The 144,179-nt window shown below is 42.1% G+C and overlaps 2 protein-coding genes and 1 long non-coding RNA gene across 4 annotated transcripts; 1 reads left to right on the plus strand and 2 right to left on the minus strand.

Moving 5' to 3' along the window:
- Positions 1-9,656: 9,656 nt before the first annotated feature.
- SERF2 (small EDRK-rich factor 2) lies at positions 9,657-24,002 on the minus strand. Its single transcript, XM_075207847.1, has 3 exons — positions 23,874-24,002; positions 15,740-15,839; positions 9,657-10,133 (listed from the first exon to the last, which is right to left on the minus strand). The coding sequence occupies exons 1-3, from the start codon at positions 23,878-23,880 to the stop codon at positions 10,070-10,072; spliced, it is 171 nt and encodes a 56-aa protein (XP_075063948.1). The 5' UTR covers positions 23,881-24,002; the 3' UTR covers positions 9,657-10,069.
- A 46-nt stretch (positions 24,003-24,048) lies between these two features.
- On the plus strand, positions 24,049-86,364 carry LOC142151825 (uncharacterized). Its single transcript, XR_012691252.1, has 4 exons — positions 24,049-24,224; positions 34,047-34,210; positions 42,385-42,482; positions 86,225-86,364. It is a non-coding gene; the product is annotated as an uncharacterized LOC142151825 (long non-coding RNA).
- LOC142151822 (peptidyl-prolyl cis-trans isomerase FKBP8-like) lies at positions 41,432-102,376 on the minus strand. 2 transcript variants are annotated; one of them, XM_075207846.1, is made up of 9 exons: positions 102,252-102,373; positions 101,826-102,051; positions 73,308-73,477; positions 72,901-72,989; positions 64,892-65,109; positions 60,474-60,646; positions 57,378-57,455; positions 50,643-50,789; positions 41,432-42,649 (listed from the first exon to the last, which is right to left on the minus strand). In XM_075207846.1, the coding sequence occupies exons 2-9, from the start codon at positions 101,917-101,919 to the stop codon at positions 42,563-42,565; spliced, it is 1,056 nt and encodes a 351-aa protein (XP_075063947.1). In that variant the 5' UTR covers positions 101,920-102,051; positions 102,252-102,373; the 3' UTR covers positions 41,432-42,562. The 2 variants fall into 2 exon arrangements, with proteins under 2 accessions (XP_075063947.1, XP_075063946.1); XM_075207845.1 differs by having other exon boundaries at positions 101,826-102,376.
- Between the last annotated feature and the right edge of the window lie 41,803 nt (positions 102,377-144,179).

Below are 144,179 nucleotides of genomic sequence, written 5' to 3' on the forward strand. Positions count from 1 at the left end.
ACAATATGGGATAAGTTACGACGCCCCGCATGGCCCCTGCGCCAGGGCTCTCATTTGGAAGGTCGCGGGGATATTCTCTTGTCTAATCTAAACACAGAAACCTTCACAACAGCCCTTTTTTGTTTGTCTCATTGGTGACCCCCTCCCTGAGTGTACCATGCCTTTAGGAGATAGGAAGACGGGCGAAACGGATCCCTCTCAGAGCCTCAAGAAATTTGCATATACGGAGACAAAGACCCCGACCACCTCCTCTTTACATCACGAAGCTCACTCCGATTCTGACGACTCAGACTCCTCACCTTTGACTCGCAAGGATTTACAGTCCTTATTCCGGGAGGTTAAGGAGACAAGGAGATCGGTGCAGGCGGTCCAAACAGTAGTGCAAAAAGCTATTGGCTCACTAAGGGCGGAGGTCCAAGACCTCGGGAATAGGACGGACCATTTGGAAACTAAAATGGATGAAGCTGCCTCGTCTCAACGGGACACGTGACTGACATCCAACGATTACAGCAGGATATGCTCCACATGCAGGAACAACATGATGATCAAGAGAACAGGGCCCGACGTAATAACTTGCGTATCAGAGGTATCCCTGAAGAAGTGGATCAATCCCTCTTAAATCAATATCTTATAAAAGACTCTTTGCTGGCCTGACTCCTGCTACTCCAGAGGATCAGCTTCTTCTGGACAGGGCCCACAGAGCCCTTCGTCCTCGCCCTTTAAGATTCCTCCCAACCCCGTGATGTCATCCTCCGTTGTCACTATTATACCACCAAGGAAGCGATCCTGCAGGAATCTCGCAAGACTGACTCAATTTCGTTTGAGGATGCCTCTTTGCAAATTTTCCAGGACATTGCTCCGCTTACTCTTCTCAAGAGGCGTGAGTTGAAGCCGGTGACGTCTACTCTCAGGGACAACAATATTCGGTATCGATGGGGCTTTCCATTCCGCCTCTTGGTCTGGCATAACAACAAGCTTCATTCTGCTAGGTCTATGGCAGAAGCAGCCCAACTTCTCGAGGCTCTGGGTCTCCCGGCACCGGCCTCCCTCTCCCTTCCAGCGGCATTGGGACCGTTGCCCGGCCCTCAGGGTCCCACCTCCGCCGCTCGGAGGCTTCCAACTACTGAGTGGACGACGGTGTCAAGATCCTCTAAGTCATCGGCTGCTGTTCCACCGCCCTGATATATGTTGACAGTGTCTCTTTATTTCTTTTTGTCTCAGAAGCCACCCTGTATTATATACCTCCCCTCTACATGACTGACCGCTGGTTACCGGTCCCTCTCGTGTAGATTGGGAGGAATTGGGTGCTATTGAACCAAGTTGTTGGGTTTACTTGTTCTCTTACTAACTTTCTGTGTATTTGGTTAGATTATTGTATTGTTTTTTTAATATCTCAATATGTTAGTCACCTACTGCCCTTATCTCATTCTTTTTTTTCTTTGCCTGATCGGCCCTCTGGTTTTGGGTAGTAGTCTGACCTTCATCCCCCTCGACATTCCTTTTCTACAAAGCTTCCTATATTGCGTTTTAGACCCTGGCCGGGAGGTAATGTGGATGTCTACATCTCACGGCTGGAACTCCCAGGCCTTCTCATTGTCTGTATTCTTGACCACGCCTCCATAAGGGGCATGATGCCCTTGCCCGGCCCTCCCTTGCCATTGGCATTGCCCCTTACCTTTCCTGGCCGGCATCATGGACCAGGTGTGTCCCCGCACGCTGGCCCTGTCCACTACCCTACTTCCCTTTTTTTCCTTTCCTCTCCTTCCTACCCCTTTCTATCTCAGGCACTATTTCACAATCTTCATTTTTATTACAACTGTGTTAACTTGGAACTGTTCTTATTTTCTTTTGTAGCGCTGCTGGTCCTCGCTGGGGGACCTGAGGCGGCCCTGTCTTCACCTCCCGATGGCTCTTAAGATCTTCTCATTGAACGTTAAAGGTTTGAACAGCCCACAAAAGCGCACAACACTTTACCTCACACTCAAACAACATAGAGCAGATATAGTTTTTCTGCAAGAAACACATTTTACACGTCATTCACATCCAGAACTGAAGTCTAAACGGTACCCTTCTGCTTTTCATGCTTGTGATCCCAGACAGAAAAAACGGGGGGTGGCTACGCTCTTTGCATCCCACGTGACATTCGAGCTTTTGATATCTCACTCTGACCCTGAAGGTCGTTTTCTAATTCTAGTGGGTAAACTCAATAATACTTTATGCACCCTAGTTAATGTGTATGGCCCAAATCAAAACCAGAGCTCATTTCTTGTTGCCCTAGACTTCTTGCTCTCTCAGGTGCGCCAGGGAGAAGTGATTATGGCAGGGGACTTTAATGTTGTAGTAGATGAAACTATAGATAGATCGTCCACTTTGCTCCCTCCCACCAGTGGCTCGGAGTCCCGTAAATCGAAGGCCTTGGGGTCACTTCTTTCCCATCACCTCCTCTTTGACTCCTGGAAGCTCAGGGAACCCTCATCCCGTGATTATACATATTACTCCCCGGTTCATGGAACCTATTCACGAATAGACATGGTCTTCCTCAGCCACGATCTGTCATTGAAGCTCAGGGCGGCCCATATACATCCGATGGTTTGGTCCGATCACCCTCCCATATCTGCCGACCTCTCAGACATAGCATTTCGCCCTCGTCCTGCTACATGGCGTATTAATGATTCCATTCTCCATGATCAGCCACTTACCCTAGAGCTCCGGACCCTTCTTGAGGAGTATTTTCTCTTTAATGACCTCCCCGATACTTCCCCCATGACCCTCTGGGAAGCCCATAAGGCAGTAGTGCGGGGCCATCTTATTAGCATGGCCTCACGCCGGAAGAAGTTGGCCATTTCCAAGCGTGCGTCGTTAACCATTCAACTCCAGACTCTGGAGAGACAGCATAAATTATCCCCAGATGAGGAAGTACTGACCAAACTCCTAAAGGCGAGGTCTGATTTGAACCTCCTTCTCTCTGAATCCACTGCCGCGGCCCTGAAATGGCTGAAGCAGACGTTCTACGAGAAGGGAGATAAAGCAGATAGAATATTAGCTACCCGCCTGAGGGCTCAGAGATCTCAAAACAACGTCATGGCCCTAAAGACTTCTTCAGGCTCACCCATATACCGTCCTGATCAAATAGGACGTGAGTTCCAAAAATGTTATTCCTCATTGTATAACTTGGATGCACTAAATCCCGGGAGTGCTCCCCCTGTGGACACTATAGCAGCCTTTTTGAGGCAAGCAAATCTCCCTACCCTTTCTAGTAACCTATCTCAACAACTAAATGAGGAGATCACGTCAGAGGAGATACTAGCAGTCATCAAGGCCCAAAAAACCTCTAAGGCTCCGGGGCCTGATCGCTTCTCCGCAGCCTATTACAAAAGATTTTCCCAGACCCTGGTTCCCCACCTCCGCACCTTGTTCAATGCTGTCTTACATGGAGATCCCTTTCCTAAATCGATGTTAGAGGCGCGTATTGTAGTCATTCATAAGGAGGGGAAGGACCCCAGCGACTGTGCAAGTTATCGTCCCATTTCCCTCCTTAATGTTGACATTAAGATTTATGCAAAGATCCTGGCCACCCGCTTGAATGGAGTCCTTCCGGGTCTGGTCCACTATGATCAGGTGGGGTTCATCCCGGGTCGCCAGGCTAGGGATAATACCCGCCGTGCAATAGACCTGGTTCAAATCATTAACCAAAGACGTCTCCCGGCCATGATGCTCTCACTGGATGCCGAGAAGGCGTTCGATCGAATTTCTTGGGATTTTATGACCCTAGCTCTGAAGGCGTACGGCTTCTCGGCTGAATTTCTGACTGGGGTATCCGCCCTATATAACTCCCCCTCAGCTAGGGTCTTGGTTAACGGATCTTTATCTAACCCTCTCTCGCTCTCCAACGGGACGAGACAGGGTTGCCCCCTATCGCCCTTAATCTTTGCACTAGTGATAGAACCCTTGGCCGCAATGATCAGACAGTCGACGTCAATCTTGGGTGTGACAGTGGGGCCGCGGGAATTTAAGGTCTCTCTCTTCGCGGACGACATACTTCTCTCTCTGACGAATCCCCAGGAGTCTCTACCCGCCCTTATACAAACTTATAGATGAATATGGCCTGCTGTCTGGCTACAAAATCTATTTTGTTAAGTCAGAGACCATGCTACTTCATGCTTCCCCATCCCTTAGGAACAGTTTGCTGACTAACTTTGCACTACGCTGGCAGGTGAGTAAGATTAAATATCTTGGAGTTTATATCACCTCGACCTATGATAAATTGTATTGGGAAAACTTTCCCCCCCTTCTGTCAAAAATCAAACAGGACTTGGAGACTTGGAAGATAGATCATATCGTGGTTGGGGAGGATTATCGCTATTAAGATGAACTTGGTCCCGAAACTTTTATATCTTTTTCAAACCCTTCCGGTGAGGGTTCCTGACTCCGTGTTTAGAGATTTGCATTCCTCCTTCCTAAAGTTTATATGGCGTGCCAAGCCCCCTAGAATCTCAATAGCAGTGCTTAAAAAGCCTAGGGCTCGGGGAGGCAGGGGCTTTCCAGACATTAAATTTTATTATTTGGCATCCCATCTGTCCCAGGTGGCGGTAAGTTATGCCCCTTACCAGTCTATAGCGTGGGTGGACCTGGAGACCCACTATGTTGGGGTCCCCTCTATGGCATCACTCTGGGGCTTGGCCAATATAGATAGGCCACCAGCGGCCTCCTCTCTCCAATCCCTTAAATTCTGCTTATCCCTTTGGGACTCATGTCAGGTCAAATATAAATTGTCCTCTCTTGTCTCACCTCTGACTCCTCTTTGGGGCAACCCACACTTCTCTCCCGGTAATTCAACACAGCAATTTAAACATTGGATGAGGGCAGGAATAAGGGTGGTTTCGGATCTGGTGGTCAATCGAAATTGGGCCTCTATGTCGGAACTTCACCACAGGTTTGAACCGTTTCGTCCGCTTTTTTTTTAGTACTTCCAGGTCCGACACTTCGCCATGTCTATGCCCCCCCAGGAGGTCCTCCGGGCTCTTACCTCCTTTGAATATATGTGTCTACATTCCCCTCTCACTAAAGGGATGATCTCCTGGATCTATAATTAGCTCATAGACTACACTTTTGATACCCCAGGCAGACATGAGCGGGAATGGGAAAACGACCTAGGACCTCTTTCAGATGACTCATGCTGGGAGAAGATCAGGGAGGGGATTGCCAAGAGCTCGATCTGTACACTAATTAAGGAAACAGCCTACAAAGTGTATTATAGATGGTACTATACTCCTGATAAGCTATCTCGAATGTTTCCTACGGCCACTCTGAGCTGCTGGCGGGAATGTGGCCAGAGAGGTACGATGCTACATATATGGTGGACCTGCCCTCGCATAGTTCCTTTCTGGAACATGGTCCTTACTCTCATAAACTCTGTGTCAGAACAACAGATAAATAAGGACCCGTGGTCATTCCTTCTCTCTTGCCCTATACCTGATGAGAGTGGGCCTTCTAATAAGCTTATCTCCCATATCTTGGCAGCTGCTAAATCCCTAATAGCAAAACACTGGAAAGACCCTAGGGCTCCCTCTATGCAGGAGTTAAGGTCCCAAATAAGGCATGTCGCATGCATGGAGAGTATAACGTGCTACCTTCATAATAAATCAGACAATTTCAATATAGTATGGGCCCCGTGGTATTTACTAGAAAGCCGTAGCTGCTTATCCAATACGGCTTCCACTTCTGCAGCTGGAATATAGCTCTTGGGCCGCCTCCGGATCCCCCGGGCTGGATATGGTGCGCTGCTGGTGAGTAATATTTGTATGCCAGTTTCCTTTTTGGTAGTCTATATAAGTGTGTGGCTTAGCTTTTACTAGCAATGTCCCAAGTTTGCTTGCTTAGTTATTTGTTAGCTATATTGTTACAAAAACTTGTGCCTTCCTACCCCCCAACCTTTCTTTTTCTTTCCCCCCTCCCCACCGATATAAAAATATAAAACATAGAGGAGACATCTTGAATATTAATATTTTTATGTCAATCGTGTTGATTGTATCTTTTCCTGTTGTTTCCTCTTTAAATAAAGAGTTTAAAAAAAAAACAAAAAAACTGTTTCTAGTATGGAAGTCATCAGGTTTCAGAACTGTCCTGGATTGATGTATGCTCAAACACTTCATAAAAGAAAGACATTTCCAAACTGAGTCAGTCAACTCCATTCTCAGGGCAATAGAGGAAGGAGACTTCTTAACCTAAATAGATCTGCAGGATGCATATTTTCATATCCCGATTACGGTCCGCCACCATCAATATTTAAGGTTCTTTATCAGAGGTCGGCACCTTCAGTTCACCTGCCTCCCGTTTGGCCTCTCCATGTCTCCGAGAACCTTCACCAAGTGGCTGATGGTCTTATGGCAGCTTTCAAAAAGGCGAGAAAGGTTGTCTGGTATACACATTGCATTGGTTTTATTATTCCTATATTTGATCAACTGTCTCATAAGACTAAAGGAACATTCATCTAAAATGGAGTTCCACTTGTTAGTGAAATCAGGGTCATCTCTGAAAGGTGCTGCTTTGAACATTCGCAACCATCTAGGGATAATTTTCTCATCCAAATATCTTTGGAGGGTTATCTGGTCCCACCAGTGCCTAGTCTCTGCTATGCAGAAATATCCTAATTTATTGAAAAATGTATGCATCTCATTCCAATTAGGTGATTCTTCTAGATTGGAGGAAGGCAGCTGTTGGGCAAGACACTCCTGTCTTCTCTCCAATATATCTGCCACACACTGTAATGACATAATTGTATGCTGGACACAAACACAATTACAAAAAGTACCGTTGAATAAATTCTCTACTAATTAGTCCAGACGTTACAATAAAACAGAGGAAAAAAACAGACCATCAGTTGCTAGTAAAATTAATAGTGATATCGGATCAGAAAACCTTTATAATAAAACAGGATATATAGAGCTCCACCTGCAGCTCTCCACCTTAACAAGTACTGTAACTTGTTAAACAGATCAATAAACAAAATAAGTGGCAGTGCTGGTAAATCTTATGACATTTTATTAAAATCTATTTATATAAAATAATGAGCGCCCAGCGTGCCAATAAAGCACCTCAAAGCAATTGAATTACCGAGATAGACTAATATAAACACCCAATGTCCAATAATGCCATGTAGTAAAGGAGGATATCCAGTAAATATCCCCTAGGTCAGGCCTGTCCAACCTATGGCCCTCCAAGTGTTGTGAAACTACAAGTCCCAGCATGCCCTTCCAGCTATCAACTGGTTGTCTACCGGCAAAGCATGCTGGGGCTTGCAATTTCACAACACCTGGAGGGCCGCAGGTTGGACAGGCCTGCCCTAGGCACAAAGTAATGTAAATCCACCCACTCGCCAGCGTACCTCAGAGGAAATTAAGAAATTCCTTTTCTCACCCAGTTTGGATAGAAACCCTCCACCACATAAAATGGATCCTATTAAACTTCAAGGGTATATAAATACATACAACCCATATTTATAAACCCATTTTAATTGCAAACTGCCCACAATTAATTTATTTCATTAAGTTCGATGGATTCATTTAAGACACCCAAGAATAAAGTTTCAAGTGAAAAAATCTTCCCTTTTTTTGTAATAAAGCAAACCTACAGTCCTCTCGGGTGAGTTTTATCTGTTCAATCGCAGAAACTCACTATTATCACCTTCATGTACCGGACTCACATGGCTAGACACGCTATGGAAACCAACCTTCTTACAGATCTTTTTTTTTTGTGAGCCACTTCGAAGAAGCAATAAAAAAATACAAATCTCTCCAAGGGTTAGTTTTTTTCCTTGAAATACCTCTTCTGACAACTAATCTTGGATTTTTCTCAGTGTTTAATATTGTCATGTTGTAAAATCAAGATTTTTTTTTTTTTGAACAATTCTTTTAATCTCACTTGATTAAGAATTATATTGACTCAAAGACTGGAGTTTCTTTACAGTAAGCTTTCAAACTATTCTTGAGTGCATCCACCTTCCCTTTTTCTTTGAAGAAACAAAACCATCAGCTTTTTAAACTTCTGTAAGGGCCTGATCCAATAGTCCTTCTGGGTAACCCTGCATCTTGAAAGTCATTAATAAATCCCTTGTTTGTTCCTGAAATGTCTGTTTTGGTGCAATTCCTCCTCAATCTCAAGAGATGGTCCTTAGGAATATTATTCTTCCAGGCCCCATGGTGGGAACACTTATAATTTAGAAAGTTGTTACTATCAACATCCTTTTGTTACATTTTCAAAACAATACAATTACTTTCAATGGAGAGGGCAATATCCAAAAAGGTAATTTGACACATGTGAACAGCGCTTGTGAATTTTAAAACCATACAAATTATTATTAAGAAACTCAACAAAGGAGTGAGTAGAACAAAAGGACCCCTTCCCAAATAAAATCAATATCTGCCATAGAGCTCTAGGTTCACTCCATATGTATCACCCCAAATAAAATCCTCCTCAAATTGGCCCATATACAAGTTGGCAAGCTTGGGGCAAACCTAGTGCCGATGGCCGTCCCATGAGTTGAGAGAAAAAAAAATAGTTGCAAGACAAAATAAATTAAATAGACTGTAGGACAAACCCACACTGTGCCTCGCTGAGTCCATAATCTTTGTCCAGATACTTTTTTTTTTTTATATATAGCTGTAATACCCACTTCATGGGGTATGTTCGTATAAAGAGATTCTACATTGCAGGTCAAGAATAATTATTTTGCTATTGAATCGTAGAAACTAAATTTAGAAAGTGTGTTCTGTCTTTAATAAATGATCTTCGAGACATGATGTGGGTCTTTTAACAGTTTACAAAACAGGACAAATTTGAATGATGAGCTGGCAATCTGCAGTGGAGATTGAAGTTGGATGGCTACTTCCCCCTGAAAGTCCAGAAAATTTATAAAAAAAAAAAAAATGTGGAGGAAATGTATGAAATGGAGTGAAGATCAACTCAATGAATCGGGTCTTGTTCTTGCAGCACTATAGATCAAATAAGGCAACAATAACTGATGCTAAACCCCATAGTTACTGCAGGTAGTCCAAGGTCTACCCTGTGTTTGAGCTAGGGGTATTGGCAGATACCCTCAAGATAAGTTGGACCAATGATCCTCTATCCTGGGGTCCTTCTTACAACCAGAGAGCACCAGTGTGGAAACAGGAGTCAGAGACCATGTTGGATGAGGGTTGTCAGACCTGGCTAGAGATTATGGTTCCTGCTAGACTTGCTAAGAAGAGAAGACGCAGTTATCCATAGAACTAATCAAGCATCCAGTAAAGCTGAGTTTTTCCACAGTGTTTTGTGTCCACTGAAATCAGAGTGTTGCCTGGGTTGAATAGTCTGCCATGACAGACAGACTGGAGTTGTCTTATCTGCAAAGCAAATCAACAATTGTAGTGTTCCTCAGGTTATGAGTAACACTACATTGTTCTTTGACATTCATCTGAGAAAGCAGCTGTTCCCTAGTAAAACAGCAGGTTTGTAGCTTGGTTTTAACACTAAATGTAGGCAGACTATAGATTCAATTAATACAGATGGATTTACATATTTGTTGGTGTAGAATGGTAATAAGATCTACAAACAGTGTGTTACTATATATTTACATCTACCACTCTAAACACATTCCCATAAAGACAATAAAAAAAACCTTCACGGAAAAAAAGTAATTTTATTAAATATTTGACTGGGTACAGCGTGAATACAAAATGACAGATTACTTCAATCACGGTGAAGTGGTTGTTCAGTTTTGAACTTCATTAGGTATTTGATAAAGCTGACTCAACCAATGCTAGATCAGCATGCAGAGAAAGCTACAAGTTAAAAACAAGGGCCTGATCGTTGTGCAGGGTTGGGATAAAGTGGTATATTTATAATATGTACATGAGGCAGGAAAGACAAACAACTATGCTACTTGTTTATGATGAAAGGAAAAGGTTGGAGAGAATGCACAGCGAAAATACTTTGCATTGGGGGAAACAAAGCCATTTAACCAAATGTTTTTGTTCATGGACTGGGCAATGTATTAGGTCATCCTCCGCCAGCACACTGCCATCCACAGATGCTATTTCGGATCATCTTTTTTCTCAGTCGCCTTTTTCTGCTTTTCCTGCATTATTTGAGCATCTCTAGAAGGGTGGGGGAAAAAAATAAATAAAGTCAATAATAGTGCACAAACGGACACAAATAGGAAAGTATGTAATACATTACATTAGGAACCATCTGTTTTTTGGGTCCAAACAAGATTAAAAAAAAACAAAGTGGCCACCAATGTTAGAGTATATCACAGCTTTTATCGAGATCATATTAACCACTTGCCAACAGTGTGCTATACTAAAATGCAGCAGAGACCCCCTATCCCACATTTCCCATAGCTCAAAATCCACTCTCCTGAACAGCTTATTTGAGGCCCCGGTAACAAAGAACCCTTAGAAATGAAGGTCCTTGTGAGGATAACATAGTAGAAATTCCAACACATTTGCCTTTCCTCAGTTTAAAAAACAAAGACAAATTTGGTACATAGCTGCCATGGAAGAAGTCACCAATTATCTTCACATTAGGAGCCATATATTTAAAAAAGCAGACTGCTCCTCCTTTTCTGGCCCTTGAACTTACTCTGACACATGCAATCCATAACCCCCCCCCCCCCAACAGCATTCCCTCTTCTAAGCCCAACATTGTCAGACACCTCCCTCTACATCAGATCACCCCTCCCAAAAAAAAAAAAAAGTCCACCACCAATCTGAAATTTTTTAGTAGAGGTTGCCAAAACAAACTTTCTGCAATATATCTCAACTGGCAATTAATTGATTAAATATTGATTTTTCAATTTATTACATATTTTACTAATTGCGGCTTTTTTTATCCAGTTTATTTGAATCACAGGTGTTTATTAAATAAACCCCACAAAATTTGGACCGCTACGGTAACTCTTCCTCCCGAATCCAAACCAAAATGACTGTCTCATGTTGTGCGCTACGGTTAGGTTAAATCAACATTAGGGATCCCATTTTTTGGGGATGTTAAAAAACAAACAAAAAAAACACCCCAGGGTACTCTGTTCCATAGTGGAGATAAAAAAAAAATGAAGTTGATGTTCGATTACTGGTGTACCGCATACATAATTTACACATTGTTAAAAACCATACCAAAAAAGTGAACTAAACTGAGGCAATGGGATAAAACTTCCATACAGAAAATGAAAAACAGAAACTGATGGGAAGGGGATTCCCTTTAGAGAAACCAAATCAAACTTTCTAGAGAAGGAGAGAGGGAGACACAGAAAGATAGTCAATCATGGCAGATGCTCATGAAAAGTGCACATTTGGTAGTCTTAAATACAGACTGCCATATTACCATCTACTCAAAAACCATTGGATTACATAGCTGGGACCACTTTACAGATGAAGAAAAAGAACTTGATTCTGAGAACTGAAGTTTCAAATGCAATAATCAATGATCCAGAGACCTCAGTCTGCTACCATCATGAAAAGCTTCTGCTGCTAAGACATGAAGAATTTCAGAAAACATGCTGTAATCCTTTGTCTCACAAAAAAGGAGACCGAAAAAGCTTAAGTTATGTCACTGAAGTGGGTCAAAGAACATGGTGACTGTCAGCTGTTATTAAGCCAGGAAAGAAACTTTGCCCAAAATGCAGAATTCAACTGTCACACTGTAAAGAACAAACAGACAGATATGCAACAGAAGTTGAATCCCCGGTGGAGGGTGTAACTGAACCAGCAGAAACAGATAAGCTGAATGAAAGTATTACAAAGCTTGGTTGTTCACCGGTGAAATTGCACGGGGTAAAAAGATACCGGGAGACATACGCTAAAAGAAAGAATGGCTGTACTTGCCTGCTCTTTCAAGAGAAGCTTACTGAAATGTTGTCTCTTCCTAGCACATCACTAGAATCACCCCAGAAAGTAAGCAAATGGTCAGGTTGTGATGATTTATAGACATATATAAATTAAAGCAAAAGTGTGAAGAGGCACCATGACAAGAAGTAATAAAAATATTGACTCTGGCACCAAACAGCTGAACAATTAAGCAGACTGCAGACGAATGTCACAGAATACATGGTAAAACAATCAAGAAAACTTAAAGAAACCCATGGTACACTGGCAGAACCTGAAAAATATAGATGGAAAGCCCTTCCTATACACATTCTCACATGTGCCCTGGAAAGAAAGTTTGTTTCTGTAAAAATTTCAGGAGGAAAAAGGATTCACAAACAGAAAAGGCGACTCCTATTAAACTTGAGATCTTTATCTTGCTTTCAAAGACAGTTTTCCATACATTCAAGTTGGATTGTCTAAGTTTTGTTCCTTACAACCTACATGGTGTGTTAGTGTTGCGGCAAGAAGTATGCATTCTGTGTGTGTTTGCAAAACTCACCAAAACTTATTATTGGTTGCTGCTCTACCACTAAAGATGGGCTACAGAGACCTAACTGAAATCGTTGTTTGTTCTTCAGTCTCAAAAACTTGTATGCTTCATCGATGTGACAAATGCCCAGGTCTGGAAGCACTTCAGAAAATCGTTGAAAAAATTTCACGATAGTGACATGGATGAGGAGGACACAAATGTTTATAAGCAGTGGGTCCACACTGACCAAACTAAAAATTGGTTACAGTCACTAGTAATATCGAACGATTCCGTGAAGTTATTTGTAGTGCTGTTGATGATGTAACAGCCCATCTGTATACAGCAAAGTCGCAGGCTGAATTCCTACACCAGCTGAAGGAAACCATTCGCCCAGAAACTGAAGCTATTGTATTACTAGATTTTGCTGAAAATTATTAATTTGTGTGTCAGGATGCAAATCAAGGATTCCACTGGGACACTTCACAAGCAACACTCCACCCATTTGTTGTATATTTTAGGCAAGATGATTGTGACACTTTAAACTGTGTGAGCCTGTGCGTTATTAGCAATACCCATGACCATGTAGCCATAACTGTGCATGCCTTCATTACGGTAGTTATGAAACACTTAGCGAAACTATTACCAAAATTGGAGTATGTTTATTACTTTAGTGATGGTGCTAGTGCACAATACAAGAACTGTAAAGACATTTTGAATTTATGCTTCCATAAGGATGACTTCAACATTCAAGCAGAATAGAATTTTTTGCCACATCTCATGGTAAGAGTCCATGAGATGGCATTGGAGGGACAGTTAAATGTCTAGCCACACGCACCAGTCTGCAAGCAGTGGAAACCCATCACATCTTGACACCTCTGCACCTGTATAGCTGGGCAAATGAAAATGTACATGGTATACAGGTTTTTTTTTACGTGTCACAAAACGAAATACAAGATTGCAAAACCAAGCTGTATAGCTGTCTAGAAACAGCAAAAACTGTGGCAGGACCATGTTCTCATCACAGATTTCAGCCTATTAGTAATGAGCTACACATGTCGGTTGTTATCAGATGACAAAGACAGCGGGAACCGAAGTTAGTGTGACCACAGTCACAAAAAATGTAGGCAAAAATGATCTGGAACATACATAGTAGGAGTGTATGATAATATCTGGTATATTGGATATATCATTCAATGTAATGAGGAGGAACAAGATGTGCTGGTACACTTCATGAAACGAAACCAATCAACAAATGTGCTGTCCTGGCCCTCAAGAGATAAGTGTTTTATTCACGTCCCCTGTGTAACGGAAGTGCCTACTATCCAAGGAAGTACTAGAAGGCAGTATACACTGTCTGCTGACACTAAGGAAAATTACAGATCGTTACAACAAGTTCCAAACAAGGGAAAAATAATGAGATTGTTGACAACTTCAGTTATGGACTGGTTTCTTGTGTTAATTATGTATGCGGTACAACAGTAATCGATCATCAACTTCTTTATTTTTTTTCTCCACTATGAAACAGAGTACCCTTCTGATTTTTTGGTGTGGCAGAAATGTATACATTTTTTTAAACACCCCACAAAAATGGGATCCCTAATGTCGATTGAACCTAGCGTTTTAAATTCTATTTGAAAAACGTGTGTTTTTGCCGTAATGCAAAACATGAGGCAGATAAAGTAATTTGGTTTGGATTCAGGAGGAAGAGTTACCTAAGGGATCCAAATTTTGTGGCGATTCCTTAATAAACACCCGTGATACTTCAAATAAATTGGATAAAGAAGCCACGATTAGTAAATTTAATAAATTGAAAAATCAATATTTAATCAAATAATTGTCAAGACAGTCTAGACAGAAATAGTTGTTTAGACAACTAAAAATGTTTCATAGAAACCAGAGATGGGTGGTTGGCACCCATGGTTGAAATTACATGGAATGACCCAAGTGTGAGATGAGAATATGGTTTCCTCTCAACTATTCCTGTTCTCTCTCCCCCCCTTTCTTATCTAGCACATCTACTCGTCGCCTCTTTCTCCCTCTCCATTTTCAATAACAATTTGTCTTCATTGTTCTTACCATTATATTGATATTGTAGTTTATTGGCCTTTTTACCTGCTATTATAATGCATATTTTTTATTTTCAGCCATACAGAGAAAAAAATTAAATAAATAATAAAAGAAATTGTCTTTTAGCTTTACAGCACATAGCATTACTATTATTTATATATGGGTCATTTATCTAGCACTTGACACCACTAATGACCCTTTTCTCCTGCACTCTATTCACTCCATCCATGAGCTACTGTGACAGTTCTTGCTAGTTCATTTGCTACCCAACACCTACTTTAACATGTCAACCTCTGGCATATCCATCATACTACTACCTACCAGGATACCACAAGGCTCTGTCCTCAACTCTGCTTTTCCCACTGTACATGTTTCCATGGTGAACCAATTTGTTCACTCAGCCTCCGGTACCAACTTTACATTAATGACACCTAAGCCAACCTCTTCCCTTCTCTATCATCTTGTGTAACCAAACTTTCTCTATATACCTGAAGCTCATCATGTTCAAAACAGAGCTCATTTTCCCTCCTCCTAGAGTTACCACCTCCCATCAAATCTCCCTCACCATCAACAAAACCCACAATTTTCTCCTTTCTTCCAAGCCCACAGCCTTTGTGTCACCAAGAGCCCAATCTCTGCTTTACTCCTCACCTCCACTCAGTTCTGTCACCTTCACAAAATTACTATCAAGTACAAATATTATATTGGCTAACATGTATTAAAGTTATTCATTAATACATTCTTTAAGAGAAAGGTTCTTAACCTTTTTGCCTCAAAATATGTTTTAGGGCCCACCTTCATCTATTTGCTTTGTAGATGCACTTTTGCAAGTTGTACTAAATTCACTGCTCCTCCAGCTGCCCCCAAAGCTATTGATTTGTATCATACAGCAGTGTTCATTGCTCAATAACAAAGCTGCTCTTTCCCTGGATACAACAGTTTTCAATGCAGTGAATCCATGATATAAAAGGATATACTATACATATAGCTGAAAACAAAAGAACAGATAAGATGTAAACTTCTGCAAGGACAGTAATACTGTAATGTCACCATTTCATGCACTTAGCTCATGTAAAAACCTGAATGTCACCAATCCAACTGGGTGAAGCAGTTTCTGCATTATCCAAAACTTAATCTACAGAAGCCTATAGAATTTGTGCTAAAGTATACGTTTGACAATTGTGGTGGTTTCAATAGCAAATATCTTGGCCTAAAGAACCATGAGAGTGCACTGCAATAACACCGACATTTCTCTGACACACTGTACTAAGTTATGTAGATACATAGGATCTTAAGATACCTCTGCTTTCTTGCAGCAGTTGATAATCCATCTTCTGTTTTTTTTTTGTCCTGACCTTTCTTCAGGTTCTTTGCTCGGGCAAGTTCACGCTGGTTTCCACCTGTGAAATTATTGTGTTAATGTCAATGAACTTTTACAATATCGATTAGTACACTGCATTATAACAATTTTACACAATGTAGAAAATGGAGATCTGTGTAAAAACGTATCTGTCTGTACTAGCACTGCACTGTTACTTTTAAAATCTTTAAAAACAGATCCTTACATGGAGTCAATTTTGTGACAAGCAGCATCTTGATCAATAATAAACTGAACTATTAGAAGCAATTAACAGACTCTCCAACTAGGTAACTAATGGTCTGCTCTTGAACTGCACACTTAATTTACTATTGCAATTAACCAAGTAATTAAAATCGATAAAAGTAAAATTTATATTTTAACCTCAATTAATTAATTCAGTCTAGGAATAGCAAGTTGAGGAGCGTTGAATGTTTTACCAGGTGGAAGGGGTCATTAGAGAGTGAATAGATATAGTATAATTAAACAACTCAAATTATTTAAATAAAATAAAAAGAATTTATCATCAAGGAATGTTTTTGCTTTCATGCGTAGCTGTATTAATCTGAAAGATTTAGAATTATGAAACAAACTATGAAAGATTACCCTATTCTGTCTTTCACAAGTATCGTTGAAGTGACCCTTGCCTTGTATCCAAACTCTAGAGAGTCCTACTTTCTCACATATGTTGACAAATGCAAGGTGAAGTCAGCGTCTTGTTGCAACCCTTTCCATTATATATATTTTCCTTAAGGGTAGAATTCCACACTGACTATATGCAGCATACCTAGAGATGACTGTGCAGCCTAATATTTCTACAAGCATGTATAGTATTGGTGGATGTATCAAGTTTGGACCTGCAGCACAAGCTTCCCTTGGTATCCCATCTAGATCAAGCAGCTTCACGTAGCCCTGGTTAAGGAACTGTCTCTGTGCAGCCTGCTTCAAACATGAACCAGGACCCTTGTGTAGCAACAAAAACAGTGATTGTTCCTAGTGCTAATAAAGGTCTTAATTCAGAAACTGGAACCAACCATATAATGAATCCTTTGTTCTTGTGTCCCTCGATTCACCCAGTTATGGCTGTGCCTGCGTTCATACAGTGCCCTTTGAGAAAAGCAGCAAAGTAATGAAGCACTTGGATCTGAAGTGTTGCAGATAAAAATCAGTATGAATAAATGCTTCCTAGACGGTTATATACACACACACACACAAAAAAAACAACAAAAAAAACAAGCAGAAGCATGACTGTCTGGCTACTGCATATCAATGCACACGCCAAATACATGGACATTTGAAGAGATATAGCTCTGCCTAGTTGTTTGGTTATCTGGGCAAATCAGAAAATGCATATGGTGGAAAGAAGGAATCATCACTTGCAGATCCAACCTACTAACACTTTTGAACCACACAGTCTATTCCATTTTCCATTCTAAAAATGTTCAGTTTAACTTTATTTAGAACTGAAAAATATTGTACGAGTGAGTGGGGCAACATGTCACTTGTGGACTACTACGCTTTTGAACTACTGGAATTTGCAAAATGCATCCCAATAAAATAGGATGACCCCCATCTTCAGTACTTCAGACATGCTGAAGACAAATCAAGTCTTTTTGTGGGGAGAAAAGGATCGACGACCACCACAACATAGCAAACACCCCTGTAAATGCACCCACTCCACTACTTTCTTATTTATATTTCGTTTTGTGAGGCAAGATTACAACATATTTACATGTTATTGCAAAAGTAGTTACATATTTGTTGCTCAGCAAGAATTGACCACAATCTGCCCAACTCCTTTGAAACGCACAACCTTGGCACCCCTGCAGATGTTGTAATCTTGGCCAACAAATCTATGCATTTGTCACATAAGACTAGGTGCAGTTTTGGAAAATTAGGTACATGCCACATAAGCAATATATACAGAACATTAGCGCACCTCTCGTTTGGACAGTAGAGACAGACACTATACCAATTGAGTATCTCATGCACCCTTCAATGCTAATTGTTCAGAGGATCTGGGGCGGGTTGGTTGGAGAACCAATGTCCTTGGCCGACGACGAGATAGGGAATGCAGCCTCAATTCCAAACGGTGACCATCCATGGTTTATCCATCTACAACATACACCTATCAGTAGGTCCCCCTTGTGCCACCAAAACAGCTGTGATGGTGTCCTGTGGTATCAGGCACCAAGAGATCTGCAGCAGCGCCTTTAAGTAATGCGGTGGGGCCTCCATGGCTCTGACTTGTTTTTGTAGCACATCCCACAGATGCTTGATCAGATTGAGCGCTGTGAAATATGGAGGCCAAGTAAACACCTTAAACTCATGTTCCTCAAACCATTCCTGAACATTTTTTGCAGTGTGACAGGGCACATTATTCAGCTGAAAGATGCCATTGAGCAGGGAATACTATTGCCATGAAGGGTGTGGTCTGCAACAATGTTTAGGCAAGTGGTATGTGTCAAAGTAACATGCACATGAATGCCAGGACCCAAGGTTTCCAAAGTGAACGTTGTCAAGAGCATCACACTGCCTCTGCTGACTTGCCTTCTTCCCATGGTGCATAATGGCGCCCTCTCTTCCCTAAGTAAACCTCACACACACCCAGTCATCCTCATCATGTAAAACAAAACATGATTCATCAGACTAGGCTACCTGCTTTCAATGCTCCAAGGTCCAGTTATGGTGTTCACATGCCTATTTTATGTACTTTCGGTAGAGAACAGGGGGTCAACATGGGTACTCTAACCGTTCTGCAGCTACACAGCAAGCTGCAATGCACGGTGTGATCTGATAATCTTGTCTGAAGAGGTGAGTTTTCAGAGAACGCTTGAAAGCTTGTAGACCAGAGGAGAGTCTTATTGTGCGAGTGAGAGAATTCCATAGAGTGGGTGAAGCCCGGAAAAAGTCCTGTAACCGGGAATAGGAGGATGTAATGAGTGTGGAGGAGAGACGCAGATCTTGTGCAGAATGGAGTTGCCGAGTTGGGAGATATTTTGAGACAAGAGAGGAGATGTATGTTGGTGCAGCTTTGTTGATGGCCTTGAAGGTTATTAAAAGTATTTTATATTGGATTCGGTAGAAAACAGGTAACCAGTATAGAGACATACAGAGTGATTCAACAGAGGAATAACGATTTGCAAGGAAAATCAATTTTGCCGCTGCCTGCAAAATAGATTGTAGGGGTTTGAGTCTGTTTTGGGGAAGTCCAGTAAGGAAGGAATTGCAATAGTCAATGTGGAAGATAAGTGCATGAATTAAGGTTTTTGAAGTGTCTTGCGTGAGATATGTGCAAATTCTGGAAATGTTTTTTAGATGTATGCAACATGATTTAGATATAGAGTCAATGTGGGGAACAAAGGATATGTGTGAGTCAAGGATTACACCTAGGCAGCAAGCTTGTGAGGTGGGATTTATGGTCATGTTATCAACAGAGATAGAAATGTCAGGTATGCTCTTGTTGGTTGGTGGGAATATTATTAACTCTGTTTTAGAAAGATTAAGTTTGAGTTGGCGAGAGGACATCCAAGATGAAATGGCAGAAAGACAGTCAGTTACACGGGACAACACAGATGTCGAGAGATCAAGAGAGGATAGATAAATTTGGGCATCATCTGCATAGAGATGATACTGAAATCCAAAGGAACTTATTAGATTTCCAAGAGAAGTGGTATAGATAGAGAACAGCAGAGAACCTAGCACTGAGCCTTGTGGTACTCCAACTGATAGGGGAAGCAGAGCAGAGGTGGCCCCAGAGAAATTAACAGTGAACGAGCGATTAGAATGGTAGGATGAGAACCAGGGTAGGACAGTGTCTTGAAGACCTAGGGATTGCAGCGTTTGTATGAGAAGAGAGTGGTCAACGGTGTCAAATGCAGCCGAGAGATCCAGGAGAATTAGGAGAGAGTAATGGCGTTTAGTTTTAGCAGTGATCAGATCATTGACAACCTTAGTCAACGCAGTCTCTGGAGTGTTGAGAACGAAAGCCAGACAGAAGAGGATCCAACATGTTGTTTGGGGAAAGAAAGCATGTGAAGCGAGTGTAGGCAAGACTCTCTTAAAGCTTGGAGGGGCACGGGAGTTTAGAGATGGGACGGCAATCTGAGAGGGAGTTTGGGTCGGAATCTTGTTTTTTAGAATAGGAATAATCCCTTCATTTGTCAGTGGTTCCAACATTGTGGCTGATTGACTGTATACAGTCACTTTATCAACTCAAACTTTACACCTTTGACCATCACTGACATATTGCTCTGGTTTTCCTGAGCCCAATGTTGGGGTTTGACAGGTTGATGTAGAATAACCTACCTTAACAATATCTATAACCATAAAAACAAATGTTGACTGCACCGCTTGTTTCTATAATCTCAGATGGTTCTACGAAGTATCAATAATTCACTGCCTGTCAAATGGCAAGAAATTTATTCGTGTTTTACGCAGGCAATTTCATGCAGAAATTAGACTACAAGTATTGTGAGTTCCAGTAGGAAGTTGTAATAACCAGCAAAATTATTTAAATTTGTCACAGATTTTTGATTGGAGTTAACATTTAAGCACCACTTGACAGATCCTTACATTCCAAAAAGGAAAGTTAGAGACCACAATGCTGGGTGAAAAATAAAATGTATCGTGTATAAATATATTATGAATAAACAAAAAATTTGCTCATAAAAAGCTAGTCAGGAAGAAGAGGAGCATAAAGGGTGGCAGTAAACCAAAGAGAATGATGGCACAGAGTTGGTCAATTATAGTTATTCATGTATTCCCTTTCGAAATTCCCTGCAGATCTGTGATAGACTATATCAGATAAATAGCAGTTAACAGAACAGTTTATGGATGATAGGATCTAGTATACTATACTATGTGAGTATTTGCTTATATCTGGGAGCATGGGCTGGTATATAGTGGGAGCACTGGTTGGTATGTAGTCACTAGTATTGGTATACTCAGGGGGGGGTACCAGTTGGCATGTGAGGGCACTGTTGCAGGTATACTATGGAAACACAGGCTAGCATAAGGAGATATTGGTGCTGCTATTCTGTAATGGCACATGGTGGCAAGTACAGTGACCAGGGGGTAAATGTATAAAGGTGCGGGTTCTTCAACACCCGCGTGTTCAGCGATTAAATTTCAAGCGGCGCTGCATTGTAAAGGGAACTTCCCTTTACAATGCAGCGCTGCTTGAAATTTAATCGCCGAACACGCTGAGCACGCGGGTGTTGAAGAACCCGCACGTTCATACATTTACCCCCAGATCTGGTAATCTCTGGAGGCACACAACAAAGCTAGTTCTTTCAGGCCACTACTAACTCCCATAATGATTTACTTAATCTCTTATTTAGACTTGGCCATGAAATGTGCAGTTGTAGTAATGAGCCCAATCATTGTGTTAGGATGTAGGTTCGGGAAGTTAGTTCCTGAGAGATTTGTAAGAATAATCTACTTATTCCACCAATTGCTTTTTGGTTATATCAGTAGAACTACTAGGTATGTCATGAAGTTGTCCTATTACTCAACAACTACGTGCTAAACAGAGAAAGTGAGCTTTCAGCTTGTACAGGGAAATAACAAAGTCACGTCTTGCATACGCTTTACAAAATTAATCATTTTTGTTTAAGTTCCTTTCATAAAATTATCTTTAAAAGGACAATGTCTACATAAGCCAATGTTCATCCATCATGCAGATCTATTTGTGTCCAAAGTCTTTGGATAGGACTACATATAAGCCAGTGGTTCCCAAACTTTTGCAGTTCGCGGCACCCTTAGAGAGTCTCCAAATTTTTTCAAGGCACCCCTCCAAAATAATTATTGAGCAGTTCTGTTTTAGAAGTAGTTGGGTCAAAAAATTGTAATATGTATTTAGGTCAGGACAGAAATACTTATTTAGTTGTATGCAAAAATGCCCCCTCTGCATCCAGACACACTGCCCTCTCTCACACTGCCCCCTGTCACGCTGTCCCCCTCCTCTGCCCTCTCACGATGCCCCCTCTTCTCTGCCCTCTCTCACGATGTCCACCCTCCTCTGCCCTCTCTCACGATGTCCACCCTCCTCTGCCCTCACTTACGCTGTCCTCCTCTGCCCTCTCTCACGCTGTCCTCCTCCTCTGCCCTGTCACCCTCCTCTGCCCTATGTCACGCTGTCCCCCTCCTCTGCCCTCTCACGCTGTCCTCCTCTGCCCTCTCTCACGCTGTCCCCTCCTACGCTGTGTCCCCCTCCACTGCCCCTCTCACGCAGTGCCCCTCCTCTGCCTCGCTGAGCCCCTCCCCTGCCCCGCTGTCGCACTCCTCTGTCCTGATGTGCACCGCTGTCACCCTGCTCTGTCCTGCTGTGCCACGCTGTCACCCTGCTCTGTCCTGCTGTGCCCCGCTGTCACCCTCCTCTGTCCTGCTGTGCCCCGCTGTCACCCTCTCTGCCCCAGCTGTCACCCTCTCTGCCCCAGCTGTCACCCTCCCTCTCACTCCTCTGCCACGAGCCAGCCATAGAATAAAAAGAAATAACACAGAAACTTACCAATCTGTCGGGCGCCGGGACCCAGCAGCCTCCTCTCTCCCGCAGCAGCTTGTTACGGACGTCGATATTCAGTGACGGCTGCGGGAGAGAGGAGTCTGCTGGGTCCCGTCGCCCGACAGATTGGTAAGTTTCTGTGTTCTTTCTTTTTTTCAATGCTTGGCCCGCGGCACCCCAGTGACAGCGCCGCGGCACCCCTGGGAGCCGCGGCGCACAGTTTGGGAACCGCCGATATAAGCTATTACTGCATCATAACTAATTGTATGTACATAGATTTGTTATCACCACCTAGGTTAATGAAAACAAACAAACGTGCCTGAGAACATTATTCTGAAGGTGGAGTAAAATGTCCATACAAACAGGGAATTCAGACAGTCAGTACTGGCAGAAAATGCAGTCAATGTTTATTGTGTCAGCCACTGACCACAGTAATTGGACCCTTGTGGATGGACAAGCTTTGTTGCTGATCTGTTCTTGTATGGATAACTTTACTGTCCAAGATCTGCATCTGTTCAATGAAGACTACACTGTACCACTGAATGATAAATTAAAGAGAATTTGTGAATTGAAATTAGTTTAGATTTTCTCTCCCCCCCTTTAATAGTACACCCTTGTGTTTTATGGAAGCATAAATGGATACATAATCATGTATCATTTATGCACATTGCTACAGAATATGATGGCAGGGCCCTCTTCCCTCCGGTCTCCTCACCTGTTCTTCGGCTCCATGCTTATTGCAGCAGCCTGCCTGGAGTTTCTGAAGTATTGGTATTTTTGTTTATTGTTCTGTACTGTTTCACCCTGTATAGTCTACTGTTTGTACTGTGTACGGCGCTGTGGAAATCTTGTGGCGCCTAACAAATAAATGATAATAATAATTTAATAAATATAATTCAATATATACTTGCACATTTTTCCTTGGGCAACTTACATGATTTTCTAGACAGTTTTCCCTAACAAAACTAGAGTAGAGGCTACTTTACCTGTGGATTAGGACCCAAATCTACATTTAAGCAGGGGTCCCAAACCCCGCTATACAACATAACATGAGATAATATAGAAACCAATGTCAACATCTAGCATCAAGGCATATGACACTATGAAGAAATTAGTCCATATTCCAACCCTATTTTGCCAAAACCAACAAGTAAAACTCCAACGTAATCTGTGTGTCGCTGGCAGGCTGCAGTTGTAACTTTGTTGTAAGAGCCTGAAGGGTCCAGCAGTGTCTGTAACTCATTACAAAGGGCTGTGTCCCCTCCCTGAGGCTGAGACGTGGAGCGGCTGTATAATAACACTGTCTGACCGCCAGTCTGGACGATCACTAGATATAGACACTGCACCGATCATCCGGGTACCCGCTGCCCCCTATACGGCTGATGGATGGACAGATGGGGAGGGGGCGCAGCCCTCCAGCCATCCCCGGGTATCCCAGGCCCTGGTTGACGTGGCACTACAGAATGCAGCCTCCGGTCTACATAGCGGTCCTCCACGACCTCGCCCTTTATCTACAGCACATATAGAGTCTTCACCGACTGAGAATCCCCCCTCCACCCCCGGTATACTCACGGGTCATCGCTCCGGTTTCCCGTCACTCGCTCTCCTGTGAGGCACCAACTTCCTCCTCAGTTTGCTGCGGTTCACCGTCTGCCAAACACCTATTGGCTGTCAAGCATCACATGACCCGAAGCGATCGAGAGAAAAAAAAAAAAATCTCACAGAACTATTTCTAGCGTATTCCACAAACGGCACGCCCCTTTATCCCGCGGGGCGGGGTTTATTCGCGAAATCAGCCAATGGGAGACGTCGGCGCGTGCTCCTTCCACGCACACACATGGCTGCACGAGTACACATGAAACCTCAGGAATAATCTGTGTATTTATCTTGGTAAAGCGAAAAGGATCATGGGAAGCTAATATAGTATGTATAATCTCCATGACAGAAATTTTTATACAGGAAAAACATTTGTGCAAGGCAGGCTTAGAAAGTGTGTGACTTTCCAGCTGTTGTAGAACTATTAATCCTAACATTATTGTCCCATAGAACCCTGATTGAAAATATTGACAAGCTTACTACTATTACTTTATTTGTTTTGTTGTTTTGCTCAGTTTCCTTTACCTAGTAAAGAAAATAAAAGCACATAGTTGGTTTAGCTATTGTTGGTTTAGCTATTGTTGGTTTTAATGGAAATTGTACATTCATAACAGAATCACAATATGTTGTAAAGAGTACCACCGTGTATAGGTTAGGGGGTGGCAGCATGTGGGGCATTAAATAACTATCTGGTTCATCAGATTAACCTAATTGCATATATGAATAAAAAGCAACAAAAGAAATATATCATGACAATAAATGCATACATTTGAAAAGCTATAGAGGCATTTCATGTTTGAGTAGCAGTCAACGCTGAGCCATACATGCTGGTATTCTCTACACATATTTTAACCTCTTTTTGTTAATGAAAATACAAATTACATTAGAGCCAACGATAACCTTACTAGGCTGCTCCTTGTTTCTTTACAGATATTCAAACACTTGCACGGATTAGGGGGTAGATTTACCAAAATTTCTAAAAAGAAAAAGTTGAGGTGTTGCCTATAGCAACCAATCAGATTAATTTTCTAGAATTTAGATACACACTGGAGGTTTTTCAGCCAATCAGCCGACATACAACCGTTCAGTCACATACTGCGTTAGTGTGTATACTTACATGATGAACGACAGTCGTTCCAAATTACAGGTCGTCGTTTCATTTGGTTGCTCGTACTGTTTAATAATATTGTTCCAGTCACCTTCTGATCCAGCAGAGTGTATGCACTCACGGCTGCCTAGAGAGGGAGTATGCAGAGGAATACCTTCCAGTTGTCAAAGTGCACAAAAGCCGTCTCCAGCCATCAGTGCAGCGCAGAGGTCTGTATCCCAGCCGGCTAACGTGGTGGATGTGACTAAAACTGTGTTGCATTCAGAAGCAGGAGAAGCATGGCTCTAAAATGTATTTTTGTTCTTGCAAGACCTCATTATATAGCTTTATATAGCAGAAGGTCGTGGTCCTCAGTCAGGATAATGTGTCTCTGAACTTCGATGCATTCTATCTGCTGAGACTTGTCATATGGATTTATACTGCTGGGAATTAAGATATATTGATTTATTAATATGCTGGTAGCTATTGTCACTGTATCTGATAATGGAAGACCACCTCTTACAACTACAGTCACTGTCAGTTTCCTAGTCACAGTCGCAAGCTCTTCAGTAAAGCAGGCAAGAGCGAGAGAGATATATCAGAACTGGAGAAAGGGGAGCAGGATGTGCTGATTGACAGTCACAAGGGGAACCTGTTTGATTTCAGGCCGTTCACAGGGTCAGAGGTAGCAGTCACTCAGAAGGTACAGTTAGAAAGGGAACATGTTTGATGTCGAGCTGTTCACAGGGTCAGAGGCAGCAGTCACTGTGGAGGTGCCGTCAGATGGGGAACCTGTTTGATGTCAGGTTGTTCACAGGGACAGAGGCAGCAGTCACTCAGAAGGTACAGTTAGAAAGGGAACCTGCTTGATGTCAGGCTGTTCACAGGGTCAGAGGCAGCAGTCACTCAGAAGGTACAGTCAGAAGGGGAACCTGTTTGATGTCAGGCTGTTCACAGGGTCAGAGGCAGCAGTCACTGTGGAGGTGCAGTCAGAAGGGGAACCTGTTTGATGTCAGGTTGTTCACAGGGACAGAGGCAGCAGTCACTCAGAAGGTACAGTTAGAAAGGGAACCTGCTTGATGTCAGGCTGTTCACAGGGTCAGAGGCAGCAGTCACTCAGAAGGTACAGTCAGAAGGGGTACCTGTTTGATGTCAGGCCGTTCACAGGGTCAGAGGCAGCAGTCACTCAGAAGGTACAGTTAGAAAGGGAACCTGTTTGATGTCAGGCTGTTTACAGGGACAGAGGCAGCAGTCACTCAGAAGGTACAGTCCAAAGGGGAACCTGTTTGATGTCAGGCTGTTCATAGGGTCAGAGGCAGCAGTCACTGTGGAGGTGCAGTCAGAAGGGGAACCTGTTTGATGTCAGGCCGTTCACAGGGTCAGAGGCAGCAGTCACTCAGAAGGTACAGTTAGAAAGGGAACCTGTTTGATGTCAGGCTGTTCACAGGGTCAGAGGCAGCAGTCACTCACAAGGAACAGTCAGAAGGGGAACCTGTTTGATGTCAGGCTGTTCACAGGGTCAGAGGCAGCAGTCACTGTGGAGGTGCAGTCAGAAGGGGAACCTGTTTGATATCAGGCCGTTCACAGGGTCAGAGGCAGCAGTCACTCAGAAGGTACAGTCACAAGGGGAACCTGTTTGATGCCAGGCTGTTCACAGGGACAGAGGCAGCAGTCACTGTGGAGGTACAGTCAGAAGGGGAACCTGTTTGATGTCAGGTTGTTCACAGGGTCAGAGGCAGTAGTCACTGTGGAGGTACAGTCAGAAGGGGAACCTGTTTGATGTCAGGCTGTTCACTGTCAGAGGCAGCAGTCACTGTGGAGGTGCAGTCAGAAGGGGAACCTGTTTGATGTCAGGCTGTTCACAGGGTTAGAGGCAGCAGTCACTGTGGAGGTGCAGTCAGAAGGGGAACCTGTTTGATGTCAGGACGTTCACAGGGTCAGAGGCAGCAGTCACTCAGAAGGTACAGTTAGAAAGGGAACCTGTTTGATGTCAGGCTGTTTACAGGGTCAGAGGCAGCAGTCACTCAGAAGGAACAGTCAGAAGGGGAACCTGTTTGATGTCAGGTTGTTCACAGGGTCAGAGGCAGTAGTCACTGTGGAGGTACAGTCAGAAGGGGAACCTGTTTGAAGTCAGGCTGTTCACAGGGTCAGAGGCAGCAGTCACTGTGGAGGTGCAGTCAGAAGGGGAACCTGTTTGATGTCAGGCTGTTCACAGGGACAGAGGCAGCAGTCACTCAGAAGGTACAGTTAGAAAGGGAACCTGCTTGATGTCAGGCTGTTCACAGGGTCAGAGGCAGCAGTCACTCAGAAGGTACAGTCAGAAGGGGAACCTGTTTGATGTCAGGCTGTTCACAGGGTCAGAGGCAGCAGTCACTGTGGAGGTGCAGTCAGAAGGGGAACCTGTTTGATGTCAGGCCGTTCACAGGGTCAGAGGCAGCAGTCACTCAGAAGGTACAGTTAGAAAGGGAACCTGTTTGATGTCAGGCTGTTTACAGGGACAGAGGCAGCAGTCACTCAGAAGGTACAGTCCAAAGGGGAACCTGTTTGATGTCAGGCTGTTCATAGGGTCAGAGGCAGCAGTCACTGTGGAGGTGCAGTCAGAAGGGGAACCTGTTTGATGTCAGGCCGTTCACAGCGTCAGAGGCAGCAGTCACTCACAAGGAACAGTCAGAAGGGGAACCTGTTTGATGTCAGGCTGTTCACAGGGTCAGAGGCAGCAGTCACTGTGGAGGTGCAGTCAGAAGGGGAACCTGTTTGATGTCAGGCCGTTCACAGGGTCAGAGGCAGCAGTCACTCAGAAGGTACAGTCACAAGGGGAACCTGTTTGATGCCAGGCTGTTCACAGGGACAGAGGCAGCAGTCACTGTGGAGGTGAAGTCAGAAGGGGAACCTGTTTGATGTCAGGTTGTTCACAGGGTCAGAGGCAGTAGTCACTGTGGAGGTACAGTCAGAAGGGGAACCTGTTTGATGTCAGGCTGTTCACAGGGTCAGAGGCAGCAGTCACTGTGGAGGTGCAGTCAGAAGGGGAACCTGTTTGATGTCAGGCTGTTCACAGGGTCAGAGGCAGTAGTCACTCTGGAGGTGCCCACTACAGAAGATACCTACGGGTCATGTCTATACAAAACCCAGAAGAGGCTGAGGGCCACTAACAACGAGGTAAGAGTGTGTCCAGGTAATCTGGACAGGGATGGGGTGTGTTAACAGATGTGCAGACTTGTTTTTGTCTCACATAGTGTTACGCCTCATCTCCTGGATATGGGAAGAAGGCAGGACCTAGAGTGACCGTATGGAAGGGTCTACATTTCCTGGAATAAACAGGTTAAACTACGCTGCCAATCAGTTTTTTCATGTTTCCTTTTTTTAAACGTCAGTATCAGGTTGGTGGTGGGTTAAATGATTGCACAATCCAAAAGATCTAGTTTTGAGTCTGACAGTATTTTAGTATGTGACCCCGAAACAGAGTTTTCCTCAACTAGCAAGTGGTCATTAATTTTGCTCGTTAAAATATGCTGGAGAGATTTAGTGGGCCACTGCTGCTCTTGGACCAGATGAAGAGCACAGATATGAAGATAATTGTGTACAGTGTGTACACATGAATCCCTAGACTGATCGGTACTTCAGTCGTTGGTACAATCGTTTTAGATAACAAATTGGTCTAACGTTTTTGTAGTGTGTGCCCAGCCCTAATTATAACTAGAATCTGATTGGTTGCTTTGGGCAACAACTCCACTTTTCCTTTTAGAAGATTTAATAAATCTACCAAAAAATGTCACAGGAGCTTCGCTTTATGCATAAAAAGCGCAACTCCACCATCCAGGGAAACATTCTATGTTGTTATTTTTGTCTGATACTGATTATGTGAACATGGTCCTATACAGTGGATTTAAAAAGCCTAAACACCTTTATTGAAATAGCAAGTGTTTGTGATGTAAGGGTATTGTAGGTTTTGTATTTTCACTTCATTTTCTTAAAAATTGTTAATTTGTTCTTCATTTGAATTCAATTGGTTGCAAGGTTACATTAAAGGTGGAACAAAGGTCTGATATGATTTATCTTGATTTCAGGCTTTATATAAAAAAGCACGTTCAATTTCAATAAGGGTGTGTAGAATTTTTATATCCACTGTATATCCTCTGAGGACTTTCTGGATAAAGGTGATGTTTTCACCTTACACAGAAAATTGCTATCTACGCTTATGTATGTTTAATATTCACATTTATGGAGTATTATGTATGTAATGTTATATGTGCTTGACTTTATGACTTTGTGATTTATATATATTTTAATCTACTTTTTACTGTTTATCAAAGCTGCTTCAATTGGTGCATTTTGCATATCTATCTATCTATCTGTCTATCTATATCACAAACACACACACTTGTTTTTTATTGCATCATGATGACCCATGTCTGGAGCATGGGGACACCTCTTTCCTAATGCCCTGTCAGTTGAACAACCATATGGGTATATGTAGGATATGTTTGTCACCAGGGTTACCACTTGATATTAACAATTTGACTTTGCCCAAAATACTGACACGGACTGCATGGTGGAGAAAGTTTCATGTATTTTGGCTGTCTGAGGACATCCACACACCCGCATACATCAACACCTAGCCAGTGGCGGATCCAGGGGGGGGGGGGAGGGGCGATCGGGGGAATCGCCCCCCCTAGCAGGGACTTGTTGCCGACGGCTGCACAGTATGTGCAGGTCCGTTTGGCAGTGACAGTGTGCTGCCCGGCTGCTCTGATTGTGTTTTAAACACAATCAGAGCAGCCGGGCAGCACAATGTCATTGCCGAGCGGACCTGCACATAGTGTGCAGCCGCCGGCAGCCTTAGATGTCAGAAAGGGGGCGTGGCCTAAATCCCCTCCCCCTCCTCCCTAAATCGCCCGGGGTATAGCAATTTTCTAGATCCGCCCCTGCACCTAGCCATGGAGGTAACAGTCATGGTCAAGCACTGCGTATCGCAAGTTTTATTTCTCTTTACAGCTGTTATACGGTGATTTATGTAGAAGTTCACAAGCGACCAGTTCTGATCTTTCATTGCTGATGGTTCAGCCATGAGGCACACGAAACAGTCATGCTTCCGGGGCACCCAACATTTTTGGATAAACTTTATCATGTGCTTATCCACCTTATGGATCTCTGTCCCAGATTTTTCTTCACACTTCTTTACGACCTGAAAGGAAGTAGAGCGGTCCATTCCGAATCTGCATAAAACAGAGGAAGCAAAGTGCTTTTACATAACAAAACTGTGTGCTACACCAACCTGTGGAAATCTTGGCTAGGCACTGGTCACGTGTTGCTGGGTCCCTACACCATCTCCCATCTGACGTGGAAGTATCAACTGAATGCTTGACCACTTGTCTCAATGTCACAGAGGATTGTTTATCATTGACCATCACCACAGTGTTGTTGTGTATATAGGTCAATGTCCCCACAAGTATAGGAATGCAAGTACACATGCATATTACATTCATTTCAGTGCTGTACATCCTGGGGATCATGACACAAATCACATGCAATGACATGAAACAGATGGTAAAGAAGCCCCTATCCAAATGACCATACAGTCTAAGAATTGTGGGGAACACATGCAGTGTTTCCAGTTACAGGTTTATTTTCCGTTTATCTGGATTCTCGCATTGTTTCCACTTACACATTTTGTATCTGTTAGTGAGGAAAGTTCTTGTGTCTATTCTTAAGTAGCAGCATTATCAGCGTCTAAAAATAAAGCATTGATTGTTATTTCTATGCAGCTTCCGGTGGTGTAGTATGGTGGGAATGAGGAAAGACAGCGTAAGGCAGACACACGAAACATGAACCAGTACATAGTAGAAATGATAAGAGAGTCTTGCTGGCAACCATGACTATCCTTCACCATTTATCATAAGTGAATCCTTCTTCTGCTGGTTCTAGAGGCTTATGCTTTTGTGTTTCTTGTTGTTACCTGTCAGTTTGGTGTAACTGTATACATTTTCTTTAAAATCATGTTTGTGGAAAAAGAGCCAGGGCATTTGTTCCCCATGTTGGGTGGCAGCTGCTGTCACAAAGCAGGCAGCTGAGTTCAGCAGAGGAGAAACAGTGGTGGCAACAGCTATGACAATTTAACTCACTGGGCCCCGCAGCTGAAATAAAGCACAGCTATCACTAACCATTGTCTGCATGCCACCATACATATATGTATATGTTTCCTAATCACACTCGTTTCTTTTGATTTTAACTTATGTGTAATTATCTATATATTTATTCATTACACTTCCTATGCACATTATTTGATATCTACATATGATCTTTTATAGTCTATTATATTTCAATTACTTTTTCACATTTTTGTGTTTTTATAAATGATTTCTTATGAGAATCGGCAATACTCACTTGCAATATATACTGCTTGATTTAAAGGTACAATCCCTCCTAAAAAATAGGTGTAAAGAATGGAGTTGTACATATTTCCTTAGGGTTTTGATTCAAACTGATATTAATAAGTAACAGTGTTGGACAACAGGAAGGCCCTCAGCTCTATGCCCCTACTCTGACTTATTCTCACTTTATCCACCTCTAAGCTTCACCCGTGGCACCAGCTCTAAGATCTGGTGTTACGAGTGAAACTAATGACCAACAATTAATGACTAATTAATGTTCATTAGTTCCAAAGACTCTGCTCACTTCATCATGTGCCATGTGACTATGGTTTCCATGACACTGCAACGAATTGTAACTCTTTAATAGTAGCCTGAATAAACAAACCAAGAAAAAGTGTAAATACCAAGATTCTTTCTATAGCAGGGGTGGGCAAACCAGTCCTCAAGGGTCATAAACAGTTCATGTTTTTTGGATTTCTGTCTGTAGAAACAGCTGGGATAATTACTGACCCAGCCAAATAGATTAACTCAGCTGTGCATGATTAAAGAAATCCAAAAAACATGAACTGTTTATGGCCCTTGAGGACTGGTTTGCCCACCCCTGTTCTATATCCTGCCACAGTGATTTAGGTTTAGCAAAGGGAACCTGGTCACTAGTATGTATGAACTTTAATTAGATTGTAAGGTCTCCAGAGAAGGGCCCTGTTCCCTTGTGTCCTCCTTTTCTCACTACCTATGCCACCAGCTCACCTGTGTCTTCCCTCCTATCCTCAACCAGTTTCTCTGACTACCCTGTTTGTTGCGCCCACACTCGTGGGTACACCCAGAGAGCACTTCATGTCATTCTGGTTTGGCTGTTCGTTTGCCGTGTATTCTGTTTTCCTATTTTGATGTGCACTGTTCTTGCCTTTACTGTAATATCCTGTTTTTGCCTTATATTGTATCCTCTTTGTGCAGCAATCAGAATCAAAGTGTTTGTTATTGTGTAATTGTAGCAAACATATGTTTGTTACTGTGGTATTAGTGAATGTTGAGGGAGCTGTAATGTAATAGGCACTAGATGACAGAAGCACAGAGGAGGAGCTACAGATCCTTATAACCACACAGAGACAGGCACACCCAGTCACTCAGAAATACAGCCAATCACACACAACGATCTGCTTCAATTTCCTTCATCTGTAATAACAATTCATTTTAAACATATTGTCACAGAAGGTATTTTTTTCAGCTATTTTAATATCTGCCTTTCTCTCTCTGCTATTGAGTTTCTAGAACTGGAAATCACTTATTATTAGAGTGTGACATAGTTGGATCTCAGGCCTGCCTGAATCCCTCTGATGTAAGGGTTAATAGTCTAAGCCAGTAGCCCATTTAGGATAATGGGTATCTTTTTTGTTTAGGTACCCCTGCAGTTTTAGTAAAGTGAATCAATATCCATAGAAGCTGTAGCAAGTGCATAGAGATGTAAATTTATTTCACAAGAGCAGTAAGAAAGTAGGTTTTTAAGCCTTACTTGCAGACATAAACAGATAGTTGAAGGTGAGAGGTAATTTCATAGGTAGGAGAACTTCAGCTATGAACAACACAGTTTACAGGTTACAATGCATGCAGTTCAAATAGCCTGCAGATTCCATGACATACCCTAGCATGGGATTCACAGTCTACCCTCAAGCTTAACTGCCATCACTGCTAGTTCACACCTTTAGGAATCATTTAGGGATTATGGGCCTGATTCATTAAGGAACGTAAATGCACATTTGTGCCGTATTTTGCTTAAAATTGCACTGTGCATGCTCAGAAGCGGACTTTACGCCAGTGAATGCATGTGCATCTAATTTATCTTCAGATGCAAAGGGCACTTCCGACAGCCTCCGGTCTGCCAATGACTACCACACTGTTTACCTTTTCCCACACCTGTATCCAGGACTTCGCACAGGCTTCTCACCTGTGGCACAATATCCCACACTGTGAAGACTGCATGTCCTAGTGAGTTCTTTGAAATCAGCTAGGCAGATTGTTGCAACCCAAATTCAGTTTATTCTGTAGATAGCAATACAAGCATGCGGCTATACAATCACCAGACAGATGCAATTCTTTGCAGGTGCAGCACACACATGTGAGGGAAGCGCAGCTCCTAGTAACCAGTCCATGAACACACTTCAGTGGCTCCCTGTGGAGAAGGTGCCTAGAAGTCTATGCCAGGGTACTAGTATAGCAATGACCCTCTTTGCTAAACATGAAAAGTTTGGTAGTATTGTAACTATATACACTAATTGTTTAACCCAGACCTCTTGTTCTCTCTTATAGTTTATTAAATACTCCAGTTGGCGACATTTAAGAATAATTTGTCTAACTTATATAATAACATAAATACACACGGGATACAATAACATATGTTAACCAATGCATAGCAGCAACAAATGACAATAAACTGTAAGGCACAAGACAATGACAGTTCAGAGTACACAGAAAAGGGCTTTTGATCGGATGTATCTTCAGTTGCACAAGTCCAAAAGTCTCACCATGTGGTTTCACACACACCCTATTAGATTAGCCTCTACTCTCCAAGGCTGCAGGCATGCCCATACAACTTATTTCGTTATTGAAGCCTATCTGCCCTTTTGCTTACTCATTTGCCTGTGCTACCTGCTCCATTCCTCACTCACTACCACCCTATTTGTGTCCTTCCTTTAGGATGTAAGCTCTTATGAGCAGGCAAGGAGGAGGTGACGTCAGTGAAAATCAAGAGGGAACTCCCTTCCATCCAGCGGTAGCGGGACTTGTGGTTGAAACAGCCGGCGGTCCGGTAATCGGACATTTTACATCTAAACTACATGCCTGCTATTTCCTGAGTGGGGGTAAGAGTCCACCCTTCTCAAGCGGTCCTGATTTTAAGTTTTATCCGTTGCATTGCGGCTGATGCCGATTGTTTAAATAAATGTATGTACGTTTTTACACATGGGACGTATATTTTGGCTTTTATATTGCATCGGAGTGCATTTTGATTTTAAAGGAATGGAAGTGGAACACTTTATGATACTGCAGATGAATCGTGTATTTGCTCTTATGTAAGTGTTTATCCTAAAAGGAAAACAGAGCATTTCTTTCACGTGGTGCTGCATGCTATATATTATCTCACTGGCTAATAGGGGATTCATAGAATTTACCCGTTAGTTGCCAGATATAAGTGACACTAAGATATCTCTCTGGATGTTTTTTTTTTTTTTTTTTTTTACATGGAACCTACACTAATGGATTTGGGAGAATATCAGGATGGATCATCCAAGCATGAAAATGTAATTGTTTGAAGTTAACATTTTATGGGACTGTGATTTTTATCGTTGTTTACCATTTAAAATATTTTTTTGTATGTTTGTTCTATACACCAATAGCGCCATCTGATTCCTTTTGTATTGTATGGTGGTATCTTATGTCACACAGAAAAAGGGGATTTTGTGTTTAAGGAATAAGAGGCGGCTTGTGGTTTTATGCGCAGGTGCTTCCCTATATTACATTTTCTTTCCTTATGTTCTCGTACTATTGCATTACCCATTAGGCCTACTGCCCTAGCCCTGTTTTCTTGAGCCCAGGCCTACTTCACTTTTGACATTACCATCACTCTTACTCACTGCCCTATAAATAACTTAAATTACCAAGCTATTCATGTATAATCTGTTAACTAGTAGATGTCTGATATTTGCATAGTTATGTTTAGTTTAATAATATGTTTTGTAAAGTATTATGGATCGTTGCTGTCTGTGTATTTATACTACTGTAAATTTCATGTTCGGCACTGCATACATTTTGTGGCGCCTTATAAATAAAATATAACAATAATGATTAAATATCCATTCCAGAATTTTACTTTTGCGTCTACTCTAATTTTGTTCTATACATTCTATTTATATCTGTACCGAAATTCCTCCATTCCTGGTGGGAGGGCATCTTGTGGTCACACTTGTAATTGCAAGGCTTTGACACATTTTTCCAGGCTGTACTTTTGCACACATTTGTACATATATAGACAATTCTACCCTATCCGGGCTAGGTTTAGAAGAAAACATGAATTAATTCCTAATTGCAATAAAGTAAAATTAATACCAGCATGATGCTCAGGGCTACAAAATGCTTGTATTTGTCAAGTACTTTTAGTATCTGCATTTACCGCTCTATTATTGTGTATGTAGAGCTGGAAAATTGCTTATGGTACCAGAATGTAGACTCTACATAGATCATATTGTAGGGAATTTATTTAATTTTTTAGCTACACTATGCTGACATTTTGTGACATTACACTTATCAATTCATTATATTGTTACATGTGGATCTACATTTATATGTAAAAAATATTAGCAGATACACTACATTTTTATTTATCCGACCTTACTCATCTTCACCAGATGGCATTTATTCTCCTTATAATTAATAGAAACCTTATAGACTGAGGCCAGTTGGAAAGCCCTCCTTTAATGCTGCTCTCCGTGGATCTTTAAAAGGCAATTGATTGGTTTGATGGGCCTTACTGAAGGGCATACTCCACCATGGCAGCCGGAGAGTGAATGCGACCTTGCTTAATTTGACTCCATCCTCAAAGGTCTGACTTGGATACTATGCAATGCAAGTAATTGTATGCAAAAAGGGGATTGTCCCTACTCACCATCAGTGTTATCCTTATCCTTCAGCTGTGCTAACCCAGATATAAAAGTGGTAGTAATTGCCAATGTACAGTATACAACAGCAGCCTACGCAGATGAGCTGTTCTCGACATTCTGCAGATTCTCTTCCAGCCTTAGTGGCTGAATTTAAGATTTATGGGAACCGCTTCAACTTCAAGATAAACTAAGAAAAATGATGCCAATAGAATTATTAGAAAATTAAAAATACTTCCTCTGTGCTTCAGACCCTGCAGAAACAAATCGCCCATTTTATTTGGGTCGGCAGACACCCTAGAGTGCGAGCCTGTACACTATATCGCCAGGTCTCAGCAGGGGGTCTGGGACTCCCGAACATCTCTAAATACTATGTGGCCACTCACCTTACTCAGCTAGTCCTTTTTCACTCACCACCTGCAACAAGACTCTGGTTCGATATTGAGGCAAACCTTCTACAGCTGCTTTCCCCTTACACTCTTTTGTGGATATCTAGCAAACATCACCCCCCTCTCTACTCCCCTTCACTACTCGTTTCTCCCTTCAGATTTGAGACTATAGCATCCGTACATTTCATTTCATAAAGAATCCTTATGTTATGTTTCCCCTCTGGGATAACCACGCTTTTCCTCCAGGGCTACAGCATTCCACCTCTAAACAATGGTTCCAACAAGGTCTTCAGTTTCTCCCAGATATAATGACCATGCAAATTTTTTCCGAATTTACAGACCTCCAGCGGCGCTTTAGCATTCCCCATAACCGTTTCTACCAGTATCTTCAACACGCCATTTCTACAGCTCTATCCCTGCTTTTAAGATGCTCTATCAACTTTCACCCATAGAATCCTTCTGTATGAGCAAGTCTGGACTAATCTCTACTTTCTACCGTTTAATGGTGGCATTTTGTCAACCAGCCAAAGATTGTTACGATTTGAAATGGTAAGAAGACCTGGGAGAGGAATTAGACGTTAACAAATGGTTTAAGATCAGGACACGAGTGGCTAAGAGCTCCATCTGTGTGCGTGCTAAAGAGAATTCATATAACCTGCTCTACAGGTGGTACCTGATCCCCACCCGCCTACAAGCTACATGCCCTGCTTACTCTAAGCTTTGCTGGAGGCTCTGCGGCCAGGATGGCTCATTCCTTCACATTTGGTGGTCTTGCCCCAAGATCACGAGGTTCTGGCAAAGGGTTCACAAACTGATTCATGATATTGCCTCTTTGATTTTACCTCATTGTCCTTCTTACTCTCTCTTACATAGACCAGTGACTGATGTTGATAAGGACACGGTGGCACTTACGGGCCACATATTCAGTGCCGCCAAGCGTGCCATAGCAGCTGCGTGGAAGCAACCTGAGGCCGCTGCCCTCCCAGAAGTGATCAATAGAGTCTGGCAGACATACCGTTGTGAGTACATCAGAAGTATCATTGATGACCGACCAAATTCCGTGCCATTTGGAACCCATGGCTTTCTCATCACGGATGAGATGTCGGGCGACTCTCTTGACGCACTGATTGGTGAAGCTGGCCCCTTTGATAGCCTGCGGGCTTAATATATGGCACCCTCCATGGTGCCAGGTTGGGCTTTCACCCTCCCCTTCCTTCCCTGCTAACATGTCCCTTCTTCCCTTACCCTCTTAAGGTCTTCTCTTAGACCTCTCTCCTTCCCTCCATCCCTGTTCCTTTCCTTCTTTTCCTTTTTCTCCCATTTCTCCTGACTGTTGATTGTTTTCTACGAGTTTATCTTTAAGCTGGAAAAATGCTGTAAGAAAATAAAACTTTTTTTAAAAAAAAAAAAAAAATTTAAATACTAATTTTGAGTTCACCAAAGACCTAATTAAAATAGAAAACAAATACAAGTCTGTCATGTGATTCTTGATTTACATTCATTTAAGTATGTCAGAGCAATGTTTGTGTGAACAGAGTAATGGGTTATATCAGTATTGTACATAGCCATGCCTCCCAAGTGGCGAGTCAGTCTCAATTTGCAGACCCAGATTAATGTCATCTAAAAGCGGGCATGACTATGGGGGCTAGGGTGTGGTTCACACAAGATGGGGGTGTGTCTTGCAGTTTTTATTTTGTCTGGATAAATGAGGGTTAAAGAACTCCTGGGGGTAGATTTATCAAGCTATGGGTTTGAAAAAGTGGAGATGTTGCCTATAGCAAGCAATCAGATTTTAGTTATTTATTTAGTACATTCTACAAAACAGCTAGGGGTAAATGTATCAAGCTCCGATTTTGAAAACCCAGCGAGGTTTTTCATCTCTTAGTATTAAAGTAAAATCGCCAAATTTTCCCACGCTGTCATCAACCCTTATACTATAAATAGACCTTGCGGCTGTCTAAGCTCATTGCGTACACTCGGAGCTTGTACAGTGTTGTGTGTCCTCTTTTTTATATTTGTAACCAAGCATGTTGCGGATTGGATTACAAATATGGTGCCCCTCCTGAGCTGAAGATAAGAAGACTGCAAGCAACAAGGGGGCCCTTCTGGCCAAGAAGAACGGAAGATATTTACAAGCATGGACATTTGAAATTACAAATTGGGACATGGTTTACAAGCATTTTTGGATTAAAAACTGCTGACGAAAGAAGAAGAAATTTGATTAGCAAGTATATTGGGGTTTTCTTATTTTTAATAAAAGTATGTGGTTTTAATGAGGATGTAGTGGTTTTGTAAACATTTTGTTTTGTGGTACTATAGGTTGCAGCCAGCCATGGGTGTCAGGGCATGTTGGCACTTGTGGTTCTCTAAGTGCCAGCATGCCCTGGCTGCCATGGGTATGCTGGTGCTTGTAGTTATACAATCATCAGCATGCCCACACTGTTTATGGCAGCCCGGGCTGGCTGGGACTTGTAGTTCCACAAAACAAAATGTGCCCGTTTGTTTTTTTTAACGTAATTTTCGCTGCTATTACCCTACACCACCACCCAGGGGTTTAGGAAGAACCCTAGTGCTTTCATCACTGGGCTGGTTATTCGTAGAGGGGAGGCCCACTTGTTTTTATCGGCTGACCTCACTCCCTAGGGAATCCAGCCAGCGCTGAACAGCCTGGGGTTGGTTGTCATTAAGTTTTAAAACTGCTGGAAAACAGGAGGTTTTAACAAACTGCCCTTTAATAAATTTAGCCCTTTATCTTTCTTCCCGTCCATCCATGTATAACAGCAATGCCCTAGAATAAAATTTATAACAATTGTTTGAGTTTCATGCCACTAATTTGGAGGTTAACACTATTATTCCAATACTGTCCTGAAAAAAAGACTTGTTAAGCAAGAGCCCCCTGCTCCAAAATGTTGGTACATTCAGTAAAACAATATGCAAAAGCCAGAATGATGGTTGAATAATTGGCTAATGTGCGTTTCTCCAGCTTATACATATGTCAACTACATCAGGTGTACCAGTGCACTGAAAATGGAGATTTTTCTGTCCACAAGGATTATTACAGTCCAGTCTGTAAATGACATTGCATGATCACATGTTCATGTCGTCCAGTGACACCAACAGTATAGAATGAGTGCGTTATGATATTGATCTATCTTAGCTACAGGGGAGTGTTCTGATAATAGTTATGGGGATTCCTGCCAAAAGAATAAAATGTAATCTATAATGTACTTATTGATCCTACCACCACTCCAGGTAAAGGTTGGCATAAGTCGTGCACTGACCAGTTCCATGGCCACAGCTCTCATCTTGAGTTTGTGACAATTGTCAAAAACAAAATAATTTTTGGTAAGAACAAAACTAAGCAGGTCACAAATATTTCTTATTATTATTCCATTATTCCATTTGTCATCTTTGTTCAAAAGTAATGTAACTGCTTGGATGGCAGTATTGTGTTTGATGCATAAAGCATATATAGACCCTCAACATTACAGAAATCTGCAAATAGCAACAGAATTGAATACTCCGAAACTGATCACAGTTACTACACAAAACAGTACATATGACACTTTTGCATGTGGAAAGGTTTGTTTCACATGTTGCACATAGAAACGCGTTTCTCTGCTGAAGTGCAACTGGAAGCTGCAAAATGTGTTCCATTAAAAGTATAGGATGAGATCTCCACTTAGAGTTGGTGTAAAAATCAAGTTATTTTGCCTAGAGGAAATGTTTCCCTCAGGCCAGCAAGGACTGTCCCTAAAAATATGTCAGTTTTATCTCATTACAATAATCTCACTCCGCAAAATGAAACCTTGTTTTTGAACTGTTCCGCAAAATTAGGTGTCTCTACTGTAAACTTTATAAGGGACGCCCTCACCCTAAATAACTCCTCTCATCAGCTGGTGTAAAATGGGTGTGAAGCACACTATCTCTTATGAGTAATCAGTGTATAATTGTGCTACCTCCATTTTATCATATAGAATTGCTGTTCTTATCACCTTGTCTATTTGAACAAGATAGGACAGATTTCACCGCACCAAGCTGAACCCCTTATTATATTAGGGATATCATATCATCCTCTTATATGGGGAGGTGCTCCTACACTCTATTTGCATACTAGTTTCAAAAAGGAGAGGAAAAGTGTACAGTAGTTTTTTTTACTACTTATTAACAGTTTTCTTCACCGAGTCTACTTGGTTCATTTAATCATTCACTCAAGTTTTTAAATTATTTTGCTAAAGATTATCCTTCCACTTTAATAAAGATATTTCTTTTAACAGCATTTTATTGACATATAGAAAAGAGTGCCCTTTATACACTTTTCCTCTCCTTCTCCTTTTTGAAACTATTTGAACAAGATGCAGATATTGTATGGATAGTGTCTATATATTTTATAAAATTCTTTAAAGTAATTTGCTGTACAAATTCCGCAAGTGTCACCTATCATGCTCTAAAACATCTGTTTTACTAGCAAATGGCATTCGCAAGTGGTCCTGCACTTTAAAGATTCATTTGTGGGTATTTAATGTTGTTCTAACAAGTTGGATGCATGACCTTTGTCTTATATAGTGGTGAATCAGATTAAATGATGATTCTTGCTGCTCCTTTCACTAACTCAATCTGTGACATCCTGCTTGCCTCTATTCCCCCACTCCTATCATAACACTGCCCCTATCACATGCAGCCCTGGTATAATTAACATAATCACACAAGTGGTCAGGTCCGTGCTTCCTACAAGATCTGTACACTCATCTCCTATAACTGCATAATATCCTGGAGATGTTTGCAAATGCTGCTCTGTCAATGCAGTTAATGGCAAGCGAGAAAAGGTGCAGCTACAGAAACCTACCGTGATCATTATCTCCTGAAATGGAGTTGTTGGACCTGGGACAAATGATCCTTATGCTTTGTAGTGTTCTTTTTGGAGAACAAAAAATCTGATAGAGTATGTTAATGCACATGTGATCATCCCCAAAGGGTACTGGAAAACACTATAAGTTAACCTTATGTCCTTATATAAAATACATACAGTGGTTCTCTGGGTTCACATATAATGCTTTATATTAAATGATGTCAACTGCAATTACATTGCTGCAAATAAATACAATCCACGAAGATGGTAAATCTCAAAACATATACAAATTGTACATCTAATATTTGCTGTTATTATTGATGATACAGAAACTGCATAGTATATTGAAGGTGAAACCATACAACTGATGGTACTTATGGTATGTTTCCAGACATCCTCCAGGAGTGTGGAATGATTTGAAACACAGTATCACTGAAGCTTAAACAGATTTGACACAGAATTTCTGTTTTATCACTTTGTACATTGGCACAGAGCCAATGGTGGTGCTTTGAAATCTGAATTTGAATCTAATAAATCACTACAGAATTGTAATACAGTAGAATGTATAACAGTAATGCCGTGTACTGTATTTAAGTCACTAATGCTTGCTCTCTAATACTTTCCTGCCTGTACAAAACTATATTTGAAGATCTCCAGAGGAAATTAACAGGAAAACAGTCCTCCTTCTACAAGAATACATTTCCAAAACTCTGATTTTAAGATATTAATTATAATGAAATTATCTGGATTTCCAGTTTTACTTTTCAACTCAGTCCAATGTCATGCAAACAAGTTGAGACGCATAAAAGTAGTTCTGTGAAAGACATTTTCTTCTTCTGCCAAGATTTTTCTATCAGTTTAGTGTAAAGTCCATGGGAAGTTGAGACAGTCTTCCAGTTACCTGGTTAACAAATGAGTTCAGAATGCCGTTTCTACCCTTCATCTTGTTCTTTAGCCTTAGGAATTGAATGGCCAAAGTGAAATAAATGCTGAAAGCGTGATAATATAACGATCTTCAGATTCCTTGTAAAAACAAAGCATTTTCATTAAATACAAAAATAAAGTTGTCATCTAACCTGGTTTGATTACACCGTGTTTATGTGTTTCACACCATATAATGAATAAATATCAATTATATTCTGCAGATGAGTGCATAAACACTATTCCGGATCTGCAGATCAGCTGAGATGTCAGGTGATCACCAGGAATTTGTACATGACAAAGCTTGACCATTCTACACCAGGTATGCCCTTGTGACATAATGTGTTATCTGAAGGCGCGAAGAGTAAATAGGATTGAATATTGTCTTATGAACATTAATATTCAGCTGTCCTGCATAATGATTAATGCTGCCAGTAGACTTAGTAATGCTGCAGCCACCGCTCCAATCATTAGGACCCTGTAGGTTACCTGAAAACACAGGAGAATCAGAGGTCAGACACACTGTAATAACTCTTGAAGAAAGAATAATATTTTTGGTGCATATACAAAGTGATTCATAACTGGAGCTGTTGCTATCACAGTTGTTACTGCAGCCTTACTCTTACATATGGAATTTAGTCACTACTTGTTGCATTCGATAAACAATGGAAACTGGAAAAATCATTTACTGACCTGGACAGCTGCAGCTCCTAACAAATGATGGGTTGGAGCCTACCTTATTAGTGCCCACCCCCCCCCCCTCTGTTCTAGCTGTAAGCTGTAGGTTAATTGGATTCTGACAATATGGACCCTATGGTTCATTATGGGTGGGCAGTCATATGTTCCACAGTGTGCAACCTGGGTGTCACATTTAAGGAGATATACATATGCACACACACAATGTAATGAATAGCACACTACAATAAAAGACTAAACAAAAAAGTATTTTTATTCCAATGTTTCAGTCTTCTAAGCGACCTTTCTCATTGACATATGACCATAGAAGACTGAAATACATTTTTTTTAGGGATGTGCACCGGCGACTTTTGGTGTCTCGTGTTTTGTGTTTTGGATTCGGATTTTCGTGATGTTTTGGGTTCGGATTTGTTTCGCAAAACACCTGCCGAAAGGTTTTGGTTCGGATTTAAGGTTTTGGATTCGGATTTTTTTTGAAAAAAGCATAAAAAGTTCAAAAATCAAGTTTTTGGGCTTATTTTCATATTTTCACTCCTATGCTATTATTAACCTCAATAACATTCAATAAAAAGCATTTCCACTAATTTACAGTGTATTCTGAACACCTCACAATATAGTTATTAGTCCAAAACGTTGCAACGAGGTATCTTTCTGGACTGCGTAGTGGAGTAGTCCCCACAATATAATAAGAAAACCATCAACTGGTCTTAATCGCACCAAAAAATGTACCTGGACTGCGTAGAGGAGTGGGTCACCACAATATAATTTAAAAACCCTGAACTTGTATGATTCGCACCAATAAATGTATCTGGACTGCGTAGAGGAGTGGGTCACCACAATATAATAAGAAAACCATCAACTGGTCTTAATCGCACCAAAAAATGTATCTGGACTGCGTAGAGGAGTGGGTCACCACAATATAATTTAAAAACCCTGAACTTGTATGATTTGCACCAATAAATGTATCTGGACTGCGTAGAGGAGTGGGTCACCACAATATAATAAGAAAACCATCAATTGGTCTGAATCGCACCGAATAATGTACCTGGACTGCGTAGAGGAGTGGTCACCACAATATATATAATAAGAAAACCATCAACTGGTATGAATCGCACCAAAAAATGTACCTGGACTGTGTAGAGGAGTGGTCACCACAATATAATTAATAAAAAACCCTCCACGGCTCTGAATTTCCCCCAAACAAATTCTGGACTGTGTAGTGGGGTGGCCCCGGTACTAAATTTGATACCGGGGCCACAATATAATAAATAGTTACACCCTCAACTGGTCAGAATTCCACCAAACAAGTATCTGGACTGCGTAGTGGGGTGGCCCCGGTACTAAATTTGATACCGGGGCCACAATACCTCCTCCAAGTTCCAAGTGTAGTGTTTACAACATATTAACACTACACTAATTCTAGCACGTCAAACCCTCTTGTTTTAAATAATGACAGGGCATTTAACTTTTGATTAAATTTTTTGAATTTGTTGACATTTTCTTTTACTTTTTGAACATGGCAAACGACTGTTGAATGGTCACATAATGCCAAAAAAATAGTTGCAAGATGGAATTGTCCTTGGATATGCAGCCTGCATAGACTGTAGAACTAGAAATTCAAATATACAAAGAAATGGACAAAGGCAGTTTGGTATCTGTCTGCATCAGATCCCCTCTCCACTAGGAGTAAAATAGAAAACTATTCAGCCGTTATATAATCTAGAATATAAATAGAAATTGAGAAAGGCAATTTGGTATCTGTCTGCATCATAATCATCAACATCCTCCTCAGCGCCAGCTACATCAATATCCTCCTCCCGGTGTACAACATTCACACCTTCATTAGCCAAATCTGTAACTGGACTGTGGGTGATCCTTCCAGCATATGCAGAGGGCGTGCTGCAAATGCTGGATGGAGTCACCTCTTTCCGTACAGTGATGGGAAGGTCAGGGTTCGGAACCAACAACACCCTTGGAGTCGCCTTGGGGATTTGTGATGTCATCTGTTTAGAAGGCAGAGTTCTTTGCTGTTTTGTTGTTGTTGCTGACAGCATAACTCTCTTACATTTTTTGTAGGGGGGGGAGGAGGAGGGCTTAGATCCTTGGGTGAAGCTGGACCACTAGTCATGAACACGGGCCAGGGCCTAAGCCGTTCCTTGCCACTACGTGTCGTAAATGGCATATTGCCAACTTTACGTTTCTCCTCAGATGATTTTAAGTTTCTCTTTTTGCTATTTTTTGAGAACTTGGGCTTTTTGGATTTTACATGCCCTGTACTAGGAGATTGGGCATCAGGCTTGCCAGACGACGTTGATGGCATTTCATCGTCTATGTCATGACTAGTGGCAGCAGCTTCAGCATTAGGAGGAAGTGGGTCTTGATCTTTCCCTACTTTATACTCCAAATTTTGGTTTTCCATTATATGTAGCACAAGAGAGCGTACCCCTAAGCCACACACACTCGGCAAAGCCTTTAAAAATTATATGCGGCACAGGAGAGTATCACTGGACTTATACTGCTGAATCAGTGAACTTTGTAATATATCAGTACCACTGGACTTATACTGCTGAATCAGTGAACTTTGTAATAGCAGTACCACTGGACTTATACACTGCTGAATCAGTGAACTTTGTAATAGCAGTACCACTGGACTTATACACTGCTGAATCAGTGAACTTTGTAATAGCAGTACCACTGGACTTATACTGCTGAATCAGTGAACTTTGTAATAGCAGTACCACTGGACTTATACTGCTGAATCAGTGAACTTTGTAATATATCAGTACCACTGGACTTATACTGCTGAATCAGTGAACTTTGTAATATATCAGTACCACTGGACTTATACTGCTGAATCAGTGAACTTTGTAATAGCAGTACCACTGGACTTATACACTGCTGAATCAGTGAACTTTGTAATATATCAGTACCACTGGACTTATACTGCTGAATCAGTGAACTTTGTAATATATCAGTACCACTGGACTTATACTGCTGAATCAGTGAACTTTGTAATAGCAGTACCACTGGACTTATACGCTGCTGAATCAGTGAACTTTGTAATATATCAGTACCACTGGACTTATACTGCTGAATCAGTGAACTTTGTAATATATCAGTACCACTGGACTTATACTGCTGAATCAGTGAACTTTGTAATATATCAGTACCACTGGACTTATACTGCTGAATCAGTGAACTTTGTAATAGCAGTACCACTGGACTTATACACTGCTGAATCAGTGAACTTTGTAATATATCAGTACCACTGGACTTATACTGCTGAATCAGTGAACTTTGTAATATATCAGTACCACTGGACTTATATTGCTGAATCAGTGAACTTTGTAATAGCAGTACCACTGGACTTATACACTGCTGAATCAGTGAACTTTGTAATAGCAGTACCACTGAACTTATACACTGCTGAATCAGTGAACTTTGTAATAGCAGTACCACTGGACTTATACACTGCTGAATCAGTGAACTTTGTAATAGCAGTACCACTGGACTTATACTGCTGAATCAGTGAACTTTGTAATAGCAGTACCACTGGACTTATACTGCTGAATCAGTGAACTTGGTAATATTGCAGTACCAATGGGCTTATACTGCAGCATTGGTTTTGCAAATTTTGTTGTAATTAATTTTTTTTTAAATTATTTTTTTGTATTTTTTTTTTATAACTTTTTTTTAATTGTTTAAACACTTGGGAATAATGGGGAAATAACTATGCCCTTAGAAGCACAGAGCACAGGACACAGCACCACTGGACTGAACAGGACACAGCACAGGACCCAGCAGCACCACTGAACTCAAAATTGACAGAGCACAGCACAAAACACCACTGGACTGATACTGCTGAATGTGTGAACTTGGTAATATTGCAGTACCAATGGGCTTATACTGCAGGATTGGTTTTGCAAATTTTGTTGTAATTAATTTTTTTTTGTATTTTTTTTTATAACTTTTTTTAAATTTTTTTGAAAATGGGGAATAATGGGGAAATAACTATGCCCTTAGAAGGACAGAGCACAGGACACAGCAGCACTGGACTGAACAGGACATAGCACAGGACCCAGCAGCACCACTGAACTCAAAATTGACAGAGCACAGCACACACACCCTCCCTCTACCCTGATCAATGCCCGAGTGAAGATGGCGGCGACTAGCGGGGAATTTATAGGTTCCGAGTATCGCGAGATCCGACAGCGGGATTATGACTCAGAGCCTCGGTTTCAAGTTTTCATTTGGCGCCAATACCCGGATCTGTCTCGGATCCGACTCGGATCGGCAACGTTCGGGTGGGCTCGGATTCAGGAAATCCGAGTGCGCTCATCTCTAATTTTTTTCAATCTTCTATTGGAGAGTGCCATTTGTTCTGTATTATATATCATACTGTATGCTGTGAGCACCCAACAAAGTGACTTTCAAGCAATGAACTACGTTCCTTTTCCTATTTTTACATATACGGACACATTTATGTACACAAGTGCTCAGGTACTCTCACATTTTGAACACAGAGCTCACATTGTGCATTTTATTCAAGCAATCGGGAAGTGTGTGGGTATCCACGGCTCTCATTACTACTCATTTTTTATCCTTGACTCAGAGTCAGGCATTTGCCTTAGGGTATTTTTCCCCAAAAAATATACACTAAGCTACCTGTTTCCCTTTATGAAGCAGTCCTGTTATCTCTGCTTATCTGTGCTAATTTACATAATTTTGCTGATTAGGCTTTACTTTAGCTTCATTGGAAGAATTATAGAGACCAGGGCCATCATTAAGAGAGTACAGCATTATGGAGTCCCGCCAGCCCTGGGTTCCAAACAAAAGTATTAGGTGAGGGGGGCCTCTGCATTGAATTAAGGGATGTTGAAGGCTCTATCTCTGGGCAGCAGCTACTCCTGAGATATGAGGGGTGCGGCGAGGCCTCCACCCTGAATTAAGGGATTTGGCCACCTTGCAGGCAGCGCGTCTGCTTCCACTCACAAGATGTGTGAGATGACACGACTGCCACTATTTTCTCCAATCCCAAGCCCCAGGTGCACATCTTCCCAAGTGAGAGATGCACGGCTCCCTAACAGAAAGCTACGACAAGGCAGAGATACTCCCTGCAGCATCGCTGATGTCATGTAAGTAATAATGTCAGAATGCTGTCAGCGGAGAAGAGTTGAAAGAAGCCAGATAGAAGAATAGGAGAGGTGAGTAAATTACTGCAGGGCTTTGAGAGAACCAGGAACATGTGTGGTGATGTGTGTGGAAAGATAAGGGGGGGGTTAGTTGACAAATGTTGGAAAGAGGATAATTTAAAAATGTGGATGTAATGGGAGAAGGTACATGTGTATTGGGCCCCACACAGGGCAGCCCTGTGGAGCTCTGTTGGCATGTGGGGGAGTCTGGGGGACATATTGTTTCTCTGGACGTCATGGCTCCACGCTACACCTCTGATCCACTGGGCACAGGAGGGTGAGGGAGATCCGAGAGAAGGTGGGGTGCCCTGTCAGTTTCATTTGTACTGTGCCTCAGAAACTAAGATGGTAGCCATATGGTGGCAACTATTATGTATTGATTAAGGGGGCAAAATTAATTAATAATTAATTTATGGGAGCCAATTAAAATTTTCATTATATTATATTATTATAAATTTGCCACTAAATATAATGAAAAATTAAATGTGCCCCATAGGTTGATTATATAAATTTATTTTGCCCCCTTAATCAATAAATAATGATTACCTCCATAATTCATAAGTCAATGGTGCCACCTCTTGTGTTCTGAAAGGCAAGATAGCGCAAACAGCATTTAGTTTCAGCAGTCTCGCCTCTCACAACCACCTCTTTTTTCTGGTTGTTCTTCTAGCATCTTGTGGAACCGCAGCTTAAAATATATGACAGTTTGCGTTCTTATTATGTCAAAAATCGGGAAGGCATTGTGTAATGTGGTTTGGCGTTTAGCAAATCCGGCGGTTTTGAAACTGCCTAAAAATCTGTCTAAAACAGGTGGTTTTACAAAACCGCTCTTTAGTAATTCTACCCCCTAGTGTCTTCTCTTTTCTTATTCTCCTTTGCGGAACTCCTAAAGATTATGTATGAACCAGAAAAAAGAGTAGACCTGCAGTGGTTCTCTATGTGTTCAAGTGCACCTATTTGTTTAGCTAGAGTATGCCCACTTCCCGCTCCTTGGAATTGGCCACAGAAAATCAATCTGCACCTAGGTTTGAAGGATTGCAGGAAAAAGCACAGAAAGGGAGTAAACATCACTTCAAAGTTCTGCCTACAAACACTTTAGGACCACATCATTATTAACTTCAACTTCTCCATTTTTCCCTTAGAATACTGCTCAATTTAGCTCATTTAAATCTTCCATTAATCATGAGAGTAAGACAAAAGAGTCCTTTACCAATTATACCAACCAGTATTTGTCAAAGTGCATCTAGAAATGTAGTGTTCCTCCTTTAAGACTATGTAAAAGGTGCAAACTGTCACTTTAAAATACAGGATAAGACCTGATATCCACCACATTAGAGGTCATATAAAAAAACATTTTTTTTGCTTGGCGATAAAGGCATTGTGGAAGGGCAGGAGTGCAGGGAAGGTATAGCTGCTATGAGGCCAATGTTCCCCCTGAGGTCCATGTTCTGCTCTCAAAATAGCAGGGCGTAGGCCTCTCCTGAGCTGGAGCATGCGCAGTGGGCACATGTGCTTTGGGGCCCCGTGATGGACTGTTCCGCCCCTAGCTGTGTGCCCCTAAAAGCAGGGACCACCCCTGTGAAATACTCTCTTCATTAATTAATTTCAGTAATCTCATGATACAATACTAAATCTCTTTTCAAATGCTTGCGCATAATTTGTACCATTGGAACTGTGAATAAATATAATTACTTCATATTTTGCATATAAGTTATCAGGGCCAGCTTATGAGATCTTTGCCTATTGTCAGCTAATGTCTTCTAATGAACCAACACCTGCATGGAGACTATCGGATGTATCTTCGTAGTGTAAATTCTACTACCGCCATCTTTCCTTTACAGCTATGTATGGTCCTTGTTTAGTAGTGCAGTGTTCTACACAGAATAGTATTTGTCTTTTTACATGTGTTGAAATCTATCAATATTTTCTGTGCTCCTTTGCGAACTTAATAATCATTTTTATTTTTTACATTGATAGTTTTATGGCTTAGTACTGTTAAATTCTCACTACTTCCTTTGCCTTTTGGTTTTATATGGACTTCATTAAGTCAATAATGTCCAAAAAAACAATTCTGAGTTTGTAAATGGTTCTTTTCTTTTTATATCCATTTAGCTCACTAAAAACACTGCCTAATTGAAATAAATGATATTTGAGCAGACCTTTTTACATAAAGCATTTTAAGTACTCATTACAAGCTGTGAGCTGTGAAAACGCTACGTGATAAAAACATTAGAAAAATTAGGCATGATTGCTTCTCAGGCAGGAAAAATGCTAGTGTTAAAAGCGCCCATGTGGTAGCACACTTAATGCTACCAGTTGCTCTCTCTGTTGCAATGAATAGGATGTGAGGGGAATGTGAGTGCAATTATTTTTTTAATACTCATTTGATACGTCAGCTGAAAACTAACGCATAACTAGACAGGTTAGAAAGGCAACAGAAATTAATAGCAATAATGTGCAAATCATTTGATTATCAGTTAAGTAATATGCTTCCCTTTTGTTATGTGGTTTTTCCATTGAAATATGTATAAACTAGGTAGACAAAATCAAGACGGATGCTAGCTGGGATTCTAAAGGGGAGACACATAACTTACCCTCTGTTTTGTGTTGCGACGAATAAGCGGATTTAAGTCATCTCTAAGCTTAAGATGAGCTTTGGGCTTAGGTCTCCCAGGGGATTTGGTGATTTCAGGCTGTCCTTTTTGTTTTCTTACCAGCTTGGAAAGCTCTGCATGAATGGCCTGAGTGGAAACAAGTCATTCTGTTATATTAAGTCATTGTGTTACTCATTATATCAGAGTTTCAAAAACTCATAAATCTTTAGTTTGGCAGCGGAGCAGGCAGAGAACATTTAGAATGGTTAGATCCCACATGGATTTTCAGAGCACACAAGAAGCATGTTTCAACTTTTTTCATATAGAGGTGCGTTCTAAAGCACACTCTTCCTCCAACAGCTTGAAATGAACCTCACATACTACGTTGTGTGTTGTTAATGTTCAGACAATTGTCTACATTGCTGTATCTCCTCCGATTTCAGATTTGTGTACACCTACTTTTTATACCTAAGGGGAGGTTCAAGGGGCAATGGCAGGGGACGTGATGATGTGATTCACATTATCATGGTTCCGTCTCTGCAATGCCACGATTAGCTTCATTGCCCAGTGGGTGGCATGGCTTGATAACGCATATTGCCTCATCAAGGCCCCATTCACTTCACTAAGGAAATGCATGGGATCCGAGACGGTGGCCTGCTCCCCTGGGATTCTGGGGGAACTTTCATAAAATTCGAGAGTCTCCTTGATATTCCAGGTGAGTTGGAACGTATGGCCTGAACTTGAACAGCCAGAAGTTGTTTTGGCTGAAGTGTTCTTTTAACATTATAATGCTCTGATTGGCTACAAAGTTTCAGTTCTAACCCTGCCCATTTCATCTCCTGCAAGCCCATGGGAAAAGCTTCTAAAATATACATTATATGACTGTAGTACTGCTTATGGCATCACTGCATACAAAAAATCACCAGCTGTCAGAGCTCATGGCCCTATGTCAGCTAGAAGAATGCCTAAAGTGTCTCATGCCTCATTGATGTAACTGGTGCCTACACAGAAAGACTGGCAACTTTTGGCCTAATGTAAACACAAGCAAGTGGCCCAGGCCCTACTACCAGTGCATTAGAACAAAAAATAGGCGTGACAAAACTATATGGACATTGTTTCTCTAATGTGTGCATAGATTTATATAGGCAATAAATTATCTGAAAATGTGTTATGTCAAAGAGCCATAAGTCACCACTGTGTAATACAGAGCACCTTAATGACCGCATCTTAGTGACCTCTATACAATGCAGAGAGCATTCTAATAGCTGCTATTCAATACAGAGCACGTTCTATTGACTGCTATACAATACAGTAAACATTCTAGTGTCTGCCATGCAACACACCAAGCATTCTAGTGGCTGCTATACAATACATTGCATCCTAGTGACCACCATACAATACAGTGAACATTCTAGTGTCTGCTATGCAATAAAGATAATATTATAGAGACCTTTATGCAATACAGAGAGCATCTTAATGACCAATATACAATACAGAGAGCATTTTAATGACGGACATACAACACAGAAAGCATAGTGGAATATATACAATACAGAGAGCAGTCTAGGGACCAATTATACCACACATCTTAGTGTGCCTTGTCCCCCCAACCCTCTCCTTGTCACACACTGTGTCCCATAAACCATCCCTTTGTTACAAAAGTACTGGTAGGTAAGACTTCGAAGTGATGTTTTACTCTTTCCATCATGCCTATTGAAGGTTAGGGTGCATGTTGAAATGTGTTAGATAGGCAAGTAAGTGTACTTACTCAAATGAAAATGAGACTAGAGAGTCAAGTGTGTTCATTTTTTTTGTGATCCAAATATGCAACACGCATAATGTGGACCACATACCTCCCAACTATTCTGATTTAGATGGGACAGTTTCATGCCAGGGGACAGTCCCCCCCATTCTGGCAGTCAGGACTTTTATCCTGGTGCATGCGACAATGTAGGGGAATTTTAGAGGGGGATTGTGGGGTTGCCCAGTGCTTCAGAAGTGCTAATATGGCCACACCCTCTTTTGCTCTGTGATGACATGCGCTCACTGTCCCGATTCCCCATCTTCAACTGTTGGAAGATATGTAGAAATAAGAGGAAAAGTTTGACTTGACTGATACAAATTTAAATTTGTCAATTTAAATTTGCCCACACACAAGTAGGCTTGGTTGGTGATTTTCTCACTTATTGTCCGCGGTGTGTCCTCACGCTGTGCGTGGGCCCAAAATGAATGTTCTGCCAGATCAGTGTCTGAAAATTTGATTTGGTGTAATTATATGCCCACAGGACAACCTGGGAACTTTGGCCATGTGAGCAGCTGAGGAGACCAGCACAAATAGCACGGGCATGATGCTTCATAGCCAGTGAAATTCATGAAAATTGCTGTATTAAAGAGAATGCACCAGAGCTCCACCTGACCTACAGAGCCCCATTTCATGATCAGAATACAGTACAGAACTCTTTTGAAGATTAGCAAAAGAAGCCCAATTCTGATGACCACTATACAGTGCAGCTCTTATTCTGATAATCAGTGCATAATGCAGAGCCCCATTTTGGTTAGCAGTAGACACTATTAAGACCTATATGATGGCCAATATACAGTGCAAAGCTCCACTCTATACCCAGCAGACAATACAGCACCCCATCTGGCTATACACGTGTATGCAGAGCCCTTGTCTGGTTGCAGGGCTGCCGTCAGAATTGTACGGCCCATTGCAAATGAATCGGGCAGAACGTCATCCAGTGCCCAAAATAATGTTTAAACAATTTTATCTGTTTTCTCTTTCTGTTTTGCTTGTATCCCACCCCTTATGTCACTGACATTCTAATGGGTATAATAGTCCATATTAAGTAGGTATTATACGTGTAGAGAAAGAAACTTTGCCCTCTGCCATAAAACCAGATTTAATGTTTTAAAGATACCTATGTGTTTAAAAAATAACAAAGCCAAAGTTTATGGTTACACATTAGGCCTCTCTCTCTGATTATGCTGTTTCGCTGAAATGTTGTCAAAATTTCAAGCAACTTTGAAAGTGAACAATAGGCATATTTTCTGTATTCACTTAACTGTTTTGTTACCGATGGCAAGAATTCTTCATATCTGTTACAAAGCTGCTCCTTATAAGTAAACTGCACATGCCATTAACACAATGATGTTCTTTTTTTTTTTTTAAAGAAAAATTTGACATAAGTAGCTCATGGGTAACTTCAAAGGCTTATTTACAAAAATGCAAGAGCAGTTTCCATTAGCGGAATAGAAAGTACACCTACGTATGTGCAAGGCAGACATATAGGTGCATTTGTGCAAAACTAATTATTAGCATATTCTGAGATTAGTGAATGAGCCTTTGTGTGTAGACATTACCGTGCCTGTGCCACCCAGCATCTGAAAGCCAGCTAAGCCTTTTGAAGACATAATATTGCGAAACATCTTGTGTTTGTTTAGAAAGTTTCCAGCTACGTATGAACACTGAGCTGTCCCATAGAATGTTCTGTGAGTATCAGAAATTCAGTTCCCAGCACTTCAGTAAAAAACACACTCTATGCAAGCTGACTGCTGCATTAACTAACTTCAGGCTTAGGGGTTAGTGTAGAGCCCAATGCTGACATATTGCTCACAAGAGCATTCATCTGCTGAAAAGGGATGATGTAAAAGTTTCCTATATTTCAGGCTTACCTCAGTCTTATAACTCTTTTGTTCTTTTCAGATACAGTGGAAATGTTCTGGAAAATGTGGCTATTGTGTTATTTTTCCATCAATATAAATGAATATCCCCAAGATATAAGCTGTGCCTGAACAAGATTATAAGGAAAATCTAAGTAAATTATAATGACAGTTTAGGCTGGTCTCTAGTTTCATAAATGACATGGGAAACTATCCTTTCACTGGCAGAAATTGAGAATCAAAAGTAATTTTCCATGTGTAACCCCCTGTTTGCCTGGTGGGTTGTGGTGGTGTATTTCTCCATTACACCTAACTAAGCTCAGGCTCCGTCTACTGAATAGAAAACAAGTGTCAATGCACATGTAGGCTAAACAATAACAGCAAAGTGCAGACGCAGCAAGTGTAGAGGTGTACAGTTACCAGGGTTGAAATAAATGGAAAGAAAATTTCATTTGATGAAAATAAACATCTTTGATCTTTGTTGAAGACTTAAAACTTTACTCCCCCCAGTCAGTACTTACATAGGCAGTAGTTCCACTCATACTTACCAACTTTTCTTTCCTCCCCTCCAGGAGATCCCAGAAGGGAGGTGAAGTACAAGTAAAGATTGGGGCAGGGCGCCTTGAAACGCCTCCTTATGTCCCCGATCTCGTAATTATGGGGGAGCGGAGCCAAAATGGCACGCTTTACAACAAATCGAGTCATTATAGTCCACATCCTGCTCACTTGACTAGGAAGTGAGTGTAGGAGAATGGCTTGTTCTCCCGGGAGTCCAGGAGACCTACACGCAGTTTGAGAGTCTCTCGAACATTCCGGGAGAGTGGGCAAGAATGGTTTCACTTGGCATAAGAACTGACACTCTCGCATTGTGAAATTGTCACTCTCTCCCTTCTCTGCCTCCATACAGCTACAGTCACACCAGTGAAGACATGCGCATCCTGGTACCGGCTCATCATGCATCACTCAGTTCATAGCTACGCCTGGAGTACTAGCGAGTCCAGTGCCTAACTTTCTAGGTGCCTCAACGAGTGAGGACTCACACTCGCCACTTGACTTGTATACTGAACAGATTAACAGCTCACACAGCAGTAGGATTCACTGAACACATCTCTAAGAGTTGAAGGGGTTACCTTAAAATCCTATTGGTATAACTCAAAAAGCGATATGAAGCTTATACTAAAACACTTTTTAAACATGTAGATCCCACAGAAACTCTCAACATGCCCCTTATGGCATCACACTCACACACGTCACATGCTGCTTGACAAGTGCTCATTCCAGCCTTAGAGGGCGATACACATGTGAATTACTACTAATAATAATTGCTGATGCCACAAGATTAAAGAAATGGTGAGAACAGAAAGAAAAACCGTCAGAACAATGAGTTGTACTATTGCTGAACACAGACTGTATCTGTGCTAGTATGCTTTTTATTCAGGGAGCTTGGTTGGTAAAAAAAAAAGGGAACATGATTTGTATGTTTCCACCTACAGTTTCATAAGTGAGGATGAAATCCCTAATTTAGGAGTTTTCTGAGGCTGTACCACTTTATAGCAGAAAGATATTGCTGTATTTTATGTACAGCGGATGGCGTTTTGCTTTCATTCCACCTCACCTTAACCTTAATGGTTGCCTTGTGAGGTAGCTGACAGCCAGAAGCAAATGAAACATCTACACCTAGTACTCATTGGATCTTTATTATTAGTAATGAAATATACAGTATATGGACAAATGTATTTGGTCACACCTGTTAATTATTGAATTGAGGTGTTTCAATCACACCCATTGCCAGAGGTGTATAAAATCAAGCACCTAACCATGCAGTCTCCATTTGCAAACATTTGTGATACAAAATTGGTTGTTTTGAAGAGCTCAGTGACTTCAAGCGCGGTACTGTGATAGGATGTCACCTTTGCAATAAGATGGTTTGTGAAATTTCAGCTCTTCTGGATATTACACGGTCAACTGTAAGTGATATTATTAGAAATTGGAAGCATTTAGGAACAACAGCAACTCAGCCATGAAGCGGAAAACCACGTAAAATCACAGAGCAGGTTCAACGACTGCTAAGGCGCATGGTGTGTAAAAGTCACCAACGCTCTGTTGATTCCATAGCTGAAGAGTTCCGATCTTCCAATGGGATTAATGTAAGCACAAAAACTGCGATGGGAGCTTAATGGAATGGGTTTCCATGGCCAAGCAGCTGCATGCAAGCCTCACATCACCAAGACCGATGTTAAGCATCAGATGGGGTGGTGTAAAGCACACCAACACTTAACTGTGAAGCATTGGAAACGTGTTCTGTGGAGTGATGAATCACACTTCTCTGTTTGGCCATCAGATGGGTTAGTCTGGGTTTGACAGATGCCGGGAGAACATTACCTGCCTGACTGCATTATTGCAACTGTGAAGTTTGGTGGAGGAGGGATAATAGACACACATTTAATATTGCTACATCCCCCTCCCACTCTTTGATATACCTTCACTTCCACTGACGCCACTTTCCTTGTCAACTAACTACATGAAGAAGCAAATGGTTACATATGCAAGAATCACCATGAGTTTCTTTGTGAAGTTCTCTGTTCAATGACAGTAGAGATAAAGGAGATAAAGGGGAGAGTGGATACTAGGTTTCCAAGCCCAGTACCTGTGGATTTGGAGACATTTAGCAAGTTGAAAATCTTTTCACTATATTCCCACCCAAGATGAGGATATGATCGCATGGTAAGAAAAGCCCTGCTTGTAGCTCATCATTGCAGCCCCTGTTGCAAAATTCAATCTAACTTTGCATTTGCTGAATTTCCAATGGGTGAAATCGCTATGTGCATAGCACTTCCTTCACTAGTTAGGCTGCCGGCAAGTAAGATATGATCCTCATGGAGAAGGAGGGTCTTCGCCGGGGCTCCCAGAGCATGGTATGGTAAATAGCAGCGGTACTTAATTAGGTATTGCTACGATTTACAAGACATAATGATGGTTTCGGCCACCCCTTAATAAAAAGACTCCATAGTTTGTTGATCTATAATCATAACCTTTTTAATTTGCATCTTTATTTAATATCCTGTGACATACCTTTGTTGTAGGCTCTAGCTGAAGTGCTTGTTTTAGTACAGTCATGGCTTCTTCATAGTATCCTCTCTCAGATAGCACCTGATAGGAAGACAAACAGAATAGTAAATCGTGTTCTACAAAGGATCCACAGTTAGAGCTTCCATGTATCCTGGTTTTCCCAGGACAATGATGGTTTTATCAGTTGTAGTTGTTTAATTTCTTGCAAAAAAATTATTAAAAACAAACAAATTTAGACTATTACAATTGTAAAAGGAGTGGGGTAAAAAAGATCAGAACATGTACACACTATGGAAATGAGTCATGTTGGCATTTGTGTAGTACATTGTGGGGGGTATTCAATTGGCGTAATTAGCGTTATTACGTTAGTGCTAACGCCAGCTTTTTGCTCGCAGCTCCCTGAGCTGCGAGCTGAAAGCCGGGCTAAAACTACCGTAATAACGGTAATAGTTTTAGCGCTGCGGTACTTCGAGGGCAATTGAATTTTCCCCTATAAGTGCTTAGAGGGATCATTAGCTGATCACCATGTAAACATAGACACAAAACATCACCTAATAATGTTTAAAAGCAAAGCATTAATCATTTTTTGTACAATGTTTTTGTCAGTCTCAACAAAATAGCAAATGGAGAATTGTAGATGAGTCAATAAAGAGAATTGGCCTATTAGACAGCTATACTTTCTGCAATATAACCTGATGTAGACTTCCGGCTAGAGATCAGTAAACTGTTCCAGTGTAATTTCATAGAAAAAAAAATGTTTTGATAAGGAAAACTGTAGGATTTTTCATGTATGCAGCTAATTGAAAACGGTACCTGCAAATTCTGTATTAATAGGTTCTAACAACAGCAACATGGCTTCTCTTTCATTAGTGTGTCTTACATTTATAACTGACCCCTAGTGGAAGGAGCTGTTACTGAAATCTGACATCAGTGAAACATAAAACCCTGTGTTGCACCTGCCTCTTTTGTATTTCTGAAACACTTAATGACATTTTCTTCAGACCCATATTTTTCCAGCAATATTTCACCCTGAAATTTGTAAAGTACATCAGAAGTTGATAAATTGAGCCCCACCACCACCATGATAAATGTGACTCGTTCCCCTATTAGTTTTATGAAAGTGATACCTATCTCATCTTTAATGATGTGTAGTATCTCTGGCCAGCATTGTTTATTGTCTTGTATATAAATACCTTTGTGGGTTTACTATCCATAAAAGCAGTGATGGTGGTAAAAAAAAAAGATATATATTGTGCTAAATGGATTCCCTATCTTCCCTTATTTATAAAGTATTTGTATACTGTTGGCCTCATGCAGAGTTGGACACAGTTTACGGCAAAAGTGTAGGCATAAATTACGTCTGTTAAAATTACGTACTTTAGTTAGTATACAGAATTGCACATCCCATAGTTTGTAAGCTTTCGAGCAGGACCTTCTCACTTCTTTGTCTGTTTTACCCAGTTTGTTTATTAGTTTATTTAGTTTGTCCCCAATTGTAAAGCGCTACGGAATATGTTGGCACTAATTAAATAAATGATGATGATGATGATAATATCTTAAGATAGGTGCCACTCTGTATAGTACACAAGTTGTGTACATTTCAGTAGGTAAGCTTAAAGCGTATTATGCTTTGAAAGGTAATATTACATTACAGGCCATAAACCCCCAAAAAACAAAATAAAACGAGAGGTCTACATCCCCAAAAAAAGATAAACCAGTTCTAACACTGTCAACCTAGTCTAAAATCTGTAAAAACAGGGGACAAAAATTGTGGGGTCCCCTGAAAATGCCTATACCAACAACAGGGTATGCCAGCCAGGGATAATGGCACTGCAGCATGAAAATGTACAGCATGGGGTCCCCCTAACATAGTACCAACTAACCCTAGGCCGGTCAATATGGGGCTGAACTCTGTAGGGGAATCGGGTCTGCAAAAAACTGTGAGTTTTCCCCCCATCCGTAGGACAATCCATGATGAACTATAGGTCACAGAATGCCCTGGACACTTTTAGTGGTTGATGTTGGTGCTTGTAGTACTACAAGCCCTCTGGGACCTGTAGTGCACTGTGAAAAATTATTTTAAAAAACACTATTAGTACTATCAGTACAGGGCTGTTTTGTCCTAGGGGGGATCTATTTTTTTTTCCTTTTCTTTGCAGGCCTGATTTCCCTAGAACAGGGCTGGCCAACTTGTGGCTCTCCAGGTGATGTGAAATTACAAGCCCCGGCATATTCTGCCAGCTATCTAATGGTTATTTACTGGAAAAGCATGTTGGGGCTTGTAGACTCACAACACCTGGAGAGCCATAGGTTGGCCAGGCCTGGCCTGGCCTAGAGGTAATATGGCAGGGGGACTACATACTGTGGGGTTCCCTGTTATAGTGCCACCAGCCCTGGCTGGTATAGCCTAGTGACGGTATTGGCACTTTTCATCCTCCCCCTGATTTTGCTGACCCAAGACTAGGCTGGCAGCTGTAGAGCTGGTTTAACCTCTTTTTGAGGGGGTGCATGTTTTTTATTTATTTTATTTAGTTTCGTTTTTTTTTACATTTGGGGCAAGGTCTGTGCTGCTGCTGATAATCTGCATGGGTCTTGCACCAGGGGGTAGCATGCACAACAGAAATGCCTCCGAAGAGACATATGTGCATCTGCTTCCACCCCTACATACTCTGTAAGGTTTGTTAATACACCCTTACTATACTGGGCTACGCAGTGAACAGATTCATCTCAGTCTGCATACAGACTGACACATACGCCAATTCACTGTACATGCTCAGTATGGAAAAGCACATTTTGTGTACATCCAACTCTACAAGTTGTATCTCAAGCAAGTTCAGACTCCAGTATATTACTCTGGCACAGCATGTAAATTCAACCCAAACTGTAGCAATTATTTGTGCTCATTTATTTTAAACATTCTTGTAACATCCCTATAATAACAGCGTTTGTGATTTAAATGGGCTATTAAAAGCAGCCTGAACTGTAGGTTTTCCGTTACTCTTATTAACCTGCAATTACTGATTATTAAAAGGTGAAAAAAACAACATCACAATGTTCTCTTTCATTTTAGTCATATGTAAAAGGTTAAGGTGACATTACCCTGCCTTTTCTATAAAGTGCCTTTGCATTGTGTAGATCCATCTCTAGGACTGCATTGCAGGAATTAATGACGTCATCAAAGTGATGAAGCTTCAGTTGGGTGGCTGCCAGGTTATTCAGACATTTGATTCGATGCTCGCGAATCTCCTCTTCTTCCTCTGAGCTCAGTGGTTCTGAGTAATACAGATAATGGTGAGTCATTAGCTAGAGAAGGGTACATGAACATCCCGCTGCATGGTACCATGACAACATAACCAGACATAACGTTCCATTTTGGAATACCAGCACGTTAAACATTGTGCACAAAGAATATATCTCCAGGCACGCTGTGATTGCCATGCATCTATAGGAGATACTGATTTTGTCAGCAGTAAACGTTAGCGTATGAAGGACTTCTAAACTTAATGATTAGGTTACCTACGCCTGATGTGCATTTTGTGCTTTGAAAATCTTTTCTAATGCAATTACGAATATGTGACCAGCCATCCTGAGCACTATGACGCACATAGAATGTTTGATGTGATGCAGAGCTGCATAACAGATCCACCTAAACCTGTGTCTCCATAAGAGGACAACCATATTAAAAATAATTGTCCTAAAATAGGACAAATGCTTATTTGTAAATGTTCATACAGGAATAGTCATGTCCAGCACATCCTACGTCATTCCTTATTTTAGTAAAAAAAAACAACATTTTATAAGCATTACACTGGTCTTTTTTAATCATGACACAGAAGGTAGCTTGCAATCCAAAAGGTACAGGGAAAATGTGACATAAAAGGAGAGAAATAACAGTGTTAGCTTTAGGTAGGGGACATTGTTAGTTCTAAGTTTACTTGCTAAATAAAGGGGCATGTTTGGTTAAGAAGCTATCAAAAGTAGTCCATTGGATATTTTGAAGATTGAGGAGGGGAGAGGCTGACAAAGCAGGATAAAGGTTAAAGGTCACAGGCAAAGTGCAAAGGCACCATGGAGAGAATAGTTGGGAAATGTAGTCAGCACTTTTATTCTGACATTATGTGTAGCTAGTATTAGGATTAGCAGAGTGGAGCAACAGATGAGGAATGATAGGAGGTGTAGATGTGTCGTACAGCAGCATTTATAAATGATAATCTTGCTGGTGAACTCTATATATGTGGCTCTAGGATCTCTATGATGTCTATGTGGAGTTTGTATGTTCTGCCTGTGTTTTTCGTGGGTTTTCTCTTGGTGCTCAGTTTTCCTCCCACACTGTAAAAACAAAAGCTGTTGACTAAAATGGACAGTCAATGTATGTGTGTGTCTGCTTGTGTGTTAGGAAACTTAAACTGTAAGCTCCAATGGGGCAGGAACTGATTTGAGAGCCAAATATTCTTTGTGCAGTGGTACGTAATATGGTGGTGCTATGTTAGGATATTGGGATGGCCTCGTTAACTCAGATGAGCATGAGTCATTAACGGTATGTTGCTATTTCCTCTTCAGCTGTGGTGAGCATGAGTCATTGTACACTTGTGTCATTAAATTAAGGTGTGCTTCTCTCCTGATCTGATTGGATCTTTGAAGTTTAAAAATACCTCCTGGTCTATGCAGCTTTGTCAGTGATAGAGTTTCACTCTGGACTACTCTACATTCTCCTCCCTGGGACTCTTCAGTTTTCTGATTTCAGCTTCAACTCTGGCTCTATTACCCTGGCTAATGGCATACAAAGACTTCTGATTCTGTACCTGGCAAACAGCATTACAGCGTCTACTCGGAATCCTGACACCCTGTTTACTGTGACCTCTCTCTGTGAGAACAGCATTTTATACAGTGGAGAGCCTATTATAAACTGGGCAGCTAGACAGGCAGGAAATCTGTCCTGTATTACTCTACCTGCTGATTACGGCACAGAACCGCTCTGTGCTCTCCTCAGTTGCGCTTGGACTTTTGTTGTTTTCTTGATCAGGAATATTGGATATTCTTCATTACCAAGATTACATCTTGTGAGTACTGTGTCTACTTCTACAAGTCTGTGAATTATTCTGTTTGAAGAGCTACAGACTGCTAGTGGCACTGGAAATCATTTATTCAGTACAGCTATCAGAGACTGCCACTAGTAGAGACTTTGTTCTGTGTTTACTAATCAGTAGCAAGCCATGTTTTCACTGTATATGATCATTGGTTTCTTTGGATATTAACGTTATATTCAATTAAACTCGCAGTTCTTTGAACTTCTCTCCTGCCTCTTTCTCTCATTGAATTACCTAACACACTATATAATAAACAATAATAAATAAATAATATGGACACAAAACTTGGAGGCTGCGGGACTTCAATCTCAATTTATATCTAGGACTCCACTAATAGGAAACAAACTTTTAAAAGTGTTAGAAGAATGTGCATTGTAGTTGAAATGAAATAGGGCTATTATAACCACAAGGTCTATTCGAACTATTGAAGTATACTATACAGCATTATTTTTATTTGTTAAACAGTTCTAGATTTTAACAGTTTCCCTAACCCTACATAAAGGACACATATTGGTGAGAATAATGATTATAAATATGGAAAAGAGTAATATTGTACTATTCTAGTCCATGTTTACCTATTTTATCAACCTAAAATTCAATTATGTTTATTTTAATGTGTCACTAATTTAAAGGACTATTGCTGGGTTCCTATCTCCCGATGTATCTATGTTTATTCTCTGTGTCTACAAACATGTGTATTTAATCAAGCAATTACTTGAGCTTCTGTTAACTTGTGTAAAATGAGCCTAGTAGCAGTAGAGATATTGGGCATTCTTCATGTATGTCTGTTACTTCTCTGCAGAGTTACTGGGTGAATAGACATTTCATACTACATATGATCCCACAATGGTTTTGTCCAATTTAAAGGGACTCTAACCCTATATTTTTAATGTGATGTAGAGCTGCATACATGAACATCCCGGTGCATGGTACCATGACAACATAACCACACATAACTTTTTTCATTTATCTAAGGTAAGTATTAAGAGATGAATTAATGAAAAATATTTTTGTTTTAGGAATTTACCAAGTTTCTATGATGGTGCTAGTAAGAGCCAATACAGTTGCTATTTTCTCTTCAGTTTATCTTCTCCCATTAGGCCATCGTTGGGGGCAGTGGCATAGGAACGAAAATTTTCATGGAGGGGCAAAAGGCCAAGGACTACTATACGGCTTGGAGCCCCATTTTCTTGCGTTTAGTATCTTGTTTTACAACAAGGTGTAACAGTGACTGTAGATATACAAAGACTCCCAATCCTATGTTGATTTTTGTCAGTGTTTCAGGGGTTGGCTGAAAATGTATTTATACATTATTTATACATTATTAAATAAATATTATTCTTAATATTAATTATCAATTAGTACAATAGCTTTTAGAATGATAGATAAATTTACATTTTTCATAGTCATTAACCTAGTTTTTATTCAGATTTGGTTGACAGCCTAATCTCATTTTTTATTTTAAATCTATAGTCACTGCCTGGTTATGGTATGTGCTATAAAATTACATTGCTATATCTCATGTTTGTTACTGGACGCACTGCACGAAATTCAGGGTAAAAGTAAAGTAAATAGTTGTTCATCATCAATACAGGTTATTTATTAAATGTTTATGAACACAACACTTAGGGCCTGATTCATTAAGAAAGGTAAAGCAAAAAAAAAATAGTAGCTTTGCACCTTGACAAAACCATGTTGCTGTTGAGGGTGAGGCAAATTTAAAATGTGATGGCAGATTTATAGTTGGGATAAGGCATGTTCTAGGTGAACTTTAAATTTCAGTGTACAAATAAAGCTATCAAGTATTTGTGTGCCACATGAAAAAAAACAGCCATTATTTATCTTATGTACAAAATAATAAACTAATTTGCACCCCTTGCATTGTAACATGGTTTTGTCCAGGAGAAAACTTACTCATTTGTTTGCCTAAATGAATCAGGCCCTTAGAGTTGTTTAAATAAATGAACAAATCAATTAATCTGTGTTAAATCTATACTAAGACAATCTATCATTTAAAAAAGTTTCACAAGTTTAGAACAGATACCATGATTTCAGAAAGTAGCATGAAGGCTTTTGTGTAGAAATTCATGGGGGAGGGTTGCAAAACAGTCTTTGCCCAGCCAACAGAAATCATGGGGGACAAGTGCCCCCTCTGCCCCCCTGGTTCCTACACCCTTGGTTGGGATTGGTGTATGACATAATTTTGGAGTGACCAAGAAATATGACAACAGGTAAGGAGGCAGCAGATGCAGCCTTCACAGTGGAATAACATTAAACTAGATCTAGCATATGCATTTCCATTGAAGTTTTAGTCCCTTTGACTGCACTTTTATATAGTTTTGGGATAGGGGAAGATGTAACTCCTATAGTGTATGCTGATGTAATAGAAGACAGTGTGGTGTGATTACATGTGGTTTTAGTTCCTCTTACCCGCAGTGCTTGGGGTCAGGATGCTCAGTGCTTGGCTGTAAGAGTGCATGGCACTTCGATATTCTTCACGCTCAAAGTGAAAATTTCCACATTCCCGTTTCTGGTTCCCAAGGCTAATACGGTCAGCAGTGGTGAGAGCTCCCATACTGGGCTTGTCTCTGACTCTGATTAAAGTCACTTTATACAATAGAGAGGCATCAGATGGGATGTCTGGGTCCCTACAGTGAGAAGCAGAACAATTAATACTTACAACTGGTACATGAATATTATTTTGTCTTTTAAAACAAATCGGCACTTTAACTGAACAAGAGTGCTGCTATTTGTATTGAGTCAATAAATGACATCCACAGAAAATGCAGGCCTGATGTCCCCTGACTATCATGAGTTATAGTGGCCTCTCTACAAAAGGACTTGAATTTTCTGCCACCTCTGTCTGTAGTTTGGGTCACATCCCTATATTTATAGTAGGATGCATTTTGCTTTTCCCTTCTAGTTGTACTTCTGCAGGGAAAGTGCATTTGTAGGTGCAATTTGGCCAATGTAATAAAAAATGGTCAAACACTCAAAAGTAAACACATGAAGTAAAGACAGTCTCCATGTCCTACCACTCTTATCGTTGTTTTAAATTGTAAAATAGGTAAATATTTTAGGAGAAAAAAAGGAAAGTTTAAATGAATGCAGGACATGGCCTTGAACTGCTTATTGTTTGGACTTTGATGAGACATTTTTACTGTTGACACCTTGTATATATTCTGAAGTATCTGCTAACTTACAAAACTAGTAAATTTCATCTTAATCCCCCTTACTTGTGTTTTTTTAAGTGATAGCTAATACAAAGGACCTGATTGGTCCACACAGTCACACCTCTCCTAGGCTGTGTGCCCAGTATATACTTTTGCCTAAGCTCTTCGCATAGCTTGGGGGGAAGGGGAGGTAGGAAGTGGCAGCGCTAGGGCCCGAGATTACTTTTGGCGGCCGTCCTACACACAAAGATGTTCATGTATGGCCAAATCTGACAGAGTGGCCAGATAACACTATGGGCCTGAGTCATTAAGGAACGTATCTCTGTTTTTTGTGCGTATCGTACGCAACTCCCTTCTGTGCATTCCCAGAACAAGAACACTTGGCCGTCAACGAAAGCAACGAAAGCATGTCCGCTGAGTATGCCAATGCAACTGACAGTTACGATGGTCTACGATTTCGGGGAGTGAATGGGGCGGGGAAAGGACGTGTGCACGTACACGATGCACAATGTGGGTGTGCCAAACTCAAGCGAATGCAGTCACGTCGGAATGGAGCTCTGCGTGTGTGAAAGTTTCTTGTTTTTCTGCCGTATCTCTTGCACCAGCTGAGGGGCTAGTTAGTCTAAGTACTGCGTCAGTATTGTATGAATGCTATAACGTGTCTGCAATCAGGAGCAACTGTAAACATGTATTTTATATACAGTAGACATTAAGGACAGACTAACCCTAATGTTTTTCAATAGAAAAACAAAAATATAAAAAAAAAAAATTTAGACAATTTTCATTTCTAATCATAAATCACTATATTATTGACAGATAACATTCATTGATTCATTTTTTTTCCTGTTCGTTCCTTTGAGATTTCATATTCCACATACTTACTTACTTGTACGCATCCTACAGTGTCTGGTCTAGTACAGCAGAGTGAACCTACACCCATAGTCAACACCACACGTAACTTGAGACCCGTTCCTGGCTGACTCCGGGAGTATGCACAGCTGATTTACATGCCTTTGAGAACAATTGCACGATGCGCTCAGTATGCTGCCTTAATGACTCAGACCCTATGTGTGGTGAACAGCCAGGTCTTGCCCAAATTGGCCACTTACTGTATGTGTTAGTGATCCTGCCACTTGGGTCAGGTGGCAGGATCGCTATGTGAGAGGCCAGCTGAAACATCCCACTCAGATTGACTACTCATATTTAAAGTTTTAAATGTACCATATTTGCAGATAATAATAATATTAGTAATAATAATATATGTAGTGTTAATAAACAGAACATTTTAATAAAAACACCTTTTTGCAATTTGCAACAAATGTAAAATAATTTGATTAGCAAATATCTAAATAAATAGGTGGAGCTGTAATGTTAACCTCCCCTGCTATTGGTATCTTGAAACCTGTAAAACCCCTGGTTATAAACTATTCAACCTCCCTGTTGGGTACCATCCTGACCAGTTTCCATGGCGTGTAAGTTGATTGGGGAATTGGATTTCCTAATGCTGTCTGAATCACTACTTTTGCCTGTTGTTGCACTTCCCATTTTGTGAGGCAATATTTTGCTGAGTGCACCCTAACCATAGTTCCCTCTCCCTATCCCCCTCTCAGAATTCTGCTATGTGTCTGCATGTTTTAACTAGAGAGGAAGTGCCACACCCATGCCTAGTAAAATAATTTACTGCGGATGCTTGTCTACATTAGGCATGTACTAATTAAATAACCTATGTTATTAATTATTTTGTTGGTGTGATCTCAGCTAATTAGCCACCAAATCTTGTTTGGCAGAGGTAATTTTGTTAATGCTTATAAAATCAGCTAGGACTGGAAAAGCCACAGGGAACAATTGTGTACAACAAGGCTATAGTCCACAACATAGTCTGCACACCAATAATGCAATTAAATCATTTGTGTCACGTACATCTCCCTCCAAGTCGAATGCAGCATTCTAGCCTAGGACAAGCGTGACTTCTGTCTGAAGTACTGGAGGCTGCCATCTTGGGTGAGACATTTTCTAAACAGTCTGAACAATTAATCTCATCCACTAACTGGCTTCCTTTGCAGACTATAAGAGTCTCCTTCTACACTCAGCAAATTGCCAGTGCAACACTTTCCTAGTTCCTGGTTCCAGACTTCCACAGTTGCTGTTGGTTGCTGCTTCAATCCTGTCTGCTGTATACAGATCTCAACCATCATCCTTCATTTGAATTCAGCTTCACCCTGTTTGCTGTTCTATGGATTTCTACCATTAACTCTGAGTGAGTTCAGCTTCATCATGTTTGTTGTTGTGTGAACTGCAACCATTAACCCTTTGTGTGAATTCAGCTTCATCTTGTTGCTGTTATATGAACTGCAAACCATTAACTCTTTGTGTGAATCCAGCTTCATTCTGCCTGCTGAAATAAATACTTTGGTTATTTATTCCTTGTGTGGATTCGCCTTCATTTTATCAGCATGTGTACAGATTCCAGTTGTTATCTTCTGTGTGGATCCTCCTCTCATCAATCTATTCCTGTCTCTCCTACTGGCTATCTTGGGTAGTAGGTTGTTGTCCTGAGTCATCCACCTTCTGGAGCCATTTCTGTGTCTCGGGGTACCGACTTCCAGTTCCAGACCAAAACCAGGTTCTGAGTTGTCCAGGGCCAGTTCCAGGCTTAGCCTGTTCAGGAGGTTGCCACCCCTGTATATCCTCTGTCTGAGTTCTGAGTCTTCCCAGTCCCAGTTGCGGTACTATATTTGCCTGAATCTCTGAGTTCTTGGAGATACTGAGTCTCTGGTCGTGGGTTCAGGTCCCCCCTGTTCCTTCATCCAGGTTCCAGTCCAACAGCTCCAGATTCCAGGCATCTATTTCAGTACAGAGGCCAGTCCAGCATTCCTCCTCCTAACTTTTAGTATACGGGATTAGAGCAAGCTCTATGAGCAAGGTATTCATCCGGCCTTCCAGTTTCCACTACACTCCTGCCACAGCTAGCCCCAGGGGTCCCGAGACGGATCCCAGAAACCCTATAGCCGTGACAATTTGCTTCTTTAGCAATAACTTTCGAATAACACATTTAACAGTAATTGGAGCACCCATGTTGTATTCATCAAGAAGCATTAGAAAGGAGTTCCCTTTAAATCCTATGCAATTCTAAAGATAATGGTTATCATTTACAATGGAGTAGTATGATGGGTCACAAAAGTTGCTTTGGTCTATTTCATGATGTCAAATGCATGCCTGGTAGCATTATATCAGGCCTGCTAACCAAGGCTGCAGAGGTACACAGGACGATTCTAGATAATAACAGATCATGGTGTTGTGCATGCGCAGCAGCTCCGTTTTAGGTATTTTCGGCTTCTTTAGTCTGACAGCTGCAGCGCCGGCGAGCCAGACTGAAGTGGTCGGCGTGCCGTGTCTGGCACGCATGCCAGGGGTTGCTGACCCCTGGTCTAGAAGGAGGGAAGACCATGAGTTCTGTTAATTTTGAGAAGGCATGAGGACATACAGGAGGAGATGGATGAGAGGCAGTCAGATACACAAGAGAAGGGGGGGGGGGGGTCGATAAAAGAGATGTAGAGTTGAATGTCATCGGCATAAAAGTGATACTGGAGACCAAAGGAAGAGATGAGGGCACCCAGGAAGGTAGTATAATGTGAAAAGAGTAGAGGGTCGAGAACAGAGTCCTGAGGGACTTCAACAGGGAGGGCGGATGGGGGAAAGATGAGCCATACATGGAAACAGACAAGGAGTGGTTTTTCAAGGTAAGAGGTAAACCAAGCTAGGATGGAGCCAGAGAGAAGGGTCTGCAGCAGGAGGGGGTAATCCATGGTGTCAAAGGCCGGGAAGAGGTCAAGGAGGATGAGCAGGGAGAAGTGACCCCTTGATTTAGCCAAGAGGAGATCATTTGGCCAGGGCGGTTTCAGTAGAGTAGAGGGGGGCGGAAACCCGATTGGAAAGGGTCGAGGAGGGAATTATCCAAGAGGTGCCTGGTAAAGTGGTTGCAGACAACCCGCTCAAGTAGTTTAGAGGCATAGGGGATAAATAAAATGGGGCAGTAGTTAGCAAGTGATGTGGGATCAAGATTGGGTTTTTTGAGGATAGGAGAGAGAAGAGCATGGGGACAATGCCATTGGAGAGTGATAGGTTGAAGGGATGTGCAAGGCGGAAGTAGGCAGTGAGTGAGAGGAAGCGAGGGAGGTGAGAGGGGATGGGATCCAGGTGGCAGGTGGACAGGGGAGACGAAAGAATGAGGGAGTGGACTTCTTCACCAGAGGTAGGTTGGAAGGAGCAACAGAGTTGGTTATCAGAGGGAGGTGGAGCGAAGAGGGTGACAGAGGGTGGAGGAGATGTCAAGTCTGATGGCCTCATTTTTGGAGGAGAATAAAGAGGCAATATCAGTAGCAGAGAGGGAAAGTGGTATAGGAGGGGGCTGTTAGGAGAGAGTTGAATGTGGGAAAGAGATGATGGCGGGGATTAGAGGACTGAGAAGAAATGAGGGACTTAGCGAAGTATTGTCTAGCAAGGAAGAGGGCAGAGCAGTAGGAAGAGGGAATAAATTTAAAATGCAAGAAATCAGCAAGGGAGTGAGATTTCCTCCAGATGCGTTCAGCAGCGCAAGAGCACTTCTGAAGGAAGCTGGAGAATATGGAGTGCCAGGGTTGGGGAGCTAAGTAGCGACGACGGACAGAAGAGATGGGAGCAACAGCATCCAGGGCAGTAGTGAGGGAGTAGTTGTAGAGAGAGATCGTCTGGTCAGGGCAGACCAAAGTGGGGAGAGGGGATAGAAGAGATTCAAGTGAGGAGGAAAAGGAAGGAGGGTATAAGAGCATCAAGATTGCACCTAGAGAGGGTCGCTTTAGGCTGGGGTGGAGAAGGGGAGGAGGATAGAGTGAAGGAGAGGAGATGGTGGTCGGAGAGTGGGGAAGAAGAGTTGGAGAAGTCAGAGAAAGCACATAGATGAAAGAAGACAAGGTCAAGGGAGTTACCAAGGCAGTGGGTGGGGGATGAGGTCCGCTGAGTGAGGCCAACGGAGGAAGAAAGGGTGAGAAGTTTGATGGAGGCAGGGTCATGGGGTTGTCAATAGAAATATTAAAATCTCTGAGTGGGATGGAGGGGAGGTCAGAGGAAAGATAGTGGGGGAGCCAGGTTGTGAAATGTTCAAGAAAAAGGGAGGTGGGGCCAGGAGGGCAGTAGATGACAGAGACACGGAGGTGGATGGCGGAAAAGAGGCAGATAGAGTGACTGCTCCATCTAGTGGTTGAACTGGAAATTTCGAAGTGGCAGTATGAAAATTTAGAAGTAGTGGTATGAAAAATGTAAGTGAATGGAAATTGCTAGTTTTACAATGAAAACAGTAGAAGAAGTGGTGGTATGGCATACTACCATATACCAGCCCACTTCCACCACTAGCTCCAACAATATACTAAGCAGAAATAAAGATGTAAGTAAATGATATTCACTACTTATGCTCTATACGAAGTTATTTTTTTATGAATATGTTCTTTTAAAAGGGTGCATGATGGATTTTATTTGAATCTAAAGTTCCAAGTAAAACATCTGAAATTAATAAATGGGAAGGCTTCGGTTATTTCTGATTGTGCAGCTGGTGTCTCATCTCCAAAGGCTTGGCAATGTCAGCATCTGTAATGTGCTGCTGTGATATATTGGGAAAGATGTTAACAAAACATTTTAGAGATTGCATTATTTCACAGAATCACAAAAAACTACAAAGAGATTCATACTGTCAATTAGTCTTGGTTTTAGGTGTTTGGAATGAGGGTCAGTGACAGGAGGGGGGAAATATAGTCATCCTGTTCAGGAAAAGCTTGTTTTTCAAAAGTTTTTAATATGGTAATAGGGTTACCAGATTTCATTGTTTGTTCTTTAATAAATAACTACATTTTTCAGCTATAAGGTATCAGAAATGTCAACTATATAGTAGTAGAAAGTAATGGATAAGGCAAGAATTTTTACAATAAATGGCTTTTTAAATGTTAATAAGGGAACACTTTTCACGTTTCCCTATATCTTCATCTTAAAGCACATTGTAATATCTCAATGCTTAGAACAAAAACTTGTTTTAGTGAGTTTGGCGTCTATTTAATAAGCTGTGATAAGCAAAAAATCTATAAAGCTTAAGATTGACTGAAGTTAACAAGCGTTAAAAACTAACGCCATCTCAATAGCCACACAGGGGTCAGATCCTCCATTCGCTGGAAGCGTTAGACTGCAGGGAAGGAGTTTTTAGTTAATTTGGGAGGGGGGATCGCCAGGGCCTCGTCAGTGAACCCTGGCATAGTAAATACAAGTAGCAGTATATTTTGTGTCGCTGCAGTATGCAGCAATACAAAATGTTGTTCACTGCCACCCACTAGCCACCAAATAGAACCAGTGGGCTTACTTATCAGTGTTTAAATGTGAGAATATAAGTTTGCATTAGGAAATCTTTAATATGTCCTTTATTCAGAGCAAAAGATTGCTCCTTTGTAAAAGATGTCACCTTGGCACGCAAATCTTTGCACATCAACATCCTCCAGATGCAAAAGCAGTTATGTGTACTGTACATTTGTAAATCACCCCCTAGTACTCGGGAAAACATTGTTCAGAGACAAGAAGTACAAACATAATCTCTAGCTGGTTCGCACATGAGCAATGTAATTGAAAGCCCTGTTTTCAGTTCCACTAATAAAATAAATAAATACGTAAATTGTTCAAAAATAGATTGCAATATTAAAACAAAATATATTTCAAAGTTATTGGCCATTAATAAATTCTCTTCAAAGAATAATCATTTTTCCATAATTTTCTTCTGTTATCTCTATCCTGTGATGGCGATAGGAAAACATGGGAACGTTATTGCCGGTAAAACCCGTCAAACTTAACCGACCGCCGGATACTCCCTTTATTTATAGTGAAAAGCCCTATCGCCGCAGAAAGGACCTTATAGAGATTTTTGCACTTTTATAAATATCCCCTAGTAATTAATATATCTGACATTTCATAGGATTAATGGTTAGAATATTGGCTTTGTATATACATTTTGGAAAAAAATTATACTTTTACTTTAATATTGAATCACTGTTTCAATTTTGCATTCTGAGTCCACTAACCATTTTAATTGGAAGTAAAAATAGAAACATTGTATGGTTTTCAGGCACCACATAATATCCAAAGTCTACAGACAAAAAGGGTAGTTTTATTATATGACATGAAACTTGATTTTGCTCACTATCATATGTAAAGCCCTCTTTACTGTATATACTCCCTGATGTGGCTCGCTGTACATACCTTCCCAGAAGACCAAAGGCATAAAGGCCATTTGTCAGTAGAAAAGACACTTCTCCCCGCTGCATTGATCGGACACCCAACTCTAGAGCCTGCGTACATACAGGGAACAAGAGAAGCAGAATATGACCTTTGTCAGTGATAAATTTTCAATACAATTTTAGATAAAACTATTAGAAACACCAATACTGTAACCAAATGCTAATTATTATAGGTTGTCTCTAAAGCATATCATTTAAATCATTTTTGTGGAGTGGAGGCCCTGATAATGTCATAAAAGTAGTTGAGGGCTGTAAAGCAAGTTGGAGAGTTGTATGCAGCCTCCAAAACACCGGTTTGACATGCTTGATTTAGAAAATATTTTCCATTATAAGGTCAGTTAGCTGGTTTGCAATTTTAGATTTTCTGACCTGTATAACATCCCCTTCATCCAGGACAAAGGACAGTTTTGGATCTTTTTCCACCAGATTTCCGCCTTCCAAAATTCCCATGAGGTAGACAGTCACCTCTTGGCCAGGAAGAGGTGTCGAGGCTTCACCGAGGCCTGGCTTCAGAATTTTCTTTCTCAACAGTTTATCATCTGAAAGCAGACATTTAAAACAGAAGGAGAAGGTAAATTTTAATATCATTTATAGATTCCTATATGATCCCTCTATCCACTTTTCACTGAAGCTCCATCAGGATTTCTGATAGTATTGTTTTTCTTCTTCAAGCCTGTTAAACTTAGAGAAAACAGCTCCATCCGACATTAATGTATCTCTTTCGTACCATACCCTGTATTGTCCCTAAAAGGTACATGGACCTCCTCTATAAGCTAATGATATCCTATGTCTGGAAACAAAAACACCCTCTTCTGGCTTAACAACATATGATCCTCTGTAACCCTTCTCAATCTAGCCTTCTACCAAGAAGCCTGCACATTAACCCACCTCAGGGATTGTCCCTCTCCTCATCATCATCATTTGTTTATATAACGTCAGTAGGTTCCGTAGCGACTTACAATTGGGAACAAACAGTAATAAAACAATATTGGGTAATACATACATACGTAGAGGTAAAAAGGCCTTGCTCGCAAGCTTACAATCTATGGGACAAGGGTTTGATACACAAGGGTAAGTGCTAGTTCATATTGCACATTTACACAGGAATACTCACCTTCGCCAGTTAGGCAAGTCAGCCGGGCTCCAGAACTCGGATTAGGGGCATGAGTCTGGGGTGCTGGGGCTCTGGGACAGTCCATCCTTAAATGATCGGTTTTCCCGCAGTTGTAGCACTTCTTCTCCAGCCTGGGCTCCGATGGTCTATGATAATTTCCAGGGACAGGGCGGAGCGGTGGCTGGCGAGTGGTACCTAAAGGGTTAGATACTTTCTTTTCGGGGTAAGTAGAAGAGGGGTGTCCCCCTGATTGTACAGTCCTTTGGGGTTGACTGTTAGCCTGGTGCTTCTGCCAGTGTGGCCTCACTGCCATATACTGATCCACCAGCTGGGCGGTTTCCAGCCTGGCTTCCGGTTCAGCATCCATTCTGTCACCTCCGGTGCGCACCAGCGGTGAAACTGTTCTTGGCACTTTAAGTCTATTACCTCATCCACTGTCTGGGCACCTGCTCCACACAACCACTTCCTGGCAGCCTCCCACAGCAGGTTGGCAAACTCCTGATGGGTGGCGTGGAATTTCTTGGTAAGGTCCCGGAACTTCAGACAATAGGTATCTGGGGTAATAGTGTGGCGTTTAAGAAGTGCCCTTTTCACTATATCATAGTCCGCACAGTCCTCGGTGGGCACCCCACGGTAGACCTCCACTGCACGTCCTTGCAGTGTGGGCACCAGATGCTTAACCCATTCTTCTCTGGGTACAGCGTGTGTCACGGGCACTAGGAGTCTTTACCCAGGGATCACCAGGTGATAGGCTTACCAGAGCAGTATAGGTGGTAATATGGTACTCTGGTAGCAGGGTGATCACGGAACAGGAAATAGCAGATGATGAGATGCTCAGGAAAGTCTATGACTAGCAGCACTGGCAATATGGAGGTAGTAATACACGAGGAACTGTATGGACAAAGGACACGTGAAGGTAGTCAGTGGTCTGCGGTAGCAAGTTGTACCACTGCTATAGTGAGGAGGAATGTCCAACAGAAACGAGGAGGTGATGAGAGTCAGCGGTCTGCGGATAGCAAGTTGTACCGCTGTCTGAGTGAAGGAATGGAATCCAAGTGGAGGTATCCGGGGAGTCAGTGGTCTGCGTTAGCAAGTTGTACCACTGCTATGTGAGAGGATACTGGAGCAGGTGAAACTGGAAACAGGGGTCAGTGGTCTGCCACTAGCAAGTTGTACCACTGAATATATATGTGAGGAGGTGCACGGGGAGAGACTGCAACACAATATATACACGGGCACCTTGACTTTGATCCACAGTAATATGCACAATATAAATGTATAAATGACTGAACAACACTGCCAATATAGAAAGTCTCTTGAAGTAATCCAGCATGAGATAACACAGTCAATGATGGCAATAGACTCAGCGGATAGTACACTCCAGAGGAGAACCAACACAGTCCAGCAAGGTATGCAATACACAGCACAGTCAATGGGAAGTATGCATACCGTGGTTCAGGAGAAGGCAGTCAGACAGAAGTGCAGAGATACCTGAACGGCAGGAGGCCGGCAGGATGCAAAGTCCCTGGATGGGTGAAGCGGTGGTCTAGCAGGTGCAGCGCACAGGTAGGTAGACCAGCAGGGAACCCAGGAAGGCGTGGAGAGCGGATCAGCAGTAGATGGATGCGTAGCGCTGAGAAGTAACAGCAGCGGGTCTCTGCGGGAACACGGAGGTAGCCAATAGCAACCAGCAGGTGCAGTAACGATGGGACACCAGAGCAGAGTTGAACTGGAACAGTTGATCACGGAGAGTAGCGGGTAGCAATAGTGGCAGCAGACTCAAGGAAACACGGGAGAGTTGACAAGGGCTGAAGACTGAAGCGCACAGAGGCGGCGGATAGGAATCAGCTAAACGGTCACGATGAAACACAGACGGGTTGCAGGTTGAAGACTGTAGTGCACGGAGGCAGCGGATAGGAATCAGCTAGCAGTCACGATGATGAAACACAGACGAGTTGCAGGTTGAAGACTGTAGTGCACGGAGGCAGCGGATAGGAATCAGCTGGCAGTCACGATGATGAAACACAGACGAGTTGCAGGTTGAAGACTGTAGTGCACGGAGGCAGCGGATAGAAATCAGCCAAACAGTCACGATGATGAAACACAGACGAGTTGCAGGTTGAAGCCTGTAGTGCACGGAGGCAGCGGATAGGAATCAGCTGGCAGTCACAATCATGAATAGGTGAGTGGATGTGAATGAAAGACTGTAGTGCACGGAGGCAGCGGATAGGCATCAGCTAACAGTCCCAATGATACAAGGTAGAGTTGAAGTGGTTAGAAGACTGTAGTGCACGGAGGCAGCGGATAGGAATCAGCTCACAGTCATGATGATACAGTAGATGGTAGAAGTGGTATGGGAACCACAGTAGTAGAAGTGGTTTGGAAACCACAGAGGTAGAAGTGGTTTGGAAACCACAGGAATCAGCTGGGCTGAATAAACGAGGAAACACAGGAACACCTTCAGAGACTCATGGGGAATGAGACTCCAAGATCAGGCAATGTGGTGATGACCACAGGTGCTTAATATAGGGAGGTTGCCTGATCTGCCAATTAAGTTAAAGGAACATACACTGGAGGTATAGAAAGGGCTGCGCATGCGCAGTCCCTCAGGATGGAGGACGGCCACGGTTCCTAAATGTCCGGGAAGAAGCACTCACAGTCCGGTGAGTGACAGTACCCCCCCTTTTAAAGGTGGGCACAGAACGCCTGGAACCGGGCTTGTCCGGATTTTTGGAATAAAACTTCTTCAGAAGGGCAGGAGCATTAAGATCTTCAGCTTTGATCCATGAACGCTCTTCAGGACCAAAGCCCCTCCAATGAACGAGGAAACGGAGGACTCCTCGCGAAATTTTTGCATCCAATACCTCAGTGATCTCGAAATCCTCCTCCTGATGAACTTGAACTGGCTGCGGTGCTGAGGGAGGAGTCGAGAAACGGTTGATGATGAGAGGTTTGAGCAAGGACACATGGAAGGCATTGGAAATCCGAAGATTCTTAGGAAGAAGAAGTTTAACACATACTGGATTGATAACTTGAATGATCCTATATGGACCAATAAAACGAGGGGCGAATTTCAAAGATGGAACCTTCAAACGAATATTTTTGGTAGATAACCAGACACGATCTCCAATTTTTAGTGGTGGAATAGCCCGCCTCTTCTTATCTGCGAAAGACTTATATTTGTTAGATGTCTTCTTTAAACAGGTTTTGACCTGAGACCAGATATTTTTGAAGGTCTGACAAGCAGTCTCCACAGCAGGAACTTGGGTGGGCGGGAGGGCAGGAAATTCCGGAAAAGACGGATGGTGACCGTGAACCACCAGCACTTGACTTTTTGAAGATGACTCCTGAGATCCATCTTCAACGTCCGATGACGTCACGAACGCCCGATGACGAGAAAGGCGTTCAGACTGAACCTTATCACACAGATCCGTAGATGAAGGATCCTGTGGAGGAGGACCTGGTGGAATAGACGAATGCTGTCTTTTGAATGAAACCATTTGAGAGAGACAACGATGATGACATTCAGCTCCCCAAGATGTAACTTGAGAAGTGCGCCAGTCAATCTGGGGAGAATGACATTGAAGCCATGGAAGGCCTAAGACAATCGGACTTGTCGTAACAGGAAGAATTAAAAACGAAATCTCTTCATGGTGTAGCCCACCAATCTGAAGCGTTACTGGAGACGTACTCTGGGTGATGAGACCATTGATGAGACGTGATCCATCCATAGCAGTCACAGTAATCGGTGTTTTTAAAGTGATCACTGGTAGAGACCATTGATTCACTAGATATTTAGAAATGAAATTTCCTGCTGCTCCAGAATCAATCAATGCCTGTGACTCAAAGGATTTGGTAGCAAAGGAAATCGTAACATCAAAAGCGCAGGCTTTTAATTTCGTTGAAGATGGAGAGGACTCCAGGAACCCTAACCTTATCTCCCCAGTATTGGTTAGAGTCCGGCATTTCCTGGGACAAGAATTGAGCATATGCGTAGAATCGGCACAATAGATACAAAGTCTATTCTTTATTCTTCGGTCCCTCTCCTCTAAAGTTAATTTGGAGCGACCTATCTCCATGGGTATCACCGGAGATGAAGCTGGGTGAAATTGAGGATTCGAGAGAAGAGGTGTTTTAACCGAAGTTGTTTTCTCAGGTTCTCTTTCACGAAACCTCAGGTCTACACGATGGCAAAGAGAGATCAAATCTTCTAAAGAGGAGGGTAGTTCTTGTGAAGTCAGTGCGTTTTTAATTTTATCGGAAAGCCCCTGCCAGAAGGCGGCAATTAATGCTTCAGTGTTCCATTGAAGTTCAGAGGCTAAGATCCTAAATTGAATGACGTACAGAGCCACAGTGCGAGATCCTTGGCGAAGACGAAGAATGCTGGATGCAGCGGAAATAACACGACCTGGTTCATCGAATACACTTCGGAACGTGGAAATAAATTCGGCACTATCCTGTAACAATGGATCGTTTCTTTCCCACAGAGGGGAAGCCCATGCGAGAGCTTGTCCAGAAAACAATGAAATAAGATAGGCCACTCTGGAACGATGGGTAGAAAAATTTTGAGGCTGGAGCTCAAAATGAACTGAGCATTGAGTAAGAAAACCCCTACAAGTTTTGGGGTCTCCATCGTATTTTGACGGAGTAGGCAGGTGAAGCGTGGAAGCCGTAAACACCTGGGATGGCACTGGGGAAACGGAGGAAGGCACAGGAGCATCAACAGTAGTTGTGGCATCTTGCACGGACGTTCTTTGGGAAGCTAACGCCTGGTAACACCGCAGTAAATGCCGTTGGCGAACTTCCTGTTGCTCAATACGGGTAACCAGATGCCGCAGCATCTCTTTGGCTGTAGGTTCCGTATCTGGGTCTGTCATGGCCTGATCTTACTGTCACGGGCACTAGGAGTCTTTACCCAGGGATCACCAGGTGATAGGCTTACCAGAGCAGTATAGGTGGTAATATGGTACTCTGGTAGCAGGGTGATCACGGAACAGGAAATAGCAGATGATGAGATGCTCAGGAAAGTCTATGACTAGCAGCACTGGCAATATGGAGGTAGTAATACACGAGGAACTGTATGGACAAAGGACACGTGAAGGTAGTCAGTGGTCTGCGGTAGCAAGTTGTACCACTGCTATAGTGAGGAGGAATGTCCAACAGAAACGAGGAGGTGATGAGAGTCAGCGGTCTGCGGATAGCAAGTTGTACCGCTGTCTGAGTGAAGGAATGGAATCCAAGTGGAGGTATCCGGGGAGTCAGTGGTCTGCGTTAGCAAGTTGTACCACTGCTATGTGAGAGGATACTGGAGCAGGTGAAACTGGAAACAGGGGTCAGTGGTCTGCCACTAGCAAGTTGTACCACTGAATATATATGTGAGGAGGTGCACGGGGAGAGACTGCAACACAATATATACACGGGCACCTTGACTTTGATCCACAGTAATATGCACAATATAAATGTATAAATGACTGAACAACACTGCCAATATAGAAAGTCTCTTGAAGTAATCCAGCATGAGATAACACAGTCAATGATGGCAATAGACTCAGCGGATAGTACACTCCAGAGGAGAACCAACACAGTCCAGCAAGGTATGCAATACACAGCACAGTCAATGGGAAGTATGCATACCGTGGTTCAGGAGAAGGCAGTCAGACAGAAGTGCAGAGATACCTGAACGGCAGGAGGCCGGCAGGATGCAAAGTCCCTGGATGGGTGAAGCGGTGGTCTAGCAGGTGCAGCGCACAGGTAGGTAGACCAGCAGGGAACCCAGGAAGGCGTGGAGAGCGGATCAGCAGTAGATGGATGCGTAGCGCTGAGAAGTAACAGCAGCGGGTCTCTGCGGGAACACGGAGGTAGCCAATAGCAACCAGCAGGTGCAGTAACGATGGGACACCAGAGCAGAGTTGAACTGGAACAGTTGATCACGGAGAGTAGCGGGTAGCAATAGTGGCAGCAGACTCAAGGAAACACGGGAGAGTTGACAAGGGCTGAAGACTGAAGCGCACAGAGGCGGCGGATAGGAATCAGCTAAACGGTCACGATGAAACACAGACGGGTTGCAGGTTGAAGACTGTAGTGCACGGAGGCAGCGGATAGGAATCAGCTAGCAGTCACGATGATGAAACACAGACGAGTTGCAGGTTGAAGACTGTAGTGCACGGAGGCAGCGGATAGGAATCAGCTGGCAGTCACGATGATGAAACACAGACGAGTTGCAGGTTGAAGACTGTAGTGCACGGAGGCAGCGGATAGAAATCAGCCAAACAGTCACGATGATGAAACACAGACGAGTTGCAGGTTGAAGCCTGTAGTGCACGGAGGCAGCGGATAGGAATCAGCTGGCAGTCACAATCATGAATAGGTGAGTGGATGTGAATGAAAGACTGTAGTGCACGGAGGCAGCGGATAGGCATCAGCTAACAGTCCCAATGATACAAGGTAGAGTTGAAGTGGTTAGAAGACTGTAGTGCACGGAGGCAGCGGATAGGAATCAGCTCACAGTCATGATGATACAGTAGATGGTAGAAGTGGTATGGGAACCACAGTAGTAGAAGTGGTTTGGAAACCACAGAGGTAGAAGTGGTTTGGAAACCACAGGAATCAGCTGGGCTGAATAAACGAGGAAACACAGGAACACCTTCAGAGACTCATGGGGAATGAGACTCCAAGATCAGGCAATGTGGTGATGACCACAGGTGCTTAATATAGGGAGGTTGCCTGATCTGCCAATTAAGTTAAAGGAACATACACTGGAGGTATAGAAAGGGCTGCGCATGCGCAGTCCCTCAGGATGGAGGACGGCCACGGTTCCTAAATGTCCGGGAAGAAGCACTCACAGTCCGGTGAGTGACAGCGTGTAGCCTGCAGGTCCTTTCAAATAGCTGCAGGTGCTCATCAATATTCCCAACACAGTCCTCAAATTTAGGGCAACATAGAGATGACAGTTCTGATCCTCTAGGGGGCACCTCCCCCCAGGGCTGCATGGCTGGTGCCCTTTCCTCTTGGCGCCATGCCTCGATGATCTGTGCCCGCTCAGCTGCAGATGCTTTGTCCCCTAAGGCCGCCAGCTGGATCTTTAGCCCCGGCGGCCCTGCGCTCATCATAGGACAGAGGGGCTGGTTGTGCGGGTGCAGTCTGCTGTGTAGAGGTTGCTGCTGTCTGGGGGCCTGGTTCACCTCGTTCCCGGTCGTCAACTGGGCTGCCACCTTGGCCACTGCCTCCATCAGTTTCCTCCACCTGGGTATCATGCTGTCGGTGCCATTCTCTCAGTGTCTCTCTCATCTCAGCCCTGTTTGGCAAATGGCTGATGTCAATGCCCTTGGCACTGCACAGAGTCTCGAGGTCCGCCCTGGACATATTGGTGTAGTCAGACATCCTGTGCGTTTTCCTGGCTGCAGTTATTCCTCTCCTGAATAACTCAGCTCTCCTGATTGGTTATCGAAAAGCTGCCTGCGGTTATCTCACTGCTTGACACCAGAAATCTGTGACAGGATGGACCGGCAATGCCACTCTATCTGTTGTTGCTGGGAACCGGCTGAGCTTATTTTGTCACCGTCCCCTTTCGTTATTCCGAATATGCCCCTCCTGCCACAGTAGGAGGAGCCTGCTGCCACCACTGGGCTCCTTTATGGCACCCAGAACCACGTTCCTTCTGGGTAACTGTTACTGCTAGTGTACTTCTGTGCTGGTACACTTGGGCTGGTACCCCTGACCACTTACTATGGATCAGGGTGCTGTGGTTGGATCCCCCTGGCCTATCACACTGGCCAGCTGCTGGGTAGCGGCAGAGCGCTGGTACTGGAGAACTGGAACCAAACCTCAGAAACTGCCGGAGAACGGATTAGGTTTAAGGTCTAATCTGCAGGTCACAGGATTACAGCAATATTGAAGAAGTTGTCAAGCAGGGTCTTGAAGCAAAGAGTGATGTTTTATTTCACTCAGGTGCCCTAACAAGGACAGTTCCACTGATTAAAAGTATCTGTGATCAGGTCAGATGGAACATCAGAATGATACATTTCCGTGTACAGGACAGTGCTTTTTATACAGATTTGGACACAGGTTATATTTAGAATCAGGATGTAACCTGTTTACCAAAACAGATTTACATACATTGCAAAGCTAACAATATTTACACTTATCTGTGATATCTTAAAAACCTTGCTGTGATGTCCTGCATCTTACAGTGGACAGCAAGTCTAATTACATCTTCCTATGACCCTCACACATCAAACGGTCTAATTAGCATGAGATTAGCCTGAGTCTCTTTTTCCAACAGTTGCAGAATACACATTTCTTCCAAAGAAAATAATTCCCCAGAAAAAGTTGTAAACCCCAAACAAGACATTTCCTTATTCCTTACACCAGGATATGCAAAAGGCTTTCAAAACAAAGGCTTATTGTATCAGATATATACATCAGAAATAAGGAATTTCCTCCAGCAAGGCTAAAACAGAAAAAAACTAATTTTCTCCCCCTTGTCTCGGAAATTAAAGATCTCCCTTACCAAAATATACACAATCTCAAAAATAAGTGCATGTGCAATTATATAAATAAGCGTCCTGCGCTATTTCCTTTAAATTAATTTATACCAGAAGTTATTTATAGGTGATCCTGCACAATCATCATCATCAGCTATTCATATAGCACCACTAATTCCGCAGCGCTATACAGAGAACTCACTAACATCAGCCCCTGCCCCATTGGCGCTTACAGTCTAAATTCCTTAACATACACACACACAGACAGACAGAGAGCGAGAGACTAGGCTCAATTTGATAGCAACCAATTAACCTACTAGTATGTTTTTGAAGGAGAGGCATGTTAAACTAGTTAACAGCTTTACCTTAACCCAGCCAGGCTCCATGTTATTTTGTCCTCTCAAACGAAATTCTGTTGGTGTCAGTGTGCTCAAAAAGATGATATATTTAATGTCTTTTGGACATGTCCGCTCATACAACCACTTTAGCAGGCGATAATTGATTTCATGTCCATTGTCTTGGGGGGCCCTGTTGATCCGGACCTGGTTGTGGCTTAGCTCCACCTTTATCACATCTCTGTCCCTAAACGTGATCGCTACCTGCTAGGTCATATGCTGATAGCTCAAAATTGGAAGTCAACTGCCCCCTCTACCCTGCCTGGAATCATCTCTAAAATCCAGCACAGCTTAGAAATGTAGAAGATAGATATTCCTTATTCTATCTCTGCTTCAGCCTCTATCATGAAGTTGTTCAAGTGGCATGTGTGCACCACGGAGGGGGCAGGTGCACCTAGAAGAACCTCTTCTCCCTCTCCCACTTATTCGCCCTTAGCTTTGCTTGAATCCCCCTAGGATGACTAGTGGTCACTTATGATGTCTCTATGAAGGTCTACATTATTACAATGTGCACTGCAATGTCTCCTGTTTTTGCCTCGATTTTCCTTTTTCATCCTAGTACTCTGCGGATTCATAGATGCTGTAGTACTCATTGAGCAACTACCCCCCCCCCCCCTTGTTTGACTCCCTTCTTATTTTCTGTACCTCATATACTTTGCAAAAATTGCTTAGTAAAATTATTGATCATTAAAAATAAAAACTTAGAGAAACCAATGCTTTAATGTTAGTCAGTGAATAGTAAAACCAAAGTATATGTTATGTTTGTTTTTAAGAAAAGTTATACGAATTTGAAATATTTTAATCAGGGTTGCCCAGCATGGGGCTGCTGGTACCCAAAGTATACAGGCCTTATTTGGGGGTTTGGTGATGGAGAATATGGTAGTGGCTGATGCTCTGGAGCAGTTTGTGGGCGGGTGAAAGTGACTGCGCAGGCCAGTAGGGGGTGGTCTGTGTGATCACACCACCCTAGGCTGCGCACACTGCCCAAGGGAGTGGGATCAAGAACCTGCCACAGTGGGTTCCAAGATTCCTCTTGGCAGCCCTGCTTTTTATAATTAACAAAAAGGATTAACTAAAACTGAAGAAAAATTAGTTTTCCCTTTTCCAGTCACAAATCTTCAAAATTTATTCTGAAAACATGATTTTTTTAGTTTATAATATACTGATAACCCCCAATTTTCTGTTTTCAAGGGTCTAAACCAGCGGTGGCAAACCATTGGCTCTAGAACCACATTCAGCTCTTTGAGCTTTGAAATGTGGCTCCTGGCCGGGACCATCAACGAAGTATAGTATTCCAGGCGCTGGCAGGTGCTTGTCTGACCGAGAGCAGCCACGTTATTTGACCTCCTCTGGACAATGCAGGGAGGTCACAGTGTCACAGACAATCACATCAGGGAAGGAGGAGGAGGAGAGTGTAGAGTGCTTTTCCTTCTTTGTCTGCACAGGCTCCAGTGGGTAAGGGTGGAAGGTGATAGAGGTAAGCAAGGGGCATTTGAGATCTGACAGCATGTGAAGAGGGTAATGGGCATGTAAGAAGATATGATGGCATTTGGGAAGATTTGATGCAATGTGTGGATGTCTGTTGGCATATGGGGAGGTTTGAATGTCATGTATGCAGCATGAGAGAGGTCTGATGGCATGTATGTGGAATGTGGTAAGATCTGGTGACATGTGGGGAGGCTAATGGGCATGTAAGGGAGGTCTGATGGCATTTAAGGAACATGTGGTAAGATCTGGTGGCATGTGGGGATGTCTGATGGAATATAAGGGTCATACAGGGAGGTCTTATGGCATGTATAAGGAATGTGGGTAGATCTAATGGCATATGGAAAGCTGGTGGGCATGTATGGGGCATGTGGGGAGGTCTAATGGCATGTGGAGAGTTCTGATGGTATGTATGAGGAATGTGGGTAAATGTGATGGCATGTGGGAAGGCTTATATACATGTTAGGGACAATTGGGAATGTCTGATGGTATGTATCGGGCATGTGGTCAAATCTGGTGGCAGGTTGGGAGGTCCGATTTGCAAGTGGAGAGGTATAATGACATGTGGTGAGGTCTGATGGCATTTAAGGGGCATGTGGTAAGATCTGGTGGCATGTGGGCAGGCTGAGGAGCATGTAAGGGACATGTGGGATGATCAGATGGCAATTGTGGATGTCTGATGGCATGTATCGGGCATGTGGTCAAATCTGGTGGCAGGTTGGGAGGTCCGATTTGCAAGTGGAGAGGTATAATGACATGTGGTGAGGTCTGATGGCATTTAAGGGGCATGTGGTAAGATCTGGTGGCATGTGGGCAGGCTGAGGAGCATGTAAGGGACATGTGGGATGATCAGATGGCAATTGTGGATGTCTGATGGCATGTATCGGGCATGTGGTCAAATCTGGTGGCAGGTGGGGAGGTCTGATTTGCAAGTGGAGAGGTATAATGACATGTGGTGAGGTCTGATGGCATTTAATGGGCATGTGGTAAGATCTGGTGGCATGTGGGCAGGCTGTTGAGCATGTAAGGGACATGTGGGATGGTCAGATAGCAATTGTTGATGTCTGATAGCATGTGGATAGTTCTGATGGGCATGTGGGAATATCTGCTGAGCATTTCTGGGGCATGTGGAGAGGCGCATGTATATGTAAGGGGCATATGGGTAGATCTGATGGCATGTGGGGAGATCCGATGGGCATTTATAGAGGTCAGAGGAACACGGCATGTGAAGGGGTCAGAGTGATTGTGGATGCAGTAGCAGTGTGAGCTACACAGCAGCGAGGCAAGAGCTGTGCAGTGCAGAGCTGTGCTGAATTGATTATTCTAAACATTTTGGCAATGTATTGGATATTTTCTTTTTCACTTAGCAAGATATTGTAAGTTATGTTATACTTTCAATGTATGTATGCAAGGTATGTATGCGCGTGTTTATACTGGGTATATGCATATGCACAAACATATAAAAAGGTAAAGTTGGCTGTTTAGCGTACCTATAGATATTTTTTGGCTTTTGGTCTCTGACTGGTTGGCCACCCCTGGTCTAAACACTCAAAACGTCATGTAAAATAAAACACACAAGATAATTTGTAATTAAAATGGATTAATATAAAAATATAATATTAACATTTAATATAATAAACAGTTTGGCCCAGACTGGAAAATGCAATGGCGAAAGTGCTTGTTTTCACTTCGCTCAATGAAGTAATAGGGTTTCCACCAGTAAAAGCATGGGGCGTCTATTTATAGCAGAGATACTTGTCGTCATCAGTACCGGAAATATTAATATTATTATTCTCCTTTATTTATTAGGCGCCACAAGATTTCCACATGAGCCGTACGCGGTACAAACAGTAGACTATACAGGGTGAAATAGTACTGAACAATAAACAAATAATACCAAGTATTCAGAAACTCCAGGAATTGCTATTGCAGTAAAGATGGAGCAGAAGAACAGGTATACTGCTTTATTCTTGCAGTAAAGCCATTTTAATGCATTACAGTTTAAATTATTCTTATTTTTTCCATAAAGATAAAAAAAAACCTTATTAATTTAAGTTAAGAAGCAAGAATACTTTAGAAGATATATATTATTTGTAATGTCATTTATGTGTGTGTGTGTTTGAAAAAAAAATATTTATATTAACTTTTGAGGGGCCAATAAACAATCAAAGCTACAGTATATGTCCTAGGCAGCAGCTCAGTGTGTCTCTGGCAATCTGTTATTACAACCAGGTCTGATGCCTATAATGAATTCCTCTGACACCTTGTCCAATGAGCCAGCTTTGATACAGAAAGGAGAGAAGAGGATTACATTGAGTGTAATTGTGTGTATTTATACAATGCTCTCATAATGCTGCATAAGAATGCACCAGAAACTGATATGGGATACATTGTCTTAAGAGAAAATGAGGATGGACCATTTTTTTGTGGTCAGACAATGTGGGGTAAATACATTTAAAATTATATTAAACAGACAATACTTATTTTAAACATTTATGAAAACATCTATAACTTATATAAAAGCGATACATTTTTATTTTATACTGTTTTTCTGACTTGTGTGAGCTACCATGATAATATCTATACATGGGTGATCATGTGGTGTATATATTTTTGAGTAATCATACAAAATTTTATGATGACGATTAAGCTACTCTGCTCTAAAGATTTGTTACTTATTTGATTTTTTAATAAGTAAAGAAGTTAATAGTCTGAGAGTCTGTTGAATTATACACTGCTACTAATAGATCAGTTTATTTTTTAATTCAAGTCAGAAGCTCTATTCCCATTCATTACACAATTCCACACATTTACATTAGAATACACTGTCCTTAGAATATAAGGACAGTGTATTGTCATATTTACAGCAAGATCATTAGCAATTAAAATGAAAAATGTATGTAACCCCCTGTCACTGTGTGTAGTGTGGGGTGTACCTCCTTCTCAAGCCCTGGCCAGCTGATGGGCATGGGTGTAAATGACCAGGGGATCCCTGCACATGTAGGTATTTCACTACAAAGTTTCTTTGTAAGTAGTGGGACACAGGTGATGTAACTTTGTGGTGCAGTGTAATAACAGTCTGAATAATTTGGGCACCAGACCATCTCCATGACAAACTGAACTCATTATTTACACTCTTCTTCCTCCAGCACCATAATCATAATGGTTGCAGGAATACAGAAATATATACAGCTCCTTACTCTCTCTAGCACATTTTTTAATGAGCAGTATGAGTAGGGTTGCAAATAAATCTCCTTACTCATCCTCCTGCACAGTTCTTAATGTTATCTAAGATATGTCTCCCACACTCCAGTACTCCATACTTCACTGCAGTTCTCGCCTTCTCTGCAGGGGCATTCACATGGATGCTAACAGGCAGGCAGTTCTGACAGACGCTGTGTACCTCTCAACTGCAGCTCACACCTCCTCTGTGGGGATGATTTCTCCTTTGGGCTCTGACTTTTCTCTCTGTGTACTCACAGCCCCTGGCTCTGACACTGTACTCTGTGTACTCTCAGCCCTGGGTTTGACACTTCAGCTGCACTGCCTCCTGAAGCAACCCTCTCTCTTGGGGTCTCCTCCATGCAAAATGCCCCCTCTCTCTCTTGGGGTTCTCTTTAATGATATGGGGTTCTCCCCCTCTCTGGGATTGAGGACTTCTCACTACTGGTTTTATCATAGTACATACCAGGTTCTCCTGGTCACAGTAGTTTCACAACTACTCACCATTCAACCAAAATCACAGTCTAGCTTATCTCCAACACACATGCAGCTCTTACATCCCATAATACATAATATTTCTCTCCAGGGGTCTCTGCTCTGGGGACTCTCCCTCTATCCAGGCACACATTACTTGCTTTTGTGCAGTCATTGCGCTCACTCTCCCAGGGAATGCTGGGGGAGCCTGGGAGCATCCTCCCCACTCTGCCAGGTCCACAGCTATATCACATCACCTTTCTTCTCTCACTATCTCCTCTGTATCTCTTTTTTCCCCTTTTTTTACAGCCACTTCTTCTTCTCAATCCCTAGCATACTGGGCTGGGTTCTCATCATAGCAACCAACTTGAGTCCCTTCTCTTTCCATGAACACCTAACTCGCCCCCCAGGTGACCCCCTCCTGTATTCACTGGGGTGCATAGTTTACTAACGTACTTTGTGCTGCACTGGACAGCTGCCTCAGTTTGCATCATCATAGACACACCTCCAAGGCGTATATTTTCAAAGAAATATGGCATTTTTCAGTGAGCAACATATTAATTGTTATTCCTAGTAAACAGATGTGTTCAGACATTCAACAAAATGCAATACAGTACATTTTAGCTGCTATGATGTTTTACATTTAGTTTCACTTTAACCTGGGACACAGCCAACATGCTTACCATGGGGATTCCAGGTATATATTTCCAAGACATCAACAATGAACCACACATTACCCCATACATATTAAGATAATAAGATAATTGGAAGCCTCTGTATGCCGAATCAAAGAGCAGATGATTAATTTCCCCACTCTACACCTGCAGGATTTTGCTGAATTATATTTATTGACCTTCTTTTACAAAGCTTTCGAAATCAACATACATTCATGTGAAAAAATGGTATGTTTTTGCAAATCAATACATAATTATCAGTGTCACTAAAGCTGGGTAAACACTACACTGTTTTTGTTCAATAATCGGCTGAAACAGCCGACATACGACCGCTCGTTCAAAAGTTGGGTCAGTGTGTACAGTTACACGATGGTCGAAAGTCTGCCCAAATGGACGATTGTCGCCTCATTTGGTTGGTTGTACCGTCTAATATTTTCGTTCCAATCTCGTTTCCGCTGTGTAGTGTGTATAAACTTCCGACAGATCCACCACAATCCTACGATACTTCCTCGACCTGGCGGGCGTGTGTATGTAAATTTTTATGTCAATCACAGTCCCACGTGGTGTGAAATCCGCACATCACTGTGTTTTGTATAGATGTGTATTGCACCTGTCTGGCTGTAGACCATTACACGTGTATAAAGCACGTGGATTATTACCCTTTGGATGTATGTTGGCATTCATTTCTCATTTAACCTTGATAAAGTTTCAAAACTATGAAAATTATAACGCCATATTAACCTTGCCCCAATATGTCTGAAATACTCTGAATAAACCACACAGTGTTAACGCAACACTTTTATTGCTGGTAAAAACAATAGCAATGTTCAACTTCTCTAGTACAATATGAAAAGTGAAAAAAAAGTAGTATTACAGTGAAATGGTGGTACTGGTTTGTGGCACAACAGTTGCAAACAGCATATACATATCATCAAAAGTATTATCAAGGATTTTGATTTTTCTTTTAATGTTCGCAATATTGTCTTTCATTTTTTTCAAATGATCGTAGAGCTCGGCGACATTTTTCCCCTCTTCCGAACTTTCGTCTGATATGACGATGGTATCTATGAAGCAAGAAAATACAAAGGTTTTACCATTTCGCTTCTATCTTTGTACTAAAGTTAATACAAGTTTTATTTTATTCTCTCGTATCCCCCATTCTTAAGAAACCTAATATCGACCCCACTTCTCTCTCGAACTATCGCCCCATATCTCTTCTCCCTTTTGCCTCCAAAATTCTCGAGAGGCTCGTCTGCAGCCGTCTCACCTCCTACCTTTCTGAATACTCCCTCCTTGATCCTCTCCAGTCTGGTTTCCGCCCCCTCCACTCCACTGAAACTGCCCTGGCTAAAGTCACCAATGACCTCCTCTCTGCAAAAGCCAGGGGCCACTTCTCCCTTCTCATCCTCCTTGACCTCTCTGCAGCCTTTGACACCGGTGACCACCCCCTCCTCCTTCACACCCTCCAGTCTTTCGGCCTCTCCGGCCCAGTCCTGTCCTGGTTCACCTCTTACCTTACTCACCGTTCCTTCTCTGTCACCACCTCTGGGTCTCTCTCCCCCCATCCACCCTTCCAGTCGGAGTCCCTCAGGGCTCTGTTCTGGGACCCTTACTCTTCTCTCTATACACCTCCTCCCTGGGTGAACTCATCAGCTCCTTCGGCTTCAGCTACCACCTTTACGCTGACGACACTCAACTATACCTCTCCTCTCCTGATCTCTCTCCCTCCCTCCTCTCTAGGGTGTCCGTCTGCCTCTCTGCCATCTCCTCCTGGATGTCCTCTCGATTCCTCAAACTTAACCTTGCCAAAACTGAGCTCATAGTTTTTCCTCCCTCTCATACCCCATCCCCTTCTAACCTCTCCATCACTGTCAACAACACCTCTATCTCCCCTCTCCCCCAACTTCGCTATCTTGGTGTCATCCTCGACTCCTCTCTCTCCTTTGGCCCCCACATCCTCTCTCTTGCTAAATCCTGCCGCTTCCAGCTGCGCAACATCGCTCGCATCCGGCCCTTCCTCTCCCAAGATGCCACCAAATGCCTTATCCACTCTCTGATCATCTCCCGCCTGGACTACTGCAACCTCCTCCTCACTGGCCTCCCCCACTCTCATCTCGATCCCCTTCGATCCGTCCTTAACACTGCAGCTAGGCTTATTTTCCTCTCTCGCCGCTCCTCTTTTATCTCCCCCATCTACCTAGCCCTTCACTGGCTCCCATTCCCCTTCAGAATCCTCTTTAAGCTCCTCACACTCACCTACAAGGCCCTCGCCAACTCCACTGCGCCCTACATCTCCACCCTCCTCTCTATTCATGCTCCATCCCGCCCTCTCCGTTCTGCCTCTGAACGTCGCCTCTCTTCCCCCCTTATAACCTCCTCCCATGCGCGTATTCAAGACTTCGCCCGCGCTGCCCCCCTCCACTGGAACAAGCTCCCTCCCTCCATCAGAACTTCCCCTAATCTGTCCAGTTTCAAACGGGCCCTAAAAACCCACCTTTTTCTTAAAGCCTTTCTGTCTCCCACTTAACTTCCTACCTTATCTTCTGCCTCTGTCCCCCTACTCTCCCTCTCTCCCCTGCGTCTCTCTGTCTGTCCACCCCTCCCCTTAGATTGTACGCTCCTCTGAGCAGGGCCATCTCTCCTCCTGTTTCCACCACTTCTAACTCTGCTCTCCAGCTACTTAGCCCTCCTCCTCGAGGGTCCTCCACCCCACGTCCACTCTCGCTCCCTCCTCCCCCCTGGGGGTCTCCCTGTCTTCCGCGCCCTCCTTCTTGGGCCCCGTCGTTTGCGGGCCTCCCTCCCCCTTCCCCGCCCTCTCTAGCTGTGCAATGAGCTTACTGAGTTGCTGTGTTTACTGTACTGTGCTGTCTCCCATTGTATTGTAATTTTGTTTGTCTCTGTACGGCGCTGCGGATGCCTTGTGGCGCCTTATAAATAAATATTAATAATAATAATAATAATAATATTCCAACACCAGAAATGTGCTCACCTTGCACACTGCTCGAGATCACTTTGTGTTGTGGTCCCTCGGGCACATTTATTTTTTCTCGTTTTATAACAGGTGTAATTACATCAGTGGTATCTACAGTGGCCTTGTCACCGTTAATTCTTGCTTCTGACAAAACAATAATCATACGTTTGCATTGGTTCATGTGACAGTAGAATGAAATACATAAAGTCCTTCAAACAGGTACATTACACGTGCTACTCACTTTTTTAAATGTTTTTACGGATTCACTCCAGTCTCCTAGCCTCTTTATTTTTAAGGTCCGACCACCTCTTCTGGACTTGGAATTTATTTCTTTTCTTTCCAAGTTTTTCCTTCAGTAATCGCAGTAGTTTTTGCATTATCAGTTCCTTTCTATTATTCACTTTTCTGTACATTCGCTTTTGACAGTCGTAGTCGTACTGGTTCAGTACTTTTACCATCATCTCCATCTCTCTAGGGCTCATTGACTTTGCTCTTTTACCTGCAGTACATTCTTCTTGAGCATCTCCATCACACTCTGTAACTTTTCCTACATTTGTTGGCCCTTCCGGCACCATTTGTGCCTGCATCTCCGTCTCCATTGCTTCAACCCCCACTAACACTTTCTCTTTATTCTCCATCTTCTCACGTTCCTCGGCGCCAGACATGCTCCTCTATCATTTTTATACACTCTGGCATGGGCGTTTGTTTAGAGAATGGAGCATTGTGGGTGAAGACTATTCGTGTATAATAACCTCGTGTATCAGTGGTTTTTTTTTCTATAACTGTAACCCGTTCATGACCATTACATACGAAGGGATTTTACGATTCTTCGGAGCTGTACATTCGTTCACATATACAGTAAGTTATTTCTGATTGATACATACATGTGTACTTGCATTGGTGAAATTTACAGCACGGATGGGACTTATGTTCCTTTTTATTATACCCAAACAGATAACCATAATGGCATATGAAAGAAATGCTGACCTAATGAAGGACTTTATTGACACCTACAGGGCTCACCCATGTTTGTGGAAAGCCAAATCCAAAGAGTATTCTAACAGAATGATGGGAAACATGGAGATGCAAGAGCTTGTAAAAGCATGTCTGCCATATCACCCTGGAGCAACTATTGAATGGGCAAAAAGCAAGGTCCAGAGCCTTAGGACTGTGTATAAAAAATAATTAAATAGGCTATATGGGACACATCCATCAGGCTCTATGGTCTCTCCCCGCATCCATCACCAATAATCCCCCTTTTTAATAACCCAGACTTCCCTCCAGGTCTACACCATTCCGCATTCCTTCCGTGGCATTCCCGAGGGATACGTTTCCTAAATGACATAGCTCGCAATATATCATTTCCCCAATTCGCAGACATCCAAGCTAAAATTGGCCTCCCCACACGGATATTTTATCAATTCCTGCAAATTTGCAACTTTCACTCCTTCACCAAATTACGTCTCATTTCTCGTCCTCTCACAACAATCGAAACATTGTGTCTGCGCCACGCATCGACGTCAGGTCTTATATCTAATATCTACTCTGAATTAGTTTCTCCCTCTATTCCTCCTCGTGACCCTCATGAGTTGGCATGGGAACATGATCTGGGCTCCCCTCTTGACGAGCAGGAGTGGTTGGAAATTCGAGACAATGCTGCCTTCAGCTCAATTTGTGTCCGAATAAAGGAAAATGTCTACAAACTCCTCTTCCGGTGGTACTATGTTCCCACCCGATTACAAAAGATACTGCCCGATTCCTCCGATAGATGCTGGCGTCTATGCTCTAGGGCAGGCTCTTTCCTACATACATGGTGTGACTGTCCGAAATTGATTCCCTTCTGGCGTGAAATTAAAGCTTTGATAGAAATGTTAATTCAAATTCCCTTACCCTTTGACCCTAAATTTTTTCTTCTACCCCTCGGTTTTCCCATAGCCACTAGACACCAAAATAAACTTGCTTGTCACATTATTTCAGCGGCCACTTGTCAAATTGCCATAGATTGGAAACAGGTTGCCCCTCCTTCATTTTCTGCCGTAACTAACAGGATTTGGCAAACGTACAAGATGGAATACATGACTAGTATTATGCGAAACACGGCCAAATCTTTTAATAAGGTTTGGGATCCCTGGATGTCATACTTCCAATACCGCTCCCCCTTTACCTAATCCTTCCCCCCCCTTCTACTTGTAATCCCCTCCCCTCTTAGTTCATTGTCTTTGACTTAAGAGTGTTCTCTCCCCATCTCTCATTTTCTCATTCATCCTTCTCTATTTCTTCCTTCTTCTTCTCTTTTCTTTCTTCTCCTTCAAATATAAAAATATACCGGTCCTTTCTCTCATAGAATCTGACGTATTTTCTCTCCAACGCACGGAGAGCTCTGCTTATCTACTTTTTGCTTTGATTATATTCTGTGTGATATATTATGTATCCATTTTGCATTGTTAACTCTAAGACCGTCAATAAACACTTGTTTTAAAAAAAAAAAAAGAATTAGATAAAGTTGAAGCATCCAAAAAATCAGGAGCTGCAGCTGAAGACGTGTATGTGCCAAAGCTATGGTACTTTGATATGTTACACTTTGTGAGGGACCAAGAAACACCACGTACATCCACTAGCAGCATGCCCATGGACAGCAGTTCATCCCCAGAGGTAGAGCAAGCATATGATATACCTGCAAGCGGCACAGTAAGTACAGTACATTATGATGTTGTAATGTAACAGATTTATTAATGTTCAAACAATCAACAACACAATAACAATGCATAACATGTTTATAAATAGTCATATACAATCATTTTGCCATGGCACGGCACCATCACCGTTGAAATACGAAAGGTAGGCTTCACGATTTAATTTTGCCACTGAACAACTGTTTTTAGAGTGGCCACACTCTAATGGTGTTAAGCCCACTACCTCCTTGTCCTCGCCATTACTTTCCACATTGACCTGAGTGGTACGTCCACTGTTGCTTTTACGCCGCAGAAAGTTATGCAGAACACAACAGGCCATCACAACTTTGTCGATTTTGTCCAAACGCAGGTTGATTGTCGAATGAAAAACTCGGAACCTGTTGCTTAGAATCCCAAAGGCATTTTCAACGACACGCCTGAGCAGGTGACAGTCTGTAATTAAATATACGCCTTTCATGGGTCATATTTCTTTGCGGGTACGGTTTTAATACATTCCCATGCAATGCAAAGGCGTCATCTGCCACAAACACAAAGTTTAATCCATATTTTGTGCTGCTCCGCGATGGAAGGTTTAGGCCATTGTTTTTTAGTTTGTTGTGGAAGGCAGTATGCTCCAATGCACCACCATCTGAGACTCTTCCATTTTTCCCAATGTCCACAAATAGGAATTCATAGTTCGCATCCACGATGGGCATTAAAATAATGCTGAAAAACCCTTTGTAGTTGTAGTAGAAAGAGCCACTGTTTGATGGTGGCATGATTCGGACATGTTTGCCATCAATGGCACCACCACAATTTGGGAAATTTCATAGTCTCTCAAAGTCTTCCGCTATCACTTTCCAGTCTGCTTCGGTCGATGGGAACTGAAACATAAAGATGTGTACATAGTTTACATTTGAACATGCATGCAATTGCATTCCCTCATTCGTTTGCTCTTTTTCAGCCTGCACTACTGTCTGCTGGAATTTGAAGACCCGGATGCTACAACAATTAATCCCACTCCACGTGAAAGCCAGCTAACTACAGACAGGCAAGATGTGACCGAAGGTGATACACCAGCAAAAATAAATGAGAAGCGAAAGAGACGTAGAATACATAAAATACCAGAAACTGATACACTAGCAGAAAGGATGCTTGATTGCGCTAACACCAAGAACGGAACAGGACACATTTGATTTACTCGCAGCAACACTAGCTAGAAAAATGAGAAGTAGTAGCAAGCGCATACAAACTGAAATGGAGCGGCTGCTGTGCGACGTCATGTGTAGGGCTACCGCTGAAGATTTGTGGCCAGACACATGTCTTTCCTCAACTAACCTTAGACACAAACAAGCATACACATTTCAGACCATGGGCGGACAAAGCGGCATGTCTCAACCTTGTATGACATCCACGCCATTACCATCCGTAAGGATGCCACATTACATTGGGGACACACCTGGTATGGACACAAGCGAAATTTTGCACTACCAACATTTATAAACTATTGCGCTGGTCCTAAAAATTTATGATTTGCACATTCCAAGTTAAATTTATTTTTATAATGTTATATATGTTAATATGTAAAAGCGCTATTTTTACAATAAATACTATTTATTTCCACAAACCTTCATATACTGGTCACTGAGAACTTCAATGATAGCATCACAGGTGTCAGGTATTATCATGCCAAGAGCTTGAGGTAAAATAGCCGTGCTGTATTTAAGATCTGCCAGTGTTCTCCCTGTTGCCAAAAAACGTAAGGTTGCCACCAGTCTTTGCTCTGGCAGTATGGGTCTCCTTAATTGGGTGTTCTCCCTCTGGATGAGAGGGGTTACAAGTTGGGGCAGTTCCTGAAAAGTTGAATCATTCATACGAAGAAAATTCTTGAAATCATCGGGGTTGTTGTCCCGTATCTCCTGTAGCAGGGGCATATGGCAGAACGTGTCTCTCCTCTTGAACCACTCTTTGCTCCAACAAGATCTATTCTTTCTCCTTCTTTCTCTTCGGTTCCGTACCAGCAGTCTTCTTGCCACAGTAAGCATGAGAAGTGCAGCTGCTTGTTCTTGTTTTGTAGCCATTGTACGTTTACAAATGGGAATGAATGAAGGGACAGTGTAGCCTTCTGTTTTTAAGCTGTTTTGGGAGTTAGCTATAGTGCAGGGTCCGCCCCTTTATGCTAATGTCTTCGGTATCTCAAACATTTCGCCGCAAATGTCGCTGCAGTGTGTACGGAATTTAAATCATTGTTCACAACAACATGGCTGTAAAAAGTCGATAACGGGACTTCCGCTCTTCCCTTTCTCGTCCTAAACAAGGCTAGTGTGTATGTAGTCCATGGACCGACTGATCGGACCATCGATCGCATGTAAAATTGCTCGGCATAAAAAGTTGGTCGAAATTTCTGTAGTGTGTACCCATCTTTAGTCCTTCAGTTTTATAAATCCAAACTCAAGTGCAATTACCTATCACAAATGTCATTCTAGTTTTTTAACAAAAAATAAGGCAATGTATAAAAAGTCAGGTGCTGGATATCACAAAGAACCCAAAAGTTACATCCTGGGATCTACAGGCCTATCTCATCATAGCAAACTTTTAATGTTCATGAGTCTATCATCAGAAAAAAAACTGAACAAGTTGGTTTTTCAGAACAGTAACCAGGAGAAAGCCCCTTTTGCCCCAAACAAACATTGCAGTATTTTCAGGGCAAAGTTAGATCTGAATGAAACAAGACTTCTGAACAATGCCCTCTGGACAGACAAGACCAAAGTCGACTGTTTTGGTCTTGATATACAATACTATGGTTGTCGAAAACCAAACACTGTATATCACTACAAGAACCTCATACCAACCATCAAGAATGATAGTGGTAGGGAGATGAGTTACACCACAATCAATAAGTCCACCATGAACTCCTGTTTATTCCATAATATTCTAAAGAAAAATGTATGAATATGAATTGGAGCTTGGCCAGAATTGGATCGTGCAGCAGGACATTGATTCTAAGTACACCAGCAAATATACAACTGCATGGGAGAAAGAGGAGGTTTTGTCAAAGTTCAGACCTCAGAAGCAGTGTTATAAGGAGGAGTGGGCCAAAATTCTTTAGATATGATGCTAGTGACTGATAAACTTATACAGAAAATTATCTACAAGCTATTGAGTCATATGTTATATATATTTTCTCACACATGGCCTCTTTGTGTTGTCTTATTTTTTGCTTTTAATAAATGACAATAGATTTTCACAAATTTTAAAACTTGCAGAGGACTAGATGATTGTTAAAAACAAAGGTTAGAAACACAATGTACTTTTTTTTCACACTACTGTAAATAGTGAAAAATAGCACTTCATACACAAAATGATTGATGGAGGTAAACTAGAATATTTTACAAAAGAATGTTGGAATAATGTTGTGATTGCTATAATTTTCGATTTTGAATATTAGATATATTTAGTAATGCATCACATGTTTCTGTCTCTACGTAATTTGTCTTTAAAACATGTTGGTTTTCATAGAGTTTCTGACATAATTGCATTAATATATTTATAATACTGCAATCTATAGCTATCTGTATTTTTGGTGAATAATTTAGATATGTGTTTGCCAAAGATTTATATATGTCACCCAACAGCAATTTTACTGCCTGGGATCTTATCTGACATTACAAAGACAACACTGATACTGGTCAACAGAAAACATGATCACAAACTCTCAACACACCTTCCCATTCTTTGATGAATACTCTACTCTTTATTTGATCCCATGACTGGGTATAAAGTCTCTGATCTTCTTTCCCCCTCTAAGCCATTAACTGTGCCTTTTTTCACTTGCTTTTAAGGTGATATTTATCCTTCCTCAAAGCATCTCTTGATCCATTTTACTTTTGTCGACCTCCAAGTCTCTAGTTTTTCTTTGCATCAAAACTTAATTTATATACATGCTAGACCCTATCTCTCTACTTTCTGTTGACTTTGATGTGGGTGATCATCCCTTTTTCATCCTTTTCAGATCGAGAATTTATTGCAAATTTTTTAACTTTCTGACAAACCAATTTGAGAACCACTTAAAAACATATTTGAGCATCTCTAGTCGTAATGAAGCATTAACAAAATTATGTCACCTCCACCTCAAAAATATCTCCTTAATCTGCACTTACCTCACTAAAAAAAATAATTCAGTGCCTAGGACATTGATCCCAGGTGTTCTTTTGATAGATTCCAAAAAATCATGCCCTTCTTTCTGCTACTACCCATCCAGATTCTGAGGGTGAGAAAGCAATCACAGAAGCATACAGTTTTTAATTTACTATAGTATCTCCATTAATTCAAGCAATCAAATAAACTTTAGAATAGAAAGTTGAGGCTATTGAACTTACTACTACTCAAAGCCAAGGAAAGTACACTATACATTGCCTTTTATGTAAGAAATTCCTAGAAGAATGGATATAGGCAGAGAAAAAAGTTTAACTGAAAAATAGTTTCTCAAAAGTATAACCTCTGAGAAAGCAAGAAAGCTTTTTGTGGGACACTTCCATAATACAGTTGGCAAAACATGTAAACTATAGAAGATTCTGTTTCTTTAAGGACTTGATGGATAGACACCTGGACCCCCTGGGTTGTAGACCAGCTGTTGTTCTTACCTCAATGGCAAAATCATTAAACATTTGGGTGGATAATATTGAAGAAGCAATCACAACAGAAGGGCCCTTCCTCAAAATAAAACATGTATTCTTCCATATGATGGGGAAAGGTTATTTGGAATGAAGCTGGGCAAAGCAATTATAAGCGGGGGCATGCTGGGCTGGGGGGCAGGGTGGCATTTGCCCCCCTGGCCGATCTCATAGTGGGCTACCTTGAGCTGGGCCACCTGCATTTTTATTCCTTTAAAATAGGCTGCTGAATCGAATCTTGCCCCACGGGCCAAATTAGCCAGCCCTCCCCTGATTATAAGAGTTACATGGGGAAAGTTGGGTCTTTACCCTTAGGGTAAGGAGGGAAGACATAAAAGGGGTGATCTAGAAAGAAAAATTTTCAGGAAAATCCAAAGTAGCAAGATTAAATTGACTGGGAGTAGTATATATGAGAGGTTCCCAGAGAGGAACTCAAAGGACAGGAGGCCCATATCTCTTTCTGGGAATTCGTCCATTTGGAAAGACCTGGTGGGTGCCAGACTCTCTCTTTTCAGGTAGGCCTGGATGAAAATATTTTGAGACTTTTGGGTCATTTCAGTGGTGTGGGATATAAGATTTAGTTCAAGGAATGATGTCAGATTTTATAAGACAAGAATTCTTGTTTGCAAAGAAAAGAAAGAAATTCTGCTTCAATATGAGTAATTTCTGCAGCAACAAGTAACATCTCTTATAGTAACTTTCTGTTGAGAAATTGTCATGTGAGTTCAAACTTGTTCTAGATCTAAAGCAGTTTAACAAATCTATTTAAGTAAGAAATCTAAGAGAATGGTATCTATAGACCTATCACATGCTATATGTGCCAATTTAGCCACCACATCAGAAATTGCTCAGTTTTGCAGTATTGGACTTTAATTTCCTATTTAGATATCTTCCATTTGGTTTAGTAACAGCCCTGAGGACATTTTAAGAGGTATTCCTGACTTGGATGTGAACCTGATAAAAGAAGGAATAAAAATCAAGCCCTCAAATCTTCCTGCCACTAATCAAGTCAGAATAAGAATAGACAACAGTATTTTAGTTTCATACATTGCAAAATGGAGAGGAACTTCAAAAATATTCTGAGCCAAGAAACATCTAAAAAGTCTTTAGACCTTTAGTATATTATCATAAGTAATACAACCTCCATCTATATATATAACATAACATTTTTGATGGAGATACATTAAATGGTGAATGTAAACCTAAAATGTAGAAAAATCCTAATGTCTGCCAAGGTCTAGTGATGCTCCCCTCTCTCTCCTGTTTATAATGTGTTGTTGATGGATATCAAACCCCTATGAAAAAAACCCTAACTTAGCAGGAGTGAGGAGAGCCCACCAATGTCTGCTGAGGTCTGGTGATACTGTTTAATTTCTGATTGTTCAGACTCTCAAAGGTTATGGCCTAACCTGATATTTATTGTGAAGATTGGTGATTTGAAAAGAATAAAACAGGGATGATTTTATTCCAACTTTTAATTTTCAAATGTTGGGAGGTATGAATATGTAAATTCTGGGTGGGTATGTATTAAACAGATTCTCTAGACCTGGCCTGGCCAACCTTTGGTTCTCCAGGTGTTGTGAAACTGTAAGCTCCAGCATGCTTTGCTAGCTATCGGCTGGCTATCTGCTTGTAAGTCATGATGAGGCTTGTTGTTTCACAACTCTTGGAAAGTCAGGTTGGCCCAGTGGCGGATCCAGGGGGGAGGGCGATGGGGGAGGCGCGATTATGTTAAATCGCCCCCCCCCCCCCCCCCCGAAATAATAAAGTTTTGGCCCACCCCTGGGTTGGCCAGGCATGGTCTAGACAGTCTAGATTGTAAGCTTGTGAGCAGGGTTCTCTTACCTCTCTGTCTGTATGTATTACCCAGTATTGTCTTATTAATGTTTGTTCCCAATTGTAAAGTGCTACGGAATCTGATGGCGCTATATAAATAAATGTTGATGATGATGATATTTGGCCAACTTTTCCTTATTTAAGAAGTCGCTTGAAAAGGCAGTAGTAAAAATGGAAATTTATTGTTTAGTTATAGTTGATTAATGAAATGTTGTTCAAGTTTCTTTGAGTACCTCAAGAAACCTAGCCCTGACTAGTTAAATAATAATGAATATATCATAAATATTTTATTTAAATTAATATATATTTTCACTAATGATAGAAAAATGATTCATGATATCTTATTTGTATAGTTACATTTTGGAACATTTATGCAGTCATGTGATTTGCTCAGTCAAGATAAAATGACTTCAGTAGAACAGTTTCAATTTTGTGGCTAAATTAATATAAACAGCTACAGAGTTCTTGCATGATTTAACCAAAGAACACAGTTCCAACTTTCCAGACTTTCTCATACACGTATATTTTGTATTAATCAAGAAATCTATATTGCTTTCAAAATAAGTACTGTGATGTTATATGATATCATATTGTGTTTTTAAAGCTGCACTACTACCTAGAGAGGGAGTGGAACATTATAGCCACACCCCTCCCAGAGGCCCCGGGAAATCTACGGGTTCTGCGGTCAGTAAACCGGTGCGGCGTGACTTTTGTAGGGGGGTGTGAGCAAGTGGGAGGATCAATGAGAAGCAATCACGGACCTCATTGGTCATTCTGCTCACAACCCCATTCTACAATCATTTTAAAGTGGTGAACAAAATGTTCAGCACGTTAGGTGTTAGTGCAGTGTTAAGCTGCATTTTGTGTATGACAAAATTTTTAACATACCTGTAATGTCTATCCATTTGTCAGAGGAAAACATATCTTGAAAATTGTAGTCTTTATATTCTAGAACATCTTCGACTGCCTGGTAGAATTGCATCTCCTCCTCTTGGGGTACGTTGTCATCTATGGTAACGGGGGGCAAAAGAAATTTGACTGTTTTTCCAAAACTAGGTGTCCGTTGCAGAAACCTTTCATTATCCTTGTATCCATCTTGTTGTGGATCCGTATCCTGCACAAACACAGTAGGTATATTATTAATGTGTCTGTTATCCTCCAGTGTCTCCTGCTCCATAGAATCTGGGATCTTCCCAGGCTGGGAGATATCTTGTGGCAAGCCTGTCATCACCTCCTTCACTAATTCCACTTTTACTGACATTTATATTAGTCAATTAATGGTTATGTGATATAATTTTCATATATCTGGTTAACTTGTCACATCTTCTTTTAGTCTTGGCTTGAGCGCTGTCCTCACAAAATAAAGTTAAAAGGGAAGGAAACACAAGCTCTGAAGGGTAGCTGTCTTAGACTACAACCTTGAGTCTTCTAAATGTCTGTAATTCAATTACTGCTATTAACTGAATGATTAACTTAAGCCTCTCTCTCATTCTATTTCCATTCGTGTGAATATCTTAAGTCTCTAGACTGAGGGCACACATGGAGCTCACATCACAGCTGTACTAAGATTTAGCTTAGGTGCCCACAATATTGAGCAAACTGATTTTTTACTGGAGAACCAAAACGTAACATTAAGTGGGTGGCATATGAAGACACTATGGTGTCTTTATATGCTAGATAGCATTATATTTCCACATTTTCAACCTATAACCTACTGCTGGAGGTGGAATAAGAGTGTCCTTTTTGAACATTTTCTTAATGTCTTAAGCAACAATTAAATTTTATTGCAGGTGTAATAGTGTAAGCTCAAAATCATGGAGATGTCAGAAAGGTGTATGTCAACATATTGCTCAGAAATGCGTCCAATTTTTAAAGTGTTTGTTTGCATTCAGAGTATATTATCAGGCACTGAGGTTTATTTTTGTTATTGCAATGCTCTGTTGCTGCATTGTATTCAATTGTACACAAAGAACGTAAAGTACTGTTTAATTCTTATAGCTACCTTTCTTATTTCTAGATTTATAAAAATAAAAGTCTGCAAATTACAGTAATCTTGGTTTGAACCTCTTAAAGTTTAAACAAATCAGTTGTTCAGGAATATTATTTCGGTTAATAGTACACACATATATTTGTTTCCAAAAGGGGTTTTACTTGCTCCATTAGCCCCCATCCACCCATACAGAACTACAGCTACTGATCTAGCAGTCTAATATGTACCAGGTTTGATTGTTGTGTTGTTGTTTTTATCTCTTTTTATGTAATGATACTATTATTATTGTATTGCTGTCTATGGAACATTTTCTTCTGCTTCTAATTGCCTCTCACACAACAGTCCAATATGGCGAAAATAGCTTATCAATGTTCATGATCTGTCACACATTATGTAAAGATCCTGTGAGCACTGAGGGTCCGTTTAATAGTCCATGATTGGCTGTGTAAGGTCAGTTCCCCGTTGGATGAGCAAGCACTTGGAAGATGTTTCTCTTTTATAATACTAGGGAATGATTGGGATTACTATAAAGACTCAGACACAAAGCTGTCTTTAACCTCATCACAGCTGTAATCTGTTCGCCATACACTAAACTGAGAGTTTGTATATAGAGACATTACAGAAAGCAGAAGGATGAAAGGTCTACAGTAGAGATGAGCAAAGTTGCGAAATTTCATACAATTCGAATTTCGAGGCAGAACAGGCCGGTTCATACTATGACAGTCAATTCATCCTTCTGTGTGGTGCCATTGGGGTAGGACTGGGAACACCTAAGGCTAAATTCTGCTGGTGAAACATGCCAAAGTTCACAGTCAAATGCAAATTGGGGTGAATATTTCAATGTTTTGCAAATTTCACTCATCTCTAGTGTAAAGAATAGTTCATGTTGTGTCCATCATCTGTTTACTGTACTGTACTTGTTTAATCCATCTAGTGAAAGCAGCACAATGCACAGTGGGCCTTTGAGCAGGGGCAGGTGGGCATCTGGCTACCGGGCCGGTCCCATAGTGGGCTACCATGGGCACGGTGACTGGGCCACCTGCATTTTCTTCCTTTAAAATGTTCCTAATATCCTACTGAGTCGAGTCTTGCCTCCCAGGCTAAAATTTGACAGCCCTCCCCTGCTTATGAGTATGACCCCATGCCCATGTTCTTATTGTTATAACGAATAGTTCCTAGGTGAAGCCCAGTTATGGCTCTGTTCACTCCACATTGAATGGGGTCAAAGTGGAACAGCTGGTCGAAACTGTTTGGATGCACATTGCTGGGGGAGGGAACATTAATCTGCCCTGTCCTCTGCTACTATAAAGGAATACAGGGATTTGGGATTAGGCAGTTGGTTGTCAGAAACATCCTAATCAGTGAGGTCTAGACAACTGTGAGATATAAACATTGCTAGTTTGTGAAACTAGGTGGGCAATAGAATACGTATATTTTTGTCTATAATTACTCTGCTATTACCATGAAGCAGCATGCTACCTTAGAGATGCAGAGAAGGTTTGATCTCTGCAGAAAAAAGATATTAGGCTTATTTAATAGCACAAATCTGCTTTTTCTAATCTTACTTATGCAAAAACTCCTCAGTATATTAAATAAGGCTTATATATTTTACTGTGTTATGGCAAAATAAATACTACTGCTGCATAGTATTTTTCTGTAATATTATCCACATTTGCTAAAATTAAATAAAAGGACTGTTGAAGTTTAATAATTGGACGAAGGTAGTAATTAATAATATCTGTACACTACACTCAGTTGTCTTATTCACTTTCTGATCATCTCCAGCTTGGACTACTGCAACCTCCTCCTTACTGGCCTCCCCCACTCTCATCTCACTCCCCTTCAATTCGTTCTTAACGCTGCCGCTAGGCTTATCTTCCTTCCCGCCGCTCCTCTTCTGTCTCTCCCCTCTACCTAGCCCTTCACTGGCTCCCCTTCCCCTACACAATCCTGTTCAAGCTCCTCACACTCACAAACAAGGCCCTCGCCAACTCCACTGCACCCTTCATCTCCACCCTCCTCTCTATTCACACTCCTTCCCACCTTCTCCGTTCTGCCAATGACCGTCGCCTCTCTTCCCCCCTGATAACCTCCTCCCACGCTCGTATCCAAGACTTCGCCCGCGCTGCCCCCCCTCCACTGGAACAAGCTCCCTCCCTCCATCAGAACTTCCCCTAATATGTCCAGTTTCAAACGGTCTTTAAAAACCCACCTTTTTCTTAAAGCCTTTCAGTCTCCCACTTAACTTCCTACCTTATCTTCTGCCTCTCCCCCTTCATTCCCCTTCCCTTTCTCTGCCTCCGTTCCTCCTTCTCTCCCTCTCTCCCCTGCGTCTCTCTGTCTGTCTACCCCACCCCTTAGATTGTACGCTCCTTTGAGCAGGGCCATCTCTCCTCCTGTTTCCACCACTTCTAACTCTGCTCTCCAGCTACTTAGCCCTCCTCCTCGAGGACCCTCCACCCCCCGTCCCCTCTCGCTCCCTCCTCTCCCCTCTGAGGGTCTCCCTTTCAACTGCGCCCTCCCTCTTGGGCTCCGTCGTGTGCGGTCCTCCCTCTCCCCTCCCTTCTAGCTGCGCTTTGAGCTTACTGAGTTACTGTGCTTACTGTTTACTGTACTGTGGTGTCTCACCTCGTATTGTAATTCGTTTGTCCCTGTACGGCGCTACGGACACCTAGTGGCGCCCTATAAATAAAAATTAATAATAATAATAAAAAGTTGCGATGCGATTTATACACAACGTAAATATTATTGGAACATTTAAATATGTTTAATGTATTTTCTATCTTTAAATATAAAATATAAAGTGGTAAAGAGGCTAATTAATGTTTCTAACACTTAAAATACACAGAGATTGGTATCATTCTGTTCGCAATTGCATGAGAATGTATTATTTATGTAGCGTTCGCACATTGCAAATGCTAGTTATAAATAATATCACTTTTCATACACCAAATAGCAAGTCCAGAGATATCATAAAAGAACTGGTTTATACAAGTCGCTGGTAGTCACTCTCTCATCAGTGATAATTCCGGCAAACATTACAACGACCAAAAAATCACGAAGACTATAACAGCGACCAGATGAAATTATCCACTGACCGTATAATAGATTGCCAGTATATCCGGCACTTCAACTGACCTGCAATCCTCAACAGCAACTTTCCGAAATATGTACACTGAGAAATCACGTCACTACTAATGGGCAGACTAAAAACGCTGCTTTTAAAGCGGCAATGGCCGGACCTACCGCCTTTATAATGTAAATGAAAGTGGGACTAGGCACTATTTCTAAAAACATTCTCATTTTGTTGTTGGCTTTGGTTTAGACAAATCTAGACTGGAGTTTTGTTTTTGATCTTGGTTTTGTATTTCACCCAAAAAAAGTAAGTTTGATGAAATTGATAAAATAAAACATAAAAGCATGTCATTTTGAGCTATTTTTTTCCTACATTAATATTATATAAGCACAGTTGTGTCAAATTAAATTACATAATCATCACAATATATAAGGGCAATTACATTTAGAGATGCCCACTGACCCCCGTGTTTTGGTTTTGGTTTTGGATCTGGATTAACTTCATGTTTTGGTTTTGGTTTTGATAAATATGTCCAATTTAAAGAACAGCTAAGAGACCTCAGAAAACACATGGGTGTGTCACCGGCCCCCACAGACTAAGCTTTGGAAGATGAAGACGAGGAGATCGCCGTCACCCTGAGCACAGGGCCGGTACAGTGAAACTGAGAATGGCTCATGAAATCAGTTATAGTTCATTTGATTGCTCCACCCGTTCCTTGGATAACTTGTTAATTCTACAGCTAATACCTGGCGACAAGCACTGACCCCCCCTGGGATGCGTGCATTTATCAGCCCAAAACCAATCCAGGGTGACTCGGCAGGTTGGAGATGGTGAACCCAGTGAAAAACAAAGTATGTGGTCACAGGAGAGAAGCAATCGAAAGGATGATTTTAAACAAATTTCAAAAGGGTAAATCCACCAGGTGTCCAAAAATTGGCTGTGATCACTCTGACATGAGTATATCGGATCTTGTTCCAGACAATGCACTAAAAAGAGCCATTGAAATTCACAGCAAAAAGGTCATCACTGAGCTTCCAATCAGCCCCAATTCCCAAAAAATTATAATATAGTTAGGTACCTTTGACGTAAAGTGCAGATTACAAACACTTTGCGCAATACTGATGAAACAGCAGCAAAGTGGAAGGTTTGAGTAATACATATACTATTATTATTATTACCATTTATTTATATAGCGTCACTAATTCTGCAGTGCTCTACAGAGAACTCACTCACATCAGTCCCTGCCCCATTCGGGCTTACAGTCTAAATTCCATAACATACACACACACACACACACACACACACAGAGACAGATGGACAGAGACAGACAGACACACAGACTAGGGTCAATTTGTTAGCAGACCATTCTGCCCATTAGTAGTGACGTGATTTCTCAGTGTACATATTTCAGAAAGTCGCTGTTGAGGTCTGCAGGTCATTTGAAGTGACCTGCAGTTTGTTTTTGGAGTGTGGGAGGAAACCGGAGCACCCGGAGGAAATCCACCCAAACACGAGGAGAACATACAAACTCCTCACAGATATGGCCATGGTTGGGAATTGAACTCAAGACCCCAGTACTGTAAGGCAGAAGTGCTAAACACTTAGTCATCGTGCTGCCCACGTCTATTTAGACATCCATACTTGCATTACTTCTGCAAGCAACATTGTTCTTTGTTAATAAAACTGTTGTCTTTATACCGGTCAAAAAAAATAATAATAATCCTCCACCATTCTTTGGATGTTGATAGTAGGATCAGATGGAGTTACAGCAGAGGAGTCACTAATTTTGGTCAATTCTTTTACAGTAGACAAGACCAGGGGGTAAATGTATGAAAGTCAGGTTTTTTCAACTCTCCGGAAATCGGCGACCTTGCAGCTAAAATTTAAAGCGGCGTTGGCTTGTAAAGGCAAACTTGCCTTTACAAGCCATTGCCGCTTTAAATTTTAGCTGCAAAGTCGCCGATTTCCGGCGAGTTGAAAAAACCTGACTTTCATACATTTACCCCCAGAAATCCTGTGCTGAGTCATCTGCATCATCAATGGGTGTCTTTGATTTTTGCAAAGCACACAACAGTATATAGCACATGTAGGAAACATTGGCACACAGTGGTAGCTGAAAGGAAAAGTGGTGCAAGATGGAATTGTCCTTGGGCCCTTCCAGCCACCCTTATGTTGGATCTTATAAAGGACATGCACACTTTAACAAACCAAGAACTTCAGCGACAAGACTGATGCTCATGGTTTGTGTCGTCCCCCACAAAACAAGCTAACAATGGGCTTAAGGCACGGCCATCTTAACATCATTATGGGCCCCCGGGCAAAGCAGTGCACCGGGGCCCAAATAAATATATATATATATATATGTATATATATATATATATATACATATATATATATGTGTGTGTAAAAAAAGTGATTATATATATATATATATATATATATATATATATATATATATATCTTTCTTTTAAAAAAAAATCCGCTTTAACTTACCTTTCAATCGCCCTGTTCTTTAAGTCGAATCCTCTTCTGTTCTTCATCGCTGTTCTGCGCTCCTCCGCGCTGTGTTCGCAGTGAATGTCGGGCGTGATGTCGTCATCACGCCCGACATTCACTGCGAGTGCATCACGGAATAGGGGACCAGGACCAGGGAGAGAGCCGGATTGCCACCTGACCTGAACTGTCAGGTGACCGCAAAAGGTAAGTTTATTTTTCTTTTTTTTCTTCTTTTATAGGAGTCATCCTCGGGCCCCATTGTCGCTGGACCCCCGGGCACCTGCCCATCACGCCCAGTCGGAAAGACGGCCCTGGCTTAAGGCACCTAAGGTAACAGTGCTGTTAATGAACTTTACTGTGGCAAGATGTTGTTGTCATCATCCTCAGCCTCATCCTCACCCTCATCAGTGTGCACATCATCCTCACACATTATTAATTCATCACCGCCTGAATCCACCATTACAGAAGTCTCTGTATTTTGATGCAATTGGCAGGAAAGGCTTTCCTCGTGGAAATTGTAGTTCATTTTTATGAACATCATCTTTTCCATATTTTGAGGAAGCAGCCTCCTACGCCAATTGCTGACAAGGTTCCAGGGTGAGGTGAAAACTTTTTCCGAGTACACACTGCAGGGTGGGCAGCTTAGACAGTGCAAAGTGAGTTGGTACATGGGTCTCCAAATTACCTTTTTTTCCTCCCAATATGTAAAGGGACTGTCTGATGTGTCTATTTCTATGCTGTCGTTATAATAATCCTCCACCATCCTTTGGATGTTGATAGTAGGATCAGGTGGAGTTATGGCAGAGGTGTCACATTTTTTGGTCAATTCTTTTAGACCAGACCAGATGTCAAAATGTTGTGCTGAGTCATCTGCATCATCCCTGGGTCTCTTGGGACAGCTGTTACAACTCTGCCTATGTTTTGTATGTGGCAGCAGTGCCTTTGGTCCATCAGAGGTGCTGCTGTTTTGCTCCTGAGCTTGCACCATGCCTGAAGGGGTTAACCTCCTTGCCAATTAGAACTGCACCTGGCTCTCAGCTTCTTATTCCTGCCTTTACCTGTACTCAGTGCAGATCATCCATTTATTCCTGGCTGCTGTTGCCCTGTTCCTGTGTTTGCTCCATTGCTTTATCTTCTGTTGTGACCCTCGGCTTGATTCCTGGACCCTGCTTATTTGCCTGTTGCCCTGACCTTTGGCTCCACTTCTGGACCTCGCTTATTCGCTTGTGACCTTGATCTCTGCCTGGCTATTTGGATTTTGTTTATCTGACCTCCGATTGATCCCTGTACTCTGTCTGCATCCCTGGACAGCATTATGCCTTCTGGACTGGGGTAAACTTATAATACCTGTTCCTGCCATTTTACTATACAGTCTCTTTTTGAACCTGTTCTTATCCGTGGATTTGAGTTATCTTTGTTTATGTATTTACCTGAATAAAGACACTTTGCTTTATACTTCCGTTGCTCTTTGTGAATGCACTAGGAATCATAATAACAGCCAAGCTTTTTCCTAGTAGCAGTTGACTGAGAAACTAAAGTCGGGGACACTGTCCTGTCACGTAACACTTGAGCTGTCATCTTGCTCAACAGGAGCTCCTTGCATGTCTTCAGATATGGGTCAGTTGGAAACAAAGAGAAGACATGGATCTTAAACCTAGGATCAAGCACAGCCGCCAAAATGTAGTGATCCGATTTCAAGATTTTGATAACTCTCGGATCCTGGCAAAGCGAATAAAGTACTTGTTCTAAAGCCCGACATACTTAGCGTAATTGCTTTGTTTAATCTCCTCCTTCAGGTTCTCAAGCTGCTTTTCCAAAAGTCTAATTAAGGGAATCACTTGGCTCACGCTAGCAGTATCTGAACTCACTTCACAGGTGACTACTTCGAATGGTTTCAGCACCTTGCACAACACGAAAAGCCTTCTCCACTGCGCTTGAGTAAAATACATCCCCTCTCCTTTCCCAATGTCATAGCTTGTGGAGTAACCGTGGATGGCTTTTCGCTGTTCCTCCATTCTCAGAAGCATATACAGGGTGGAATTCCATCTTGTTACCACCTCTTGCTTCAATTGGTGGCAGGACAAATTAAATTGCTCTTGTAGCTGCTGCAATCTCCTACATGCTGTTGCCGAATGCCGGAAATCTTTAGATAATTTACGGGCCACAGACAGCATCTCCTGCACTCCCCTGTCATTTTTTTAAAAAAGCTCTGCAACACCAAGTTTATTGTGTGAGCAAAAAAGGGAATGTGATGGAATTCACCCAGCTGTAATGCTCTCACAATATTGGTTGCGTTATCAGAAATAACATATCCTGAGGAGAGTCCAAGCGGGATAAGCTATGTTGCAAAGACATCCCATAATTTTTGTAACAGATTGTCAGCTGTATACCTCTAAGTGAAGCCGGTGTTAGCCTGCCTCTGAAAAATGTGACGTTCTTGGCTATATGCTGATGCTGTTCTTGCTGGTGAAGGCGAATCACCTACCCAGTGGGCTGTCACAATCATATAATCTTTAGTTTGCCCAGTTCCGCTTGTCCACATATCTGTGGTTAAGTGTACAGTAGGTACAATGGCATTTTGTAGCCCAATAATTACATTTTTACGAACCTTCTGGTATAGGTGAGGAATAGCTTTTCTAGTAAAATGGTGTCGTGATGGAATTTGGTAATGGGGACACAAGACCTCAAGTAACTGTCTAAAAACTGCTGCATCAATAGTGAATATTGAACGCAGATCTAATACTAGCATAGTCGCCATGGCGTCTGTGATCCACTTTGCGACTAGGTGACAGCTTTCATACTTGCTTCCTCTTGCAAAGGATTGTTTAACAGTCAATTGTTGTAAACTACTAGTAGTCTTCTTCTTGGTCTGCTTCTGGGATGAAGATCCACCCCCAGCAGCAGCAGCAGCAGCAGCAGCAGTGGGACTAACGCTCTGAGAAATCCAGGATAGTGGAGGAGTCATCTACAAAGGATTGTTTAACAGTCAATTGTTGTAAAGTACTGGATTGAAGATCCACCCCCAGAAGCAGCAGCAGCAGCAGTGGGACTAACACTCAAGAATTCTTCTGAGGTATCCAGGATAGTGGAGGAGTCATCTACCCTAAGCAACTTGGAGGCAGGACTAACTCCGATCGCTACTGAGGATATTGATGAGGAAGATGTTGTGGGTCTAGATTGCAGGTGTCGGCATCTAGCTGAGAGAAGGGAGGTAGCTGATGCTGGACTGGTTGTTGTTATTTTTTTAGCCAAAGTTTCCGATTTTCCCAACAGCTTGCCATGAACTCGCTTCAAATGGCGTAACATGGATGAGGTTCCTAGATGGTTAAGGTCCCCTACCTCTACAGACTGTGGCTTTACAAACCCTACAAATGTCTAGACAACTGTTGTCAGGATTTAGGTAGAAATAATTCCACACATAAGAGGTGGATTTTTTGGTCTTATGCCCAGGCATGACAATGACCTTCTTATCACGTGCAAGAACTGCTTCCACCGGTGCAGGACTTACACAAACAACATCATCCTCATCAACATGCTCATTAGCGCCCTCGTCAGCTACACAAATATCCCCCTCATCCTGTTGCAATTCCAAAGTGGCATTCTCAATTTGTGTATCACTGGCTACACATGGGCTGCTCATGAAAGGGGCCTTCTTTATGGGTACACTATCAGAAAGGTCAGGCTTACACATAGCACTCGTGGATAGTCTCTCCTTAGAGATTTGTGTCATTTCTGACCTTATAAGAAGATGCCTCAGTGACAGTTGCAGAACTAGCAATCGTAGAGAAAGGCGGAGGCCTCATTCTTTCCTTGCTACTGTGTGTGTAGAATGGCATGTTGGCAATTCTATTTTTTTCTGCAGATAACTTTGACTGGATTACAGGTTTTATTTTCTTTACCAAGGTAAAAGGTGTTTTTTCACATTTTTGTTTCCCTGACATTTTTGTTTCCCTGACTGAAAAACACTTTGTACTTTAACATAGGCTTTAGCAGATGACGTAGAGGGATTACTATAATCATGACTGGTGCCTGCAGCTGCTTGGTGCTCTTGGTCTTCTGTGTACTGCTGTGAATCCATTTTGATAGCACAGTAAAATGTGACTGCAGATTTTGGAAAACACTGCTAGCCCGTTTATTTCTATTTCAGCAATGACAATTAGCAATGAAGCAATGGAGCTCTCCTGTTTGTGTGTTAGCTATATAACACAGCACAATGTGACTGCAGATTTAGAACAAAACTGCCAGCCCTATTATTTCTATTTCAGCAATGACAATTAGCAATGGAGCTCTCCTGTTTCTGTGTGAGCTATAACTCAGTAGAATGTCACTGGAGACTTTGAAGACCACTGCCACACCTCCTCTTTCTTTTCTAGCTATGACACTGCCCAACTGCACTAGAGACTGCCAAGAACCGTGTTACCCATTCTGTGTCTCTTTGTGAAATGGCGCTGGATCGCTGTGGAGGGCGGTACTTATAGAATCCAAAACTCTTAAGATCTGATGACGTACCGATGACGTTTTGCCTCGTTTTAAATTCCGAGGACGCGTGAAAGTACCGAGCCGGCTCGGCTCGATACTCAGGTCTGCTAAGTTCGGGTGGGCTCGATACTCGGTGAATTGAGCCTGAGCATCTCTAATTACATTATACCTAAACACTAAATTAATGCAGACTGAAGTACAATGTAGAGGAGCACTCCTGACATCCCCAGGATTGTATAATACAACAAATTTATCACCAACCTTACACACAGCATCGGGAAATGGCAAACAAATAGTCCATGAAATGCAATATAATGAATAATGCTTGTAATAAAGGCATAGAGGATAAAACACACACTTGCTGGTCTTGATAAACTTTTCTTTTTTGTATAATATCTTTTTTTATTGAAAAGAAGAATAAACAAACACAGCATAGAGGTACCATATACATCGTTATAGAGGTCAAAGTAATGACAAGAACTCCATACAGTGTAGATCGTAAAGGCAGTTACAAACAAATGTATTTTAGGGGAAGGATGGCAAGCGGGGGGTTAGATCCTCAAAATAGTGCCACAGTCAATCAGCAAAAATATAGTGGAGTACATAAGATGTAGTAGTGAAATAGAAGTACCTTTAGAGTTGACCCATAAGTAAAACCAACAATCCAACCCAGAAGTGACCAAAGACCAACCAAAATCTCAATTCTATTTCAGATTCACCACTCACACAATGACCAGAACAGTTGAGAGTATTTGAATGCCAACCAGCTAGCCCAGGTAGAAACATAGTATGTATAAAGATCCGTATTGGATAAGGAGAGATCATATTACCCTATAAAATTCAATTCTTGCTATCCACTTTTTAAGGGAAGAGGGGCAGGGGATGTCCAGTGAACAGGAATTACAGCTTTAGTTACATTATTAAGATGTCCGATTTGTGATTTCTTGTATCTGGATATTGGAATACTCGTGGTTAAGCAACCAAAAACTCAGACCAGATGGAACTGGGCAAGCCATAATTGTTTCAGGTACTTCTCTTACTTTAAGCCAAGACAGAGAGAATCTGTGGTAATTCCACCAAATATGTAAAAACAAGCCAAACTCCACACCTCCAGCACTTACCCGAGACCCCAGGATGCATTTTAGATAACTGTGAAGGGCACCTGTACCACCTGGAAAGTACCTTGAACTGGGTTTCGTGGACCAAATTACTAGAAGAGTTCATCTGGGAGAACTGGAAGATCTTAAGGCTAACCTCCTCAGAATCAGCTGTCTTGATAAACTTATATACAGTTTTGAAATTCTGGGCTTGCTGCAGCATGCGGTGGTCTGTCTGGTAGACATCCCAAATTCGGGTAGTCTTCCCGGACTCCCGGCCGAGTAGGCCACTCTCTCGGATACTGTATCCCGTTTCACCTGCTTTTGAAGGGGGAGGTGCCTTGATCATGTAATTCAATATGAATCGTGATCATTGCCCTGCCCTTAGCTGCGTGATGACATGAACTGCACAGCAGGGGGTGGGCTGTAATGGCACAAATCACATTGTCACTCGACCTGCACTAGTCCCTTGGACCTCTCCTCCAGGATCTCCCAGAATGGAGGTTCAAACAGTGGGCAAGTATGTTTTGCTTTGTAATAAACTATGAACATCTTTAATATTACTATATCAGCTGGGGAAAGGCATATCCTGCTGTATTTGTCATAGTGATGTAAAATTCAAAGTTCTGAGTGCCAGGCAGCACTGGAGAGGCCATACACCATCCATACTGGTTATTAAGGGAGACAGGAGATTATATGGTTAACGTTGTACTACAGTTCAGAAGGTGCACTGGGCAGTACGTGGGTGAAACGCACAATGCGTCAATACTGGTTACCAAGGGAGACAAGAGAGGAGATGTGTAGGTTTTAGAGAAGACAGAGGAGTCAGAGGAGGCTGGACAAGCCATGTACATTAAGTAAGGAGGTACTTGTGAGAAAAGTATTTTTTCTCTAGAAGGAAATTATTTTTATCATACATGTTTTTGTGTTAATCTTATAGAAATAATGAGCCGTGCTCGCCAGTAACCTCTCTTTATATAAGGCTGCAATGGTGCTTACATTAAGGGTGAAGTCCACTTTCTAAAACGTGTAATCCTTGCAAATCATTAACCCCTTAGAAACATTTTTATAAATAAAATGGGTATGTCTATCGGTTCTGTACACACATATAAGCACAGCCTGTTGTCCCAAATGAGAAATATTGTATTCGTACACCTCTGATATTTTTTCCCCATGGCAGCTGAGCATCGCTCAGCTACATGGTGATAAAATAGTGGTAAATCGCGGTGATAAGTAATTTTTTCATTGCTTCAATAAGTGGGGAAATGTAAAAATTGAACTGTTCACTGTGAAAACTAATATAATGATAAATAAAGCCCTGCATCTGTCAGCATGACTGAGGTACAAAAGGGAAGTGATGTCAGAACTCGATAGCCAAAAGGAGTTTGGAAGTATAGTCGCGGCCATTACCAGGTGGGAAGCCAAGAAAGGCTTGCCAGGACACTGTGGAAGTAGAGGAAGTCAGGTCAGGGGACATGAGCCTGCAAGGGTGTACTGCCTAAAGAAGAAGTGTGAGTACAGAGGAGAAAGATCTTCTAGAGAGGAGAATAGGGAGAGAGCTGCCATTATAAGGGAGAGAGCTGTCATAAAGAGAGCTATCAGAGAGTTGCCGTCACAAAAAAAGGTGCTGCAATACAGAAATATATCCTAGAAAAAGCTGTCTTTATAAAAGAAGGAGCTGCTATAGAGAAGGCTATCCTAGAGAAAACTACCATAAAGCTAGCTGGCAGAAGAGCTACCATCTTGAGGGAGAGAGCTGCAGAGGAGTCCAGACCCAGTCCAGGGGGTAAAGTTATCAAGCTGCGGGATTGAAAAAGTGGAGATGTTTCCTATAGCAACCAATCAGATTTGAGCTTTCATTTTGTAGAATGTACTAAATAAATGATAACTAGAATCTGAATGGTTGCTATAGGCAACATCTCCACTTTTTCAAGCTCGCAGCTTGATAATTTTACCCCCAGGTATCCAGAGGTCATCTAGTTGCTCTCCAGTTGTCCAGAGGGAGATCATTTCTAATCCAGGTGTGCAGATGGAGCCATGATCCGGTCCAGGTGTCCAGAGGCAGCCCAAATCTGTTTCAGATATCCAGAGTGCACATCTGGTCCAGATCCAGTCCAGAGTATTATTGTTAATATAGTCTGCAACGTCTTCACAGTTTATGTTGATTTTCATGCCAATGTGCTCATTCTAATATAACATATTCTTATTATTGTTATATAGTGCGTAAACTAATAATCTTTGCCAATTTAAATCCAGGTCACACATTTAGGGACAGATACTTCTCTTTGAGTTGGGCAGGGATGTCCTGAGTCAACACCCGGTAGGAATTGTCAAGAACTACAGTGCTATCCCGAAGTGTGAGAGTCAGAATTGTGTTGGGATACTGCATTAGAGAATTAATCAACATTTATTTATATAGCGCCAGCTAGTTTCATAGCGCTTTACAACTGGGAAGAAGAGGCAATATCTGTTGATATCCACAGTAACATAACACCAGTGCATGCCACTACCAGGGCTTACATTTGGTGCTTGAGTAAATTAGAAGCAGCTCCTATTCAATAAGGTTCACTACATAATTCCATTACTAAAATGTGTTATTAAACAGGTTAGTTAACTGCATTTCCTGAAACATCTTGTGAAGAACGGGTTAATAATACCACACAAAACTGCAACTATTTAAGGAAATTCATCATCATCCTACCCTTCAAACAAGTCCTGACTGCCAGTGAGCTCTCAATCCTCCCTTGTCTTCATCTACTGAGTCACTCATATTCAAAGTGTCACCTGTTTTAGAAAAAAGCCAGGAAAGGCTGACGTCTATGTACACAGCAATGTTCTAGTGTAATCCTGTAGGCTGTATGGATTATGTTTAGTGTGGCTATTTGATTATAAGATACTCAAATCTTGTGTTTTCACAAACCACAGGGAGTGTTTGATGGAATTCTTATTTAATTTTTTTTTTAAACTCTTTATTTTTGAAAGCATTGCAGATATAACAACCACAGAAAAAAAAGATAAAGAGGGAAGAGCAAAAAACAGCACAGTACAATGCGATGAACCAATATTCATTGAACTTAGGCCCTAGCGAGAAGTAAATCCCACTCTTACCCTCACCCAATGCTCTGCAATCCTTTTTTTTTTTATATATATTTATTATAATATTCAACATATCTATTTGCTTGTTTACTTAGGGAAAGAAAGAAGAAGGGGGGAGTGAAGAGAGGAGGAAGGAGAAAAAAAATAGGGAGGAGGGGGAGAAGAGTTTCAGTGAATTCCCCAGAGGGGGAGCGTCCAGCGCAACCACTCTTCAGGGGATAACCGGGTACAAAGATAAAATGGGTGGATGAATAAGGGATGGATTGGCGTCCCCCCTCGATTTGGGTTAAAAGCTTACTATCGTCAGGAGTAGACCTTATCAGTTAGGAAGGGGGGCAAGTGTCAAGCAGGGGCCGGAAAAACCGGAGTGTGAGAAAGGTGTAAGTTACTGGGTGGCGGGCATGGGAGACTGGTGAAAGGCATACCATGGGTCCCATATCTTGTGAAAATTTGAAATTTTATCATGGAGGAGACATGTGATATACTCCATTGAAGTAATATACCAGATCCGAGCTGTTATGCTCTGAAGGCTCGGGGGAGTAGTGGACTTCCAGTCCTTGGCTATTTGTAGGCGTGTTGCCGCACATATATTTTGTACTAGCTTATTACTATGTTTGCTGAGAGATTTATTCCTAGAGCACAGCAGCATAACCATTGGATCTGGGGAAATCTCGACCTCCAGAATTCTAGAGATGAAGTCAGCAACCTGGGCCCATAGATTAGAAATGAGAGGGCACGTCCACCATATGTGGTAAAAAGACCCCACCCCACCACATGCCCTCCAACAAAGATCTGTCGTACCTGGGTAAATTCTATGGAGTCTCGTGGGCACCAAGTACCATCTCGTGTAGACCTTGAATGAGTTCTCTTTAATCAAAGTATTAATGGAGATCTTGGAGATTCCAGTTCTGAGCCGAGACCATCCCTCCTTGTCTATTGGTTTACCGATGTCACGTTCCCAGGCGATCTCAAACTAATTCTTATTTAAATTTAATTTCAATCATTAAGCACCAGCATGTTCTACAGTTCTGTACAGTAGGGAAATAAAGCAGACATGAATTTGGCAAAAATACCAGGACATACAATCAGACAAAAAATGAGAGATACCTGATAGAGCTTACAATCTAAAAAGATTGTCAGCAGTGCCTTCTGTAGCTGTATGCCTTCCATCACCCATTTAGACTGTAATCCCCTCTATAAGGTGACTTCATGGTGTGACAACAAGCTGTTTGTCACCATTGTCATCTTTGTCAGACCTTTTTCTGCCTTTAATATGATGTTGCAACCAACAAAATTCAACTGAAAAACAGACAATTCCTGTGCAAAAGAAGTGAAAATAAAAAAAAATTACAATACCCTGGTTGCATAAGTGTGCACAAAATTTCAAAATGGGGCTGTAGCAGTGATCAATGTTAACCAATCACATTCAAAATCATGTTAAAAAAAAATTGGCATACACCTGCCAGAAATGAAAGGACCAGCTGTTCCTGTGGGATTTCTTAGCAGTTTTCTGGGTTGCATATGACAGCAAGGAGCTTTCAAAACAAGTACAGCATCTCATTTTTTTAAAGGTACCAATCAGGAGAGGGGTATAAAAGACATTCTAGAACATTACCATGTAACACTGTGAAGGCTATCACCAATAAGTGGAGAAAATGTTGCACAACAGGGACAGGAAACATTACTGTTGGTTTGTCAGACAAAAGATTCTAATATCTTTTTGTGTTTTAATAGTGCAAAATTCTATATAACCCGATATGTACAAGAGTTGGATTCAGATATGAAGGATAAAGATCTATTAAATTACTTCCTAGATGAATCTCTTAGGGATAAGCAGGATTCCCTCTCTACCATGGAAACCTCCACATATGCTGATTTCAATAGCTGCACAGGATAGCCTTTTCTTTCAAAGGATTTTAGTAGTGGAATGGCTTGTCTATGAAAAAATACCTTATTGGAGCAATTCCTGATAACACATAGAAGTTGCACCTTGGGAATATTTCTTTTCCAGGTGTTCAATGCTTACTTTGCAAATCTAAAGAATTGTTGCATTTAACCTTTTAATGAAATGTTTCTGTTTTAATCATATTATCATGGACCAAATGGGCTACATCCAGAAAGTCAATATCTGCTTGCTCAAAGTGCTAGTGCATTTTAAATTAAACTGATTATTATTTAAGTGTCCAACAAAATCTGTGATAGAATCAGAATCACCATTCTAAATGAAAAACAAGTCATCAATGTACCTGTCGTGAACATAGAGAGCTTGCAGTTATTTATAAGGGATAATTCATGACTGCAGTGTAAATAGGTTGTATCAAATGAATCCATTGATAAGTTAAAGTGTAAAATTTTAAGACAGAGAGTCTGATGTAAATGTGTTTGGTGGCTTTGCACATCCCAGTGTGTGAAGATAAGCATGCCACCATTTGCAGCTTCCAGGATCTCTGACTGTTAGCTTTAGACACTTGAATAGACTTTGTGGGGCCGATCACAGCTGGAGATCCTGGTAGGCAGCATGTGAAAGCCTATACATGTATATAGAAATATGACCTTCAAAGGAAAATGTTGTCATAGTTCATATTTTGGGAAATCTGGGTGGTACTCCATACTGAGGAGCAGAAAACACACCAGGGTTGTGAATGACAAGAACGGGGGTATCCGTGAACAGCTAAAATCACATATCTTTGGAAAAGCTATGACACATTGTCATAATTCCGTCATGTTTGGTATTTAAATGTGTGGGAGATTATGACCGGTTTATTGAACAGGGAATTATTTCTCGGGGATAGATCTGTGAAGAATTACCCACAGGTCAAGACTTTGGGAATATTTGTGAGCAAAGTATAGTGGCACCCAGATGACATCCCTGCCCCCTATTAGCATTAAACACTGCCCCTGTGAAGACCATCCCATGTCTTGTTGCTTAAAAACCTGTGTTCTGAAAGAACAAACTGTCAGACTTTTGGGGAAATCAAGCCACATTGATAAGCTGTCCATCTTCCTAGCCAATTCCCCATGGCGCAGATTATGCAACTTACTTGTGTGATTTGTTGATACATTTGATTAACAGGCTGTGTGTGCTTGCCTTTACATTTGTGTAACAGTCTGGAGGTGTGAAGAGTTAACCCTGTGTGTGCTGGTGTGGGTTTTGCTAGTTGGTGGATAACTAGAAGCCTGTGTGCCAGTGTGGGACAGTATATTGGTGTCCTATTGCCCGTACACAATAGGTGGTGGCAGAACCTGAAGTGTCTGGGGGAGTGAGAGCGCTGTGTTTGGGGGCAGTTCCGTAGGTCTATAACCTGTGTGATAGGTAGATTGAGACTGCAGGCTGAAATCGTGTTTGACCTCATACAGCGAACACCCCAAAGTCACGGGAGCTGGGAGCGTGTTCGTGACAGTACCTGTCATAGAGAACTAGGTTCAGCCCTAACATGCTAATCCAAATGTACTCAGACTCAAAGGTGTCCATGTACAAATTGGCGAAGCTCGTCTTGAACCTAGTCCCCATGGCTGTCCCAAGTGTTTGAATGATATTCTTATTAAGGATTTATCTTACCAGTTACATATAAAAAGTATTTACAAAGTGAGATTGCATTTAGATATTCTGGTTTCTGTTTGTGGTTTTAACATCTAAATTTATAGATTTAAATTTAATAGTGGTTTATGTATTGATAATCTGTAACGTAAACAGATATTCATATGATCACAGTTCTGAGAAAGATGATAGAGATTTATTCAAAAAGACTCACTTGCTATAATAAAAGCAAAAAGTGCTTCCACAAAGTATTACTTTAGGGATGCACACACTTATGCAACCAGTGTATTGTAGTTTTGTTTATTTTCTTTTTTTTCCTAAAAATTGTCTGTTATTCATTTGAATTTTGTTGGTGGAAATGTCATATTGAAGGTGGAAAAAAGTCTGATTTATTTAGATTACTTATTGACCGTGGAGCTTTCCCCATTCTGGACATTGCCAGATATGGTGCTAGTTTATAACTCCTCTCTAAGGATTTACATGTGGGCATCGTCTTAGATGTTTTCATGTCTTCACTTCAGATTTCAAAAGATTGCGCTGTTATTTTGTGGATAAATCTAAAGAAGAGCACATCTTGTGAAATATATTCAGTATTGGAATCAATGTATTCAATAGAAAACAAGCTTGCATGGATTGCAAAGTATTAGGAGCGTATTAAATATGTTATTATATACTAACTATTTCCATACACTGTTCCTAGATACCTTGTTGCTTAATCACATCTACACTTTCCTTGATGCTATTTAGATCACACCTACTGCAGTCCTTCATTACTTAGATAGTATCAACCTTTTAACTATATCACAGTTATTGTATCTAGGCTGTATATACTATACAAAACCCAGAATCGCAATGCAGATATATATGTATAAAATAGTATCTTTTACTTAAACAATAATATTACAACATTTATCTTCAATAACATTATCTAACCCACAATACATAGAATATAATATAAAAATGTGCAATATAGATGATACACAAATAAGTTTCCAGTCTACCACTACAGTTAAAGTCAAATTGAATGAAGCCAATCTGATTTATTACATCAATCGGATCATTATATGTTGTTTTATTTGCGATGGTTCATCAATACTGTTTATTTGTAAAATGCATACTCTTTCAATAAGAACCTATCCATACACTTTGAGTGGCAGTTGCCTGAGAACATAGACACATGCGGACAGTAAGGATGACAGTGATGATGATGAAGGAAGAACTCAATAGAATGTTGAGTTATTGCAATATCTTTACATGTGACCTATTGTAAGCTTGACCAGTGTACCTTACTCTTAGGGGGTATTCAATTGTTAGCGAGACGGGTGAAAATCCCGCGCTCAAAAAATATTACTGTTAATACGGTAATTACTCGCTGAATTTCAGCTCGCAGCTCCCTGAGCTGCGAGTTGAAATCCAGTGAGTAAATTACCGTATTAACAGTATTTACGCGCAAATTACCGTATTAATGGTAATACTAACGGTACTTATTTGATCATGATGTCACTCCCCTTGTACGCTGTGCATACATTGACCAGCACTGACCTCTGTACATTCTTATTGAAGCCTTATGCTGGTGCTAGCCATGCATGCACCATTTATTTTGGCAGCACTTTTAAATTTTGCTTTTATATACAGCAAATATTTTTGTGTTATGGAACCATATCTAGCTGATAGGACAACCAAATAATTTACTATGAATATTACTGTGACTTGAGTACTTTAATATCTGTTTTTTATATAAATATGTGTGTTGTACTTGTATGCCTATACTTGTGGGGACATTGACCTGTTTACACACCAACACTGTGGGGACCTAAGCCGCAGTAGGACACAAAATGAGGTCCCCCTGAAACTACTACTGCCAGTCAATGCAGGAGACCTTGCTTATATACTCAGCATCAAATTCTGGCATGCCCTAATGAGTCACTTTTGTCGGACAAAAAGTGTGTATGTGTTTATGCAGTGGACAGGGCCGATGCTAGGGTCCTTGGCGCCCTAGGCACACTTTTAAAATCCGTGCCCCCCCCGGCGCCCTTTCAAAATCGGCGCCCCCCCCACACGTCTTTCCTTACCTTAACTTGCCTCCATAAAGCTGCTCCTCTCTGCTCCGTCTCCTCCCCTCTGGAGGGGAGGAGACGGAGCACCCCATCAGCTGTTGGAGGGGAGGGCGGCGGTGGGGATCCATAGCCCCTTCCCCCTCCCTGTGGATTTATCTGAAGCTGTGCGGCGGCCGTGGATGGTATGGTCAGCGGTCGCCACACAGTTTTAAAGTAATTTTAATTCTGTGGCGCCCTCCAGAGCCCGGCGCCCTAGGCAACTGCCTAACCTTGCCTAATGGGAGCGCCGGCCCTGGCAGTGGAGGAGATAGTGTGTGCACTCCAACCCCGGCTGTCGGTGGAACTGCAGGCTCATACATACATACATTCAACAACGTGCGCCAGAAGTGAAGGGAATTACAGTATTCCCACCGTTTTACACATAAGGGGAATTACAGCCTTCTTCTGCCAAAAGGAATGTGGGGACAATGGAGCATGACACAACCAGTGGTGGCGGCTCCGATTATAGTTTAGAGAGAAGTGGGGATTAGTATGTCCCTGATCCTTCAGAGGAGAGTGGTTCAGACACCAGCAACAACAGCCGTGATGCACCATTGCGGGGTAGTGGAACAAAATGAAGGAACACATAGACTCAGTCTATTTTCTACATGATGGCAGCAGTGTTTTAAACACAGAAGGCCGATAAGCTGATAAGTTGTCCGTCCAGTTTACAGAAAAAGTGATGGCTCCAGGGCATATAACAAAAAGCAGTACTGCCTGTACTATGAGAAACCGCTCTCAAAAATAGCCTGGTATATATACCAGGTTCACAGTAATGAGACTAAAGTTGCCTGGGCCGTGAAATTTCCCAAGCACTCAGGCACTCAAGCAAAGGCTCATGCAGTTGGCATATCTTCAGAATAGATGCAACTTTGCACACAACACTGAGGTAATAAGGACAAGACATGATGTTATAATTACATGTTGTTATGAACCCCACAAACAGCAACGAATAACCCCTATACAGAACCTATAGTGCGGTATGTTTTTCAACTTTAGCAGCTGCCTTTTCTGGAAACACAGTGTTCATCGGTACTCGGATGCCCCTGGACTTGATCTCAGTGGTGTATAGTTGTTATCAGTTGAGAGAGAGGTAGAATCAGGGAGACTCGTAACTGTGGAGCAACATGCAGATAAAACAAGACAAACAGGACACAAAAGAGAATGGTCAATTGGCGAGCTGGGTCAGAGTACAGGAGTGGTACACAAAGTCAATAAACAGGCAGAGATCCAACAGCAAGGTTCAGTAAACAATGCAAAGGTCAAACACAGAAATCCAGGAGCAAAAATAATCAAACCTTAGGCTAAAGATGCAGGAATTAGCCTAGGTAAAACTAACACCAGCAAGGCAATAATGGCAATGATCTTATATATGTAGGTCCTGGTCAAATCTGCTGCTTGATAGAAATCATGTGCACAACAAGTGTGACTGATCAGCTGCTGGGTAGAAAGCATGTGAGCATAGAATGATGACTGCTCAGCTGTTAAGTAATGAGCAGTGATGAGTCTAGAAAGAGCTGGTAATTAGCTGCAATGTGGAATCCTCTAGAAGCTCAGGAAGCAGGGTGGGTAACCTTGCTCAGTAACAGTCTATTTAAGGCCCATTTGCGTGTGGCTCACAAGCCAGCCCTTGCTAGATGTAAACCCCTATACTTGGGAGGTGAGTGCATCTGATTTTAACTGCATTTTAATGGTGTTTAAAGCATATAGGTCAGTGTAGGACCTACATATAATAAGGTGCCCTTGACGTTGGGGTGCAGGCTTAAATCTTTTGATCAAAATATGATCTAATACCTCATGTTTTCATTTTGCTAGATACACACAGATATGCAGTTTAAAGTATAAGTGCTGACAACTGTCTTGTTGTTTTGTATACACAACAACGCTGATATTCAAAATCTGGTATGGATTTCTGAGACAAAGCAGACAATAAAACACAAAGCAGCAAAAATATAACACATGCAAACTACTATACACAGACATGGAGGTTTCATGCACTGTGCTGCTTACTAAGGCTCGTTTGCAAGAAAATACCTGTGGCGACATATGAAGACATGTAAGCTTTTGGAAGATTTTGAGTGACATGACACAAGATGAAATTTTGCTCACAAAAATGACAGATGCATCATACAAATGGGGCAGCATCTCTTCAACAGAGTCGGATCAGATGTTGGCAAATATAAGTAAATCCATCAGAAGCTTCTGGGAAATGGGAAGGCTAACGTTACTAGACAGAAGAGCTTTGGAGAAGATGGAAGACTTTACCATTTCATCAAACTTCCTGCAAACCGTGAATCTGGTAGCTGGCTATCGTGAATAAACTGGTATATTCAAAACACCCTCACTGGCACTGAACATGCCTTGCTAAAGATTCTGAGCATTGTGGAATGCCGAGCAATGATGGAGCACTGCTGCGGTGGAAAATGCATGCAACTTCGGGAAGCTCTATGAAGCAAGATAGAATGAGCTGATCTCATTGGCTGCCTAAAAACTCTGAAGGAGCCTCAGCTCCTACCTTTCACAAAAGATGTGAAAATGATGCACTAGTATCTCGATGAGAAACAGCAGGTGTATATCCAGCGAGCATTCGCTTAAAAACTGGGCATTCCTTGCAAAGATCACTCAGTCACAGGTGATCTTATTCAATCAAAGAAGGAAAGGGGAAGTTTCCAAGATGCTGTTAACTACCTTTTCTTCGATAGATACTTCGAAGCTCCATGAAGATGTTGCTCTAGCGCTTTCCAAGATAGAGGCTAATCTCTGCAAGCACTTCACCCAGATTGAAATCTGGGGAAAAGGAGGGAGGAAAGTTCTGACACCAGCAATGCAAAGCACAATTTAACTTCTACCAGGTAAGCATGAAGAATGTGGAGTGATGCTGAAGATGTCTACATGTTTACATAACCAGGTTCATTGTCATATTTCAGAGACTCAGACAGCATACACATCTTTGCCCAGAAATGTGGATCTAAAAATCCACAAACACTGTCTTCCACGAAGCTTTGAAAGCATGTTGCCACTCTTTCAAAGGTTCTCAACCTAAACAACACAGAATTGGATCATTCGGCAGATTTCCTTGGACACAACAACAGGGTGCATCAGCAGTATTAGCACTTCCCAGAAGTTACCTGGGACAGAGAGAAGATCCAAGGTGTGGAGAAGCACACAGCGCATGAATCATGGCTGAGCCATACGCACTGAGAGAAAAAAACTGGTTAGCTGTGCAATTCTACATGAAGAACCGTATATCAAATATAAATTAAAATAGATGAATTGATATGCAGTAGTTGACCATGACCATGACTGTTTGACTAGCCATGGCTAGGTGTTGGTGCAAGCAGACTGACGGAAAACATGAAAGGCAAGGCAGTGAAGTGTCAATTTGGCCTAAGTCAAACTGAAAATCTCAAGTGGTAAATGTGGTAACAAACAGCCCCTAAACATACCCATGTGATTGTTCCGCTGATAGGGCACCAGGAAAGGAGTGTCTCTATGAGGAATGTTCAATGCACTAAAAGCAAGTGTGTGTGTGTGTATATCCACATCAAGTTTTCTTTCCTGGGGTGCTCCCCCGTAGATCCTCTATACTTCAGGCTACTCCAGTACACATATACAAATGAGGGCACTCCCCAGACTTGAAGTAGTTAATAATGTTCAATAAATAAAGCACAATTATGTTGAAATTTCGGTCCTCACCAAGACCTTTGTCAAGACCTCATGCACATGTAAATAAGTGTTAAAACAATATTGGTTGAGATTATAAACCTGATAACCTTCTTCACAAGGTCTTCACCTATAGCAGCCCCCTTTCCAAGGAACTCAATATGTTCCAAAAGAACTTGGTTGCCCCCAGGTCTTAACCTACGGTAATAGAGGTTTAGTAATCACGATATTGCTTGTGGGGTTGACAGGACATTGAAGGGGTAGCAAGAGCAGCAAGATACAGCTGAAATACAGGCCTAAGGTCAGGGTAGGCTGAGTTCTGAAGAAAGTCAAGCAACATACTGTGAGGAAACAATTGGTTAAATATATTAAGACCCTCCCGATCATGTGATCAGATCACGTGCCTCTAGATTGGGTATCTCGAATGGGTTAAATACGTCAAAGGCCTTGGCGACTCCACTAATATGGACCCCCCACACACATACACACACCATTCAGCCTAAATGTGCTCCCTCACAACTAAGCTATATCATGATTGGCTTGCTAGTTACTCACAAATTGTTAGAATACTGTGTTAAGTTTTATGGTATCTTGGATATGTCTTAAATCTGTGTTCAATTCCCTACCTTTCAACAACATCAACATTTATTTATATAGCGCCAGCAAATTTCATAGAGCTTTACAATTGGAGACAAACACAGTAATAAACAATACTGGGTAAAACAGACAAAGAGGTAAGAGTGCCCTGCTCGCAAGCTAACAGTCTTGTAACCCTTCCTAACCCCAGTTGTTTCTTCCCTCCTTCTTTACCTAAACATTGATAATAAAGTAAGCAAAATGTGACACATGTAATAAAGGCAGCCTGAATTTCCCCTTACTTTCACAACATAATTAACACATAAATGAGGTTCAAATAAGCAATAATTTTTTCAAAAGTAAAAGTTCCAATTTATTAAGGGGATAGTCCAAAAGTTGGGAGGCAAGACATTTTTACCGTAGCTGGTATGCAAATACCAATATAAATGCTGGAGCTGTATACAGTTACAGTAGGCATAAGCATCTATTGTAAAGCTTACTGCTAGAACATCTGTATTGAAGTTGACTATGCAAACACTATGCTATATTTGATATTAGGGTAGTGTGTCCATTAGACTTAACAAAGGTAAAATCACGTGTGTGAGTGATAGGGTGTTTAACCAGTAATAGGTTCCTTCTGTCCATTAGCCAATAAGACTTGGGAGGGGGGTGGTTAAGGTTTATATAGGTGTTGGTGTTCAGCAGAGCTGTGTCTCTGCTACCGGATTCCGTGGAGTCAGGCTGAGTAGGGACCTAGGAGCTTTGCAGTATTTTGTAATATTGTGTTCTTTTGCTGTTTTTTGCTTGTTTTGTTTTTCAGGTTCCCTTTCCTGTGTGTCTCCCCTCATTCCATTTTCCCTCCCTGCTTCTGCCCGTCTTGTCTCCCTCCCCCTCTTTCTCCTTTACCTCCTTGGTGCCGCGGGTCTCCGTGTCCCCCCTCTCCCCCCCCGATCTGCCCTTTGTTGTCCCCCTTTGTTTTTTCTTACCTTGGCAGCGGAGCCATGTTGCGTCCTAGCTGGGTACGTAGTGCACCGGCTAAGTTTAGAGAGTCGGGCGGGGAGGGTAGGTCCTTCCCATCCGCTTCACCTTCCCCATTGGTGCATGCGCGGTTCTCCCGTGGTAGCGGTGTGTCCGCTAGGGGGACCCGCAGCGCGTCTCCCTCCCCATTTCCCGAGCCATGCCAGCAAGTAGGGATCGGCGGGCTAGGAGCGCTGCAGCCGGAACTTCCGTGGCTGCATCAGCGGTGACAGCGGGTGAGGGGTCGGCGATGGAGGGTGGGGCGGGTAGGAGTGTTCCAGCAGGGGTTGAGCGGAGGGCCTCTCCTTCCACAGAGGCAGTGCAGCCTCTCTCTCAGGTTCCGGTGGGCAGGGGCATTTTTAGAGCATGGGAAGCTGCAGCATAGAGGAATCTCTCAGCAGACGTGGGCAGAAGGGGGTAACCCCCTATAGAGGGTTGGGGCCCATGATATGGGACCCCCTTGTGCCAGAGGAGGGGTTATTGCAGCAGAGGGGTAGAGTGTACTCTGTAGGGAGGGGGGTTAGATTAGTAGGGCTTGGGCTGTGTCCCACCCCGGGGGTTAGAAGCAGTAGTGGGGCGGGTGAGGCAGGGGGCATTACTAGTAATTGGCACCGTAGTCCTGTGATGCCTTCAGACGGAGGCGGGGTAAGTATTGGCCTGGTTAGTTATGCAGCGCCCCCTTTGTTGGGCTCAGAGGCTAGCACACGGGCACTTTTTAAACTTGGGTGTGGGGCCTTAGCCCATGGGTTTCAGCCCTCCAATGCAGGGCAGGGGAGAGCATGGTTGGATTTTGGGAGATCGCAGGCGGGGATCAACATGGCGGTCAGGGAGACATGGAATTTTCCCTATCCCCCCGCGGGGGGAAGTTCGTCTCTGGGTGCCACGTTAGGAGCCGCTCCTCCTTACCCTACCCTGTCGGGCATTTATGCGCATTCGTACCCGGTCCCTTTCATTCAGGGTGAAGGTCGTAGTGAGGGGTCAGGGAATGCCGTGCTGTCTATACCTTCCCTTCCAGGCTTCGTCGGGGCTTGGCAGGGGCAGGCAGAGGATGGGGCGGTGGGGGCAGGGGTAGGATTCCCTATGGGTGGTATTCAAGTTAGTTCTGTTTCTAACGTGCCTCTGTTTGCAGATTCGCAAGTGCCGATAGAAAGGTCAGCTGCGCAGTCTTCGCATTCGGTCATGATCAGGTCAGGATCCGAGGGCCGAACAGACGTCGCGGCGGAGAGTCGGGGGTTGCCAGCAACGGTTTATGCTGGAGCTTTGAGGGGACCGGAGCCACAGCAGTCAGGGGATGCAGCTTAATCGGGCTAGCTTAACTTCCGGTACAGGGGCCCAGGGGAATCGGTTTCCGCAAGGGGGGAGACGTGGAGCTCCCCAGTTTGCCAAAAATAGATGTTTCGCGTATAACAATTCATCGTGCGGAAGGAAGGAAGCGTGTCGGTACAGGCACAACTGCATATTGCCGCAGACCACATTCTGCCAAAGAGTGTCCGAGGAGTTCCCCCGGTCTTGGCAGAGGTCGCGGAAAAGACGTTAACATTGGTTAAAGCCCATTCCCCTATTCGTAACGATGTTTCAGAACGGTGGCTTAGATTATACCCGGATGCAGAGCAGGCTTCTTTTCTCTGCAAGGGTTTTTGTTACGGCTTCCGGCTTCCGATTGGGTCAACGGTTAACGCTAGGGCCGCTAGGAATCTGAAATCGCCTTATATTTTCCCGGAGGTTCTTGACGAAAAGATTCGTGGAGAGATTAGCCTGGGACGCATGATTGGCCCGTTCAGCTTCCCCCCATAACGGATTTAGTTATCTCCCCAGTGGGGATGGTTCCAAAAAAGATTCCGGGTAAATTCCGTTTAATTCAGCACCTATCGCACCCAGTAGGCAATTCGGTTAATGACGCGATAGATCAGGACATCAATTCGGTGGTGTATCAGTCATTTGAAGAGGCCCTGATGTTGGTTAAACACTTTGGCGCAGGCGCCCTCATGGCAAAATTGGATATAGAATCCGCATTTAGGTTACTTCCCCTGCACCCTGAATCTTTCAAGTACATGGAGTTTCAAATTAAAGGAAAGTATAACTTAGATAGATGTCTGCCCGTGGGTTGTTCTCTGTCTTGTGCATACTTCGAATCATTTAGCTCTTTTGTTTACTGGGCATTTCAGGCTGGGACAGGTCATGAGGGCATTGCCCATTACCTTGATGATTTTTTGTTTGTTGGGCCGGCCAAGTCCCCATTGTGCGCAGATACGCTGTACTCCACGCAGGCTTTCTTTTCGGTAATGGGGGTACCAGTAAAGCAGGACAAGACGGAGGGCCCGGCTACATGTTTGTCCTTTCTAGGGATAGAGATAGACACGGTGGCGGGCTGCTGTCGATTGCCGGCAGATAAAATCACAAGCTGGAGGCTATGATATCTAATGCTTTATCCTTTCCCTCGCTTAAATTGAAACAGGTGCAAGCGTTGTTAGGATTGTTTAATTTTGCATGCAGGGTTATTCCAATGGGTAGGATCTTTTGTAGGAAGCTCCAGCTATCTACAGCGGGCAGGAATAGGCCTCATGCTTTGATTAAACTGAAGGATGAATTCAAACAGGACTTGGTTGTGTGGACATCTTTCCTGGGGAGATTTAATGGTATTAGGATTTGGCCTTCCCCCCCCTATCTCCTCGAGGAATCTAGAATTATTCACAGACGCAGCAGGGTCCAGGGGTTTCGGAGCATACTTTCAGGGTGAGTGGTGTGCATCCCCATGGCCGCAGGAATGAATTGAGAGAGAGTTGCCAAAAAATTTACTTGTATTAGAGTTATTTCCCATTATTGTGGCCTTGGAGTTGTGGGCTCCTCAGCTCAGAGGTCATAATGTTTCCATTTGGTGCGATAATTTAGGTGTGGTTCAGGCAATCAATCGCCAGAGTTCGTCATCTAAACCGGCAGTGAACTTATTGCGGGTACTGGTACTTCGTTGCTTGGATTATGACATAAATTTTCGTGCCAAACATGTCCCGGTGATTGAAAATCGCATTGCTGATTCACTCTCCCGTTTTGATTGGGGGCGTTTTAGGTCATTGGCACTGATGGCTAATCCCGTAGGTATAACTTGTCCACCTTATATTTGGCAGATGGTCGGTCCGGCATAAGATTCTTGGCTGAAGCTTCCTTAGCTCCCTCTACGTTGAAGGCTTACCGGTTGGCTTGGAAGCGGTGGGAGCATTTTTTGTTATCCTCTAACAGGCGTTTAACGGGTCATGATACAGACATTGATGATTTTATGTGGGGGAGCTATCAGGAAGGCCTTAGTAAAGCATCCATGACTTCTACACTGGCAGGTATATCTTTCATGGCAAAATTGCGAGGGCTGACGGATCCAACAAAATCATTCCTGGTTAGGAAAGCCCTTAAGGGATGGTCAAGATTGCACCCTATACCCAGAGATCACAGGCGTCTTATAGATCCGACCTTGCTGTCCCGCATTATTTTAGTTTTGGTGGATATAGCCGTTGATGCTTTTGAGGTTTCCCTGTTTAGCGCTGCTTTTTCCATGGCTTTTCATGGGGCATTGAGGGTCAGTGAGTTGGTTGCGCAGTCTAGGAATCAGCTAGGTTCGGCCATTTTAGTTAAAAATGTAATTTTGCATCCTGAGAGGATTCAAATTAAGATTATCCGGTCCAAAACAGATCAATTGGGGGTTGGACATTGGTTATCCCTTGCGAGTCAGCAAGACCGTATTATTTGTCCGGTTAGGCTTTGTCACGAACTCACGGAAGTGCGCCCTCATCAAGCTGAAGTTTGGTTAGTGTAACAATATGTAGCAATGTAAGTAATGTAATATGGAGTACTTGCCTTACTCTAGATTAGCGCTGGCTGGCCGGTGGTGCGGAGTCTAACGAACCCCCTGCTGTTTGCCAAGAACCGCCGCAAGGCGGGATGGGCTTTGCTGTGGAGGATCGCAGGACGCAGTCCACTGGTCTGCCTCTAGAGGTAAGGATTCGAAGGTAGCCCACGATAACACTGGAACTGAAAGGTAGGGTCAGGATGGCCGAGGTCTGGTACATTTGGAATGGAGATGAATACGTTGTCAGCAAGCCTGGGTCTGTACACTTGGAGAGGAGATAATACGTAGTCAGCAAGCCTGGGTCTGGTACACTTGGAGCGGAGATAATGCGTAGTTAACAAGCCGGGGTCTGGTACACTTGGAGCGGAGATAATGCGTGGTTAACAAGCCGGGGTCTGGTACACTTGGAGCGGAGATAATGTGTAGTTAACAAGCCGGGGTCTGGTACACTTGGAATGGAGATGATACGTAGTCAGCAAGCCGGGGTCTGGTACACTTGGAATGGAGATAATATGTAGTCAGCAAGCCGGGGTCTGGTACACTTGGAATGGAGATAATACATAGTCAGCAAGCCTGGGTCTGGTACACAAGGAGTTAATGTCTGAAAAGCCTGTAAGGAGCTGGTGCACGGGAGACACACGAGAAGCACCTAGTCAGGGTACATAGGAAGTTGCTCTGACGCTGTCCAGGCGTCAGAGCAGGACTTTAGTAGTTTCCAGATTTGAATTCCCCGCCCCGACTGTCATGTGACAGCGCCGCCACGACCCGGAAGGGAGAGAGGATCGCGGCGCTGGAGCAAGGACAGGTGAGTTGTAACAGTACCCCCCTCCAAAAAAGGTGGACTCCGGACACCTATACCGGCTTGGTGGGGAATTTCTTATGAAAGGCCCGTAGAAGTCGTGGAGCATGCACATCAGCCGCAGGAACCCATGAACGTTCTTCGGGGCCGTACCCTTTCCAGTCCACTAGAAATTGCAGAGCTCCTCTTGAACGACGGGAATCCAGAATTTGTTTGACTTCAAATTCAGACTGTTCTTGAATGACCACAGGAGGTGGAGGCCTCTCCTCTGTAGAAAATTGATTGTTAATTACAGGTTTAAGGAGAGACACATGGAAGACACTAGGGATACGTAATGACGAAGGAAGCTTTAACTTAAAAGCCACCGGATTGATAACCTTGGATATTTCAAAAGGGCCGATGAATCTAGGAGCCAATTTCTTGCTAGGAACCTTCAAATGGATGTTACGGGTGGATAACCACACTTTGTCCCCTGGGATGAATTGAGGAGCTACCCTCTTCCTCTTGTCATACGCCTTCTTAGCGCGGATCGAGGATCTCCTCAGGCTGGTTTTCACTAGATCCCAGATGTCAGAAAACCTGCAAAGGAGAGAGTCCACCGCTGGTACCTCTGAGTGAGGAAGAGAAGAGAAGGCTGGTAGCCTGGGATGACAACCATACAAGATAAAGAAGGGGAATTGGAGGCTGCTTCATGAAAATGATAGTTGTGAGCGAACTCTGCCTAAGGAAGGAGGTCAACCCAATTATCTTGATTGGCAGAGATGTAAAACCTTAGAAACTTCTCCAATTCTTGATTAGTCCTCTCAGTCAACCCATTAGTCTGGGGATGATATGCAGATGAAAGATCCAGTTTGGTTCCTAATTTTTGGCAAAAAGCTCTCCAGAATCTAGATACAAATTGTGACCCACGATCAGATACTATGTGTGCAGGACAGCCATGAAGTCTAAATATCTCTTTAATAAAAAGATCCGCTAACACAGGAGACAAAGGGAGTTTCTTCAGAGGAACGAAATGTGCTACCTTAGAAAACCGGTCAGTGACGACGCAGATGACGGTATGTCCCATAGAACTTGGCAGGTCCGTGATAAAATCCATTGAAATTTGAGACCATGGAATATCGGGAACAGGTAACGGCATGAGTGGACCGGTTGGTCTCTGTCTGGGAACCTTATGCTGGGCACATCTCGAACAGGCAGAGACAAAAGACTTAATATCCCTGCGTATGGTAGGCCACCAATATTTTCGGGAGACTAATTTCCAGGTCTTCCGTATGCCTGCATGTCCAGAAAAAAGGGAAGAGTGAGCCCAATGTAGCAATTTAACACGGAGGGGTGGGTTTACAAAGGTTCTCCCTGGAGGACAACTCCTCTCGGTCAATGGGGACAAGGCCAATATACAGTTGGTATCCAAGATTGGTTTGTCTCTCTCTGAAGCTTCAGTATCGGTAGCATCGAATGAGCGAGAAAGGGCATCCGCTTTAACATTTTTTGAGCCTGGGCGGAAAGTAATATTGATATTGAAGCGTGAAAAGAAGAGAGCCCATCTGGCTTGACGGGGGTTTAGACAATGTGCAGACCGTAGATAAAGTAAATTCTAATGATCGGTGTATACTGTTACCGGAAACTGAGCGCCCTCCAGTAAATGTCTCCACTCAGAGAGGGCCAATTTGATTGCCAAGAGCTACTTATCACCGATTCCATAATTCCTCTCTGCAGGCAGAAACCGGCGAGAAAAGAATCCACAAGGATGATATTTGCCACCTGAATCTTTTGGGATAGTACCGCTCCGACCCCTACGGAGGATGCGTCCACCTCTACAAAAAAGGGCCGTTGACAGTCTGGTTGAAAAAGAATGGGAGCTATGGAAAATAAGGTCTTGAGGTCCTTAAAGGCTTGCACTGCTTCAGAAGTCCAGATTTTAGGATTGGCAGATTTAAAAGTGAGGGCTGTAATGGGAGCTACTAATAAAGAATAACCCTTAATAAACTGTCGATAATAATTAGAGAACCCTAAAAATCGCTGAGTAGCTTTAAGGCCTGATGGTTGTGGCCAATCCAGGATGGCTTTAAGCTTAGATGGGTCCATTTGAAGGCCAGTCTTAGATATAATATATCCTAGGAATAGAAGATTCTCTTGTTCAAACACACATTTTTCGAGTTTGCAAAATAATTGATATCTCCGAAGCCTGCTCAATACTTCTCTTACATGTCTGCGATGAGATGCGAGATCTGGGGAAAATATAAGGATGTCATCTAGGTAGATAACTACAAATTGGTAGAGTAAATCTTGGAAAATCTCATTCATAAAGTTTTGAAAAACAGCAGGAGCATTACACAGCCCAAAGGGCATTACCATGTATTCAAAGTGTCCATCCCCTGTATTAAAAGCTGTTTTCCATTCATCCCCTTCCTTTATTCTAATTAGGTTGTAAGCACCTCTTAGGTCCAACTTAGAAAAAATAGAGGCCCCCTTTATTTGATCAAAGAGCTCCGAGATCAAAGGCAGTGGATATCTGTTTTTCACTGTGATAGAATTGATGGCACGGTAATCAATACAAGGGCGAAGGCCCCCATCCTTCTTCTTTACAAAGAAAAGACCTGCCCCTGCTGGAGATGATGATTTCCGTATGAATCCTCTCTTCAGATTTTCTTGAACGTATTCAGATACTGCATTGGTTTCGGGAACCGACAAGGGAAAAATGCGTCCGCGGGGAATAGGTTTACCAGGTTGAAGATTAATAGCACAGTCCCAAGTCCTATGAGGTGGGAGTTTAGTAGCTTCTTGTTCACAGAAGACATCTGAAAAACTTTGGTAATGACTTGCCAACAGTTGGGGGTTGCCCAGTTGAGCACTGATCTTGGAAAAAACAGGGGTTACCTTAGTCAAACAATTGCTGTGACAGACCGGACTCCAGGAAAGAATCTCACCGGTATGCCAGTCTATTCCAGGAGAGTGATGACGAAGCCATGGCTGGCCAAGAATCAAGGAGTTAATAGCCTTAGGAATTACTAAAAACGAAATGGTCTCAACATGAAGTGCTCCAACTCTGAAAGTTAAAGGTATGGTCCTGAATAGAATATGTCCTCCAGGAATGGTACCTCCGTCAGTGGTGGTTAGGGAAATGGGCCTTTCTAAGGACTGGGTAGGAATGCCTAATTGAGAGATGGCCGTTGAAGAAATAAAATTGCTTGCTGCCCCGGAATCCAATAATGCAGAAACAGGATGAACCTTGGACCCTACTACTATTTCACAGGGAATAATAAGACAATCTTTGTTGTGGAAAGAAGAGAGGATTTGAACAGAATAGCCTAACGAAACCTCTCTATTTAACGTTAGGTTCTGTCGTTTCCCGGACGCTTAGGACAGGTATTCAACAGATGACTTCCCTCGCCACAGTACAAACACAACCGATTCCTGAACCTTCTCTCTCTCTCCTCAGCTGAGAGGCGGGTTCTTCCAAGCTGTATGGGTTCTTCCAGAGGCTGAACAGGGGTCTGGAAACTAGGAGCGAGATGAAAGGGACCGCGCCGAGATTGTTCTTTTTCTAAGGATCGCTCCTTGAAGCGAAGATCAATCTTAATGCATAAGGAGATTAAGTCATCCAAAGAAGTAGGGAGTTCTTGGGAAATCAATTCGTCCTTAATTCGGTCTGTAAGACCTTGCCAAAAGGCAGCTATTAAAGCTTCGTTATTCCATCGGAGCTCTGAGGCCATGGTTCTAAACTGCACAGCGTATTGACCTACAGAAAGGCTCCCTTGTCGGAGCCGAAGAATACTGGTAGCTGCGTTAGCGACTCGTCCTGGCTCATCAAAAACCTTCTTTAAGGTAGAAAGCAAATTGGAGTAATTATGTAATAAGGGATCATCTCTCTCCCAAAGTGGGGATGCCCAGGCTAGGGCCTGACCAGACAAAAGGGATATTATATATGCTACTTTTGCTTTTTCTGAAGGGAAGTTTCCAGGAAGAAGCTCAAATTGTAAAGCACATTGGTTTAAAAATCCCCTGCATAATTTAGGTTCCCCGTCAAACTTAGGCGGGTTAGGAATACGCAAAGATGATGCTGCACCTGCAGGTGAAGGAGCGGCCTGAACGGGAGCTGATGCCATCCCGGATGCCGCTAAAGTTGTTTGTAAAGTATCCATTCGGGCTGATAGTCCCTGTAAAAATTTTAGTAATTGATCCTGATTGGATTTCTGTTTCTCTACTCTTCCTAATAGGTGTTGGAGCAAATCCCTAGGGGAGGGGTCTCCTGAAGTATCCATATTTTTTGGTCAGAGCAAACTGTAACAATATGTAGCAATGTAAGTAATGAAATATGGAGTACTTGCCTTACTCTAGATTAGCGCTGGCTGGCCGGTGGTGCAGAGTCTAACGAACCCCCTGGTGTTCGCCAAGAACCGCCGCAAGGCGGGATGGGCTTTGCTGCGGAGGATCGCAGGTCGCGCTCCACTGGTCTGCCTCTAGAGGTAAGAATTCGGAGGTAGCCCACGATAACACTGGAACTGGAAGGTAGGGTCAGGATGGCCGAGGTCTGGTACACTTGGAATGGAGATGAATACGTTGTCAGCAAGCCTGGGTCTGTACACTTGGAGTGGAGATAATACGTAGTCAGCAAGCCGGGGTCTGGTACACTTGGAGCGGAGATAATGCGTAGTTAACAAGCCGAGGTCTGGTACACTTGGAGCGGAGATAATGCGTAGTTAACAAGCCGGGGTCTGGTACACTTGGAGCGGAGATAATGCGTAGTTAACAAGCCGGGGTCTGGTACACTTGGAATGGAGATGATACGTAGTCAGCAAGCCGGGGTCTGGTACACTTGGAATGGAGATTATACGTAGTCAGCAAGCCGGGGTCTGGTACACTTGGAATGGAGATAATACGTAGTCAGCAAGCCTGGGTCTGGTACACGAGGAGTTAATGTCTGAAAAGCCTGTAAGGAGCTGGTGCACGGGAGACACACGAGAAGCACCTAGTCAGGGTACATAGGAAGTTGCTCTGACGCTGTCCAGGCATCAGAGCAGGACTTTAGTAGTTTCCAGATTTGAATTCCCCGCCCCGACTGTCATGTGACAGCGCCGCCGCGACCCAGAAGGGAGAGAGGATCGCGGCGCTGGAGCGAGGACAGGTGAGTTGTAACAGTTAGTTCACAGGGACGGTTCCCCGGTTACCAAGTTTCAATTCCATGCTATTATGTGTAAAGCATTGGGGGCTTTAGGTCTACCCGCAACAGAATTTGGAACTCACTTCTTTCGTATTGGCGCAGCGGCAGCAGCAGATGGGGCATCAGTTTCAGCCATACAGGCGTTGGGCAGAGGGAAATCCAACAATTACAAACATTATATTAGACCTGATGTTTAATCATTTGTTTTTTTTATCCCCTCTTATACGCAGCTCTTCTTTTCTTTTCTTTCTGTTCTTAGGTGGTAGACCCAAGGCGTAGCTTTTGCGGGGGCGTGAAGGGATTTTTCCCACCGTGTTTTTATCTTCATTTGGGTCGCTGCCTTTCCTTTTCATTTTCTATTTAATGTTGGAATCAAAATTCCCCCGTTTTCCAGTAATGTAGGCTGGTTACGTTCTGGTGGTTGGATTTTAGGTTGTTTTTCATTAGGGTTATTATATTTTATGTTGAATTACGGCAATCTTAGTGGGATTTTGTACTTTACTTAGAGTAACATTACGTAATTTATTCTTTTAGGGTTGGATATCAGGAAGATTTCTGTTTGATTGTTGGGACACTCCTATGTCTACTGGGCGAGTAGACATGCATTTGTTCGGAGGTGTCCGTGGTTGCCTGCTCATGCAGAGGTCAGGTGGATAGGCCGGAGAGACATGAGATGGGTTGAGTTCATGACAGTACTTTCTGGGGAGATTGCTGAGCACGGTGTCCCGGATATTCTCATTGTTCACTTGGGTGGTAACGAAGTTGGACAAATTAAATCCCTGGATCTCATTATCAAAATTTGTGATGACATTGCTTCAGTATGTAGTAATTGGCCAACAGTAAAGTTGTGTTGGTCGAATATTGTTCCTCGGAGGATTTGGAGATCCAGTATTCCTGTTATCACCATTGCAGCAGTTGTTAGAAAAATTAATCAAGTGGCTGGTAAAATTTTCCGTGAGGCTGGGGGTTATTCCATTTCTCACCCATTATTAAAAGCAGTCATTGTTCATTTGTTTAGAGATGATGGGGTTCATTTGTCCGATGAAGGGATTAGATTTTTAATAGACCAGTTATTTTGGAAGTTGAGAATTGTAATTAGGTCTGTAGTTGGCGGGCCGCATAAATAGTCATCTATAGCGGCGTGGGTAGGAGAGCAGTGCAGTCGGTAAGTTTGCATAAGGTGCTCTGGTTATCTCGTCATAGGTCACTACTCCCCCTTTTGGTTTGTGGTGTCATCACGTGTGTTGGGTCCAGTGAGTGGGACTCTGTACCGGTATGTAAAGCTTATACTGGTGGTTTAAGGGGTTGTAGTCTTGCCGTTGGACAGATATTTTCGCACCGGCCAATAGATAAGGTATGATCCTGGGTTGGTGGTACTATGGTCTGACCTTTCCACCGTTATTGGTTTTGTGTTCGCTGACTGCCCTGCTTTCGTCCGCCTTTCAGTCCCTTTAGGTTTCGGTAAAGTCATTTAATAAATCCCATTTTATTCCAACGTTAATTTTGGTGTCCGTGTCTTTTTTGGTTATTTATTATGGCATTATGGTTTAAACACAAAGAACTTCCACGCTGTGCATTTTAGAGGCATTCTGAATGAGTCTGACTAAATCAACATCCATACTTGAGCTGAATGCAAATGTCTCTACTGGAGTTGACTATACCAACAGCCATGCTAAGGAGGACTATACTACATGTCCTAACAACGCACACAAGGAAATTTTTATCAGAATATTGAATCTTTGATTAAGACATTGTTGACTGTACCAGTATATGTACAAGAGTAAACTATAGCAGTATCCGTATTGGCAATGACTATGTCAGCCCATGATACTAGAGCTGTTTCTGAGCTAAAATCAGTACACGGTTTCGCTGACTAACTTAATTTTTTACCTTTAAACATAACCTAAATCTTTCTAATACAACTCTGGTGCCAGCATTATACATTTATAGGTGCTCTATTCAGCAATTTGTCATCTCATCACATAACTTGTCATTTTTAAGTTTCAATCACCAGTCCCTGTTTATGTCCTCTACCAAGACCCAGTAGGAACCCCGACACCTGAATGAAGAATAGGGAGTCTCACTTAGTTGCAGCAGATTACTACCAACTTATCACTTGGGTCTCAGGTCATAGATAGATCAAATCATTTCTAGTATAATATATACTAGTTCAGTTTGCAAATAATGACCAATTAAGCCTGATTGTGAATGCATTTTTTTTAAAAGGTGCCAGGATATCAAATCTGCAAGTATCCATCCACCGTAAAAATCTCCTCATACCAGGGGCAGACTGGGCTGGGGGGCGGTCACTTCAAATTAAACAACAAGAACCATTGTTTGTACTCTTACTGTAGTGTGTTGACAGCGAAAACGTAAAAACATTCTTACATGTATCTAATACAAGTGAGAATTAAAACAAGCTATAGGATATAGGTATGTAGCAATGTGATTTTAAGTGATTATATGTAACGGAATATGTCACAAAAGTATGTTTTCCATTGTGCCAGCAGGTGTCTCTGTTTCACACCATACAGTAAGAATCTTTGTAACCTGTTGTTACAAACATCATAATGAGTTTAATTCATCTAACTATACTGATGGAGAGCTGACAGTATCTGTGCTAGTAATACAGTGTTTCTAATCAAGCTGATAATGATTGTCCATCGTAACTGCAGTAAGTGATGCACAATGAGATGGCAACAGAAACAGCTAGCGTTAGGTTTATTATGCTATTGTCACTCCCTGTAACTACTTGCTTTAATTTATTCATAAGGTTAGCATGCAATTTTGCAGAAATTAAGGAAATATATATATATATATATATATATATACACATATATATATGTATATAGATAGATAGATATCATATTAGGATTGTCATTAATATTTGCTGTAGTTGTTTATTTTTTTTATTTGTTTTCCTTCAATTGCTAGTCTGTATTGTTGTTGAGAGTTGAGAAAATGCTCAGTTCCTCTAAAGTGACATACAAAGGTGCAGATGGCTCATTATTATTGCAATTATGTTTAAAGTAATGTTACCATATAAACACAATTTATATTATGATGCACAATGACATTAGTCTTTAATTGATTATACAAATGAAACTGGATTGAATCAGTATGGTAACAAAACACATTTATTGGTCTCAGTAACATTTAAATATTTGCTGTAGATACATACAGGATCCCTCTTTAATCTAAGATATGAGTTATGAAAAGCAAGTGTCCCCGGAAATAAATCTTAACACAGTCAATATGTTCAGAGTAAATGTGAAAAATGTTCCCACGTTCTAAAGATTTTGTGCCAACCAGTGGTCGAAGTGGGCTGATATACGGTGGTATGCCATACCGACATTTCTCATACTGTGTCTGTGTGTTAGGGAATTTAGACTGTAAGCTCCAATGGGGCAGGGACTGATGTGAGTTCTCTGTACAGCGCTGCGAAATCAGTGGCGCTATATAAATAAAAGATGATGATGATACTGCCTTCATTGTAAAACTATCAAATTCCATTCACTTACATTATCCATATTGGTACTTCAAATTTTCCACTTCAACCAATGGTGCCAACTGTAAAAATGTACATATTGGGCCTGATTCATCAAGGCCCACAAGGAGTGGATCTGAAAATACCTGCGCTGATGAATTCGGATGTAGGTCTGCTTTGCTCTGCTACACCAGATACTGCAGGTACATGCAGGCTATGTGGTATATATATTCGCAAAACAATGCACAGAATTTTTTATTTAAATTAATGTCACCTGTTAATAATATAGGCATTAATGATTAAACAGTAAAAAAGGAGTATATTTTTATTTCATTTTTTCCTGATGAAATACATTTATAAGAATGTTCTTAATGTCTACTGAACATAAAATACATGTTAACAGTTGCCCCTGATTGCAAACACATGTTATAGCATGCACATGAGACTGTCATCACTACTGATCAGGAATTAGACCAGCCCTGTAGCTGGAGCAAGAGATACAGCAGAAATACAAGTACCTCTGAGATGCCCAGAGATTCGGACCTGGCTGCAGGGGCTTGAATTTGGCACACCCTTACTGTACATGGTCAAATGACCAATCCCCACCCCTTTCACTCCATGAAATTGTAGGTTGTAGTAAGTTTTCTTTATGAACGAAGACGGAGCAGACATGGCTACATTTACTGGCTAATGGCCCGGTTCTGGCATGTGTATGGTGAGTTTGTGAACGATACACTCTAAATCGGCAGATACATGCCTTGATAAATCAGGCCCATTGTGCTTAGTGGACACAACCATCTTTATCTGTTCTAAATTTGTAGGCCTTATAGGGTAATATGTATTAAAAAGAAGCATTTAAAATATAAAATTCTAAATTAAGTTCTTGCTCAATGAACATCTCATGATGGGGGTTGTAGAGGTCTACACTCCATCTATACTATACCATGTGTGGCAGACTTATTTGTACCCACCCAGTGTCCTGAAAATGTTGGAAAATATGATTTTTATATTCCAAAACTAAATTTCTAGCAAAAACAAATTCAGAAAATATATTGCTATCTAAAATAAACATTTCCATAAACTATTATATCAAGAGCCTAAAAATATTATATAGCTTGGGCAGTGACTAGAGACTCCTTGCTTCCAAAGGAAAATCTGAGCCGAGTCATTTTTAACCTGCAATGACCCTCTCAGTCTGCTCATATGCTTAAATAACTACTGCCAGTATACTATGCAATCAAATGTGTCCAGCATATAACACAGCCTTGTCCAGTATATACTTTTTAGTTTCACAGTATATAAAACAGACTCTGTTGCCCGTTATGTATGCAGCCTTCTTTAACCAGTATGTGCTGAACATCCATTATTTAGTGCTACGTGAATACAGCCTCCATTGCCAAGCATGTATGCAGCTTTCACTACCCAGTATATATAGAGTCTCCATTGTCCAGTATAGAATTTTGCTCACTCCTTGCCAGTCACTGTAAATGAGCTGGAAGCATCCTGTGCACTGATTGACTTTAATGTTACCAGTGCTTTCCCTTCCCCGTTATCATGTTACTGAGTGTGGAGTGTGGACAAGTAAACATAAATATTATGCAGTAGGATGAACCGATTTAGACACCTTGGTTGATTTATGTATTATATACAAGTTATGCAACGCTGTTTGTATTTCTTGTTTTGTTTTGTTTTTCATTAAAGCGCAGGCATAGTTTTATTTTGTCTCTTTGAGAACTAGTTACATTAGGAATTAACTTTCTGGAGGTTTGTGGATACATTTTTGTTACTAAAGCTTATGTGTATAGTGTAGCCTAGGCTGTCATATAAAATGGTACAGTTATTTGCCTTTATCCAGTTATTATTTTTGAACAGAGCATCTCTAAGATGTGGGGGAAACATTTCTTTTTCAGCCAGATGGAAAGTAAAAACTAAAAAAAATAATTATTTTTATAATAAGTAATTTTTCATTATAATGTTCCTTATACACAAAAACAGAAACATTTAATGTTGGAATATGAAACAGATTCAACGTGCTATGAATGTAAAATACTTTTTTACAACAGAAGTCTGAAATAAATATGGATTTGCATTTTATTTGAGTGTCACCATAAGATCTCCTTAATAATGGAAAATAGTTTCAAGTAATCATATTACAGAGTAATAAGATCACATTCATAGAAATGTTATTAGAAACTTGCTAAAATTCTTTAACTATACACAAAACTCAAAAAAGACAAAAACATAAAAATTAAAAAGGTACATACCGAGCACAAGCATAGGAATATGGCCAAAAATTTCAGTTATACTTGTGTATATTGAATTGAATGTATCTTAAAATACGTGCAACTTGTAATCTAGTGTATAGATGTGTACATCGCAAAGATGTGGCTGTCATCATCATCAATGTGGAAAACTACATCTGGCCTATGGGACAAACAAAGATACAAATTCCAAGAGTAGTTTCTTAAGGATCTCAAAAGTGGATGCATCTCTAAAGGGCCACAAGTCTACGATATGCTCATGTACATATATCAGTGCCGTAACTAGACGTTTTAGTGCCCTGGGCGAGACAGGGCACCGGCGCCCCCCATTGAAGTGGGAGTGACATTTGACAAGTGGGTGTGGCTAACCTAATGTGGAGGTGTGGCTAGCACTTTACTGAGAGAATTCTGTTACACATCTTTGCAAATGCATGATATATATATCTATATACATATAGCCATCTCTCTCGCTTATTATATATATATATATATATATATATATATATATATATATATATAATATGACTTTCTGACTATTATACTATATATAAAAGAAAATGGAGAATACCAGTGCT

Source organism: Mixophyes fleayi, chromosome 4 (assembly GCF_038048845.1).
Source record: "Mixophyes fleayi isolate aMixFle1 chromosome 4, aMixFle1.hap1, whole genome shotgun sequence".
Taxonomy (NCBI): Eukaryota; Metazoa; Chordata; class Amphibia; order Anura; family Limnodynastidae; genus Mixophyes; species Mixophyes fleayi.

What these genes read in the sequence shown, in the direction of transcription:
- LOC142151822 (XM_075207845.1), bottom strand. Translation starts at nt 102,198, where the DNA reads ATGTCAGTAAAAGTGGAATTAGTGAAGGAGGTGATGACAGGCTTGCCA. An exon ending in CAAATGGATAGACATTACAG is followed by an intron (nt 73,478 to 101,825) that starts GTATGTTAAAAA and finishes GTCTGCTTTCAG; the next exon opens with ATGATAAACTGTTGAGAAAG. An exon ending in GCCTTTGGTCTTCTGGGAAG is followed by an intron (nt 65,110 to 72,900) that starts GTATGTACAGCG and finishes TTCTCACTGTAG; the next exon opens with GGACCCAGACATCCCATCTG.
- SERF2 (XM_075207847.1), bottom strand. An exon ending in ACTGCTGCAAGAAAGCAGAG is followed by an intron (nt 10,134 to 15,739) that starts GTATCTTAAGAT and finishes CCACCCTTCTAG; the next exon opens with AGATGCTCAAATAATGCAGG.